Source organism: Chrysemys picta, chromosome 9 (assembly GCF_011386835.1).
Source record: "Chrysemys picta bellii isolate R12L10 chromosome 9, ASM1138683v2, whole genome shotgun sequence".
Classification (NCBI taxonomy): domain Eukaryota; kingdom Metazoa; phylum Chordata; order Testudines; family Emydidae; genus Chrysemys; species Chrysemys picta.
The window spans coordinates 35,663,431-35,807,609 of record NC_088799.1 but is presented as its reverse complement, the minus strand read 5'-3'; the positions used below and the strand labels follow the sequence as shown (position 1 = coordinate 35,807,609).

Below are 144,179 nucleotides of genomic sequence, written 5' to 3'. Positions count from 1 at the left end.
ATTAACAGAGCAAGTCTGAGCGGACCAGATCAATCAGCACTTTCAAGCTGATCCCTTATATGTCTCTGGACTCACTGGGCTGGATGAAGCAGCACTTTCAAGCTGTCACCCTTATGCGTCCCAGATTCAGCACGTCCCTATCTCCACTCTCACATCACAATTGTACTGGCAGTAAGCTACTTGATGAGCAAACCCCACAGTATTTTGGGCACTGCAGGGATCTTTAGCTTAGGTAAAAGAAGCATTCCTGTAGAGTAAATGGGGGAATCTAAAAACACAAAAGAGTAAAGTTCAGCAAGAGAGAGAGAAGCAACCAGCCTAACCATACAAGTTATTTATTGAATAATAGTGATCACTACACAAGGAAGGCTAAACCAACATAACATACATTATTAAAGGTTAATACCTAAGGTAGAAAGGAAAACAGAGAGAGAGAGAAAGAAGGGATCTCACCGCTCCCTGAAGCTTTAACTGGTTGGGGTTCCCGGGTGATGGTGGTAGCTCAGGGTCCTGAGGACAGGAGACAGGCAGAGTCCCCAGCATGATCAGTTAGGAGATGGAGTCCCAGTGGAACTGATTCAGAGCTTGGGTCTATGCATCAGAACACTGACTGGAGGGTGAGGGGATTTTTGTAGAGAAATTACGATGGTTCAAGGGAGAACACTAGATTTGTTTATGGGTAAATGGATGACTCAAGAGTTTTCTTTAAGCTAGACTATAGGAGCTGATCACTCTTGGCTATGGGTGGTGTTTTCTTCCAGGGAGCTCACAATGCAACTAGGCTGCTTCAGTATTTTGGATATCAATCAAGGATTCATTACTAGAATTGGTCTGATAACTGCTGAGCTGGGTGTGGGCAGGCGTACATTCATTAACATCTGGAGCAGAGATTCCCATGATGCAGTGCTTCCCTGCTTTTTCTGGTCCCAGAGTTCAGTGCAGTTCTCTGTTCTCCATTCTGTATGCAAATTGAGATGTCTCCCTGTCCCATCTTTCATGCAGATGAGGCTAGAGGAGTTGTCTCTTTTCTTCATTCTGTATACTAATGGAGATGTCTTAATCTTAGTTTAGAAGATAAAATAAAAAAAGAACAAGTTAAAAATCACTTAGAAAAATTAGATGCCTGCAAGTCACCAGGGCCTGATGAAATGCATCCTAGCATACTCAAGGAGCTAATACAGGAGGTATCTGAGCCTCTAGATATTATCTTTGGAAAATCATGGGAGACCGGAGAGATTCCAGAAGACTGGATACGGTCTCACATTATATTCTTATCAATAAACTAGGCAAATACAATTTAGATGGGGCTACTATAAGGTGGGTGCATAACTGGCTGGATAACCGTATTCAGAGAGTAGTTATTAATGGTTCCCAATCCTGCTGGAAAGGTATAACAAAGGTATTCAAGAATAAATGGACCAGGCACACAGCTTAATCCACCTGCTTTCCTTCTACTCTGACTTCCCTCCCTTCCCCTCTGCCCTTTCACTCTCCTTCTGTCTTTCATCCTCACTCTCTTTTCTCACTGCTCTTCTTCTTTTTCTCTCCTACATTCCCATCTCTCATCCTATTCCTCCAACCCCACATGTAGCCTGATTCAGCAGAGTACTTAAGTATGTCATATCAAGCATGCCAGTAGTGCCAATGACTTCCTTAGGACTATTACCATGTTTAATATGCTGAAGTGGGATTTTGCCCCACAGCCTCTCCCTCTTATTTCCCATTCAAATTCTATGGGTTTGATTCTGCTTGGACTTTCCACAAGCATAAGTCAGAAGTAGCTTCACTAAAGTCAATGAGATGATAGCGGTGTAAAACTGATGTAAGTGACAGCAGACTCGTAACTTTAACTGTAAAACTGATTTATTTTCACTGGCATGTGTAACTATATTATATTACTGTTTTTGAAAGACATAGGGTGAAATTCCACTCTAATTTGCACCCATAAAGTATTATAGGGTTGTAAGGATGTAGCTTAAGGCAAAATATGGTATGAAAGAATAAGATTTATCAAGTATGTTTAACATAGTCATCCTATCTTAATTTTTTAGAAATGGGTTCTGCTATTTTTGAGGTTCTAATAGTTTTTCTTCCCTAAAAAGAGATTTTCTAGGCCAAATTTTCATTGCAGTAGTGAACAACAGTAGCAGTTGTGAAACATGTACATAACTCCTCCAGTTGATGACCATTTGTCCACATAAAAACTGAAAGTGTCAGGAATTAACAGAAAACAATTTTTGTGTGATGAGACTTAGAATATCGGGGGGGGGGGTGTTCCTGGTAACTACTTCATAGGAGCCATGAGCTCTTCCATTAAACCAGATATCAAAGGTCTGAAATTCCACAATGACTTTTGATGTCAAAACAAGTTCAGTAGTTAAAGTTGAAGACTTGTCACATGATGAGTTTATGCCAATTAGAAGGCATAAAAAGAAAACACACACATACAGTTGCATGTTCATTGTTAAAAACAAAAACAACTCCACAACTGAATAGCCCTTCTTCTGGATGTATTGCTTACTTTATGAAAAAATGGAGACTGAGAATAGCTCCAGTTCTCAAGTTAAACTGCTTGGGGGTGGGGGAACTTAATAAATGTCAGTGGTCCCTTTGCTTGCATGTACAATTTTTTTATCTTTCATTTTCAACTAAGAAGCACTAGGGCATTCTTTAGTTTAACTTCACTCACCCTTTCCATCTTTCTGTAATGGACACTTCTTCCACTTCAAATACGAGAGCCCTGTTTTTCTACTTTTTCTACCACTGTCACATGGAGAGGTTGTCTTGCCCTAACTTACAGCGGCACAGAACGAGTTTCCCTACTGTTTAAAAACATAACAAAATAATGTCAGAAAGATTAAAAAGATTTGTCCTAAAGTTAAAATTGTCCAGGCATCTTTTATCTTCACCTTGATGTTAACACTTGCCACTCTTGCATTTATCCACTAACAAATGAAAGGCCAGATTCTCAGCAAGTGCAATTTGGTGTAACGCCACTGAAGTCATTTGCTAAATGTTAAGCATGTACATTTATGCGTACCAGGCTGGGGTGGGGTGAGGGTGGTAAGCACACAAGTAAGTTTTAAATACTAATGGTTACTCTATTTGGGGGAGATTTTCAAAAGCACAAAGGGGACTTAGGCATCCAAATCTCACTAACAATGTCAATGCGCTTTTGAAAATCTCCCCCCTAACTGTCAGTGGTTGAATAGTATAAGAAAGTGCTCACAGCATTTGTTCAAATCCCAAACTCCTGTTCAAGTCAACTTTGTAGTGCCCCCCATCATAATCAATATCCACCAACATCTATTAGAATATGTTTTTGTCCACAAAGTTTAGAGAACAGCTGCTTTTCATTTCAATAAGAATGCTGAAAAGAGAATTCACGAATGAACAAGAGTGTTTTATTGTTTATTCATTAGTTGCTATTTAGTCTTCGTTACTCTCCTGTTAAAAAAATTTCAGTCATCAAATCAAGGAGCTTAAATAATACCATGGGACTAAGATGACCTGTCATATACCACAGATAGAGAACAAAGTGCACAATTTGTGAGTAACCAAAAGCTTGAACCTTATTCACCCAAGGTAAGACATTTGCAGAAACAGGATCAACCCACAAAACAGGGGGAGGAGGAGGCTAAAAGTTGCTAATAACTTAGTCATTGTTAATCATTTGTCCAGCTTTGGCAAGGGGTGAGCAATGGCCAGAGAACTGAAAAGGATTCTAATTTATGAAAACTCCAATTGGTTCAATCAAACCTTGAGAAACAGAATCTATAACAGCTCTGGGTACAGTTGTGCCTAGACAACAAAGCAAAACTATTTGTGCAATGTTAATCAAAACACACAATAATTCACCTGGAGTTTGCTAGAGAGTGATGAACAAGGCTCAAAAAATGTAATTTTATATTTTTGCAAGCATTTGAACTGGCTGGATTTGGTTGAGACCAGAGGTGCCAAAAAGGAGTAGGCTAACTGGTGTGCAGTCTTCCTCATTCTGAGATGAGTTTAAATGACACAGTCAAACTCCTAGACAGTTGCTCTCTTTTTAGTGTCTGTTAGTTCAAAATGCGTTAATTCATTTGTTTTCCAGTAGAGAACTGTGAATTCTTGGCCTCATTTTCAGAGGTACTCAGCACCTTCAGATCCCATTGACTTCAATGGAGGTTTGGGGGTACTCAGCAATTCACATGATCAGGCCCTAGCAATGCAAAAGTCCAACCATATTGTGGGTACTGTGTATCCATTAAATATCTAACATTTCAGTTGGCTACAAGATTCCTGTCTTGTCTGAGAACTGAGATCTACTACTTGGTAGGCATTACAAGAAGGCAATAATCAATAACTTGTTTAAGTCTTGTCTCAAATAACATCTGAAAAGTCTTCAGGAAGAAGAAAAATTTTAAAAATAGCATTTTTCTGCTGCTCTTTGGAAACCCTCCGCCCTAGGCTTTTCCATTGATTCAGACGTATGACAGAGTATTAGTTATGGGGTTTAGCTGGAATGTGCCAGGCTGCAGATAGAAGCAGCAGCAAGCTGTGAGGCAGTTAGGCCCACACTGCTCACCTACCATACACAAGAAAAAACAAAGAGCGGCAGCTGCTTTGATGAATCAGGGTGGGCTCATTTAGTGAGGACTAAAGGTGATCCAGTGAACTCATACACTAGCTTGTCATCTACGGAGGCTTAGGTTCAAATCATGCCTTAGATGATATCTAAACTCTAGTGCGCATTTGCTGTTTTCCTGGTCAAAAGTTAGGCACATATTTGAAGTGACGAAATTAACAAGTACACTCTGTGGAATTGCAGACTCAGGTGATAATTAGGGCCAGTGGAAAAGCACAAAAAGACATTTGCCAAATATATAATGGAGCAAATTTAATCATTATAATAATTTCACTGGAACAAAATTTCACTAATTATCTGACCAGCAGAAAAACATATGTCAAAAATATTCAATTGATACTCTTGAAATTAATTGAATAATAATATATTAAAGTCCAAAACTATTATGATAAATATAACTGTTTTAAGAACTGGTATATTACAGGTCATTAAGCCTATTTGTCACCTAACAGTCTCTGATATTTATCCATCTAGTTCTTTACAACAGCTAACTTGCAAAAGGCTATTGGAAATATTTTCCTCTTTAAAAATGCCTTGTTATGACATACAAAGTGTGTTGTAATGTAGCTAAGAATAACTTCCCAAAGAACAGCAATGTACTCTCATTGTGAAATACCATAAATGATGTTCTTAAAAGACTGTATGCTATTTCGCGTTCATTTAAATAGCAATTCTATCCATTTTGTGGTATTCTACTGCTTGCATCCATGGTGCTTTTAAGAGCAGAGAAGCTTCTTGTGGACATGAAGCATTTTTGTTATTTCCTCAGAAAGCCACTAAATTGGAGCACTTAATGTAGAAAATTAGATCCTATTCCCTATTTAATACATATATCTGTTCCAACAGAAGATATGCTAGCAATAGTGATAGTCTTTTCATTAGCTAATATTTATTGTTAGACTGCAGCTGTAGCCTTTGGGCTAGCTGAAATACTTTTAAGTATTTTTAAATAAATATATGAAACAACAAGAGTTAACAGCATAAAGCAAAATTCTAAGGCAGTCACATCAAACTTTGCTCTTACTTACTCAGTTGACTACAGCAGAGTTGAACTGACTTTACACTGGTGTAAATGAAAGCAAAATTTGGACCTTAGACTTAGACTCTAAGCTCTCTGAGGCAAAGAATGCCTCTTTGGTCTGTGTAACTGAAATCAAAATCTGGCCCTTAATCTATATTATGACATATGTAATGTATAGTATTTTCATGTAGAAGATATAACATTAGGAAATTTATCAATTTATTATTGATACAGCTAAGGATGCTAGAATGAGATACATCTATGGTAATGAGGATGCATAGATGAAAAGACGAAAAGAACTGAAAGAAGAATTCCAGTGCCAAACATTCAAGCTCTGTGTCATACAACAAATGAGACAGTCTTTTGAATTACCCAGAGTAGTGCTCATTAATGTACAGACAAAAACATGTGACAGGACTGCTTTTGTCATGGAATTCCTCCCATCAATCCCAAGCAATTTCACTCTCCTACCAAAAACTATTGAAAAGAGCTATTTTCTAATAGCCAGTTCAGAACAATTATATAGACTACATAAGTATGTGAAAGTATTTCCTAGTGTACAAATATAATATTTATCATTCAACAAGAACTAACATCTACTGTATAGTTACAAATCTCTATCTACTAGGCCATAGCTTGATCCCACCGAAGTCAATGAAAAAATTCCTATTGACTTCAATGGAACCAACATTTGTCTCATATTTTTTCTGGTTAAGAAATGTGTGTTACACATGAATACTGTATCTGTGAATATTAACTGCTATAAGAAAATGTTTAAATCTACATTTTATTGCACTCAAAAAAACTACATTAAAATAATATCAGTTCTTCCCCATCTCACAACTCCCAGTCTATTCCCCCGACAGGCTCTCTGTCCCAGTCTACTTCCTCCAATGCGACCCCAAACCCAGGCCAGCTCTTGTCATGCTTCCTCCTCCACATTGCTGGGAAGCCAAAAAGAGAAGCACTAAGAGTCCAGGAGAGAGTCTCCCTGCTTTCACTACTGGCATAGCAGCCCACAGCAACCACAAGTTGCAGTTGGAGGGAAAATCTCCTAGACTGGAGCATGCCCAGCACAGAAAGAATCTTTGGATAATTTAGCAGCCAAACACTAACAAATTTCTACTGAGCAAATTTGAACTGAGGCTGATAACTTGGCCAAATTTGTGTGATATTTCACAGGAACAGCAAAAGGCATGTCCCCGACAGCAGGATAACCCTCCTGCCAAATTTCAAGTCCCTGTTCCAAAGCATAGAGGTGCTAGATCTTCCCAATGAAGGAGCTGAAAGACATTTTTGATGTGAACAAAACAACATATTTTCCCCCAGTCTTGTTCTTGGAAATGGCTGAAGCACTTTAGCTGAAACTTTTCAAAAAAAATTCAGCCTGAGGAAGAAACCCAGCATGAAATTTTCAGTCCAAATGGTTGAAGTTATAAGCAACTTAAAACAGGGTCTTCTAATGGAAAGTATTGGATGGCCTTAACCACAGGCAGCGTGACCAGCCCTATAAGCACAAGAGATCCCACCATCATCCTAAAGAAAAAAACAACTACGAAAGGGAAAAAAGACTAGGCAGAATCAGCAATAATTTCTGAATAAGCCACCAGTCTAAGCCTCCTATCAGACAGCTACACTACAAATGTGACTGTGGTCTAGCAAGACAAAAGTTATTTTGATTAAAAAGTATAAAGACCTGGACATAAATAGTAAATGGAAACCCTTTAGACACCTCACCTCAAAACAATACCTCTCGACGAATTAAACACACAGGGCAATAGGACAGAACAGCTCATTGATTTTAAAGGATAATCTGAAAAAGACATTTTAAAAAGGGCTTGTGCCCTTTTATACTTCTCTGCGGCATAATAAAAAGGCCTGAGAATTTCTTTGTCTGCTTGAAAATCAAGCCTTGCCAGCCCACCCTGGAAGGCTCTGATGTCTAAAGAAGTAGTAGAATAGTGACATCACCGGAGCCAAGAAAGTGAAAGTTGAGAGGAGAATGGATTTGCTTTTGTTAATAGACATATAATTTCAAATGATTAATTAACATTTCAGATAAAGGAAGTCTTTGTTAAAGATTCAACATCCTGCCATTTCAGTTAAGGTGTAAAAAATCACAAATAAATGTGCTGTGAGACCTCCAACTGGTTTCCCGCATAAATAGCAAAAAGCAGACTTTGCATTCCTCATGTTCCTGAGGGAATATATTTAAGGAACAGATGTCGTTCACCACTTCCAGCTAGGGAAACCCAAGTGCCCAGCAGAAAAATTCATGCTAGATTCTATGGGATGGATTTTCTCCCTAACTGGGAAAGTGCTTTACCAGATTTAACTGAAATGTACTATATACATGCATCTGGTGGTGTTATCTTTTTAATTGCACTTTAAAATTATCTTCCAACCAGTTAGGAGATTCTTTGGTTGGTTGGTTTTAATGAACCAATTCATGCTTCTGTATTTGAAATGTTCAGCCAATGTAGTGCAATGATTAACTTAACATCTACTGTGGCTTTATAATAAAATTTCATTTCATTTGGATAATATAATCTGTTGGTTGGGATGTCTTCAGAAAGTCAATTTGATTTTTTAAAATGTCTCATTTTCTTTAAGTTTTATTGCACATGCAGAAATAGAAACCTTGTTTTGGCTGAACTGATCATGGTCAAATGCAAGAATATGCATAAGCATGACATTGACAAAGTTTACTGTTACCTCACTGCAGTTTACCTGTATTTTGAGCTATACTCTGATAGGTCCATGTGCTGGTGTACTTGGGAGGAAGAGCACAAAAGGAGCCCCTAACACTTAAACTTGTGTAGCTAAATAATTATAGCCCCTGTACTCAGGAGACCTCCCTCTTGAGTGTTGCTGGGGGAACATGGTGCTCCCCCTCCACTGCAGCCCCTGAAGTAGGCCAAACACACCTATGTGTGCAGTTCATGTGGACCAGGCCCCTCCAGGACATCTGCCCCTGTAAGTTACACAATCTGGCCCGCAGCCTCTGGCCTCCCCAGTATATCCTCTGCCTGTCTTGCTTCAACTGTGAGTTCTTTGGTTAACAGACCGTCCATATTATTTGTTGTATAGCACTGAGCACACTGTCTATTCCATTCTCTGACACTGCTCCCATCTATAAGAGCACTTGTGGGTGCAGTATAAAACAAGTTGGCCAGCACTTAAGAAAGTATATATATGCATGCATATATTTAATATATATAATTGTGCTGACATAGCATAAAACTAATGTGACTGTAAATAACTTATTGTGAACTTATTGTCAACTTTCAGTTATCTATGTGCATGTTTTTATATAGCTATATACATCCTTTTAAGAACCTAGATCTATCATGAAAGGGATGTTGCCGTGTGCCTGATAAGGAGGCCTCTCATTCATACAGAGCAGGAACTTTTTGACCTTCCTCATTTTCAGACACTACAAAAATTTCACCACTATCTAACACTATCTCCTCGCTCCTACTACCGCCATCTGGAGTCTTTACTTCCTTTTATGTTGTTCCTAAAAATACCAGATATTCTCTGGAGTATCAATTTATTCTTTTCAGAAAAAAATATCCACTTGCTTCCACTGGAGAAATCTGACACAAACCTGGCAGATGCATTCTGAGAAGAGTCCTTGCAGCCATCAAATGAGGTGATTGCTCCCAAACCCATCACTTCCCATTTCTTTTCACATAGTCATGATTTCTTTGACCTTGCAGTCTATCTGCTCCTCCAAGGTTTTAAAGATTAACAACAGCACACCAGTTAAAACATCCCCAGGTTAAAGGATACAGCATTCTCTGCCCCTCTCTTTTCCAGTTTCCTCTTCTATCTTTCTTTTTATTTTCCTAAACTCCAATTTCCATTGGCTTCCTGGCAGCCAGCCTCCTAACAACATACTATTAGCACTTCTCTATTATAATCCCCTCTTTAGCTGCCTAACCCAACATTAGTATTAGCATCAGAGTTATCGTGTTATCATGTAACATAGCTGCATGAAAAATTATAACAGTTGTGCAGCAGTTACAGTGTAATTACTTAGTGCCACTCAGTGTGTAGTGCTGCAGTAATAGGTTTTGTAACCAATTAAATTTCTGAATTCTGCTCACACAAGACGCCTCTGAAACAATGTCAGTATTGATGTTTCTTGATGCTTTCTGCAACTGATTTGCACCAGTGATGTATAAGGAGTCAAAACACTAGGCCTGTCTATTTCTACAGTTTTAGACAGCAGAAAGAGCATACTACATTTTCGCTATTAGTTTTTACCTTTGCCAAATTGCAGCACATATGGCCAAAAAACAGATTATTTACACCTCTGTGAAAATTCCTCTGTTAGATTAGCATGTTTGCATTCTCCAGTCAGATTTTTCATCCTTATGAATGGGGAAAACAGACAGAATTTTGCTATCCATATGAAAACAATAGTAATCCATGGAAGTCTTTGCTAACAGACTGCTGAAAACAAGTTATTTTGTATGAATGTAAACGGCAACCAAATGATAAACAGCCAAGCCTTCAAATCCTTACTCCAGGGGTCGGCAATGTTTGGCACGCGGCTCGCCAGGGTAAGCACCCTGGCAGGCCGGGCCAGTTTATTTACCTGCTGACATGGCAGGTTCAGCCAATCGCAGCGTCCACTGGACACGGTTCGCCGTCCCGGGCCAATGGGGGCGTCGAGAAGCGGCACGGGCGAGGGATGTGCTGGCTGCGGCTTCCCACCACCCCCTTTGGCCCAGGACGGCGAACCGGGGCGAGTGGGGGCCGCGATCGGCTGAACCTGCCACGTCAGCAGGTAAATAAACTGGCCCGACCCGCCAGGGTGCTTACCCTGGCGAGCTGCATGCCAAACATTGCCAACCCCTGCCTTACTCATTTGATTTGTTCCTTGAACTTCTGTAGCACAACTCGTCAGAATAAATGTTTGCAGGCAGAGCCGGCTCCAGGCACCAGCTTAACAAGCAGGTGCTTGGGGCGGCCAAGGGAGAGGGGCGGCAGCTGCGGCAATTCGGGGGCGGCAGGTCCCTCACTCCCCCGATCGCGGCTTTTTTTTTTTCTTTTTTTTTGCGCTTGTGGCGGCAGAAATGCTGGAGCCAGCCCTGTTTGCAGGACTGGTTTATAGAATTGCAGCAAAATAGGCTACTTTCTATTTAGCAGCCCTTTATTTCTCTAGAAAAATCGCACCTTCATCAATAATGAGATACAGAAAACTTATCCATAATGGCTGACAGAGATAACTTATGTCCACAAAGATTTCTCTAGATTTTAGTACACTTTTATTTAATAGCTTTCTTCATGACATCTTACATTTTCCAATTATACATTTAATAATAAATATTATGTATAAGGCAAACCACAATGTGTCATGTACTGCAGGATGTTAATAAAAAGGTATCATGCATTCAACTGGATAAGAAATTATCATCTGTTGCATTGGTTAATATTAACCTCTTTTATTCACTAGCAAAGTTCTGTCATCAGATCAGTTTTGTTACATAAAACAGCCGTAAAGCACACCCTGTAATCAAGAAATCTTGAAAAATTACCATGCTGATAAAACTTCCACTTGAAAGAAGCACAAAACAGTTGGGTCTTTCGAAAGGCAAAAAATTCATTCTTGTGAATTTTAAACTGGGGTGAGGAACTGGGGTGTGAATTTGTATTTTGTCATTTATTTTTCTGGAAAAGCTAGACTAAGCTGAAACATCTAGAGAATATTAGAATAATGTTTGTTCTTTATAAGGGAGATGAATGTCCACCTAGTATTATTATTGAGGTTCACAGCATGGGAGTCTTTCTGAGTCATCGGCTGTTCCCAGATTCTTAGGTAGCATCGGTAGTCCAGAGTGGGTTTTTTTCCATCCATGCCTGGCTAGACATTTGTGCTTTCCTTTAAGATACAGACTTTGCCTTCTAAAATCATTGTAATGCATACCACAAAAAGTACTTGGAGACTTAAGCTACCAGAGTGAGTAAGTAATGTTTTTCTTGTATCAAGTTTATTATACCTGTTCTTAGACTGTATTGGCTACCCATGTGTTTCCAGGTTTAGTTCAAGATGATGATTTTGGTCTATAAAACCAATGGTCACCATTAAAAATTCATTATTTATCCATAATTGCCACATCACAGAATACAAGACACTGCTGTTATTTCTATTTTAAGAATAAGGGCAAAGTGGAATATTTCAGATGCTATCATGTTAACTGCTGACTTTTTAATGGCAACTACCAGAAAGCTTTACAAAACATGATAACCATCACATGTCTATGATAACTAACCTTATACTTGTGTTCTATAGTCCAAGTCTAATAAAGGACAAGCTTTCAACTTTCAGTTCCAGATTTTCCCTACCTTCTCACACTTTCTTACTATTTTCCAGATGTTGCATTTCGGAAAAAGGGAGGAAGTAAAAAACAAGGAAGGGGGGGAAACACTAAAATCCAAAAAGTGAAAATCAAAAACAAATTTTAAAGTTTCTAAAAAACAAAATGAAACAATCTTTAAGTCAAAATAAAACAAAATAGGAAAAAGTTGTTTGAAATTTCCTAAATCAAATCAAAACTTTTCATTAGAATTGCAATTTACCTGTGAAAAAATGTTGGTTTCAATTAAATTTAATTTTTGGATTGGAAAAATACTCTATGCCAGTGGTTCCCAAACTTGTTCCACCGCTTGTGCAGGGAAAGCCCCTGGCGGGCCGGGCTGGTTTGTTTACCTGCCGTGTCCGCAGGTTCGGCCAATCGTGGCTCCCAGTGGCCATGGTTCACTGCTCCAGGCCAATGGGAGCTGCTGGAAGCGGCGGCCAGTATGTCCCTCAGCCTGCGCTGCTTCCAGCAGCTCCCATTGGCCTGGAGCAGTGAACCATGGCCAGTGGGAACCGCGATTGGCCGAACCTGCGGACACGGCAGGTAAACAAACCGGCCCGGCCCGCCAGGGGCTTTCCCTGCACAAGCGGCGGAACAAGTTTGGGAACCACTGCTCTATGCAAAAAAAAACCAAACCTGACCAATTCTATTTGTCACCCTCAGTATTACCTTATTTCGTAAGGAGAACCCGTGATTTCAATGGGACTACTCATGTGTAAGGTATTACACAATGTGAGTAAGAGTGGCGAATCAGCCATAAGACATTAATATAAGAGAAAAAATCTTTTCTTGCTTCAGACTGTACAGCCAGTATCTAAAGGGTATCAGGAAGGAAACAGAAAATTTGCTTCTTCCTCCCCAAGACCTTGAGTAACAATGCACAAATGAGAATTATGAGTGCATTATGAGAAGTGTTCATCTTTCCATGAACGGTCAGTTACTGTTCATTGTAGAAGGCTGCACACAGGACTAGACAGACCCATAGTTTGCTGTAGTAGAGCAACTCTTTTGTTAAAAAAAGTTTTCATTTAGCTGCCCAAGTATAATAAGAGGTTACAATGCATGAACTATATGCACGCCGTCTAAAATACAGAAACTACTACCGGTTAGCAGAGAACTAAAAAGATGATAAATTAGAAAACTGAGTGAAGCTTTATATCAAGATGACTTAAGAAGGATTAGGTTCAATCTTTGGGTTAACTGAATAAAATAGATTCCCTGTAAATGAACAAAGAATTAACTTAGTCAGCAAGCTAGTTTGAGCAGTAAATCTCAACCTGTATGCGTTCAGCTACATCATTGCTCCGGACAGTGCCTCCCTTTCCCCATAGTCAGCTCTTGGATAAGTGCTGAGTCAGTTCTGGGGCGCTAAGTGTATCACTTTGGTTGACAGAGCAATCTCTCTCTCTCTCATGTAAACTCATATGTTCATTCCCTGTCCAATTGTTAGTCCATTTGTCCCTCTGATCCCTATTGAGTTTCTTGCCAAAGAGGTATGGTCCCTATGTATCTAACTCACTTAAGAGAGGTCTCCGTTGTATAAATTATGTATACAGCAGTGCAGCGCAGAGCAGCACCCTATCAGGTTGAGACTCAGGAAGGGTTGTGTCTCCTTGTGTCCTCCAGTGTGCAAAGCGAATAAACAATCCTACATCAATGTAGCCTGCTCCCCTCTCTGAGACCAGTCAGCTCTGCTAGTCAAAGTGTAGGAGAAGGGCATCCATAACCCCAGCTCCCCTCCACTCCTCCCTGTCTCCTTTGGGGACTAGGAGGAAGCAGAGCAATCCCTTTGTTTGGAGCTAAGAAAGGCTCCTTGTGCAGCTTCTCTGTTCTAATGCACCCACTCAAGTGACAATAGTACTCTAGCCCATTGAGGTGTGTTTCCACATAGGCCAGTTCTTGTTAACATTGTTGCTGGGGTGTTAGTCTCAGCCAGTCCATCCTTAATAATTTGGCTGGATAGAGTGGATCTTTTTGATGGGAGGCACCCTCTTGGATAGGGTTACCATATTTCCACAAGCAAAAAAGAGGACACGGGGGGGGGAGAGAGGAGCCCTGCTCTAGCCCCACCCCCGCCCTGCCCCCATCCACTCCCTCCCACTTCCCACCCCCTGACTGCCCCCCTCAGAACCCCCAACCCCCCCACTCCTTGTTCCCTGACTGCCCCCTCCTGGGACCCCCACCACTAACTGCACCCTAGGACCCCACCCCCTATCTAAGCCGCCCTGCTTCTTGTCCCCTGACTGCCCCCTCCTGAGAACCCCCCACCCTAACTGCCCCCCCTAGGATCCTACCTGTCCCGTGACTGCCCGACCCTTATCTACACCCCCACCCCATATTCACACCCCTCCCCCAGACAGATCCCCGGGACTTCCATGCCCTATCCAACTGCTCCTCGCCCCTGACAGGACCCCCAGAACTCCCGACCCATCCAACCCCCTCTGCTCCCTGCCTGCCTCGACCCCTCTCCACACCCCTGTCCCCCTGACAGCCCCCCCAGAACTCCTGACCTGTCTAATCCCCCCGCTCCCTGTCCCTGACTGTCCCAACCCCTCTCCACACCCCTGCCCGCCTGGCAACCCCCCTCCGAACTCCCGACCCATCCAACCCCCCCTCCCTGTCCCCTGACCAGGGCCGGCTTTAAAGAGCCCAGGATTCAGCCTGCGCTCCGACCGGGGTTGCGGGGCTTAGGGCTGGGCCGGAGGTGCTCGGCCAGGGCTGGGCCAGCGAGCTCGGCCGGAACCGGGCTGCTGCCCTAGGGCCCAAGCCGGAGCTGCTGGGACCGGAGGTGCTCAGCCGCCGCCGCTCGGCCGGAACCGGGGCTGCCGCCCTGGGGCCCGAGCCGGGCCGGAGCTGCTGGGTCCGGGGGTGCTCGGCCGGCGCCGCTCGGCCAGGGCCGGGCTGGCGTGCTCAGCCGGAACCGGGGCCGGTGCCCTGGGGCCCGAGCCAAGCCAGGCAGGAGCCACTGGGGCCAGGGCCGGAGCCACTGGGGCTGCCGGGCGCCGCTCGGCCCGGGCCGGAGGGAGCCGCTCAGCCAGGGCCGCGCCTCCCCAGAGCTCTCCTCCTCACGTTCCCCCCGCCCCAGCCCCAGCTTACCTCCCACCTGCCCCTGCTTTTTTTCAGACTTTCCGCGAAAATCTGATTCGCGGGAAGCAGGGGAGGGGGAGGAGCAGGTGGGCGGAGCGTTCAGTGGAGGGGAGGAGGGGGAAGACAGCTGCGGGGCCAAACGGCGTGGTAAGACTGCAGGGGCTGCAGGGGATGGGGGAGCCGAGAAGGGGCTTTGGCTGCCAAGCAGCGCTTGGCCGCTGCTTTTCTGTCCATAAATAGCCGACCGGGGGGAAATCCTGGACATTTTTAGATTTTTAAAAATCCCCCCCGGATGGCTATTTATAGACCGAAAAGCCGGACATGTCCGGGGCAATCCGGACATATGGTAGCCCTACCCTTGGATGTACAGTCAACCTGACAGGGCCAAGCTCCTTAGTTATTGTACTGCTACTGTCACTGACCTATCACATGCTCAGGTTCTGCTTAGCTTCTACTAGTCCCTAATGCTCGGCAGGGCTGGCTCCAGGCACCAGCTTCTCAAGCAGGTGCTTGGGGCGGCCGCTCCGGAGAGGGGCGGCACCTCCAGGTATTCGGCGGCAATTCAGCGGACGGTCCCTCACTCCGCCTGGGAGTGAAGGACCTCCCGCCGAATTGCTGCCACAGATCACGATCACGATCGTGGCTTTTTTTTGTTTTTTTGTTTTGTTTTGGCTGCTTGGGGCAGCCAAAACCCTGGAGCCAGCCCTGATGCTCGGTTGCTTAACCAAACCTTGTTCTATTCCATCCTTCAGGGTTCTGCTATTACTCCCTTCTCCAATCCCAAAGTGATCTTCTTTCTTCAAGGGGAATATTAAATCCTATCTGCTCTATTCCTCTGAAGGTCTGACTCATCCCAACTGCACTACCAGGTATTATTATGCTCAAACTGCCTACTAAACTCATTCTTAATGGCTATCTTAGCAAGGAAATTTTCTTCTGTTCAGAGGCTCTTTGGTGTCTTACTAGTTAATTCCTCCAGGACTGTTTCATGCCAAATATTTCACAATACTTTGTAGTAATAATGGGGGAAATACTGGTAGCAAAAATATTGCTAATTATATGGTATTTTAGAATCATATGATAAAAATGTTACTCATTATATTAATTTATTACAGGCATTTCTAGTCCCTGTAATATCTGAGCACATCACAAACACCAATGAATTATGCTCACAAGAGCCCTGGCATAACGTGTACCTGTGGATACACAGAAGTACCATTTTTCAGATGAAGAGATCAAGGCACAGAGAAATGAAGTTGTTGGGATTCCCTCCAATATAGCAATGTCGAGATCTCATACGACATAAATTTTCTTAAAATATTTAACATTTGGATCCAACTGGGTAATACTAGGCCCAATGCTGACAGGTGGTGAGCACCTGAGCTCTCGTTGGGTCTAGCTTTCCATTGCCCTGAACCCACAGGAAGGTTAGAGACCAGGAGCTGTAGTCATTTGTTCCTATTTAAAATATATATAAAATGTTACCAAATCAGCATATCCCCCTTCCACATATTGCACTGCTGTAAATGACCACACAAGGTGACAGGCAATGGAGAATGAGGCCCATAGACTTCTATGGGCACTCGGAACTTCTGAGAATTAGGCCCATAATGAGCATTTCTTGTCATTGCAGGGTCAGTGGTATTTTTGTGTTGCAGGTGCAGATTGTTTTGTGATTAATTTTCTATCTTTCAATGCAGTTTTTGTGAAATGTTTGTCACATTTACAACACAAAACCAAGAAAAAGCAGTTCTCTCTGTCATGCTGACGTGTTTGACCAGAAGCTCCCCAGAGATTTTTGTTATAGCTCATTTATAATATAATTCAGCTGGAGCAGACTAAGTAATGCTGTGGTACAGTGTAAATGCCTTTGCTAATATTTCTGCCCATGGGGGTTATGTTCTAGTTTTATATCAAAATGGTTTATCTGAAATTATACACATTTCAGAGGACAATCAGAAATATTCTCTTAGTGTAGGAGTGAGCCTGGACAAAGAACTTCCAACTATTAGAATACATGGTTTCCTACTCTTCCCTGCTTTCTTTTATAGTCACTCCTGTAGTGCTATGCAAACGATTTACTACAGTGCACATTTAAGAGTTCTGTTGATTTTGATTTTTATACTTTGCTATTTAGGGTCAAATGTATTAAAATACAATGAATCTAGCTCCTGAAATATGGTTTGCTCTTTTATTATCATCACCATGCATTATGAATTACACAGATACATTGAGACTGGATGTCCTTCTAAAAGATGTGTTCTAGTTCACCCAGAAGTTATGAACTTGATGCCGGAATCACTTGGTAAAATTCCTTGGCCTGTGTTATACAGGTGCTCAGATTAGATTATCATAATGGTAGTGTCTGGCCTTTAAAAAAAATTAAAATCAATAGATAGACAGAACCACCAGTCAGTCAAATAGATAAATCCAAAGGATAAAAACACAATCAGCCAATGCCTCAGATGGTGTAGATTTGTGTGTCTAAAAAATATTTACATCACGTGAAGATCCAGTCTGTGTTTTGGGCTTCACCTCCTTCAGGTATTATAATGTCATGATCCGATTTCCCAAAATGGGTGTTGTGATTTCCAAAGACAAGCTTTTGAACAAAATCCTGCTCTGATTTGCCAACTTTACAATACTGGGTGGTGGGGTGAGTGGACCTGTAGCAAATTGAGTGATGCAGTCAAGGAACACCTGAGGGAAATAGACTTACTTAGTGCCACCCTCCACTGCTACTACTGACTGCAGCATGCTTACAGGAAGGCTAGAGACCAGGAGCTAGTTCATGCCTCAAATGAGATTGATTGCCACTCTTGAGGCAATGGTGAGGTTACAGGCATATTAGCTGGACTCTTCTTTTAGAGGTCACGGTATTAGGGGTATATCCTGCCCCACACCCACATGGATGTGCGGAGCATGGAAGGAGAAGCTCCCTGCTCCCACTTCTACCAGCTTTATCTCATACAACACAGGATAGGCCTCTGCCCTTTTTGTGGTCAGCAACTCTAGATCACAGTGCCCACATCTAAGGAAAGGAGGAAGAAAGTGTTCAGCTTACTTAGCACTGACTAAATATAAAAAAAATAAAGGTGCGACTCATCAAAGCCTTCTGTAGCAAGTGCCATCACCCCGGCAGCAGGATTCAAACTCCATGCCGAGCCAATTCTTGGCCTCTGACACAATGGCCAAAAAAGGTACCAGCTGTGATTGTGCTGGTTTCTGTGACGTCGATACCTGTCGCCCAGTAGCTGGACTTTACCCACCTTAAGTTCACATGCAGTAGAGCCATCTAAGGGTTGTGATTCTGTAACGATTTGTGGGCACTACTGACCTGAACCTAATCTGAAGCAATAGCCTAGATGTGAAAAGCTCTGTGTTCCATTATCAATTTCCTGAGTCATCAGATCTCCAAAAAACCTAGTTTGCAACAATAAGTGCTCTCTTATTAATACATTGTGTAGAGTTAACTGTGGTTCACAGAATATATATTTGGGGCAAATCTGCTGAGCCACTCTGTATAGTCAGTGTATAGCATAATTTTATCTATGAAGGATGATGGGCTGTTAGGTGGTGACCAAGTCACAGTGTGCAACTGTACTGTTTTTCTCATCCTTTGAGAATCCTTTGCAGTAAGAACCCAAGCTGATTGCTTTTTAATCATCTAATTCACCTTTGTCTTCTATTTCCCTTTTAACACATCTCCACTTTCTTTTTCCTAGCTCTTACCAGATCACATCCAATCTCCTCTCTTCCTCATCTATAGGGCCCTACATGCTCTTGTTCCCACCTGTATCTTCGCTCTTATTTCCCCTATGCTCTACCCCAGTGTCTCTCTTTACTCCTTTTGGATTTGTGAGTGTTCTCCTGCTGCCTCAGTCAGGCATCTTGTCCTCCTGCAGCCTCATTCTCCACCTTGAAATCCCTGCTTGTAACCACAACCTCTCCACATGATCCCTCCTGACTCCTTCTCCTCAGACATAGTCCCCACAACCTCCTTCTTTTGAACTGGTAGCCTGTGTCTTTTCTTGCATTTGTCTTATTTAGACTAAGCTCTTCAGGGCAGATGATGTGTCTTATCTATGTTTAGGTGTGAATTGATGATGCTATGTGAATGATTTATATAGTAATAAAATCATAACTGAAGGTTGGGCTAGGTCAGTGCTCTTTGGATAACAACAGGCAACTTACAGTTAATGTATTTGTTTAGACTGCTTTAAAATGAACGTATCTATATTGTAAGTTAAGGTAAATAGATACAAGCATTATAAAACAAAGGAGACCAATGGCAAAAAGTAGATCTGCCCCTCAGTTAATTTTGTTGATCCAGTGAGATCATTAATACCCCAAACTGGACTATTAATACACTCTCCAAGACCTTCGTCCCCTCCCCACTCCTTCCTCAAAAGCCTGAGAAAACATGTGGGCCTTCCAACATGCCCTGGAGGTCAATAGATGTGGGCTATATGGAACCACTAGGGGAGCAAATTCCACCTTAAGCTTTCTGTTTGATTTTCCCCCAATGCTCTCCCTCTGCCCCCTCGGGATCCAGCTTGGGGAGGATGAAGTTATCAAGTCTTAGTATAAAAATAACTGAGCATTAGAACAAATCCCTGTAGCAGATGTGAGATGCTGGTAAAGCAACTTCAGGGATCAGGAAGCATACTGAGAGTGGGGAAAATATTTTTCATACCTGGAATGGTTCTGACTGATACTGGCCTATATTGTTGGCAGGAGCTAGCTTTTTCCTCCAGCAGCTGCAACATTTCTCTTCATCATTCCCTTCCTTTTCCCTGCAGGTGGCTTGGGGTCAACCAGCTAGGAGCAGAAGTATAAGTGCTGAGACGCCATGCCTCTCATGGTAGATATTTTGCAGGAACAACCTAAGTGGAAGCAGGAAGTTATTGGGAATTGTGCCATTGACTTCAGTGAGAGTGAGTTCAGGCCATAGTTGGGCAAAACTCCCACTTGTCTTCAATGGGAGTTTTGCTCAGTTAAGGACTGTATGTTTATTAAGGCCAAATTTCAAACGGGCTTCCTAAATTGCATCCATTAAATTTGCATGACAGCATGTTGTATTTGCATGTACAAGAGGTACTCAAGCATGCATATCAGGCAATTGTATGTTCAAATGGGGACTCATAAAAATAGTGTGACTATGAGCTGTGACCCATTTGTCTGGAGAGACACAGAACCCACCCATGATATTATCTGAAAAACAAATGCACAAATCTATACTATAAAGCCTTTTCACAACCAGCTCTCTACACCACATCCAAACAGCTTTTTTAATTCAACTCTCCACAAAATCTCTGATATAAAAATGAAATAAAATAAATCAACATATTTGTAATTTATATTCTTTATTTTGTAACCATAATTGAATTATACACAACAAGATGACCTAGGTTAGATTCGAACTCACCATCTTTAGCATCCAAAGCTAGAAAAACCTGTGGTACTGAAACACGTAACTGCCGGAGACCTGCCATCTTTGCCATTCTAAGCCAGGAGCACAGCAAAGTTGCATCCAGCATGCACATGTTGTAGGACATTGCGAGTTAGATATTGGCCCCAGCTACAAACTAAACCCAGATTTCAGCACCCACCCATCCACCCCGTGTTTTGTGGCATTAAAAACTGGGGTTTGGGCTTGGGTGATTATACAAATAGGAGTCAGCTGCAATATATGGAATCCAGATCAGGTTCCGTCACCCAGATACCCAAGTATGGGGTGTTCAGATCTGGGTCCACCTCTGATATGAAGTTTTTTTGAATTCCTGTAAGCCTTGTTTCATCCTTTTCTCACTCCCATTTCGGTTTTTCCCTACTGTCTTCCCTCTCCCTCCGGTTTCCTCCATTACTTGCTTCCCCCTCTCTCCCAACCACCAACTAAATTGATCAGAAGGGTGGGTTGTTGTTTTTTTAAAATGAGTTAACTAATGTGACGCTCAAACCAAACCCTCACATTCAAACTCCCCTTTGCCTGTCCTTTCCATACACAGATGCAAACTTCATGCCAAATCCAGTTCAAAACTTTGCAACTGGCCCTTTTATGACTTTATAATGGACTATGCCAAAACCCCAGATCTAGACACACCACAAACTGTAGGGAAGTCTAAATGCTATTCTAAATGTTTGGTGTCTCAGGCCAATCATTAAAATAAAGCTAACAATGCAATACAAATGGGATGTTTGAAATTGCATTCTGTGTATCTAAATCTAGTTAACATTTCCTCTACTTCACGAACCTCTCAGAATCAAAGTGTTCCTTTAGATCCCTGAACACTCCAGCTTTTCCTTTGGATTTCCTAGTTCAGTACAAATGAATCTTATCCCACACATCAAAAGGAATAAAAAAAAAAAGGAAACATACCAAGTTAAGCTTTCATAGTATCTCATTTGTGTCTTGTTGCATTTCAGAATTCATTACTACATCTTCAAACCACAAGAGAATAATGCCTCTTATCATGAAATAGAACAATTCTCTTGAAGCATTCACGCTCAGTTTTTAGCTTTCAAGATACCACACTTCAAATCTTAGTTTGAATGTTGGTTTTAAGGGTGCTAACTTTCTTACAGACAGTGAGATCAGGGAGAGCCTTCAGTCCGAATGACATAGGAGAGAAGACGTAGCTACAGGTTATGTGCTACCAAGTGTCCTGTAAGGCCTACTCTCATACAACAGGCCTGAGAAAACACATTCCATGCTTGAAGGTTCCTGCAAGCTGGGAGAAAGGAAAGGAAACAGGGAGAGCTCAGTTTCAGCAACTGGGGAAAAATAAACACTAGCCAGTAAATGAGAGACCCAGTTCAGCTGGGGATGATAGGCCACCAACTGCAAGTGCAGCTAAAGCACAGGAAACCTAGCCCTTTGCTAACAAGAGAGTTATACTTGGCTTTTTATCCCATGGCAACGGTGCTGTTAAAGGAAATGACTTCTCCCCACTGTAGAGCTTCTATCAGTGAAAGGGGGAGAGAAGATGCTGTTGCCAGGGAAACTGGGGGAAGAGAGAGGAGGTATTTGCATGATGAGTAAGGATGGGGAAGGAAGAGTTGCTGCCTGGAGAATGGGGAGGGTAAGAAAGAGATGATCCTGCTGATGGGGGTCTCAGAGGGAATGCTCTCATCTGGGAGCTCTTGAGGAAAGGAGGGAAGATGTCTCCACACTACTCTTGTGACAGCACCTCCTCTCCCTGCCCCTCACCGAAGCAGCAGTCATGCCTCCATACACACCCATCTTCACCTAATCCAAAGCTGCTGGTAAACAATGGGAGTTCCTGTCCCTTCCATTCTGCTAATGCCAGTGGGGTAGACAGGAAGTAGCTGGTCTCCAATACTACAAGCACCAGGTTCTACAAATCCCACCCTCTTCCCAGCAGAAGAAGTGTTGATCTACACATTCACTGTTCTTGTTGGCAAGGCCAGGAGGCTTCCTCCCATCCACCTTTCAGCCAAACTAGCTCATAGGCAAAAAGGCCACCTTTTAGGGCCTCCCAGTTGCTGAGACTGGGCTCCTGGACATGAGAACTGTCAGACTGTCACTAGTTGCAGCTGATTCTTCTCCCCATTGCTGCTGAAACTGCACTGGCTGCTTTGCTATGTCTCTCAACTCTGGATCTCCATACCTGGTTTTGCTGAACTCTTGAGGAAGATAGGTGTGGAGGGACTGACTGGCTTCCTGCATGGGGGCTGAGACATTGTCAGCAACAATCCCTTTAATGTAGCTGTTGTTCTCCTCCAGGGCCCTGTGTCATCTCTAGGCCCCTCCCAATCCCTGAACTCATTTAGGGAGTTACATTTCAGCCTGAGCATGGCTTTTATCTGCCAAATATAGCTGGCTTGAGGGATGAGGAGACATGGGGGAAGCACAGATCGGGGAATAACTCTTTCTAAGTTAGCAAAGGGTAAGAGAGGTAGGAACAACTGTTTAAAGTGACTATTCACTGAGCAAACTGCTACTCATCAGGTGTAAGGATGGCAGAATGTGACTGAGTAAGAAGCCCAGGATTTGGCCCACGGTGATGGCCTTAAAAAACTAACCTCACTATATCTACAGGAGATGTCTTGTCATCCATGTATTTTCCTGCTGGTTTGTATTTTAGATTTTTGTTCCCTTGGCTCTGGTATTTCCGATTGTACCCACTGCATAACGTTCTTAGTGGTATCCTGCCTCCCACATTATTTCCCTTGGAACACAAATATGCAAACAACTGAAGAATTCCAAGAACTGCTAATGGCCTCTTTCAGTTCTGCAAAAGTCAGAAAGACTATCAGTTGGCATTTTTTATTATTCCCATTTCAAGGAACAGCTTCTTTTTCCCCTTCACTGGCAGCCTGACAAAAAAACCAAAGCAGCTAGTTAACACAGAACTGTCAATAATCCATAAAAAGTTGGCCTGATAAAGTAATCAGAAAGGGATATAATTTAATCAGGTCCTAGGAACAGTGAGAAATAATTGAGATTACTAATCAGGTAAATGCAGAGGGAATATCTCAGGAATAATTTATGTTGAATTGATGGAACACTGCATCAGACCTATCATCGAGGGCAGGAATTTTTCATGCAGGCATTCCTCATTATGACTGCTAATCTCTGTGTCATGTTCAATGTGCAAATTAGATGAGAATCTGCTTTAAATGCCACAATTTTGTGTCAGTAAGCTCCTGATGCTGGCTGGGTTCTCTGGAGAGCACTATTTTCACTAATGCTTTGATGGGGGAGGAAAAACATATTGGCACAGTGGATCAAACACAGGGTTCACTGCAAATTGACCCGAGATCTTCCAAATACGTATAGGTTTCAGAGTAGCAGCCGTGTTAGTCTGTATCCGCAAAAATAACAGGAGTACTTGTGGCACCTTAGAGACTAACAAATTTATTAGAGCATAAGCTTTCGTGGACTACAGCCCACTTCTTCGGATGCATATAGAGTGGAATAAATATTGAGGAGATATATATATACACATACAGAGAGCATAAACAGGTGGGAGTTGTCTTACCAACTCTGAGAGGCCAATTAAGAATTTTTTCTCTTAATTGGCCTCTCAGAGTTGGTAAGTCAACTCCCACCTGTTTATGCTCTCTGTATGTGTGTATATATATCTCCTCAATATTTATTCCACTCTATATGCATCCGAAGAAGTGGGCTGTAGTCCACGAAAGCTTATGCTCTAATAAATTTGTTAGTCTCTAAGGTGCCACAAGTACTCCTGTTCTTTTTGCAAATACGTATAGTTGTCGGGCATATGTGGTGTGTGTAAATTATGCTAGATCAGGAAAATAGCCTGCTAGGATTTCCAGCACCTGCATCTTTCAATGAAAACCTTATACAACTTTCAAATTCAAAGGCACATCACTAGTATGTGCTTGGTGACACTTGCTGTGAAACTGTGGTTTCATATAGTACACTAGAAACTCCTGCTACCATAGGCATCAAAGAGTTAGAAGGCTTCACTGATATTATTTCTCAGATGTCCAAGGTTGACATCCTGGCCTCATTGAAGTTAATGGGAGTTTTTACACAGACTTCAATAGGGCCAGGATTTCATCCAAATACTTATCTATAGTTTATCCAAATCTTTTGACATCTTCCACCATCTTTTTCCTTCCCACCTCTCAAAGCAGCTAAATCCTTTCCCTTTCCCTAGCCTTAATTTTGTTCCTATCTATCTGTCCGTCCTTCCAACAACAATTCCTAAAATAGACCTGCTTCTTTTCTTGGCTCTGACATTGACTCTCTGTCACCAAAGACAAGTCAATTCACTTCCTTGTGCTTCAGTTTCATCATCTGCTAAACGTAGGGCACTATTTGCCCACCATTTTAAAATGTGGCACCCTTGCATCAAAAATGCTCACATCCCATAAAATCCCCTGTTTCTGGCTTCCAAAAGCCCTGCAGTATCTTTGTTGATCTCCTGCCAAGCCCTTCACAGGTTCTCAGCAAATCTGTTAGTCTCTGATGGGGCCAGCTGCTGTCTTCAAACCTCACTACTCTGAGCTTCTTTGGATTAGAAACACACCTGAATGTATTATGTACTTCTGCTCTCAGAGATCATCAGGTTGGAAGAGAACACTCAGCCGACCATAGAGGAAATTTGACCTGGTGAGCCCAGAAATAGGATTTATGTGATATAGCAATAGGTTAGACAGGCTGGCAGTCAGGAAGGAGGAGGTTTCCATCCCAACCTTAGTGAAGGTTCAGGTTTGGCAATGTGTCTACAGAGGTTTTAATTTTTTCCAGTTTTTCCAACCCTACTGAAAAGTCATATAATTTCAGAAGCTGAGAAGGAGTTAGGCTACGACCAACTTTTTGAAATGTTCAGGGGCTTTCTACATGTGGGTTCTGCTGCACTTTTTGGTGTGGATTGTGATTTTAGAAGTCACAAGTTCCTACAGAGAGAGACAGAGAAAAAGAAAGAGGTCAAAATAATATAAATAAATGTAGGTACACTCGTATCTCTTGGCAGGATTTATGCATGGTTAGGCATAGAGTACCTCTTTTTTCTTCTAGAAACTATTAATGCAACTTCAGGACTGGGAATGTTATGAAACTGTTTCTATGAAGTCAAAAGAAAAAACAATTCACACTAAGCATCAAATTGATTTTTATTTTCCCTCTAAGCCCTGGCAAATGAATAGACATGACTAGCAATTGCAGGCAAACAAACCAAAAAAAGCTACCTTAAAAACAAAAATGAACACCTGGTATTTAGCCACCAGTAATGTATTAATGTGTCCCAGTCTAATGACATGATCCTGAACAATTGGAGTCAATGAGAATTGCAGGTTCTTAGCACCTTTCAAGATCAGGCTTTAATTAAGGTAATCTTTCTTGTAAGCTGGCTAAACACGATTCAAATATCATAAAAAAAATAATACAACTGCACTCTCTTCATTGTCACCTATTCCTGGGGTGGAGTGATCCCCTCCTGGAAGACAGCCTAAACAACCCTGCGTTGCTTTATTTTTGTTGTTGGGAGAGCATATTAAAAATAAAAGAGACTGTCAACATAATGGCTCAAGCAGAAGGAATGTGTGGAGTGGATGTGGCAGTCCTTAGAGGAATATGAAAATGTTTGCTGAGAGGAATGGTGTTTGGGTTTCTTGTTTAATGGCTGGGGCTGGGCGTATGGCATGTGATAGCGAGGGTGCTACGGTAATTGCTTGCTATTGTTGAATAGCAGAGTAATTATCCTAGCAAACTCCTGCCTAACTTGTCAGCACATAAATTGAAGCTGCCTACAGGCAGTACCTTCCTTTAGACAAACTGTTCCAAGTTGTTTTGGTTTTTTTTAAAAAATGAAGCACACAGATTAGCCATACTGCCTAACAACACAATTCTGTTTCATATGATTCCATTCTCTTATCCCCTCCCTCCTTCTATCTCTCCACAAACACACAATACAGATGTCCCCTAATGCAGCGGTTTTCAATCTTTTTTCATTTGCAGACCCCTTTGGAAATCTATTATCTGTATATATAGTTGAATTCTGTTCAGTGAGTTTTTAGATTGTCTTTCGTGTACCCCTTACACAGGTTGAGAACCACGTACGCAATGAAGGAAAAGAATTACAGTGTGGGAATCTTGGTGAAGAATGCTTGGCATGGAGAAACTATATTCTGAAACCTTTCCACTAAATGAATATTATGAAATGTATTAGGAAATTAAGTGTCAGAATGCATTTGCATTTGCTAAATAATTCTAAACAAAACATTTTGTCACTAGTGATCCAACCTATGTTATTAACGACACTGTCAGTCACAGTGTATAAATTTAGTGCATGGCGGGATAAACATCAATACTTGCTTAGTATCAAAGCTCTTGGCATCACTGTGTAAATATAGCTTGTAGGTGATATGATGTCATTTGTGCTAAATACCAACTGAACTCCAAACCTCCTCTTCAGTTGATTGAACAACCCTTCAACATATCATGGGGAACCAAAGGACACAGGCATGCTCAGTCAACTCACAAGCTTTTACTAACATGACCTCCCCTTCAATACATATTAGTTCCACCTCGATAGCTTTTGTCTTATGGGACAAATGGAGGAGGGAAGGGGGGTGAGGGAAAATGCCTGTATCTTTACTGCTGTCAAATTGATACCATGAGGGTCAATGAATATCAATTTTTTCCACTGAAGAAGTCTCTATAAGAGAATTTTACCTCAGCACAGGAATCCACATCCCCCTGGAGATTATTTCTGCAGCCATAATACATTTTAATATTAACTGCTCTACCCAGGATTTCACTAGAAACAAATGATTCTCTTTTTCCTATGTATGCAATGTAGCTGTAGCCATGTCGGCATTCAGAGCATTTCTTTTTGTTTATGATCTACTCATAAATAAAAAGGCCCAAATAATATCTCCAAGACAAAACAAAGCTCCAGCACCCACTTAAGAGAGGAAGGTAATATCCAGTGTTATGTATTCAGTGGAGTTCATAGAGCATACATTTTTTAAGAACGTCACAATGAATGAACTAAAGGAACACGGTTAAACACGATTGAGAATTAATGGTTTAAAAACTTATTTTCGGACCATGGAGAATGTTCAACAATTAGCTGTCAAAATAAGAGTCTGATATCAACAACCAGCCCATTGAATAACAGAACTAGCGAACACATTCAGGCTCCAATCCTGCAAATATTTATACAGTGCTTAGCATCATGTTTATCAGCATTTCCATTGACATTTCATTTAGTATTAATTCAAGATAAACAGCACTGCAAAAGCACCTTCTACACTGTAGGCTGGAATGAGAGAGGGGAACAGAGAGAGTTAACATACATGATTGTCCCATACACCTAGACAGCTTGGCAGCTCCCAATTACAGATCGAACCTCCTTCAACCTAGGTTGTGCATCAGGTTAACCATCCCTCAATACAGTTGCTTCATAAGCGTCAAGTTTACCTAGCCATCTAGGGGTATCCTGCTTCTTACGGCCTCATTTACTGGCCTGTTTTGCTGAATCGGGTCCCAGATGAACTAATATATTCATGTTTCAGAGTAGCAGCCGTGTTAGTCTGTATCCGCAAAAAGAAGAACAGGAGTACTTGTGGCACCTTAGAGACTAACAAATTTATTAGAGCATAAGCTTTCGTGGACTACAGCCCACTTCTTCGGATGCATCCGAAGAAGTGGGCTGTAGTCCACGAAAGCTTATGCTCTAATAAATTTGTTAGTCTCTAAGGTGCCACAAGTACTCCTGTTCTTCTTTTTGCTAATATATTCATGCTCAGTCCTCCAGTAAACCCAAATTTGTTCCTGTGCTAAGATCTAATCAGAATGAAGAAAGGGACACAGCTCAAGTTTCAGATCAATTATTCCAAAGATTTTAAGTATATTAGGAGGACATCAGTCTCCCTAATCTGAGTCACCCTGCTGGGCAAAAGAAATTGTTCAAAAAAGTCATCCTTCCCTTCATTCACAATGTACTACAAAGTAATCTACCATAGTTAGTTCAGAAAACCTCAAACCTATAACTAGCTATGAAATGTGTTGATAAAACAATATTTTACATTTGAACTTAGACCATTTTTAGGCTTTAAAGTGCATTTTGCAGTTACTCTGAGACACCCATTTTTTAATTTTTAATGACTGTGTGTTGATAATAAAGGAATCGATGTATATATTACCTACTAGGTCAAACACAATGAAATTACAAAAATGCTTACAAGATATGAAGGAAAATTCCTGACTCAGTGAGAATCAAAGTAGGGAAGATTATACACTAAATAGTGCTGATCGGGAATATTTCAATTAGTTTTCATTCAGTAATTCTGATTTCATTGAAACTGAAATTTTTTAAATTGTCAAAATGCCCCCTTTCAAAATTTTCCATTTGGGGGGGGTTGAAACAATTTTCTGCTTAGAAATTTAAGTTAATTTATAGATTTTTAAAAACATGTATATCAAAACAAATTGTTTTGATTGACCCAAACAAAAGAAAATTCAGTTTTACGGTTCACAAAAATTTGAAATTTTGACTTTTTGTCCCAATTCTGGAAATTTTTTCAAAAGATCTGCCCCTCTTCAAAACTGTTTTTTGCCTAACTGTAAGACTAAAAAAAAAACAGTTCTCTCTCATTGACAACATTAACTTATTCAAGTATTTGTTAGGTTTTTCTTATTATTGCAATATAACAGGCCATCATTTGCTTTGATGCACACTTGGCACCCAATCTTTATATTTTCAATTTAATGCATTTTTTATACTTTTTAGGTTTTATAGGTTCTGTCAATTTACTCAATAAAGCTGTAAACATCCATAAATCTTTCACAGTTATGAAGATCTTTATATTGCTCTACCATTGCTCCAAAATTAAGGGACTGATCATTAGCTGACTTCAATTACACTAAACGAGGTTCTTTCCTTTAATTACTGAGTTGTTCATCTTTGCGCACACTTTTGAATACGCATGTGGCCAGCAAATTTTTGCAAGTTCTTCTGTTCTATTTTAAAAGGACAGATTTATATCTAGATAGATAGATAGATAGATTAGATAGAGAGATAGATCTCCAGTGAATATTAAAAATCTTTTAAATAGTGATGAGTGAACAGGTTCAGGGAAAACTCAAACCAAATTGAAAATCGTGTGTGTGTGTGTGTGTGTGTGTGTGTGTGTGTGTGGTTTACTCTTTTTCCATTTTTTCCCAGTTCTGTTTACTTCCTAGCTGGGATCAAAACATCAAAATTCTATGTGTAAAGAGTTTTGAACCCAACCAAACCAGAAGGTACAAGAAACCACACACGAAAGCCTGTTTGTTCCTTTAATGTTTCCATCCTGATTTCTAGGTAAAATGTTTTAGATAAGTTAAGAGGAATTTTGGATAGATAATTCCCTAAATCAAAGAATAATAGAAATGTAGGGCTGGAAGGGACTTCCAGAGATCATGTAGCCCATCTGCCTGCGCTGAAGCAGGACCAGGTATACTTAGACTATATCTGACAGGTCTTTGTCCAACCTGTTCTTAAAAATCCCCAATGATGAGTATTTCACAATCTCACTTGGTAACCTGTTTCATTGCTTAGGTATCCTTTTAGTTAGAAAGTTTTTCCTAATATCTAACCTAAATCTCCTTTGCTGCAGATTAAGCCAATAACTTCTTGTCCTACCTTCAGTGCACATGGGGAATAATTGATCACAATCCTCTTTATAATAGCCCTTGAAGACTGTTATCAGATCCCCCCTCACTCTTCTTTTCTCAAGATTAAACATGCCCAGATTTTTTTTAGGCTTTCCTAAACATTTTATCATTTCTTTTTGCTCTCCTCTGGGTGCTCCAATTTATCCTTATCTTTCTTAAAGTGTGGTGCCCAAAACTGGACACAATACACCACTGAGGCCTCACCAGTGCAGAGTAGACTGGAACAATTATATGTCTTACATGCAACACATCTGTTAATACACCCCAGAATGATAGTTGCCTTTTTTGCAACTGCATCACATTGTTGACTCATATTCAATTTGTGATCCACTATAACCTCCAGACCCTTGTCATCAGTACTACTGCCTAGTCATTTATTTCCCACTTTGTATTTGAGCATTTGCTTTTTCCTTCGTAAGTGCAGTACTTTGCACTTGACTTATTGAATTTCATGTTGTTGATTTCAGACCAATTTTCCAAGTTATCAAGTTTGTTTTGACTTCTAATCCTGTCCAACAAAAGTGCCTGCAACCCTTCCCAGCTGGAAATTTTATAAACATACTCTCCACTCTGTTATCCATGTCATTTAATGAAAATGTTGAATACTACTGGACTCAGAATAGTCCCCTGTAGGAGCTACTAGATACATCCTCCCAATTTGACAGTAATGTTGAAGTGTTTATCCAAACCAATCAGAGCATTTTTAAATAGAATTAAATTACAGTGCACTCTGCTTAAGTGCATATCATTTAACTATTTAAACCTGCTTATGCACCTAAGAATCCAACAATTTTATTTCCTTTGGATCACTGGTGTTTCTATTCTGGTTAATTGCGTATTGATTAATGGCATAATTCATCTATTTGCAAAGTAAACAGATTTCCAAATACTGCTTTTTTAAAGTGTAAACTCTCTGGATAAGTGAAAGGGCAGACTGTTCATGCTATGGTGCCCATTCTCTTACTTTCTTTTAAAAAAACCCCAGCTGTTAGTACAGTAGATACAGTGAAATCTAGGCTGTGCAATCACTGGGGCTTATGAAAAATGTGGTTGTAACAGTACCAGGTGTAATTAGTAGTGGAGGTTAATAAAGGACAATCCTATGTCTGTGGCTTGATACAGTGTTTAGGTTTTGTCTGTTTGTTTGTTATTAGAAAATGTTGTCAGAGTGTTGTCAGAGTAATTCTGGGGCAAAACTGTGACCAGCCTATGCACAGATGCACTGAAGAAGATGGGAGGGATCACATACTTTCACCCCAGGCACGACGGTAGTCCATGAACTACACTGAGCTCAGATCAGGGCTTCTGGTTTAGATCCACACTAGAGGTCTGATCCTTCATTCCAGTTCCACCCAGAACTCCCATCAATTTCCTAGAATGGGGCACAGGCTAACTCCTCAAGCATAGTCAGTTATCAGTCCTGTTCTTAAGCAGCTGTTTATCTAACAATGACATTTACCTCTGCACACTAACACCTAAGCACCATTTAAGTTCCACTTCAACCCACTGGCACTTTGGAGCATAGACCTTGTTCTGAGATTCTGCACAGGGGACAAGTTCACCCTAAGCTGAGTTTCAATGTATGATAATTCACATCACTGCAAACCATTTAACAGGACCACCCAGAGGATTCAGGGGGCCTGGGGCAAAGCAATTTCAGGGGCCCCTTCCATAAAAAAAAGTTGCAACACTATAGAATACTATATTCTCATAGGGGCAAATTGCCCCACTTGTACCCCACCCCAGGCAGCCCTGCCATTTAATAACACATCTTGTATTCTTATACCCCCCCCCCCCTTTTGTTTTATTATATCAAAATGTCCCACATAATCCTCTATGATCATTCTAGCTCTGGAATTGTGTATATTTAATTAAATATTAAAAACCACAACATCAGCAGATCTCTGAGTTTTGAGTATTGAGTCAAATCTTTCCTTCCAATTGTTTCCTTATTGCAACTTGAATGCCTGTGAGGGTTTTTGTCAAAGTGTGTCAGTGGCAAAATCAGGGCACTAGCTTGTTAAATAAACAAACAGCCCCTAAGCCATTCAAAAAAAATTGAGATTTCTCATTTTTTCATCCTTTGTGTGTTAAGGTTTATTTAGTTTTTGAATCCCTGAAGGTAAATGTACAATGTGTGAGGCAGAAGCCAGTAAGATGAACATTTTTAACCATATTGTTTACTAGGAAGGAAAATGGCTTTTAAAACAGATCAAGATGTTGCACTTCATTAAACATCATTAACCTTTTTTCATCTAGTAAACTTTCCCCTTTATTTAATTTTTCAGTTTTATTCATTCAAATCTGTACCTAAAAGCTACACTTAACTTACATTTAAAGATGGTATCAACAGACCTATGACTTTTAACTCCAAAATTGCAACAGTAACATTAAAATAGAAAGTTATTTTTCCTTTCAAAGACCTTCCTCCTTGTCCATTAAAATATGGCTGTGGAATAAAACAATCTATGCTATCTATTCAAATGCTGCAATTGTGTAAGAGTATATGAATACTTAACACAGGAAATTAATTCCCCTTTGCTAAAACACTTGTAATCCCAAATGATAAAGGCTTTGTTATTTAATCATCCATACCTAGGCACTCACAAACAATACTATACATACAACTGACATTCATTTTCAATTTTAAAAGGATAGCTTTGCAAATGGTTTGCAAGGAACCTGAAACCATGTAAAACTGGCTTGGTCTCAGGTTCTGCTACAAACTTGGAACTCAGGTTCACTGAAAGGTTAGCTGAGGTTCATAAAGTTTAAAAACAAGCCTGGACCCATTTTCAAGCCAACTTTAGCTTCACATTGACATTAGAAATGGGTCTGATCTTTCCTGAAGCTCCCATAAGAGAGATAAGGGCCAAATGCAAAGACTGGATTTGGTTGTGGATCTTAACTTCACCCAGTTCAGAGGTGTTCAAATCATGGATGTTCACTCTGATTGCACTCCAAATCAAACCATATTTGGCATGATACACATAGACACTGAAATACATAGGACACTTTAAATGGTTGGTAAATGAGTTTTGATTTGAATTTTGGGATCAGATCCTCAACTCAAAGTAAATCTCAGGGTCTTATTACCCTGCTGCCATAGCATATCAGAAACTGTCAATGATTTTAATGGAAGTTACTTTTTTACACAGGCACGTGAGCATGCACGCACGTATACACACACACATACACACAATAGGAAACAAGAGAAACCCATGTGCAGGAAAACCAAAGACAATGTTTGTATTATACCCTGAAAAATGAAATGGTGAAGCAGGTCCTTGTGCTGTTCTTGGGTTTAAAGGTAAAATGCTTTTATGGGGACAATATAAAGGGCTTAGAGAAACACGTGGTTCTATGGGCAAGAAAATAAAGTTCCTGCCTAAGATTTTGTTAGGGTTTTGTTTGTTTGTTTGTTTAAGAGAGGAGTACTGAACCTTTCCCAAAAGGCTCCCAAATCTCTGTTGTGGTCAGCGATGAACAATACACGTAGACTAGCTTTAGACTCCATTATTCTTATAAAAAGGCAGCAGGAAACCTAGTGGAAGGAAATCTCTGTGATTTGTTACTGCCTAGTGGGAATATAATATGGGCTCCTTGGAATGCTATAATCCAATTTAATTTCCCTGTCAAAGAGCCTGATGGATTGGTCTATACAGTTTTTAAATGGAAGATAAAACTCTTCACTACTTACGGCAGAGAGCACTTTACCTTTCAATCACTAGCCAGGGGCTCAGCCTCCACCTGCTTAGATGGACTCCACTAATTTAGTTCTCTTTCACCTCTAGCTCTGTTGAACAGGCTGACTAAACTAAGTAAACTTCATTAGTTTGAGTGAAAATTAAAGCAGCCCCCTGGGTGAGTGAAAGTCACTTTTGCTCATGGTGGAGATGTCAACAGCAGCCTATACTGACTTTGCTGAGTGATCCCTTAATCTTAAACCACAACACTATTGGGATCTAGCTGTAGTCCTGTAGTACCAGCAATGGGATGCGTTGCCATGCAGAGGACCCTTAAATTTGATCCATGAATGTGTGGCCTGGTAGGGAATGGAAGTGCTTCGCATGAAATCTGCTAGAGCAGCAGTTCTCAAATTGTGGGTCAGGACCCCAAAGTGGGTCATGATCCCATTTTAATGGGGTCACCAGGGCTGGCTTAGATTTGCTGGGGCCCTGGGCTGAAGCCCGAGCCTCTGCGCCCAGGGCCAAAGCTGAAGCCCAAGGGCTACAGCCCTGGGTGGCAGGGCTCAGGTTACAGGCCCCCGACTGGGCCTGAAGCCCTTGGGCTTCGGCTTTGGCCCCCCTTGCCCAGGGAGGTAGGGCTCAGGCTTAGGCCCTCTTGCCTGAGGCTGCGGGACTTGGGAGGGCTCAGGCTTTGGTCCCCCATCCTGGTTTACCCCACCCTTTCCCTTCTTTCACTAGCTCCAATAAATACAGCATAATTTCTCCCTTGTGTTAAGAATGTAAGAACCATTTAAGATGAACTGTAGGAAACTGTTTAACTTGCAATTGAACCCCCATCTGAGAGAAGTTTGATGCTGCCTTCTACTTTAGCTCTTCTATTCTTATGTTTTTCCTTTGTCCCTTTGCAACCTTTACATATCCATGAAGGTACTATACTGGGTGTGGCATGGGTAACATTGACTGAATGTCTCCCTAGAACCATTCCAGAAAGTGCCTCTGACTGTGACATCACAGCCTAGTTCTTTAGCACACACAGGGTTAGGCAGATATTATGAGTAACTGCTGTTAACAGAAGGAAATTTAATTCTGGGCCATATGGAGGTGTTTTTTATATTTTCTCTCTCTTTCATGCCTGTATACAATATACATATTCTTCTCTCACTTATACCAGTCAAAAACTGAGTAACTTTATTAAGTCAATAAGGTTAATTCAGAATCAGACTTGATAACTACACAAAGGAAATGAATATAGATTGTGTTCCATTTTTAATGGTATTATCTTGGTGACACATACAAGTAAAATGGGACAAATCTAACTAAAAGTATAACTCCATCAAACAGTGTGTTTTCACCAAAACATTTCAGGTATAAAGAATAGGTCTGGCTTACTGCTACCTTCCAGCTACTGAAACCTATATTAGTAAGAATGACCATTATTCTTTGAAAATTCTATTTTCAGTATCCCAAAGCTACATGTTGACCAGCTGGCTTTATCCATCCTTAGATTTATTAGAACATTATCCTCCCAAATGGCTTTGAAAGATAATTCCCAGTAACTACAAGAGAGTGGTTGAGAGAAGAGCCACTCAGCTGTTGCCTGCAAGGCTGGTAAGCTTAGACAGCAAGAAACAGTCCAAAAACAGTACGCCTTTAATGGTAGAAGAGCCATAGGGAGGAAACACCTCCTGAACAAACAGATCATGAGATCTGATATTCCACACAAAAAACAAGATATCACTCAGCTTCATCAGGAACCAGTAGACTTTATAAAAATATGCTAAAGAGAGGCACAATAAATGAATGTGAAGTTCTCTGTCATGGTCATGACAATGTCTTTTTTACGAAACGAGAGGGGAAAAATCCACCTGACCATTCAGATCATCTCTAAAAATTGTCAAAATCAAGGTGAAAAAGGGTAACCTATTGGAGTGTAATTATCAACACTCTTCTACAAACTTCCCAAGGGACTGGCATTTCTATCTATTATGACATGGCTCCTCAGGTCCCTAGCAAATGAAGAATAGGCCATTTGTTGATTATGTAAATGTTTAATCTCAGATACGGTTGCATTCCAATGAGGGATTAAGAGATTCCTGTGTATGAGAAACTTTAGGGTAAATAGTATTATATTAAACTATCACTGTACTTGCTGTCTTAAGGTAGAAATATTTAATACTATATCTCATAGTGAAAATTTGAAATTTACAGAGAAAGAAGAGAACCTTGTAAATGATTATTTAAAGTCTGCAGATATGACCCAATTTAGGAACCAAATCACTGACTCAATTTTTTCCCTGATTAGAAGGGAAATTGAGGGGGGGAATGCAGTGTCACCCATGCAATGGACCTTTACATCATAGATGAATTAAGTGTAAAAGCTATCTATTTTCTTTTACCCAGAGAGCGATGGAAATGGCAATAAAAAGTAGTCAGTGGGAAAGAGTCATGGAAGCCACTGAACCTGATTCTGATCCACAACTCCAATGAGATATGTTAGGTTTACATTAGTGTGAGATCAGAAACAGCATTTTTCTCCTTACAAAAGAAACTATATGAATGCCTGTATGGCTTCTACACACACAGGTGCAAAAACAATGGATTGTGTGGGTGCAAATTCTAATATACTCTCAAGCACAGATGTTAGAAGCTTTTTAAGTTGTGTGCATTTGCTTGTTCTTGCCAAGAGAAGACACATTTGTGTGTGTATCTGAACAGGAGATCTGCCTTTGCAAATGTAGGCCTATATATCAATAGCAATAGGTTTAAGAGTTATATTATTTTGTCTTTCCAGTCTGTTACAATAGCCATTCTTTTTAAAATTGGGTTTAGGCAGCAAAATATACTTATGTATGTGTTATCATTTAAATTTGTTTATTATTTCCAGTTTCCAGCATGTATGATTGAACCTTCTTAAAATATCTTTAAAATTAAAAAGTTAAGAACCAAATATTATGAGGAACTGACTGAATAAGTTTAAATGCTGTGCGCTGTCAGGGCTGCTTAAGAGAAACACTGCTAAAGCTAACTGCATCTAACCAAGAGCTGGGAGACAAAAAATAATTGTGCGTGTAGATTTCATATTAAAAGTCTCATCAAATGTTGAATATTACTTACCATTGTAATTCCTAAAGTAGACAGACCAACCTCTAGTTATGAGCACAGATGATGACCCCAGAATCTCAATACAAGGCAAGAAAGTGTGTAACTATTAGTACAATTGATAAAGTCCAGGGATTGTTTTGGGGTAGTTTGGCTCAGGCCCAAAAGAGAGCAACTCCATTTGTTAGGGAGGAGAATGGACATTCAGGGACTGCTAAGTAAAGAAGCAATTTTCTCATCAATACATTGATTAACAAGAAGATTCTGAAGCAATTGCAATCTGCCCTAATATGTTGAGACAATGGAGTATGAATAGCAGCAGCATCCTGGCAGCACGGTTTGTACCATCTGCACATGCTATAAAAGCTTGTCTAGGGGGCAAGCAAGCAAAGTTGTAGTAACCAATTCTAAAAGTCATAAACCCACTATCCCCATATTAAATTGTTCCCATTGCAACAATATTTTTAAGATGGTAAAAAGAAGGGAGGTATTAACATAAACCTTAAATGAACAAGCATGATCATCCCTCCTAGTCCTGGGAGGGACAATGTCTTTGTTATCAAATACCACTTTAAAGTAAATTGACAGGCTTGAATTCATATACAAGGAATGGAATTTAGAAATTTAATTTCAACAACAATTGATTTTTCAGGAAATTCTATTCTATTCTTTATAGTTTCTTGTACCACCCTCATCACCACAGTTTCCGAGAGCCTTCCAGTACTGCATTAACTGATGTGACTAACATCTGTTGCATGCAGTTTACTCTCTCTCATCATCTCCCACAGAGGAAATAGTGCCTGCAGTATAGTTCTCTAATAGAATACCAAATATGCCAGACATGGGTGAATGTCAGCCCAGGATGGGGGTTATGTTTGGATGAGTATCCACCACTTCCTGATGAAGAGCCACTTCAGGACTCCCCCATCCTCTTACATTTGCTAACATGCACATGTGTCAGCAGGTTAGGCATTGCTAATGGGCAGGCTGGTGTGTTCCAATCTTACAAGCCTCCAGAGCTTTGCTCAGTCAGAGACACGTAACTTGTTCTGACACTTTAAATGCAGGTGATCTCAGTGAGTGAAATCAAAAATTAGCAGCTGGCCAAGCAGAACTTGTTAGAACTGCTGAACTCCCATGAGGGACATATGGGAAATAATTAAAGATAAGGTGCCCTGCTGCAGGGAGAGGGGAAAAGAAAGAAGGAGAAGCATGGTCTGAGAACAGAAGTCATGGAGTCACATTACCTTTAAATAGCTCCATGGAGGCAAAACAGTATAAATATCTATGTACTAGACTAGAGAGCATACCAGCACCATAGAGGCAAATCAATGGATGTCTCTAATCCTATTTTGGTACTTTGACCAGACTAACACAATACTGAAATTTGTGAAATACATGGGGCCAAATTGTGTGTTTCTGTTATACTAGAGTAGAGTAACTCTGGTTCTAGAGTAGAGTACCTCTGGATCTACCCTGATATAGCCAACAGCAGAATTTAACCCACAGATTGTTTTTGTTGTTGTTTTGTATTTTTTACAAAATTAAGGCTTGACCCAACTCCTAATTAAGTCAACGAAAAGATTCCAGTTGGGTTCATTAGGAGCTAGACCAGACCCTGCTATTCCAGTGTATTGGATCAGCTCCTCCAACATGACTCTTCCTGGTATCTTAATGAAAAAGAGAAAGCCAATAAATAAAATTTCCCTCACTGAGAGAACATTTCTTCAACAAAAGAGTAATTATTGCTCTCTGGAGTGGATTGGGAACTTCTTCAGAAGCTTGTGTCATATATGTAAAACAGAGATCCTGTATATGGACTACATGGCTAACCTAAGGAAAATTTCTTTATGGTATGTATGTATCTATACATCTATATATTCAGATTAGAACTCAAACTAACAAACAGAGTTTCTTGAAATCAAGATTTACTCAGACTATATACACTGAAAATGTCCTGCAAATACACTGTTTTTCATAGAAAGACAAAGGCCAAGTACCTGGTGTTAAGAGCAAATAGAACCCTGTCATTAACATGGCATTTCAGTAGTTCCAACATAATATATGAATGCATACAAGGAAGCCCTCTAACTCCCATAAGATAGTCCCCCTCAATAAACCTTTTGAGATCACAGATTTGTTTCTTCATAAAAGAAATTGCCAAAATAGCTGATGGCATAACTAGCAGCCTGATCGTCATCAAATCCTCTGCTCTTAAAGCCTATAAGGAAATACCATTGAAGAGACTTGTAGATAATGTTTTATTCACTTTATTAAAGATAATCCTGGAGAATTGGGGGGAAGGGGAACTTAATCAGTTAGATTTTAAGAAGTGGCTCAATAAAGTTGGTCTAGTGATCAAATTTGAAAAGGCTGCAGATGATGAAAACAAAGTTGCATTCATCAGTGTGTTAAAAAGCAGATACTTAGATCACCTAATGCCAAAATGTATTTAAAATTTAAGCTAAAAGATCATGCAAAACAGAATTTCTTTATAGTTATAACAAGATAAAACAACTTAACACTTCCTATCTCAATTCCTAGTTTCCTACTTTACCACTGGGCTATGTTCATCTAACTGTATTTCCCCCTAGTTCCCTACTCCCTTCCCCTCTCTCTTCTCCCCACTTTTGCCCCCCACCCCCAGCCTTCTGCCTTACATCTCCCTTTGCTTTGGTCTGGTCATTTTTAACACTCTATCAAGCTATCCTCAAGCCCAGTAGAGTTACCCAGTTCTGATGCACCACTCCCCTCTCTCTCCTCTTTCAAATCCTTCCCTAAAATCTACTTCTTCAAAGAAAACTTCCTTCTTTGCTCTCACCAATAATCTCTCCTCGCTGATTACTCATTGACTTGTGGTTGTGTCTAGATTTTGCATTTGGTGGTGGTGGTGGTTGTTGGTTTGGGCATTTTTGTTTTATTGTTTGTTTTTTGTCAAGTCCAGATAGATGAAAAGCACTCAGGGTAGGGGATGTGTCTTACTCTAAGGGCTTGTATACCCACAAATTGGAAACAACATAACTACGTTGCTTTTAATTCACACCTTTAGTTATTTCAGTGCCAAAAAACTTGCATGTTATTTCTGATTCATAGTGTCCTATTTTGATATATCTTAAATTGTAAAGAAACAATGTTGTAACAAAATAGGACACAATGAATCAGAAATAAGATGAGCCGCACACAGATTTGAACCAAAGTAACTAAAAGGGGTGAATTAAAGCTGATTTTGTTATTTCGGGCCCAGTTGGCATATAGACAAGCCCTCAGGTTACAAAATATTGGGTACCTTTACAATGCTATAAAAACCAGTCTTATTACTAAAAAATAATATATACAATTTACAGTTGTCTCACAATTTGATTAAATGATGTTATCAATTTTGCATTAATATATGTAAATTCATTCACAATATAATAGATAAGCTTTTAAAAATACAATTTTCTATACTTTATTTAAGAAACCTAGATGGTAATAGGGCTAGAAATAAAGTTGTGAGAGTCTGTAAACAATTACCATATTGTACTTTCAGTTGGAAAAAGCAAATACAAATTTGTGAATAAAATAGTGTCATGAATCTGAGGTGCCTACAGAAGCAAACATCTGGTAAAATAAATAAACAGAATAAAATAAATAAACAAATGAATAAAGAGGAGGAATGGATTAATTGATCTGAGAAAGTTCTGTGTGCAAAAAGAATTAAACATCTTTCTTATCTCTTCAGATCCTGGGTCCAATTTGAAACAGAGTAGCTGTTCCATAGCCATTCCATAGCTAAAAGTGAATTACATCCTCCTTTGCTGTATATCAATAGTTATCATATGAGAAAACTCTGTTGAAGCTTGCTGTATCTGGCAGAACGGCCTTACAATATATGAACACAGTAGACTTCCATAATACAGCAAACAAACATTTAAAGCCTGTGGTAGTTACCTTTACCACTGTATGTGCAGTAATTCTTATGCTTAAATAGAAGAAATGTTGCAAATACTGTAGTGAGGCACACATTTATCTGGGTCAAGAAATATCCTATCATTATCAGAATTAATTACAGTGAAGAATAAGGAGGAGCATGGGCATCTCTAGGAAAAGAAACGGAGTGGCTAATCAGCTAAGAAACTGTGAAACATATATAATAAAAAAAATTCTGACCTGGGGCCAGATTCTGCAGTCCTTACTCAGTCCAAAGTCTCATTGACATAAATGGAAGTTTGGCCTGCAGGATTTGTCACTAAGATCACCAAGCTTAACTTATAGGAATTTACACTTTGTCTCAATATGCATGTCACTGCCTTTGTTATTCTTATCTTGTCCTCCACCATGAAGGAGAACTGGCTATAGATCATGCTCTGACCATTCCAATATCACCCCACATCAGCATGGCTGGAGTCATAAGAGAGGCAGTTGAATCCAAAAGTACAGTAAAAATCCAATTAAGCTTTTCACCAGCATAAAAAATAGGCCCAGTGTTGGTCATATTGAAGTCAATAGTAATTTCAGGATCAGGTTTTGAGAGGGGTGAAAAATGTTGATTGAGCAGAACTTCTGAACTATTGGCTCCATTGGAAAGGGCTCTTTATTTCCTCAGCAGACAGGAGGTTCACAGACGTCTGGACTATGCTCCTGTGTTAGACTTTGCTGTATGAAATGCATAAACCTGCTTAAACCTTATTCTTTAAATTCTTCCAGTCCTGATGAACTCTGGTAAGATATAGGCCCAGATTCTCCACTGCACTAGGTCAGATTTATATATCCTTCATCCCTCAGCTGCATCAAAAAGGCCTTGGCATGTCAGGGGACCGTGACATTTATGCTGAAACCTTTTATCTAAGACATCGTATAATTCAGTCTCTCAGATATTTGTTTATAAAAGAAAAATTTACCATAACAATTTTCTGTGTATTGCACACCCTTGGGTGGTTATTAAGATCTATAGCTGCACAAATAATATTTTAGAAAGTGTAAGTAGTTCATCAAGTATCCCTACACTATGAGAAATCCTCAAATCTGTCTGAAGAGTTTATTTAATAAGAAAAACCACAGTTTAGCACAGAGCCATGAACTGTCTTGACTGGCAAACCCATCTGGCAGGAACATAAAGCTCAGATCTCTACAACATAGCTTTTTTACTATTCATTTTTAGTTTTGTGACTTTAAAGACCCATCATAAACCTCCTCTGCAGACATGCACATTTCTGCTGGGTGACCACATTAAATGAAATCACAGTGCAGCCCAACACAAACATCACACTTTATCACATCTTGAGAACATGATCTCACCAAAACCCAGACAAAATAATCTAAAAAAATCACACTAATTTAAATTTAATCATTTCTCCCTTCTAAACCCCCTTTTAAAAATATCTATTTCTACTGTTCCATTAAAAAAATTCCATTAGTGCCATCCATGAATATCTCATACCTTTCCCCTCATAACTTAGGGAAAGGATATATCCTTATACTAGTTGGCCCTGACATTGGAAATACCTCAGCATGGGTGCAGAGGTCTGGCTATGAAGAGCTCATTGCAGGTTCAGGAGTTTATATTCAATCCTTTGCCTATTATCTCCCCCTCTGTTTAGTACTTCAGAGGAAAGGGATGTTGTACTATATTTTTTTCAATTGAAGTTTAATTAATTAAAGGTGACATTCAGCCCTGTGGAGAAGGTTGGCACACTGCAATGCACCACGTTTTGCCAGCCTAGGTGGAGTATAGGCCTTGTGCTGGCCCTGTGCACATGGATAAAATCCATCCTGAATGAGCCAAACCAAACCAGCTATATTCTGGTGGTTGTAATTTTCAGAACTGTTTCTGCATTCACATTGCATAAGTCCCTGTAATTGTGCACTAAGATGACCAAGTTGCTTTTAACTCAGCAAATACACAGCAGTTACAATAACATGCACTATTGAATTGACTTCACATGCAAATGTGTGCATTTTTGTACATTTACCCATAATGGACTTCAGGAAATTTTGCCCTATATGTCTAGCTATCTTCCTGTCGTAACTCAATTACAGTATATATTGGGGAGAGCAGAAGCCTATTCAAAGTCCATAAAAATATTTTTAGATAACAATGATGGCATTACAGGAAGGCAAAATTGAAATGAAGAAAGATATTCTAGTCCTGTTTCTCACCTCATAATGGTTTTACCCCAGTGGAATTCCATTAACTTCAACTGAGTTACCTCTGATTTGAATTGGTGTTAGTGAAATCAGAATCAGGCCCATTGTTCATAAGATGGAAATATTGCATTCAGTTATTGAAACCTTACGGGATATATTTTATCATACTGTCTATAAGGTTTGCATTTTATGTTTGAGTTGCAACCTTCATCAATACAAATGTAGGCCCCAACTTTCTACACAGGAGCTGACCAGCCCTTTAACTTTAATTGACAATCAGGAGGCAGAAGGGTTGCAGTGCAAGCAAGAGAGATGTTCTAGATGCCGAGGCAAGTCAACTGGAACATCCTGTTCCTTCCTACATAATCAATGTAAATCTATGCATTAGTTATGAGGTGATTTAATTCCAATAATAAACATTCTGTGATTGATGAATTTTTCACAGATGTTGTCTATATAGCTGTTTAATTAGAGCATGCTTGCAGAGGCTGTTAATTCTTCATCAAGTTGCCAACTCCCATGCATTCAGCTCTCTGCCAGGGAGGGTGACAGTTGGTGAAGTGACTTGGGCTGCTGGTCAGGGGACCTGACATTTGGCATAGAGTCAGCCATTAGGTGACAAGCCAAATTCCATCAGCTTCCTAAAAATACCAGCAGACTGACAAACAGAAAGCTGTCTAATTGCTGATGCTACTGTCTTTGCTTTTTCACTATTGACGGAGCTGAATCTAAGTGGATAGGAATGTCTATATCATGATATTGTTGTTCGGAGAGAGGGGGCGAGCCAACCAACCATGATCTGGAAGAGAAAAAAAAATCAGTAGTCTTTTGTCAACAGCATTGTAATTTGCTTTAACTATTCAGCCTCCTGGATTCTTGTAACTGAAATATTCCCACATAAGAGAGGAGTTTCTACTTAAAGTGAATTTAATCCTCGTGATAACAGTTTGATTGAAAGCCTTGGAAACAGAAATTCACAGAACAGGTACAGCGTGGGCAGTTGGCAAGAGGAGCTCCACACCACTGCCTCACCAAGGTCAGACCGCTGACCCAGAAGGACCACCTCTAGAAGAGAGCAGGTGATTCATTCTCCCATCCATTCATCCTTTTCCTCTGACAAAAGTGCCAGCAAGGTGCCAATTGTGAATGTAGTTTCTATGATGTGGACAAATAAGTCGGTGGTCTCAGTCTTATTCTTGTCCAATAAGAACAAGACTGAGACCACCGACTTATTTCACATATGCCACCAAAAAGCCTTCAGCTAGTACACTATTAAGCTGGGCTGAATTCAAACTGGTGACCCTCAGATGGATGATAGCCTATTAACAATTCCCTGAGCCAATCAGTTCCCCTGGCATGTTTTAGTAAGAGAGAAAAGATAGCTCTGTTTTATTCATGGGATACATAAGTTTAAAAATATTCTTGTTTTAGTTGGTTTGCTTTGGGTGAACTGCTAGTGATTCCAAACAATTCTTAACAGTCAAAGAACTGAGTATTTAAGAACAGCCACATTATTGTGACATTAAGGATGTAGGTGCAATCTGTGACTTTATTGTAAATACAGGAAAATTACCTCTTCATGGAAATATGGCATGATCTTTGACACCTAAATATTGAGAGGGATTTCAAGTCTGACTGTTCATTCATTCATACATATATAATCCAGAATCTGCAGGCTATAATGGGCCAGATCTTCAGCTGGAAATGTTTCTGATTGAAACAAAATAAAGCTTTCTTGTTTTGTAGAGATTTAGAAACTGGAACAAAAAGCTCAGTTTGAAACAAAATGATGTTTTTCATTTCAATCCAAGATTTCCTGCAGAAGAATTTTTAAAATTCATCATAAAAGTTTTCCCCATGAAAAATTTCATTTTTGACAAAACCCAATTTTCAGCAGGAAAATTCTTTGGTTGAAAAATTTTAACCACCTCTAGTGACCACTGAATCGTTCCTGAATAAATGTACCTAGATAGAGGACTATGTTTCTCATCATTAGGTGATTTTGACATAAATCTTTGTATACTTTATTTAAAATGTACTCTAAAACTCCAAAACTTTGGGAAAAATCATATAATAAGTAATTGGATTTAGAAAACAAAAAACAAACAGTAAATTTTGCTGACCTGGTAATACATTCTTTGTAGTAGGAATCATGTCTCTCGCTCTTGCAGAGACCCACATGCAAAAATCAAGCCTTCCTCTCTCACCTTTTCCATTCTAAAAATTTACACAGAGCATGTGATGGGGACAGAGAGATGCTGAATATTAATTTGTATTCAAGGTTGCCTCTAGGCATGTGTCAACTGTGTGGCTGTTCAGTACTCTGATCTTTAGGGTGACTGTATTGATCGCACCCCTTTCTAAGATGGATCCCCTGTCTACCCAATAGCTCACCAAGACCACCACTTCAATTTGGAAAAAAAAAAGTTGTAAAGGTCCAAGCACTTCTCAGTCACAAACACCTCCCTGCCCTAATTCTACCTGATCAAACTCCTTTCCCCAACAACAATAAATAGTTTTAGCAATTGGGACAGGGACTGTTACATGTGGTCCTAAGAGAAAGCATCCCTGTTCTATTCAATTGCAAAAGCCTCCTATTCTCAGATGGAATTCTTATGGAAGTCTCCTTAGATCCTGTGTACCTTACCTGACACAAGGCCCTGCAAAACTTTTCCCAGTCGGGCTCATGATGTCAGCATAGTCCTGTAGAAAGCTTAGTTGTTTCAACAACTTAGTTGTTACCATGACAGGGTGCTGTTAGCAGCTATAAATTGAGCCTTTTGGAAGCCAGCAGCCTAGTCACTTAGAACACCCAGGGCATTGGGTACAGTTAGAGAATGAGGGACTTAGGTAGTTTGGATTTGGAAGGGTAGAAGGGATCATTTGCACCTTTATGGAGCTTGATGAGCTACTGAGGTAATTAGCTTGCCAGCTGGACTGCTCTGGGAAGAAAGCAAGCAGTATAAAAGGTTGACCCAGGGAACAGGAAGGGGGCTGTACATAACCACTGCTCTGCTGTCATGTACCTGGAGCATAAACAATAATAAAGACACTTGGTGGAGGTACCCTGGTGGACTGTGAGTGCTGATCAGTTCACAAAGAGGGCCTTCCAGCCAGGGTTTCCAGAAGCTAAAGGGGGAGCCCATTCTCCAGCACTAAATTTGATGCTCAATCCTACTAATGACACTGCAGAAGGTTCAGCCACATATTTTCAGATCCAAATGTGTTTCATTGATCCACAAAAGAAATTTTTTTCTGCACCAAAACAAAGGACCTTTTGAGTTTCCTAGCCCAGTTTGGTCTTTGTGATGATTTTGTTTTGTTTTTTGACATCCAGTCACACTGAAATTTTGGCTTTTTGGTTGTATCGGAGCTCTCGAACCCAAGGGCAATGACAGAGCTGAAACAAATTTGACACTTGCCTTTTAAGTTTTGTCTTTGACATTAACCGAGCTAGTGGAAGAGACAAAAAACTCATGTGGTATGAACAAAAACCACCGAAGAGACTCTGATTAAACCAACAGGAACTGAACTTGCCAAGTCTTACGCCACTCTACTCAGCAGCTCTGCTGGATGCCTCGCTTACAGCCCTTTGAAATTTTCAGTCCGTGGCATGGCGTTTCACTGGCCATTTATCATAATCCATTCCTGAAAGGCAAATGATGAGTTCACAAGGTTAAGAGGAGGATGGTTTTCCACAGTTGAAATCTCTGGTAAACACTTCACTGTATTTCTTACTGGAAAGCTGAAGAGAGATGAATGCTTGAGAGAAATATAATTTATGGTCCTGATCCTGTTACCGTGGTAGACATGGCAAAACTGCCACTTACTTCAATAGGAAAAGAATTTGGGCCTGTTTTTGTAATGCCTCTTTTATACAAAGCTACACAAAGTTTCACATCCAATTGTATCCTGCACAAGAACAGAGCCTGATCTTGCAAAAACGTGGTACAGAGTGTTGTGTCTGCTCTTGTGAATAGTCCCGTTGTGTTCAATAGTTTGTGAGCAATCCATTGGTTGAAATTTGTTTGCAAAAAACATTTTTTAATTAAAAAAATTGTAAAATATGAAGTCTTTTTGTGACTACAGCAAGGATAAAAAATGGGAGTGCTAAATTATTGGAATAAATTATTTGATAGCAACACCTCACCAAGCTCTAGTGGAAACAACCACCTCTTAAGCAATCAGGGATTTGTTACAATATAAAACACAACAAAGGAACACTGTGAGTAAGGTTTCAGTTGTAGCCGTGTTAGTCTGTATCAGCAAAAACAATGAGGAGTACTTGCGGCACCTTAGAGACTAACAAATTTATCTGGGCATAAGCTTTCGTGGGCTAAAACCCACTTCATCAGCTGCATAGAGTGGAAAATACAGTAGGAAGATATATATACACATAGTACATGAAAAGATGGGAGTTGCCATACAATTCTAAAGAGACAATTCAATTAAAGTGGGTTATTATCAACAGGAGGAAAAATCACATTTGTAGTGGTAATCAGGGTGGCCCATTTCAAACAGTTGACAAGAAGGTGTGACACACAGGAACAAATCAACATATCCTTAGAGCCCCGACTGGGGTTATTCTATCTACTACCTAAGATCCACAAACCTGGAAATCCTGGATGCCCCATCATCTCGGGCATTGGCACTCTCACTGAAGGACTGTCTGGATATGTGGACTCCCTACTCAGACCCTACGCCACCAGCACTCCCAGCTATCTCCGTGACACCACAGATTTCCTGAGAAAACTACAATGCATTGGTGACCTCCCAGAAAACACCATCCTAGCCACCATGGATGTAGAGGCTCTCTACACAAACATCCCACACACAGATGGAATACAAGCTGTCAGGAACAGTATCCCTGATGATGACACAGCACAACTTATTGCTGAGCTCTGTGACTTTATCCTCATGCACAATTATTTCAAATTTGGTGATAATATATACCTCCAGACCAGTGGCACCGCTATGGGCACCCGCATGGCCCCACAATATGCCAACATTTTTATGGCTGACCTGGAACAACGCTTCCTCAGCTCTCGTCCACTCATGCCCCTTCTCTACCTACGCTACATTGATGACATCTTCATCATCTGGACCCATGGGAAGGAGACCCTGGAAGAATTCCACCATGATTTCAACAGCTTCCACCCCACCATCAACTTCAGCCTGGACCAATCTACACGGGAGGTCCACTTCCTAGACACCACCGTACAAATAAGTGATGGCCACATTAACACCACCCTATACCGAAAACCCACCGACCGCTACGCCTACCTTCATGCCTCCAGCTTCCACCCTGGTCACACCACACGATCCATCGTCTACAGCCGAGCTCTGAGGTACAATCGCATCTGCTCCAACTCCTCAGACAGAGACCAATACCTACAAGATCTTCACCAAGCATTCTCAAAACTACGATACCCACACAAGGAAATAAAGAAACAAATCAATAGAGCCAGACGTGTACCCAGAAGCCTCCTGCTACAAGACAGGCCCAAAAAAGAAACCAACAGAACTCCACTGGCCATCACCTACAGTCCTCAGCTTAAACCTCTCCAACGCATCATCAGTGATTTACAACCCATCTTGGACAATGATCCCTCACTTTCACAGACCTTGGGAGGCAGGCCAGTCCTCGCCCACAGACAACCCGCCAACCTTAAGCATATTCTCACCAGCAACCACGCACCACACCATAACAACTCTAACTCAGGAACCAACCCATGCAACAAACCTCGATGCCAACTCTGCCCACATATCTACAGCAGCAACACCATCACAGGACCTAACCAGATCAGCTACAACATCACCGGCTCATTCACCTGCACGTCCACCAATGTTATATATGCCATCAATGCCCCTCTGCTATGTACATTGGCCAAACTGGACAGTCACTACGCAAGAGAATAAATGGACACAAGTCAGATTTCAGGAATGGCAATATACAAAAACCTGTAGGAGAACACTTCAACCTCCCTGGCCACACAATAGCAGATGTAAAGGTAGCCATCTTGCAGCAAAAAAACTTCAGGACCAGACTCCAAAGAGAAACTGCTGAGCTCCAGTTCATTTGCAAATTTGACACCATCAGATCAGGATTAAACAAAGACTGAATGGCTTTCCAACTACAGAAGCAGTTTCTCCTCCCTTGGTGTTCACACCTCAACTACTAGCAGAGCACCTCACCCTCCCTGATTGAACTAACCTCGTTATCTCCATACTGATTTATACCTGCCTCTGGAGATTTCCATTACTTGCATCTGAAGAAGTGAGGTTCTTATCCACGAAAGCTTATGCTCCCAATACTTCTGTTAGTCTTAAAGGTGCCACAGGACCCTCTGTTGCTTTTTACAGATTCAGACTAACATGGCTACCACTCTGATACAAGAAGGTGTGAGTAACAGTAGGGGGGGAAATTAGCATGGAGAATTTAGTTTTTAGTTCTTGTAGTGACCTATCCACCCCCAGTCTTTATTCAGGCCTAATTTGATGGTTTCCAGTTTGCAAATTACAGTAACTCCTCACTTAACGTTGTAGTTATGTTCCTGAAAAATGTGACTTTAAGCAAAACGATATTAAGCGAATCCAATTTCCCCATAAGAATTAATGTAAATGAGGGGTTTAGGTTCCAGGGAAATGTTTTTCACCAGACAAAAGACTATATATACACACACACACACACACACACACACACACACACTATAAGTTTTAAACAAACAATTTAATACTGGTACACAGTGATGATGATTGTGAAGCTTGGTTGAGGTGGAGGAGTCAGAGGGTGGGATATTTCCCTTACTGCTAAATGATGAACTAGCAATTGGCTGAGCCCTCAAGGGTTAACTCTCTCACTCCACAAGGAAGCAGGAATGGAGGGAGATATGCGCATTTTCCCTTTACGTACACTGCCTTGTTAATTAGATCAGCTTGCTGAGACCGCAGCTGCTGCAAGCTCCCTCAATCCTGAGCCCTGGTGTGTGTCCCCTGCTCTATGGAAGATGAGGTAAGTGGGGAGCAGGGGGGAGAGGGATATGTGACGGGTTGGATCACAGAAACCCCCTTGGGAGCTGCCACCCAATGTGCAAAGACTACCCCTGCTTCTGTTTTCCCTGCCAGCTCAGGACTCCAGCACCCTGTCTTGCTGAGCCAGACACTCCTGTTTGGCTCCAGACACAGATCCAGGGTCTGAATCACTTGTCCCAAAGCTGCAAGTTTACCTGAAAACAGCTCACAGTAGAGTGCTTGTCTTTAGCACTCAGATGCCCAACTCCCAGTGGGGTCTAAACCCAGATAAATCCGTTTTACCCTGCATAAAGCTTATGCAGGGCAAACTCATAAATTGTTCACCCTCTATAACACTGATAGAGAGATATGCACAGTTGTTTGCTCCCTCGGGTATTAATACATACTCCGAATAAATTACTAAATAAAAAGTGGTTTTATTAAATACAGACAGTAAGATTTAAGTGGTTCAAAGTAGTAACAGACAGAACAAAGTAAGTCACCAAGCAAAATAAAATAAAATGCGCAGATCTATGCCTAATCAAACTGAATACAGATAATTTCCTCACCAGTTCCAGAGTGCTCCCTTTTACAGGCTAAGCTCCTTTTAGCCTGGGTCCAGCAATCACTCACACCCCCTGTAGTTACTGTCCTTTGTTTCAGTCTCCTTCAAATATCCTGGGGGGGGGTGGAGAGGCTCCTTCTTTAGCCAGCTGAAGACAAAATGGAGGGGTCTCCCTCAGGTTTAAATAGACTCTCTCTTGTGGGTGGAGACCCCCCTCCTCCCTCCTATGCAAAGTCCAGCTCCAGGATGGAGTTTTGGAGTCACCTGGGCAAGTCACATGCCCCTGCATGACTCAGTCTTTGCAGGCCGATGCCATTGTCCACATGGCATCTTGCATGTCTCCAGGAAGACTTCTCATGTGGATTGGAGCATTCCAAGATGCATTGTTCCCTAAGTGTCTCCTGATCAGGTACTTAACCTGGCGAATTCCTTCCTAAAGAAGCTGACCAAATGCCTCACAAAGCTTACTTAGAAATCAAGCAAGCATACAGCCCATATTCTTAACCTCGAGTAGAAAATGATATATATGTACAAATTGGATGAATAGATATAGTAGACCAGAACCTTTACGGAGATATGTTACATGGCACAGGCAGCACAAAACATATTCCAGCTATGTCATCCATACATTTATAAGCACCCCCTCCCCATAAAGCCTTATAGGGTACACTGTCACAGGATACCCTGACATTAGTCCCCCTCATTCCTTCCCTCCCCCCCGCACAGCAAGCAGGAGTCCCGGTGAGCAGCTCCAAGGCAGAGGGCAGGAGCAGCCCATGGCAGTGGGGGGAGGGACAGCTGCAATTGATAGCCTGCTGGGCAGCTGCTGCACAGGGAAGTTAGGGGAGCGGGGAGCTGATATGGGGGCTGCTGGTCCATTCTGGTTCCAAGCCCCTCCAGCTAGCTGCAACGAGCTGCTCTTCCTGCAAGCAATAGACAAAGCAGGCGGCTACCAAATGATGTTAGAAGGGATCATTACACAACTTTAAACGAGCATGTTCCCTAATTGATCAGCAATGTAAAAACGAAACAACGTTAACCGGGACGACTTTAAGTGAGGAGTTACTGTAATTCCAGTTCTGCAATTTCTCATTGGAGTCTGTTTTTGAAGTTTTTTTGTTGAAGAATTGCCACTTTTAAGTCTGTTATTGAGTGTCCAGGGAGGTTGAAGTGTTCCCCAACTGGTTTTTGAATGTTATAATTCTTAACGTCTGATTTGTGTCCATTTATTCTTTTGCGTAGAGACTGTCCGATTTGGCCAATGTACATGGCAGAGGGGCATTGCTGGCACATGATGGCATATATTGCATTGGTAGATGTGCAGGTGAACGAGCCCCTGATGATGTGGCTAGGTCCTATGATGGTGTCCCTTGAATAGATATGTGGACAGAATTGGCAACTGGGTTTGTTACAGGGATTGGTTCCTTGGTTAGTGTTTCTGTGGTGTGGTGTGTAGTTGCTGGTGAGTATTTGCTTCAGGTTGGGAAGCAGGCCCCACTCAGTCCTACTTCTTGGTCAGCCAATCACTCAGGGTTGGTTACAATTTGCAGGAAATAATGCCTCCTGCTTCTTGTTTACAATGTCACCTGAAAGTGAGAGCAGGTGTTCACATGGCACTGTTGTTGCAAGATATTTACGTGCCAGATGCACTAAAGATTCACATGTCCCTTCATGCTTCAACCACCATTCCAGAAGACATGCGTCCATGCTGATGATGGGTTCTGCTTGATAACAATCCAAAGCAGTGTGGACTGATGCATGGGTTCATTTTCATCATCTGAGTCAGATGCCACCAGCAGAGAGTTAATTTTCCTTTTTGGTGGTTCGGGTTCTGTAGCTTCCGCATCAGAGTGCTGCTCTTTTAAAAGACTTCTAAAAGCATGCTCCACACCCCGTCCCTCTCAGATTTTGGATGGCACTTCAGATTCTTAAACCTTAGGTCAAGTGCTGTAGCTATTTTTAGAAATCTCACATCGGTACCCTCTTTGCATTTTGTCAAATCTGCTGTAAAAGTGTTCTTAAAACAAACGTGCTGGGTCATCATCCAAGACTGCTATAACATGAAATATATGGCACAATGCGGGTAAAACAGAGCAGGAGACATACAATTCTCCCTCCAAGGAGTACAGTCACAAATTTAATTGATGCATTTTTTTTTAAATGAGCATCATCAGCAAAGAAGCATGTCCTCTGGAATGGTGGCCAAAGCATGGAAGGGGCACACGAATGTTTAGCATATCTGACATGTAAATACCTTGCAACACCGGCTACAAAAGTGCCATGCCAACCCCTGTTCTCACTTTCAGGTGACATTGTAAATAAGAAGCAGGCAGCAGTATCTCCCGTCAATGTAAACAAATGTGTTTGTCTGAGCGATTGGCTGAACGAGAAGTAGGGCTAAGTGGACTTAGAGGATCTAAAGCTTTACATTGTTTTGTTTTGAATCAAATTTGTAAGTTGAACTTTCACAATAAAGAGATTGCACTACAGTACTTGTATGAGGTGAATTGAAAAATACTATTTCTTTGGTTTATTATTTTTACAGTGCATATATTTGTAATCAAAAATAATATAAAGTGAGCACTGAGCACTTTGTATTCTGTGTTGTAATTGAAATCAATATTGAAAATGTAGAAAAACATCCAAAAATATTTAATAAATTTCAATTGTTATAAGTGTGATTAATCGTGATTAATTTGTTTGTGTTAATCGCGTGAGTTAACTGCAATTAATTGACAGCCCTAGTTTATATCCTTATAGTGCAATTACCTGTGTAGTGTTGTGTCTCTCTCTTCCACTTACTCTCTCTCTCTCTCCTCTGTAACCTAGTTTAATGCACCATTGTTTTTTCAAATAAGGTAGTATTATTTAAATGAACTGTATTTCAAAGGCAAATCAAGGATCACCACTGTAAGAAAAAAAACAATACCATTTACATTTTATTCCAGGATATTTAGTTTATAAAGTACCCAAAATTTCAGCCTCACATGATCTCCATCACCCCATTCCTAACAATTTTTACTAAAACTTCCAGAATAAATTGTAAATTGTGCTGTCTGCAGCAGTGATCCTTGAATGGCTTTTGAACAAAGAATCCATTATGTGCCCAGAGCTGCTTTTTTAATCTGATTATCAATTACCTCCCTGGAAACAAGCAGCTTTGCTGGAGAGCCAATAGTGCATAATTTTGAAAACAGGAGAAAAAAGACCAGCTTTTATGGCAATCATTGCTACGCAAGGCGTTTTCACATATTTCATTTTTCCTGAACTAAAAAACATGAAAAGGAATGTTCTCTATAGGGCTTGATACTGAGCTGGGTCAGAGCTCTCCTTAGTACAGCTGTATGCAACCATTGCATTTCACCAATCCACAGGGCTGCCCTAGAGTCACTCTAGTCACACTGCTGCCAGAACCCCTACACTAGGTGAAGCTGGAAGGGAGCAGCTATATTAGCTCTACCCCAGGAAGGGAATCCCCATGCCATTTAGGGCAGTTTTATCGCTCTGCTACATCGCATGGTCCCAAATCAGGTCCAATATTACCTGGCTGATATTATTCACTTTGGTGTACACTGGTACTCAGTGCTTAAGGTGCTGCTCTGAGCTCTGCTTTATTCAGTGTTTGGTTCCAACTGACTGTGCATAAGAACAAGAGCTTCACAGCACCCTGCCCAGACTCTTTGTCTGGGAAGCTCAACCCTTAAATACACAGTCCCCAATACCACATTCACAAGTATTAAACACCTTATGTTCTCACATATTCTGAGTACTTTTAATGACACACAGTCACCTAAGGCCTTGTTAACTCTGAAGAATACAGAGAGAAAAAATCAACCCTGAATCTACTGCAGGTCCTACACAATGGCTGATCTGTTGACGTTCATCTTCACTTTTGAAGAGAGAAGGAATAATGTATAGCTAGGCCACTCGTATTACCTTCATAAGTACGAAGAGGAAGAGTAACTAATGTCATAATGTAAATGAGTCACCATGTTTTCTCTACAGCAGCAGGGATCTTCAGATACCTGTTAGCTCCCTGCTTAACAGACCCAGCCACTAAAATATGAGCTCTCTCTTCACCAAAGCCCGAGACTCAGCATTGGTTCAAAGTTTGCAGAGAACCTCAGCAAAAGAGAGCTCGAGCACATTTTCCCTGGTTCAGGTTCAGCACCAGAATCTGAGGTAAAATAGATGGTGTTTTTATTGTTTCCATTGGTGAGCTCTGTTCTGCAGTGTTGACTGTTCTGCTTAACTAACCTGACTTGTTCTGCAGAATTGCCAGAGTCAGCTCTTAGACTGCTTCAAATGACATCAAATTTTACTGGGTTGCCATGTTCTCAAGGAAAATCCCAAGCATCTTTCAATGTAACTGTGCTCTCAGGAAATACCTCTCAATTCTAGATTTCCTTCAAGCCTTCACAGCCTCAGGGAGAAAAGATCAAAAAAATCATTCCCAGATCTTAGCTTCCCACATGAAGATACAAAGTACCCTGAGCTAAGATTGTCAAGTGTTTGAATTGGATAAAACCAGTGTTACCCAAAACATTCTAGTAAAATGAGTGGAGAAGAGAGAACAGATAATGTAAGGATGGACTGCTACACTGGCATAAACTTGAAAAAACAAAGAATATTTACAATTGTTTGTGGGGAGAGGCCAAATAAAGCTCAAATCAAAATGTTATGCAGGTGAGCTACTGACATTAGTATTCAAAATCGCAGATTATTATTCAAAAATCACAACTCATAGTCTTAATGTATTGGCACTTAAACCTTGAGAATGCATGCTGGATAGAGGTAAGGAGAGTTGAATTATGCTCTGGATTTTACCCTTGTGTAAATCCAATGACTTCAGATGAGTTACATTTGTGTAGTGCAGAGCAGAATTTGGTCCAGAGTGGGAATAGCTGAGGGCCAAAATCGGACTCCAATTGAGATATATATTACGCACGCATGTGCACGCGCACACACACACACATACACACACAGAGTACCCTGTAATATGACTCTGAACAGATGCATATAGGGACTACAGTACCATAATAAACAATGTTTAAAAACAAACGTAATCAGATCAACTTGGCTACTCTCCCTTTTGGAGAGAAGTACCTCACATGGGAGTAGACCCTGTTGTTGACAGGTCCATGAACAAATTATTTATTTTGATGGGAGTTAAGGGCACTAAGCACGCTGTGGGATCATGCCCTAAATTAGGATATTGGAAAAATTAAACAGACAAAGCTCAATGAGCAAAAATAAAGTTTGAGAGAGAGTCCAAAGAAAAGAAAGAAAAATTATAAAGAGTTTAAATAACCTGACTTATGAGGAAAGGTTAAAAAAAGTAGCCATGTTGAGTCCTAAGAAAAGAAGACTGAGGCCTGGTCTACACTACGACTTTAATTCGGATTTATCAGCTTTAATTCGAATTTACCCTGCAACCGTCCACACAACGACGCTATTTATTTCGATATAAAGGGCCCTTTAAATCGATTTCTGTACTCCACCCCGACGAGCGGAGTAGCGCCAAAATCGATTTTAACATTTCGAATTAGGGATAGTGTGGCCGCAATTCGACAGTATTGGCCTCCGGGAGCTATCCCACAGTGCACCATTGTGACCGCTCTGGACAGCAATCTAAACTCGGATGCAGTGGCCAGGTAAACAGGAAAAGCCCCGCGAACATTTGAATTTCATTTCCTGTTTGCCCAGCGTGGAGAGCTCAGGTGAACACAGATAGCTCATCAGCACAGGTAACCATGCAGGCCGATAATCGAAAAAGAGCACCAGCATGGACCGTACGGGAGGTACTGGATCTGATCGCTATATGGGGAGAGGATTCAGTGCTTGCAGAACTTCGTTCTAAAAGACGAAATGCCAAAACTTTTGAAAAAATCTCCAAGGGCATAGAATCATAGAATATCAGAGTTGGAAGGGACCTCAAGAGGTCATCTAGTCCAACCCCCTGCTCAAAGCAGGACCAATTCCCAGCTAAATCATCCCAGCCAGGGCTTTGTCAAGCCGGGCCTTAAAAACCTCCAAGGAAGGAGACTCCACCACCTCCCTAGGTAACGCATTCCAGTGTTTCACCACCCTCCTAGTGAAATAGTTTTTCCTGATATCCAACCTGGACCTCCCCCACCGCAACTTGAGACCATTGCTCCTTGTTCTGTCATCTGCCACCACTGAGAACAGCCGAGCTCCATCCTCTTTGGAACCGCCCTTCAGGTAGTTGAAGGCTGCTATCAAATCCCCCCTCATTCTTCTCTTCTGGAGACTAAACAATCCCAGTTCTCTCAGCCTCTCCTCATAAGTCATGTGCTCCAGACCCCTAATCATTTTTGTTGCCCTCCGCTGGACTCTTTCCAATTTTTCCACATCCTTCTTGTAGTGTGGGGCCCAAAACTGGACACAGTATTCCAGATGAGGCCTCACCAATGTCGAATAAAGGGGAACGATCACGTTCCTCGATCTGCTGGCAATGCCCCTACTTATACAGCCCAAAATGCCGTTAGCCTTCTTGGCAACAAGAGCACACTGTTGACTCATATCCAGCTTCTCGTCCACTGTGACCCCTAGGTCCTTTTCAGCAGAACTGCTACCTAGCCATTCGGTCCCTAGTCTGTAGCAGTGCATGGGATTCTTCCGTCCTAAGTGCAGGACTCTGCACTTGTCCTTGTTGAACCTCATCAGGTTTTTTTCTGCCCAATCCTCTAATTTGTCTAGGTCCCTCTGTATCCGATCCCTACCCTCTAGTGTATCTACCACGCCTCCTAGTTTAGTGTCATCTGCAAACTTGCTGAGAGTGCAGTCCACACCATCCTCCAGATCATTAATAAAGATATTAAACAAAACTGGCCCCAGGACCGACCCTTGGGGCACTCCACTTGAAACCGGCTGCCAACTAGACATGGAGCCATTGATCACTACCCGTTGAGCCCGACGATCTAGCCAGCTTTCTATCCACCTTACAGTCCATTCATCCAGCCCATACTTCTTTAACTTGGTGGCAAGAATACTGTGGGAGACAGTATCAAAAGCTTTGCTAAAGTCAAGAAATAACACATCCACTGCTTTCCCCTCATCCACAGAGCCAGTTATCTCATCATAGAAGGCAATTAGGTTAGTCAGGCACGACTTCCCCTTCGTGAATCCATGCTGACTGTTCCTGATCACTTTCCTTTCCTCTAAATGTTTCATAATTGATTCCTTGAGGACCTGCTCCACAATTTTTCCAGGGACTGAGGTGAGGCTGACTGGCCTGTAGTTCCCCGGATCCTCCTTCTTCCCTTTTTTAAAGATGGGCACTACATTAGCCTTTTTCCAGTCATCTGGGACCTCCCCCGATCGCCATGAGTTTTCAAAAATAATGGCTAATGGCTCTGCAATCTCACCCGCCAACTCCTTTAGCACCCTCGGATGCAGCGCATCCAGCCCCATGGACTTGTGCACGTCCAGTTTTTCTAAATAGTCCCGAACCACTTCTTTCTCCACAGAGGGTTGGTCACCTTCTCCCCATGCTGTACTGCCCAGTGCAGCAATCTGGGAGCTGACCTTGTGCGTGAAGACAGAGGCAAAAAAATCATTGAGTACATTAGCTTTTTCCACATCCTCGGTCACTAGGTTGCCTCCCTCATTCAGTAAGGGGCCCACACTTTCCTTGATTTTCTTCTTGTTGCTAACATACCTGAAGAAACCCTTCTTGTTACTCTTAACATCTCTTGCTAACTGCAACTCCAAGTGTGATTTGGCCTTCCTGATTTCACTCCTGCACGCCTGAGCAATATTTTTATACTCCTCCCTGGTCATTTGTCCAATCTTCCACTTCTTATAAGCCTCTTTTTTGCATTTAAGATCAGCAAGGATTTCACTGTTTAGCCAAGCTAGTCGCCTGCCATATTTACTATTCTTTCTACACATCGGGATGGTTTGTTCCTGCAACCTCAATAAGGATTCTTTAAAATACAGCCAGCTCTCCTGGACCCCTTTGCCCTTCATGTTATTCTCCCAGGGGATCCTGCCCATCTGTTCCCTGAGGGAGTCAAAGTCTGCTTTTCTGAAGTCCAGGGTCCATATTCTGCTGCTCTCCTTTCTTCCTTGTGTCAGGATCCTGAACTCGACCATCTCATGGTCACTGCCTCCCAGGTTCCCATCCACTTTTGCTTCCCCTACTAGTTCTTCCCTGTTTGTGAGCAGCAGGTCAAGAAAAGCTTTGCCCCTAGTTGGTTCCTCCAGCACTTGCACCAGGAAATTGTCCCCTACGCTTTCCAAAAATTTCCTGGATTGCCTGTGCACCGCTGTATTGCTCTCCCAGCAGATATCAGGGTGATTAAAGTCTCCCATGAGAACCAGGGCCTGCGATCTAGCAACTTCTGCTAGTTGCCAGAAGAAAGCCTCATCCACCTCATCCCCCTGGTCTGGTGGTCTATAGCAGACTCCAACCACGACATCACCCTTGTTGCTCCCACTTCTCAACTTTATCCAGAGACTCTCAGGTTTTTCTGCAGTATCATACCGGAGCTCTGAGCAGTCATACTCCTCTCTTACATACAACGCAACTCCCCCACCTTTTCTGCCCTGCCTGTCCTTCCTGAACAGTTTATATCCATCCATGACAGTACTCCAGTCATGTGAGTTATCCCACCAAGTCTCTGTTATTCCAATCACATCATAGTTCCCTGACTGTGCCAGGACTTCCAGTTCTCCCTGCTTGTTTCCCAGGCTTCTTGCATTTGTGTATAGGCACTTAAGATAACTCAATGATCGTCCCTCTTTCTCAGCATGAGACAGGAGTCCTCCCCTCTTGCGCTCTCCTGCTTGTGCTTCCTCCTGGTATCCCATTTCCCCACTTACCTCAGGGCTTTGGTCTCCTTCCCCCGGTGAACCTAGTTTAAAGCCCTCCTCACTAGGTTAGCCAGCCTGCTGGCGAAGATGCTCTTCCCTCTCTTCGTTAGGTGGAGCCCGTCTCTGCCTAGCACTCCTTCTTGGAACACCATCCCATGGTCGAAGAATCCAAAGCCTTCTCTCCGACACCACCTGCGTAGCCATTCGTTGACTTCCACGATTCGACGGTCTCTATCCCGGCCTTTTCCTTGCACAGGGAGGATGGACGAGAACACCACTTGCGCCTCAAACTCCTTTATCCTTCTTCCCAGAGCCACGTAGTCTGCAGTGATCCGCTCAAGGTCATTCTTAGCAGTATCATTGGTGCCCACGTGGAGAAGCAGGAAGGGGTAGCGATCCGAGGGCTTGATGAGTCTCAGCAGTCTCTCCGTCACATCGTGTATCCTAGCTCCTGGCAAGCAGCAGACCTCTCGGTTTTCCCGGTCAGGGCGGCAGATAGATGACTCAGTCCCCCTGAGGAGGGAGTCCCCGACCACCACCACCCTCCTCCTCCTCTTGGGAGTGGTGGTCGTGGAACCCCCATCCCTAGGACAGTGCATCTTTTGCCTTCCAATCGGTGGAGTCTCCTTCTGCTCCCTTCCCTCAGATGGGCCATCTAGTCCACTCTCCACATTAGCACCTGTAGAGAGAACATGGAAACGATTGCTCACCTGTATCTCCATTGCTGGTGCATGGACGCTCCTCTTTCTTCTTCTGGAGGTCACATGCTGCCAAACCTCCTCACAATCCTTCTGTCCCTGCTGCGCCTGCTCTGAAACTTCAGAACATTGTGGCCGTAGAAGCATCTCCTGACGTCTGTCCAGGAAATCTTCATTTTCCCTTATGCAACGCAGAATCGATACTTGTTTCTCCAGCCCTCGAACCTTCTCCTCCAATATGGAGACCAGCTTGCACTTTGTACAGACAAAGTCACTTCTGTCCTGCGGAAGAAAGGCAAACATGGCACAACCTGTGCAGGTTACAACAGCTGATCGCTCACCTTCCATATCACCGTCCTCTTAGGAGCTTCCTCAACTGTTGCAGGAACTACTCGGAGAAACCTGCAGATGAAAGCCTCAGTGCGCTCTCCCCACGCGAACTCCCAGGCAAACTCCTGCTGTCAGCCTCTGCTGTTCGCCGCTCAGCTGGTTCGCTGCTGACTTCCCTTATATACCAGTCAGGCCCACTCAAGGCCCACCTGGAACAAAGCACTCCCAATTCACACTTTTCAAACAAACAAGCAAGCAATCAAGCACACGGTCAAACTGACCAACTGTCCCAGCAGCAGGCACTCAGATACTCACCAACACAGCCCCCCTAATGCAGCACTTAGCGTACCTCCTCTTGGACAGCTCCCAGGCAAACTCCTGCTGTCAGCCTCTGCTGTTCGCCGCTCAGCTGGTTCACTGCTGACTGCCCTTATATACCAGTCAGGCCCATTCAAGGCCCACCTGGAACAAAGCACTCCCAATTCACACTTTTCAAACAAACAAGCAAGCAATCAAGCACACGGTCAAACTGACCAACTGTCCCAGCAGCAGGCACTCAGATACTCACCAACACAGCCCCCCTAATGCAGCACTTAGCGTACCTCCTCTTGGACAGCTCCCAGGCAAACTCCTGCTGTCAGCCTCTGCTGTTCGCCGCTCAGCTGGTTCGCTGCTGACTGCCCTTATATACCAGTCAGGCCCACTCAAGGCCCACCTGGAACAAAGCACTCCCAATTCACACTTTTCAAACAAACAAGCAAGCAATCAAGCACACGGTCAAACTGACCAACTGTCCCAGCAGCAGGCACTCAGATACTCACCAACACAGCCCCCCTAATGCAGCACTTAGCGTACCTCCTCTTGGACAGCTCCCAGGCAAACTCCTGCTGTCAGCCTCTGCTGTTCGCCGCTCAGCTGGTTCGCTGCTGACTGCCCTTATATACCAGTCAGGCCCACTCAAGGCCCACCTGGAACAAAGCACTCCCAATTCACACTTTTCAAACAAACAAGCAAGCAATCAAGCACACGGTCAAACTGACCAACTGTCCCAGCAGCAGGCACTCAGATACTCACCAACACAGCCCCCCTAATGCAGCACTTAGCGTACCTCCTCTTGGACAGCTCCCAGGCAAACTCCTGCTGTCAGCCTCTGCTGTTCGCCGCTCAGCTGGTTCGCTGCTGACTGCCCTTATATACCAGTCAGGCCCACTCAAGGCCCACCTGGAACAAAGCACTCCCAATTCACACTTTTCAAACAAACAAGCAAGCAATCAAGCACACGGTCAAACTGACCAACTGTCCCAGCAGCAGGCACTCAGATACTCACCAACACAGCCCCCCTAATGCAGCACTTAGCGTACCTCCTCTTGGACAGCTCCCAGGCAAACTCCTGCTGTCAGCCTCTGCTGTTCGCCGCTCAGCTGGTTCGCTGCTGACTGCCCTTATATACCAGTCAGGCCCACTCAAGGCCCACCTGGAACAAAGCACTCCCAATTCACACTTTTCAAACAAACAAGCAAGCAATCAAGCACACGGTCAAACTGACCAACTGTCCCAGCAGCAGGCACTCAGATACTCACCAACACAGCCCCCCTAATGCAGCACTTAGCGTACCTCCTCTTGGACAGCTCCCAGGCAAACTCCTGCTGTCAGCCTCTGCTGTTCGCCGCTCAGCTGGTTCGCTGCTGACTGCCCTTATATACCAGTCAGGCCCACTCAAGGCCCACCTGGAACAAAGCACTCCCAATTCACACTTTTCAAACAAACAAGCAAGCAATCAAGCACACGGTCAAACTGACCAACTGTCCCAGCAGCAGGCACTCAGATACTCACCAACACAGCCCCCCTAATGCAGCACTTAGCGTACCTCCTCTTGGACAGCTCCCAGGCAAACTCCTGCTGTCAGCCTCTGCTGTTCGCCGCTCAGCTGGTTCGCTGCTGACTGCCCTTATATACCAGTCAGGCCCACTCAAGGCCCACCTGGAACAAAGCACTCCCAATTCACACTTTTCAAACAAACAAGCAAGCAATCAAGCACACGGTCAAACTGACCAACTGTCCCAGCAGCAGGCACTCAGATACTCACCAACACAGCCCCCCTAATGCAGCACTTAGCGTACCTCCTCTTGGACAGCTCCCAGGCAAACTCCTGCTGTCAGCCTCTGCTGTTCGCCGCATGATGGAGAGAGGCCACAATAGGGACTCAGATCAGTGCCGCGTGAAAGTCAAGGAGCTCAGACAAGCTCAGACAAGCCTATCAAAAAACAAAGGAGGCAAACGGTCGCTCTGGGTCAGAGCCGCGGACATGCCGCTTCTACGCCGAGCTGCATGCAATTCTAGGGGGGGCCGCCACCACTACCCCACCTGTGATCGTGGATTCCGGGTCGGGGATAGTCTCATCAGCTACACCTGAGGATTCTGCCGATGGGGGAGAGGAGGAGGAGGAGGAGGAGGAGGATGAGCTTGCAGAGAGCACACAGCACTCCGTTCTCCCCAACAGCCAGGATCTTTTTCTCAGCCTGACTGAAATACCCTCCCAACCCTCCCAAGCCAGTATCCAAGACCCTGACCCCATGGAAGGGACCTCAGGTGAGTTTACCTTTTAAAATATAAAACTTGTTTTAAAAGCAAACGGTTTTTAATGATTACTTTGCCCTGAGGACTTGGGATGCATTCGCGGTCAGTTCAGCTACTGGAAAAGTCTGTTAACGTGTCTGGGGATGGAGCGGAAATCCTCCAGGGACATCTCCATGAAGCTCTCCTGGAGGTACTCCAAAAGCCTTGCCACAAGGTTTCTGGGCAGTGCATCCTTATTCCGTCCTCCATGGTAGGACACTTGACCACGCCATGCTTGCAGCAAGTAATCTGGTATCATTGCCTGACAAAGCCTGGCAGCGCATGGTCCCGGTGTTTGCTGGCATTCAAGCAACATCCGTTCTTTATCTTGTTGTGTAATCCTCAGGAGAGTGATATCACTCATGGTAACCTGGTTGAAATACGGGAACTTAATTAAGGGGACAGAGGTGGCCGTTCCTACTGGGCTGTTTGCCTGTTGCGGAAAATAAATCCTTCCCTGCAGTTAGCCAAGCGCAGATGGGAAATTGGCCCTGAGCTTTTCGCGTTTGTCTAGCAGGGATCTTCCCTGTTACCAGCCACGCGGTGGGGGGAGGGGTACCGTGATCATCCCAGAGAATTTATGGCGGGAGGGGGGCGGCGGCGGGGGGGGGGGGTTAGTTTGGTTCCTGCAGGGATCTTCCCTGATACCAGCCACGCGGTGGGGGGAGGGGTACAGCGATCATCCCAGAGAATTCATGGCGGGAGGGGAGGGGGGTGCTTAGTTTGTTTTCTGCTGCTGCTGAATGTTAACAGAAAAACTGCAACACTCTACAGGCTATGCTTGGTATGTGGGAAAGGAGGGCGCAGAAGCTGTAAGACAATGGCTTACCATGGCCGCATGCAAGCAGAATTCTGTTGCCCGGACCTGTGATCTCTAGCAGCAAAGACACAGGCACTCAGCATTAAGAGGCAAAATGCGACCTTGCACAGAAATCACATGTGCTATGTAATGTGAATAGTGTTGGTCACCGTGAAAGAGTATAAGCATTGTTCTGCAAAATGTATCTTTTTAAACAATTCTCTCTTTTTTCCCCTCCCTACAGCAGCTGCAAATTCCTCAAGCCTCCCTCCTCCATCCCGAAGGCTATCACAGATAAGGCGTCGTAAAAAGAAGACGCGAGACGAGATGTTTTCAGAAATTATGGAATCCAGCCGCAGTGACAGAGCTCATCTGAATGAGTGGAAGGAAACGGTTGCAAAGTATAGGAAAGAAGCCAGTGAACGTGAGGACAGGAGGGACCAACGTGAGGACATGAGGGACCAACGTGAGGAGAGGAGAGACGCTCGAGATGAGAGGTGGCGGCAGGAAGATCAGAGGAGGCAGGATGCAACGCTGGGGCTGCTGCGTGAGCAAACAGACATGCTTCGGCGTCTGGTGGAGCTTCAGGAATGGCTGCAAGAAAACAGACTGCCGCTACAGCCCCTGTACCCCCCTCCCACCTCCCCATGTTCCGTATCCTCCTCACCCAGACGTGTAAGAACGCGGGGGGGGGGGAGGCACCGTACACCTTCCCATTCCACCCCAGTAGACAGCCCAAGCAAAAGGCTGTCATTTTTTTAACCTTTTTTTAGTGGCCTTTTCCTTCCCACCGATCCTCCTCCCAAATCCCACCCGGGTTCCCTCCCTCTTTTTCTAATCTATTAATAAAGAATAAATGATTTTTAAATGATAGTGACTTTATTTGGTTAGAAAGAAATGGGGGAAGGGGGAGGGTGGGTTCCTTACAGAAAATGAGTCAATAAAGGGGGCGGGTTTTCATGAAGGAGAAACAAACAGATATTTCACACTGTAGCCTGGCCAGCCAGGTTTTCAAAGCTTCTCTGATGCACAGCGCTTCCTGGTGTGCTCTTCTAATCGCCCTGGTGTCTGGCTGCGCGTAATCAGCAGCCAGGCGATTTGCCTCAGCCTCCCACCCCGCCATAAAGGTCTCCCCCTTACTTTCACAGAGATTGTGGAGCACGCAGCAAGCAGAAATAACAATGGGGAGATTTCTTTGGCTGAGGTCAGAGCGAGTCAATAATGAACGCCAGCGACCTTTTAAACAGCCAAATGCACATTCTACCACCATTCTGCACTTGCTTAGCCTGTAGTTAAACAGCTCCTGACTCCTGTCCAGGCTGCCTGTGTATGGCTTCATGAGCCATGGCATTAAGGGGTAGGCTGGGTCCCCAAGAATAACTATTGGCATTTCAACATCCCCAACGGTTATTTTCTGGTCCGGAAAGTAAGTCCCTTGCTGCAGCCCTTTAAACAGAGTAGTGTTCCTGAAGACGCGAGCGTCATGAACCCTTCCCGCCCAGCCCGCGTTGATGTTGGTGAAACGTCCCTTGTGATCCACAAGTGCTTGCAGCACCATTGAAAAGTACCCCTTGCGGTTTATGTACTCGGTGGCTTGGTGCTCCGGTGCCAAGATAGGGATATGGGTTCCATCTATCGCCCCACCACAGTTAGGGAATCCCATTGCAGCAAAACCATCCACTATGGCCTGCACATTTCCCAGAGTTACTAACTTTCGTAGCAGCACCTGAGTGATTGCTTTGGCTACTTGCATCACAGCAGCCCCCACAGTAGATTTGCCCACTCCAAATTGATTCCCGACTGACCGGTAGCTGTCTGGCATTGCAAGCTTCCACAGGGCTATCGCCACGCGCTTCTCAACTGTGAGGGCTGCTCTCATCTTGGTATTCTGGCATTTCAGGGCAGGGGACAGCAAGTCACAAAGTTCCATGAAAGTGCCATTACGCATGCGAAAGTTCCGCAGCCACTGGGAATCATCCCACACCTGCAACACTATGCGGTCCCACCAGTCTGTGCTTGTTTCCCTTGCCCAGAATCGGCGTTCCATGGATAGAATCTGCCCCATTAACAACATGATCTCCAAAGCACCGGGGCCCGTGGTTTCACAGAATTCTGTATCCGTGTCCATGTCCATGTCCTCATCATGCTTGTCGCTGCGCTGCCACCGCCGCTGCCTCCTCGCCTCGTTTTTCTGGTCCTGGCTCAGCATAAACTCCACGAGAACGCGCGAGGTGTTTACAATGTTCATGACTGCTGTTTTGAGCTGAGCGGGCTCCATGCTTGCCATGGTATGGAGTCTGCAGTGTTCACCCACCCAGGAAAAAAGGCGCGAAATGGTTGTCTGCCGTCCGTTGCTTTCATGCAGGGAGGGAGTGAGGGAGGAGGTGAGGCTGTACCCAGAACCACCTGTGACGATGTTTTTTGTCCCATCAGGCACTGGGATCTCAACCCAGAATTCCAATGGGTGCGGGAGACTGCGGGAACTATGGGATAGCTATGGGATAGCTACCCACAGTGCAACGCTGCAGAAATCGACGCTAGCCCCGGTACTTGGACGCACACCGCCGAATTAATGTGCTTAGTGTGGCCACATACATTTCGACTTTATACAACCTGTTTTCCAAATTCGAATTATATAAATTCGGATTAATCCCATAGTGTAGACATACCCTGAGGGGAGACCAGATAAGTCTTCAACTATGTTAAGGGCTGTTTTAAAGATAGCGGTCATCGATTGTTCTCCACGTCCACCCAAGGTAGGACAAGAAGTAATGGGATTAATCTGCAGCAAGCAAAACTTAGGTTATATATTTGGAAAAACTATCTAACATTAAAGGGCAGATAAGCACTGAAATAGGCTTCCAAGGGAGGTTGTGGGATCCCCATAATTGGAGGTTTTTAAAAAGAGGTTGGTCAAAACAGGGATAGTCTAGGTTTACTTAGCCCAGGTCTACACTAGCGAAGGGGGGGGGGTTGACCTAAGATACACAACTTCAGCTACACAAATAGCGTAGCTGAAGTCGGCGTATCTTAGGTCGATTTACCTGGCCACGAGGACGGCGGCGAGTCGACCGCTGCTGCTCCCCCGTCGACTCCGCTTCCGCCTCCTGCGAGCTGGAGTTCTGGAGTTGACGGGGAGCGCGATCGGGGATCGCAATTTTATCGCATCTACACTAGACGCGATAAATCGATCCTCAATAGATCGATCACTACCAGCCCATCTGGCGGGTAGTGAAGACCTGCCCTCAGTTGTGCCTCAGCACAGGGGGCTCGACTTAATGACTTCTTGAGGTCCCTTTCAGTCTTGCATTTCCATGATTTTATATGTGGAATTTAGAAGCTTTCAATGAATAGCCAAGTGTTCACAAAGATTGCAGTGATCATAAGATCTAAAGTTATCATATTAAAATAGAAACTGAGACAGGACCTATGCATAACAATTGGATATAGGCCATGGAAGAAATCAAGACTAACTGAAATATTTCTCACTGTCCATCATTATAATGGAGCTTCAGTTTAAACTGTTACTCCATGGATATTACATGCAGCACAGATTGGTAAAGATGACACCAAAACATTGAAACCAATGCTAGAGAAAATATTAACAGACTGGCATCTCTTGCACATATATTTTGGGAATTAAAAAAAAAATACTTCCCCTCTGGAATGAAGTGTAGAGTCAAAATACTTTTATATTTGTAGGCTTTATTTGGTTAATATATAGAGGAGAAATAAGCAACAGGATTTTAGAAAGAAGAGCTCTCTCTTTTACTGCTTAACTTTTCTTCTATCTATTCTGCACCCAGTCAGAGTTTTGCCTGATGACTACAGGAGTTGGTCCATAGCATGTAAATTACAAAGGCTGTGAGCCAAATTCTGCTCTCAATTACATAGGTGTCACCCCTTTGATATCAGAGGTTTTGCACAGAGACTGCTCAGAGCACAAGAAACACTCTTAATTTATAGCACTGCAGCTGGGGACGCTGCTTTATTCAACTAGGTACAGAGTGGAAGAAAATACACATTAACACAACAGGAAATAAGGAAGGGATGGAGTACAGCTCCAACCCATAATACCCTGAATAACCCCAGTAACCCCTTGATGACCACTTTACTGCAAGAAATGTTGCATCAACATAAATGAGAATAGAATTTGGCCTGCGTCCTAATGGACCTGATTTTGGCAGCCAAATGGAGAAAGTGCAGAAGTTGAGTTACATCTCAGAAAACTAGAATTTATACCTGGCTCCGGTCAGATATGAGTTTGACATTCTAAAAAATTAATCTCTAATGGAATTTCTCTCTGTCATAAAACCACCACAACACACAGTGTTTGGCAGAGTTCATTCTTGTGTGCCAGGTCTTGGCTTAGATGTCCACAATTAGAATAGCAAGGGTGTCCAATGCTAGAGCTGTGGTGTTTTGGCAAAGGCAGGGGAGTGGAACCTCAAACTGTTGCTCCTTGCACTTCTGGCTAGGGCTGCCATTCCCTCACTACTTTTAATAGCACTAAATTGCAGACACACGCAAAAAGATAAAAGACAGGGAAAAAATTAAAAAGAAAATACATTTTAAGGATTGCTCATATATTTTGCAAAGAAATCACTGCAACTTTGGAAGCTGTAAATCATCTCCCAGCTGAAAGTCCTGATATTTATATAATACATGCATCTATTTTAAAAATGCTGTGGCAGTCATTAGGAATACGATTTTTAATCCTGTAACCAATATCATATATATATCTAATTGGACTGAAAACGTGATTTCAATGCCAACAATGTCATTAAATAGCAAGTAGCATCCAAGCTGCTATATCATCATCATAACCTACCATCTGAGGGTGGGTTGCTTCTTCAAATTAGTGCCCTTGGGAAAGGTGTGTGTATATATAAAGAAAAATGAGGCTGCTAGCCATTGTGCCCTGTGGTGTATTAATATTCACCATTGTAGCATCTCTGCTGTGAGATAACATTGCATTACCAACAGAAATTTAACACCTGATTGTCAGGGCATCCACTGAAAAGGGATAAGAGTAAAGGCGGAATAGGTAATAAATATTTTTAGGATATCAGTAGCAGAGAAAAGAAAGTTATTTGAGGGTAGTGAGATATAAAAGATAGTTAAGAGGCACATCTAGAATTAACAAGAGCCCACTACAGTTTTCCTTCATGTTGAAATTGGCAAGCATGCCCCACTTATAAAAGTTTAGTGCCTGTTCTCATTTAAATAAAAAGCTAATTAGAAGTACTTAGATGGCAATGGTCACTCTCTAAGCAGCCATGTATTGAGATTCAGTGTTTAAATCAAGAAATTCGTGTGGATTATGTAGACTCAATCCTATTGAGAGGGATGGTGTGAAGCTGTTTAAGTGAGTTTCTGTGAGACACCTCCTTCACATTGTGGATAAGATCTCAAAGTAGTCTGCTTAGCAGAGTTTTGCACCAAGTGAAAGCTGTTTAGCTTGTCAGCATCAGGAGACTTAAGTGTGATAAATAAGAACCACTTCCAAAACCATCACCATAAATATTACATATCACTATTAGAATGTATTTGCACATAGTAAGCAAATTCTAGTAAATTTAAACCCACAGAACAACTAGACCAGGGCAAACCAGAACAGCAGAGCCAGGTCAAAGGGTTTAGGTTGGATCAACGGGCCATTGGCGCTGACTGTACACATTTGAAATAAAAATGACAAAGTGAGATATCTAAGGTCACTGTGACCACCAGGAAGTAATGCCAAAAATATTCTCACAGGCTTTACTCTTCTGCAGCTCATCCTCTTTCACAGATTGAGAGCCAGCAAGGCAGAGCCAAGACTCTGCAAGCTTTCATTGGCTTACCCACCTCTTACTGCTGACGGGTCATGTTGCAGATTCACTTATATTTAGAAGAACAGGTGTGTGGCACAGTTCCAAATTAAATCAACTTTACGCTTCTTCACAGCTTTCATATTTCTAAACTAATTTAGCATTGCAGACTATGGGTGGGTTCTTTACCCTTAGTCTCTTAAACGTTGACAACTATTTTTGTCTCTATACAGGCTCACAAAACATGATTTTACTTCTCTTTATGTAAAGTTATTATTATATTACATCATTTTTCTTTGTCTTTGTCCTAGTAGAGACTGCCCTGGATCCTTTTTGCTGCTTTGGAGGATTGCTTCGGGGGGAGGTAAGGGGGGAATCTTATATGCACAGCTGTGTCCAAACCCGAGCTCTGAACACCCAGAAATTTGGGGGATCCCTGGTATGTTTCCACTGGGGGAGGTGCTTTACCACCCCATGAAATAAGCAAGAGGTTCAGTCCCTAGAACCTAGAGATATTAGGCCATCCAGGTGGAGGCCCTGTGCCTCTGCGCTGGCTCACTGATCCCTCTCACCCTTCCCAGCTCTGGAGCATCTACACTGGAGTCATGCTGCTGGGAACTCCCCAGCCTACTGCTGCCAGTAGATTCTCCCTTTATGGGGTGGCAGGCCGCAATCAAAAAGTTAATACCCTGGGACTATATCAGCATTCCTGAGTAATACCCATGAAGCTGATGGGGGGGAAGTGATGCCTATCCCCACTCCTTCAGCCCTGCCACCTCTGCATGCATGGATCTCTAGACCTATAGAGTTCCCTCCATGGGGTCCAGTGCCAGGAAGACAGCGCCTCAGAGGGAGCAAACACACTCACTTCCTCACACACAAGGGCCAGGTCAGACTTGATGGGGCCTTTCTGCGTGTGGACACAATCCAGGCTATGGTTCTCAGTAGTGGACAAGCTCAGAGCTTCAGATAAATGTGCAATGAATGGATGTTTATCCAAAACATTACTTACTAATTAGTACTCTATATTATTACCCTAACATCTTAGGACTGAAGAACTGGGCCAGAAGTCTCATAACATGACATCTCCCAGCTAGAAGTATGACAAGAATAGTCTCCTTCCTGGTATGTCAGCATTTACAATATCACTATAGAAAACACAACTAGTAGTTCAAGGTGGGACTAGCATTCTAGATTCACAGGTTCTATCCATGACTGTCTCTGATTCACCATGACACCATGGGCAAGTCACGTGGGCCAAAACTTTCACATTTCAGCATCTCTGAAGATCAAGACACTTATTTAGGTGCCTAAATATTAATTAAGAGTAGGATTTTCAAAAGTGCCAAAATGGTGCATAAATTTATGGTGCATAAATCCCATTGAGAATCAATGGCTGTGCCTGACTTTAGACACCCATGTTTTGTCTCTACCTCTCTGTACCTGAGTTCCTCCATCTGTAAAATGGGGCTAACACTCTAACTTCTTCACTTTGAGAGCCTCAAAAGAAGGGTGTTAAAGTAGTATCATCATCATCACAAAACTGTCATAAAAATGCAGATACCAAACTAATATGAGGGATAGGATTTTAATATTTTTAAAAATAACTCTTGGGTAATAAAGGTGTTGACAAAATTACCTATTTGGGGGGATAGAAATATTCCAGCTACCCCAATTATAAGTAAGGTTAACGTCAGCAACATAAAAGATAAGATTAACTATCTGTCACTGCAGCTGCTTCACATAATTTTGACCTAATAGTGAATATCATATATCTTTGCCAAGTTAATTTAAAGGAGTAGTACCACAATTCTGCATTTAGATGTAGCTAGTCAGTGAGCCTTTCTATCCTCATTGCAATGAATCCTCTTTCATCTCCACAGAAGTTTGATAAAATTCTTTGACTAGATCATCTTGAACAGGAGGGGGTTTGCATGGTCACTGTGTTAACAGAGCTGGCCTCTGGGACTCAGGACTGAAAATCCCAGCTTTCACTTAGGGCTAGTCTACACTACCCGCCCGGATCAGCGGGTAGAAATCGATCTCTTGGGGATCGATTTATCGCATCTCATCTAGACGGATAAATCGATCCCTGAATCAACGCGCTTACTCCCACCTCGTCAGTAGGAGTAAGCGCCGTTGATGGGGGAGCCGCAGCGGTCAATTTGCCGCTGTCCTCACAGCGGGGTAAGTCGAATAGGATACGCCGAATTCAGCTACACTATTTGCGTAGCTGAATTTGCGTATCTTAAAATCGACACCCCCCCTTAGTGTAGACTTAGCCTTAGAAGTCTTTGGGGAGAGTTTCAAAGACATAAATGGCAGCTAAGTGCCTCCCTTCTATTGACATTCAATAGGACTAAGAGTCATAAAGCCTTGGGAAATCTTCCACTCTAACATTATCCTTTCTAAAGAGAGCTTTGAAAATGTAAACTGCTGCAAACTAGTGCATTCTGGTGCAAACTGAGCACTGGGGTTTGAGGGAACAAGCAACGAGGACCGGGAGTGAGCCTGCAGCTCTGTTTCTCCTTCAACTGCCATCCCCCACCCCCCCCAAGCTAAGAGAGAGCTGCTCCTATACTAGTCCCTAGAGAAGGTGGGGTTTATAAAGATGGAACCCATGCAACTGCAGAGTTACATGTACTACAAAGGAGTGGAGGAAAGGGGCAGAAATAATTGTAAATGACCAAGGAGGAGAGCAGCATGGAAAGTTCTGAATCAAAAGTAAAACTGTTGGTCATGGTTGGCTTCTCGCCAGGTTTACAGAAAGCTGAAAATCAATTACTTGTTGACATTCCAAATGACTGTTATTTACCCAAATGGCAGTTTTCACCAATAAAACTGGTTTGCTGCACATGACAAGCTTGAGAAAATACTCTAAAAACGTACAAATACACAACTAATTTAGAAAGCCTTTTGGCAGAAGGTTGTTCCAAGCTACAACATTGGGCCTTGATCCTGCAGCAGGATCTCCTGATTCAGAAGCCAGGTGGAGTCAAATTGACTTTGATGAGGCACATTGGTTGGTGCTAACGGCTCCCATTGCAGGGTCCCCTAATGTGGGACTACTCACATGATTAAAGTTAAGCACTCCCAAAAAGTATGAGACTTTTACCAAATTATTCTGTTTGACTGCAAAGGGCTCACAGGAGAATGCCACAGCTCCTGTAGTAAAAAAAAGTGCAGTAAAAAAGACCTGGATGTTCATAAGAAATTTAACAAGTGAGAATTAAGTTTAACAAAGTAGATGCAGGTAGGGTGTACTGTTACTGATCATGAGCAATAATGAAAGCAGGAAGTTTGAACTGATGGAAAGAACTGCCAGATATACAAGAGAGACTAATTAAATGGTTGTAGAAACGCTACTGGGAAATGCCTAAACTCAGAAGAGGAAACTGAACAAATTGTTAAGGAAATACCTGGGCGTGTCATTTGGCACTTCAGAGGTTGACCATTACACTCAAATCCGTAGCATACATCCAAGCATGCGTTAAGAGAAAGGGAATAGAACTAGATAGGGAGACCTTTTCCCTTCCAATTCCAAAGAAAATAATGTACAACTACCAGTTTTAGAGTCACAAGCGTTTGTGACAGTTAACATTTCCATGAGTGTTTTCTAATTTAATCCAGATCCAAATGTTCCCTTTGCTGCCAATGAATACCACTTTTGCCATGGAAATCCATTCTCTTCCCAGCAAAAATTTTCATTAATTCTTTTCCTATGTGGAAGTCACCATTTCTCAAGTTCCTATAGGGTTTTTACAATGCAAAGATTTTTTGTGCAGCAAAATGACATTGTCCTGCTCATGGAGCATGCCATGCTTTTTCTTTTTTTTTAAATTGAGACTGGAGAGATAAAGTAAATTAGGTGTTCCTATTTACCCACTTCCATAACACAAGAACAAGAGGATGTTCACTTAAACTGAAATTTAAAACTGATAAAAGAAACTTTTTAAACACAATGTGTAACTAACCTGTGGAACTTTCTGTAGCAAATTATCCTTGAGGCCAAGAGCTTTTTAAGATTAGACATTTTAGATGGATAATGGGAACAGCCATGACTACTTTAGGTCAGTGGTCCCCAACCTTTTTGTGGCCAGTAGCACATTCATGTTTTCAGAAGAGTGTGGCGGGCGCCAACAATTTTTCGAGGCTTATTTTGTATTTGTACATTAAATAATACGAAAAACATCATATTTAATATTACATAATATATGAATCCAGAGAGAAGAGAGAAGCCGGAAAGAAGCCGCGAGGACAGAGAACACTGGCGCCTGCAACCCCGGAGTTCTCTGTCCCTGGCAGGCGCGGGGCCCCAGCTTCTCTCACCTGCTGGGCACTAGGTGGGCCCCGTGCCTGTCGGGGACAGAGAACACTGGTGCCCGCAGCTTACAGCCCCGGAGTTCTCTGTCCCTGGCAGGCGCGGGGCCCCGGCTTCTCTCCCCTGCTGGGCACTAGGTGGGTGCACATAAATGCCCCGGCAGGCGCCATGGCACCTGTGGGCACCATGTTGGGGACCACTGGTTTAGATAAAACAAAACATTTATTTTTAAACTTCAACCAACCATTAACTGAGGGGTTAGGAAGAAACTACCACTGCGGGCATGTTATTCCGCACTTGTCTATTATAATAAGGTTTCTTGCATAGTCCTCTGAAGCCTCTTGAATTGGTTAAAGACTGAGGCTAAAGAAGATACTGGACTAGATGGATGACTAGTCTGTCTATGGCTCCTGTCACCATAGGATGTGAGCATCTCACAGTCTAATGTATTTTCCTCACAACACCACTGTGAGGTAAGGTAGTGCTATTATCCCCATTCTACAGATGGAGAACTGAAATAGAGAGGCTAAGTGACTTGCCCAAAGTCATACAGGAAGGAGAACCCAGGCAAAGGTACTGGAACTAGGGCTTCTGGGGCAGCAGTACCTCCTGGCTTGAAGTAGTAATAACAACCAAATATATGGTTTCCGCTTTCAATGCCCCAACTATAAAAATTGTTCCAGCACCTCTGAACCCAGGTCTTCCAAGTCCTAGGGCAGTACTTTAACCACTGGCCCATGGCAATTCCTATGTTCCTAAGCATAAAGTTGAGTAGATTTTTTTGAAGCGGGGATTTAGGGTTTAAATGCATTCATGAAAACTGACTTCATCACTGATTTGACTGGAGGTGAGAACTTTTTTCTACACATTTCTTTTTGTAAACTGAATAATGTTCAATACCATAACCTACAGAAAACCCTCCTGACCAGCATTTAGCAGGACTAATGCAAATGGTAAGGTATCGTCCCTGACTTTCTACTGGTTGGAAGGGTACCTGGGTTTATATCCAAACATATGCCACTTAAATGAAAAAACAAACAAACAAACAAACAAAAAGCTTAACTTACCAGTGATTTCTAGAACTAGTCAAAAAAAATTTCAACACCATAATATTCTGTCAGAAAATGCAGTTGTCAAAACCAAAACATTTCACAAAAACCTGTGGATTTCAATTAAGTTTTTGATGGGGAAAAGTCAAAAATGATTCTTTTTGACAGCATCACAATACTTCATTTCAATATAGTTAGAGTGTTTTTTCAACTTTATCATTTAAATTTATTTCATTATGACATAAAATATTGATTTAAATATCATAGTTTATAACAATTTGACATTAGCAAAATGAAGCTATTCGATATTTCAAAAAAATAAGGATCTTTTTTAATTGGCTTTTCATTCTGATTTAGCATGAAAATCATTTTGAAATGTGAGATTTTCTGCAGAATGAAAATTCCACTTTCTGACCAGCTCTAGTGAGTATCTCTTTTCGGTCATCATTGCTGCCTAAGGAATTCATTGTGGAGACAGTCCAAAGCAGCGAAGACACCAAGGAATTCAGATGAAAAAAAAATAATGACGGGAACAACATCAAACACAAAGATTATTTTTTTTTTTAATATTGGAAGAGCCACAATATTCAAACCATCGTGTTTTGCAAGGCGTTATTTTGGTTTGGTTTTTTTTTAAAATGCCACACACAAATATTAGCAACTGTAGCCTCACAAATCATTTTAATTAATTTCTGTTAGGCTGACCCTGAAAGATATTGAGTACTTCTTGCATGATACAGAATGCCTGGTGCTGGCAATGGGAATGGAAGACCCTCAGCACATCACAGGGTTTGGCCCATGCAATTAGGATCAGTAAGAGGTAGCTGATGTTCAAAGCAATTGAGATTGTTAAGGCAATATAATTTAGTATGGCCCATGATGGGAAGCTATGAGGGTATATGGAAAACATCAGTGGTGTTTATTAATAGCTAGTGAGAAACTAGATACAATCCACAGAGTAGTTCAAAAAGCAGTAGATATAAATAAAGAAATAAAAGCAGTAGGAGTAAGCAAGCAGACAGTGTGGATAAAGTAGCAGGGGATTTCACAAAGGAAATATTCTTGGCCAGACTTGTCGGAATGTACACAGAATAAAATATTACTTGAAAACAGCATATAATCTACTGCCAGTATCACCTTATTTGTGAAATGGGAGCCACAAGAATATGAGAATTGAAGCCAAATCAGAGAGAGATCTACTACAAGCATCGTAGCAGAGCTGGAGGCAAATGTGACTGGAGATACAATGGGAAATCCAATAAGGTAAATGGTAAGGGCAAACTATACCAATATTTGTTAGGTTATTTATTTGTTAGAGATAATGATAAACTAAGTAGCACGAGTTAATGCTGCAAATCAGGAACTAAAAACTCCAAAAAGTCTTTCCACAGAATGGAAAGAAGGAAGCCACTGTAGTGAGTATTTGCTACTACTTCCATATGTAGGCAGCAGCAGAAGACAAGCTCATGCAAATGGACTCCCAGGACACTTGGAGGGTTCCTAAATTCTGTTCTGAGTTACATATCTGCAAATTACAGATAGGATTTAGATCCAGATACCTTTGAATTGTGAGGAAGATACAGTTCCAATCCAAATGGTGTCATGCTTCCAGAATGGAAAGGGGGAACCCAAGGTATTCTGAAGGCAGTATCATGATGGCTTCCAGGAAGGCAATCTTGGCTGATCCTCGAAGACTGTGGGGTTTGTGGGATTCTGGCTTGAAGGAATGGCACAGAAGAATCATACAGCAGTTTTCTGTTCCCTGCCAAGGTTTTACCTATGTCAAACCAACGCCATAATTTGTATCTTTCCTTTCCTTCTGAACTTCAATTCCCATCTATTTAATTTTTATAATGCCAGTTACAAAGAGTGTTCTTCAGTCTTTATTTAGATATTTAGTTATGAACAGAGTTTGCAGACAACTGAACCAAACAAACAAACAAAAACCCACAGTTGTTTCAAGTCAAGCCAAAACCAATTTTTATTTTTCAGCAAACTAAAAAAGTTAGAAAATATAGGTTTTAGTTGGATCAAAATGCTTCATATTGTTTTGGGAGCTTACCCTTGTTTATATATACATAACATTGCAGTAAAATTCAAAACAAAAAGATTGTTTGAATCAAATAAAACAATAAAAATAAAACATCTCTAACAAGCCAAAACGAAACATTTCTATTTTTTCCCCCCCCAAAAAAAAAAAAAAAAAAAAAATCTGGCAATTAAACTAATTGTTTGGTTGACCAGAATCTGCATTTTTCAGCAAAAGAGGTTTTGAATGAAAAACGTCACCCAGTCCTAGCCATAAATCCTGTTTGTTCAAGTTGAGTCTTCTATTTGTGGGTATTATGAACAAAACTGAGACCTACTTTCTTTACAGCCTGCATAGACTCTTGCCTCTGCTACGCAACAAGCTGACTCCTTTAAACCACTCCCAGGTCAGATGACTTACTCTCTAACCATCTTCTCAGTATGTAGCTCCTTGCGCATGCCAGCAATCATTTAAATATTTTTGAGATCTTGAGGGGAAAAAATCCCTATACAAATAATAAGTGCCTGCACACATGGACTAATACCTACATTTAACCTAATTCCATGTAGGTGTTAATCCGTGCCCATAATTTAAACAAGTCTTTATTTTGCACTCAAATGCATACCAGATGTAAAAGAAAAATCAGAACACTTATTCAGAATGCAAGTCTTGTAAAGCAGAATTTTAATGTGATGGACTACTTCAAAATTTGGCTTCTCATGGTACATAGCAAATGTTTAAATGTCCCAGTGAGAGACAACTGGATTGTTATTGTTGTCCCACCATATTATATGTGGGTTTTGTTGGCTAACATGAGAAAATTGTGCATGGATGTTGACAACTCAATGGGATTGCTATTATGACAGTCACCATCTTGGGTGACACACTGGGGACTGAGCCAGGGACCTCAAGACCTAAAAAGCATGCTACTGCTTGAGATAAAAAGCCAAGCTTCTGTAGCTATTAGCTATAACAACTCATATCCTCCGTGTATGGGCACACGGGGGACGTGTAACACACACTCACACATATTCATGGAAATTAAATCATCCCACTGCTGTGCAGCAGAATCATTTAAATTAGCACATCCAAGTGCAAACAAATATGCCGCTTAAGAGGCTACCATGGTTAAGAGAACCCCATAAGACTATATGGAGTTAGGAGGTAATCACCTTTTTCTTTGAGAAAATGTAGGGCTCATGAAAAGCACTGAACTCCTGAGACAGAAATTCTCTATTGACCATAGACTGGGTACTAACCAGCTGATAGTAGTGAAAGCTTCCTCACTTTGCCCTGGCAATATATCTCAAACATGCACCTCTAAGAGCAAGAGTTTAAATTTACTCCCTTGCATCCCTCTCTAGATATGTTGATATTGCTATCAGGGGATGGAGTGCAGCTGGAGTAAACATACCTTAACAAACTTTAATCTCACTAGCTCTGGTGCCAGTGCAATGAAGTTACAGTGGCGGGTGCTTCAGCCTGGATTGTCCAAGCCTGTCCAGAACCCTGGGTAGGTAGTCCCAGGACAGGCTTGTGCTGAAGTCTGCACTGCCACAGCTTCACTGCTCTGGTACCCAAGCTAGCAAGATTAAAGCTAGCTTGGATATGCCTACCTGAGCTGTAGTCACACTCTGTGATTGCAGGATAGACAGAGCACAAGCCCACTAAGAACTGGAGTGAGACCACTAACTTGTACCTACTACCAGCCACTGCCAGCTAACGGATTGCAATAGTTTTTAGTTACTATAGAAGGGGCTGCATTCAAATTGGTCCTTTCAAGGGTGTCTACACTGCAGTAGGAGACTTGTGGCACTGTTGCAGCTGGCCCGGGTCAGCTGACTTGGGCTCACATGGCTATAAAATTGCAGTACAGATATTTGTGTGTGGGCTGGAGCCCAGGCTCTGAGACTCCACAGCGTGGGAAGGTCTCGGAGCCCAGGCTCCAGTCCATGCCTTAATGTCTACACTGCAATTTTTAGCCCCACAGCCTGAGCCCTGGGAGCCCACATCAGCTGACCTGGGCTCTGACACTCAGTTCTCTCCTAGCAGTGACACTTTCAGCAAATGTTTGATGAACCTTCCCATTCTTTTTGTAATGTGATGGTGATGAATGGGTTATATTATTTCTTAGAATAAAGCATTAGAAAGTTGGGCTTTGAAGAAGAGTAACTAACAGTCTGGACCTTTTATAATTGTTAAAAAAAAAACTGGAAAAAAAAATTTGCTCCAAGTATTTTATTCCAAACAACAAAATCTAAAAAAACATCAGCCACACTTGCCCAAGTTCCCCACATAGCCACTGTATGTACTGCGGGACTTGAACTCCTGAGATTATAGAGTGCTGTGAATTTACCCCTCCAGAATGAAGAGTGGATGCCTTACAGAGTAAAGCCCATTAGAGTCATTACACTAGACACAGTGGGGCATGGAATAGGTCCCCTAATTGTTTGAAATATCTTTGCAGTTAAGTCTGGATTTTTTTTCCTACAGAGCTTGAAGCTGAATAGCCTCTGTCTCTCTCCTAATCAATTTGAGGGGGGCGGGGGGAGAATCATGTCCTCAGATTAGACTGATTTAGAGCAATCCATCCATCCTGCAATTCAATTTCAGTCCAAAGTTAACATTTCCTTTCATTTAAAATGAAAATATTTGAGTGTTTTGGACCAAATAAAGTGTGGGGCCTCCATGCTTACACAGGAGTACAATCCTCAGAACTGCACACACACACACAGCTTGGTACATAAACAGGTCTGATGAGTGTATGTCAAACCTCCCAATTCAGGCATGGTTCTGAAACTTGCCTGAGCATTTGTCTCAATGGACTTCCATGGCAGAACTCCCTTTGTCTTGCAGCGGTGAAGGGTTTGCACTTCCAGACATCAGAATTGCAGAAACTCTTACCCAGGTATTTCAGACTCTCTGACAATGATTGGTTTGAGCTGGGATCTAAAAACGGCAAAGATTCAGGGACAAGGGCAGACAACCCTCATTCAGTCTGATCCTTTCCTTGTGTGTGAGGTAAAATACCAGCATCAGTGTTTGAAATAAGCCAGAAAACACTCAAACTCAGTTGGTTGAATGTTTTTACATTCTCCAAAATGGGTGGGTATTAAATTGCCTCAGTCCTGTTCACTTGCCAAGCTCTAGAAAGTGTTACTTCCAAAAATGTAATCTCACTGCCAGCAAAGCATTTCTGGTGACGAAACTTTAACAAAGCAATTTAGATTGACAGTATGTTCACTTGGCAATAATTTGTATAAAATATACAAGCTTCCCCCACTTCCATCCCCAGATTTTTTTCCTCTTTAAAAATTAACAAGGATATCCTAAAATGTGGGGCATCTGGATCTGAGGTTTAGGTTAAGGCAAGTTTTTCTATTTCTGATGAACCTTCATTCTGTTTCTTAAGAGGAAATGTGGCAAACTCTTGTTTTCTTTAAAGGAAGGAGTGGATTCACGCCTTTGCATTTGTTGGCATTACCATCATCAGTCCTGCACAGTTAGCTCCACTTTAGTTGTGTCACAGAACTTTGAAAAAATATTTCAAATTCCATTTTATATTATATTTGAATGAACATCACAGGCGCCAACTTTCCAATATGCCAGGGGGTGCTTGACCCCCAGTTCTGCCCCACTTCTTCCAGCTCCTGTCCCACCTCTTCCGGCCACCTGCTCCACCCCCGCCCTGCCTCTTCCTGCCCTATTCCTCACTCTCCCCTCCCTCCACCAGTGCCTCCTGCATGCTACAAAGCGGCTGACCGCAGTGGGCAGGAGACATGGGGAAGGAGGGGGACTGCTGCTGATCAACAGGACCCACCAGCGGGTGGGAGGAGATGTGGGGGGGGGAGGAGAGGAGCTGATAGGGGGTTGGCAGTGGGTGCTCAGCACCCACCATTTTTTCCCTGTGGGTGCTCCGGGGCTGGAGCACCCAGAGAGTCAGCACCTATGATGAATATAGACCCATGTAAACTCCACATATTAACAGAGGGGTTATTTTAGTGATCAAAGGGATTCTTCTTCATTCCCCTTGTTACTTATATTTGCAGCAGGCTGATCACTAAGGTCCAGATGCTCAAAGGCATCTGCCATTGAATCAATAGGGGGCAGGGGGAGTTAAGCACCCAAATACCTTTGAGGATCTGAGCCTCAAGCCTTGATTCAAAGCCCACTGGTGTCAATGGGAGCCTCTCCATTTGCTTCAATGGGCTTTTGGATCAGGCCCTAGGATTTTGCTTGTGGCATATAGTCACAGCCTGGAGGCTGTGCAGAGAGGCATTAGGGGACAGATACATTCTGCCTATAAATGTGTAAACATGTTGCTGCTTTTTAGGGCCAAAATATGCCCTCAGCTGCACAAGCATGGCTCCCATTGAAGTCAGCAGGAGGGGCCCACATCTATTCAGAAATCTTGCCTTCAGTGTATAGGGCAACTTCCATTCAAAAGGAAAAAAATAATAGCATAAAACTTGTGCAATAAAAATCATCAATGTCACCAAAAATGAAGGTATCCTAATGTTGGAAGTGGAAGGTTATTTAATGGCTTATTTAAACTGTGAAAAAAAAAACCCTCCTAGTGTAAACCACAACCAGGTAATATGTTTTTAAATATCACGGGGTTTTTCTACACTAGATGATATGTGGTGTTTTACAATATGTTAATTAACACCACGTTTTTCTAATCTAGAATAGCCTCACAGCAGGGTATTGGTTATCTTTATTTTAAGAGGACTCTTCCTCTTTGAATCCGCATTTTAAATTTGTCTATTCACTGTGGGCTCTTACACATACTTGAGATTGTATTCACTGTGCCAGAATGAAACAAGTCTTTGGTAGCTTCTGCAATCTCCCTTGAACTAGCAAATGAGCGTGACTTCAAGTAAAGCACTACAAAGCACAAAGTCTAAGGTTTTGATGACTTCCTCAGGTCTACATGTTATATAGTCTTCCAGGGCTTTGGTCTGATTTTAATTTATGTGATTTTTCCAGTAATAATAATGCCCAAATAAGATATCCATTCAAAATCCATAATTTTAAATTAGATGTAAAAATTTGATAGGGGTCTATTGACATTCTCTATTAAATTATTGTAGCAGACTGCCAATGGAAGGCTTATATAGACAAAGTTATTACCAAGAATAATACACAAATTAAAATCAGTCTTAACATATTAGAGTGTACAATTCAGATCAGAAGTGAAGTGGCTGGTACTCTTTCATTACAACTTTATTAAAGAACACACAGCAGTGGAGATTATATTCCAAAAACAGGTTAAATAAAACCAAAATTACTTTCTGCGGTCATCTGAGTAATAAAACTGTTCAGGGAGCTCAGGAAATCCTTTAATCTCTTAGGTTCCAAATCCAAGTATGGATCTTAAAATTTAGGAGACACTAAATGAAAGATCCAGATCAGACAAATAAAGATACAATATCACCCCACTGACAGCACTTTGGAACATCTTCCACACTGCTATTATGAAATAACATTTCATTCTCATGTGCTATAGTTACACAAACTGATTGAAACTCCAACTGTTCCTTCCTTTGAGAAGTCCAGGAGTAGGTTGTTGTGTAGTGTGTAATCAGATACCAGAAATCAGAAGTATCCAGCTATTCAGAATAATTTTGCAAGGATTTATGCACTCACAGAAATCTGCCATTTCACTCTGTGTATTTGCACTCTACCACAATCTGCTTTGTGCAAAATATCAAGCAAATGGACTTTTTTACATTTTAAAAAAAGGATAGTTAAATGCCACTTCTTGTCTGTTTTTGATGCAAATCTACCTGTTTTTGCAGGCTAATTGCTCTGTTTTCACTCAAAATAAAAGAATTTTCTGTCCAATATGGGTCCATTTCCACAAAAGAGGCCATTTTGCTCTAAGTGCTTACATGAAAAAATCTGGCAAAGATATGCAAGTGGGGACTATTTTTGAGTTCATAATGAACTGTAATATCACAATGTATTCAAGTACTTTTATCTTTCGTTATCAATATTTTACGCACCTCTATTAAAAACAAACCTGCCAGTGCCCACTTCAGAAATAGTTTCAACTCCCGGAAACTTTGGGTTTGTTTGATACAACAAGTGCAATTAGTTACTTGAAACTTTGGAGAGGGTCTACTCACTCCACAAAGGAGATTGTTATATTTCACAGATATACTTTTGCAAGCATGATACTGTACTTCAGAGCAGTACAAAGGAAATATTATAGGGCTGATCGGCTCAGTTCTTTCCAGCGCTAATATCTGCAGCAGATGTTAGGTGAACCTTTCGTTCTTTTCTGTAATGTGATGTTGATGAATATGTTGTACTATTCCTTTAGAAAAATAGCCATTTGGGCTTTGAAAGAGATACATTTAATAGACTGCAAAGCTTTTACATTTGCTTGAAAAATAGGGTATTTCATCCTAAACAATAAAACCTAAGTTCAATAATATTTACATCTGTTTCATTAATTGTCCACCTTAAACATCTGTCTAGGTTGTTAGTGCTCAGAATTGATGGCTGTATGATCCGTTGGTATCAAGGAGTGGTTATCTGTTTAAGAAATACACATCCAGTGGAAATCCTCTATTGTTTTTCCTTGATGGTAGGTAGGTCCTGTTCAGAAGCAATAGCTGCTGTAACTGTTAGTGTACAATATGGTCTCTTCAGCAGAGACCTTAATTTTCCATTAAGGTAAGCACATGTTTAAGTTTCTATGGAAAATAATCCTCCCATGATTTCTGGTTCATTTGGAGGAAAGGAAAGTATATACTGGTTACCCCAAGTGATTTTGTCTATGAGTGAGGCTGTGTTACCAAAGGCTATCCTTATGGAAAACTCTCATACAAGTAAAGAAAGGAAATTGGGAGGGGGGGGGGGAAGGAAAATATATATTAAATTGATCTTCTTCCCTCACAATCAGGCAACCCTATTTGACATCTTATAGGGCTGACCAGATTCTTGTCTGTGTTACATGCAGAGGTGTTCACTATATTATATGCTTCCTCCTCATACGGGGAGCTCTCTTAGTGACTTTTGGCCCCTGTCCCTAAGTTCCCTCTCTGAACAGGAGCAAAGATGGTTGATCTGTATCATTCCGCTTGTTGGGGAGACCCATGCTGGACTGGCTGCTGCCTGCACCCTGGCACTGCCTGCAGAGTGCTTATGGGGTACTGCAGAGTGCCGACCCCCTCGCATCGGGGCTCTAGGACCTGTGGAATCCCAGACAAAGACATGCCCAGAGTTTGGAATTTCCTGTGCTGCCCCAGCTCTGTCATGATGGGGAGAACACAGCCTGCCCCCCCACCCCCACCCCCACCCCAAGAGGGGCCACACAACTCTGTGGCAAGACAAGCACAGCCAGCCATCCTGCCCTGGCATGCTTTGTACACGCTGCCACACTGGGCTGCCCCCCAGTCACTTATGAGAGCCCAGGCAGCCATCTGCCCCCAATAGGGCAGGGGGGCCTGGGTTCTCCTTCCTCCCATGTGCTAAGTACCCTAGCCCATCACCCTCTCCCATGTGCTTGGGGATTCCCACCTCCTGATAATTATGGTACCCTGAATGCTGGAAGTACGATTTCCCCTCCCCCTTATCACCATCTCACAATACAGCTGCAGTGAGCACCAGTGGGCATCTGCCGCCAGCCCAATGCAGGTGAAAGGTCTTCTCTACTCTAGGACTGCATGGGGTATAAGACACCCCCACCTTCTGGTCACTTGGAAGGGCAGTGCCACACACACACACACACACATACACACACAGTGGCACTGGAACAATTTGTACAGTGGGGGTGCTGAGAGCCATTGAACCAAACTGCAAACACTGTATCTGATGGAAACCCACTTCCAGCCAGGATGTGCTGTTGCACCTCCCCCACATCCCTAGTTACAGCACCCCTGGCCATCTCCTGTTCTTCCCCACTCCGTTGAGGTAAACGTTCCCCTTCGTCTCCTCTGCCTCCAGGTGCAGAGGGAGCCTTAAAGGGGCAACAACCCCTTTTCTTCCAGCCAGCCGGACAAGGACCCACTGTATAAAATTGCAGTGAACACATTTTATGCACACACTTGTAAAACAGTGAAAAGTCTGGAATGAGAAGATTATGTTAAGTGTATATCATGTATCAAAGTTAACACCATAAGCAAAAGATCATAATGCCAATGGAAAGCAATCCATGAAGTAGTTAATCAAAGATTTCTACAAGCCAGCTAATGGCCTAAATAAAACAGGGGTGGGGAACCTGTGGCCTGCTGCTTCATTTCATCCAGCCTGTGGGGGCCAGAAGCCCCAAGTCTCAGCGCCTTCTCCCACCCAGGGCTAGAGCCGCAAGTGCTGGCTCGCCCCGATGTGGAGGTAAACTGGGGTTGCCAGGCCGTTAAAAGTTCGGTCAACTCCATGCAGCTCCCGGAAGTGACTGGCATATCCCTGTGGCCCCTAGGCAGAGGGGCGATCAGGGAAGCTACGCACACTACCCCGCCCTGAGCTGCCTCTGCAGTTTCTGGTTGGCCAGGAACCACAGCCAATGGGAGCTGCAGGGGCGGTGCTGCTGGCACAGGCAGCACACACCGTGCAGAGCCCCCTGACTCCTCTGCCTAGGGGCCAGACATGGCGGCTGCTTCTGGGAGCAGCATAGAGCCAGGGCAGGCAGAGAGCCCGCCTTAGCCCAGCTGCGCCGCCAATCAGGAGCCACCTGAGGTAAATGCCGCCCAGCTGGAGCCCACACTCCGAACCCCCTGCCACAGGTCAGAACCCCCTCCTGCACCCAAACTCCCTCCCGGAGCCTGTACCCCAAACCTCCTCCTGCACCCCAATCGCCCTGCCCCAGCCCCAAGCCTGCTCCCGCACGCCAGACCCTTCAGCCCCAGCATGGAGCCCCCTACCACACCCCAACCCAGAGCCCCCTCCTGCACCCTGAACCCCTCATTTCTGGGCCCATCCCAGAGCCTGGGGAAGCCCCAAGCCTCCATATCCCTCCCTCTCTCCCACCCCCCGCAGGGCTGTGTGGCCCACGACTGATTTTTTTCCTGTGGGTCAGGGACCCCTGATAAATAAATAAAGAATCCCCATCCCTGGCCTAAAACATGTCTGGCCCATGATGGATTTAAATTCACTAACTTGATTATTCTACCCTGCTTTGGTGATTAAATATCATGGTGGTAAAAATAGAAACCAAAGTAAAATTTTCCATAACAGCTTGTTTTATTTAGCAACTTTTGATTTAAGAAATAACTCTGGTGGAAAGTAAAAAAAATGTTTATCTTTCAATACAAGATACAGATTAGGTGCTATGTAAATGTTTCTAAAAGTAACTCCTCTAAAGCCATAGCATTCATTTTTCTTCCCCTTTAGGGCCTAGATGCTGACAGATGGAATGACATGTTTTGGGTCAGGGGGCTTTTCCCAACCAAGTAGAACAAGTCAATCTACATTCTCATCAAGACCTAGTAGCTTGTGCTCGAGTTTAGTTTATTGTATTGGTAAGGATATAATTTTGAATAATCCAGACATAACCCTGTTAAAAGCAAATGCTCCAGATCTTTTGCATCATTCTTTAAAAGTCCTTGAGTCTCTACTGGTGTCCCTAGCCTCTGTTTGCCAGAAGCTGGGAATGGGCAACAGGGGATGGATCACTTGATTCCCTGCTCTGTTCATTCCCTCTGAGGTCCCTGGCATTGGACACTGTCAGAAGACAGGATACTGGGCTAGATGGACCTTTGATCGGACCCAGTATGGCCGTTCTTATGTACTGACCACAGAGAGCTCTTCAATTTGCTTCATCAGAGGCACATTTTGCCACCTGAATAAATTTAAATGTGTTCAGGCCCAATTCTTTCATAATTTGAGCCCAATTCAGCCCTCAGATATACCAGTGCCATCCCAGTCAATGGGACTACACAGATGTGAATGGGGACAGAATACAGCTCATTATTCTTAAAAACAGGTTTTAATTCATCTAGATAGCATTATGAAGGGTACATGGAGCTGTACAGGAGGTAAAATGTGCCAAAGAGCCTATAACAAGTCTATGCTCTAAACCGCTTAGAGTCCAGACTAACACAAGTGGGTACAATGTAGACCAAACAGCAGTGGTGCTGGAACAATTTTTATAGTGGGGGTGTTGAAGGCAGAAACCATGTATTTGTGTTATTACTAGTTCAAGCCAGGGATGCAGCAGCACCCCCAGCATCCTTAGTTCCAGCATCTATGCCAAATAGAGCAGGCCTGATTCTCCTCTTGATTACAGGGGTATAAATCAGGTGCAAATTCAATTAAGTCAGCAGAATTTGACTGATGTAAAGCCACTGAGAGGAGAATCAGGTGCAAAGTGGCATATGGTCATTATAGCAGGAATCCTTTGAGTAGCTGGTGGGATTTTAGAAATATTTTGCAAGAGGGAGCTGGTTGAATCAGTTAGAAGAGTCAAACATATGGGATGGAGTGAAAGAAAGTACATCAGGATGAGGTGAAGGAAGAAAAGGGAGTGGTCAGCAACAATTGTCATTCAAAGAATTACAAGAGTTAGAACTTCCCATTCTTAACTCCCTACCACAGGTTCTCTAATTAGTTAATTAACTAATTCTCTCCCTACTTCTCCTTTTTATTGTTTTTAAATAGGAGAGGGTATTTTCTGGGGACCAGAGAAAGTTTTGAAGCCAAGACTCCCAGCATATGGGCTTACGATAGAAAGTTCAATGGCTTTAAGATCCAGGGTTCTGAGTTGAACCCATTTCCCCATGCTTGTTTCAGCAGATGATTTTTTATGACTTGGGTCGTATTTTTTGGGCCCAAATTTTCATTAATGGCCTTTGATTTTGGGCACCTCTGTTTTTGATTAATCAACTTTAGACACCTATGCTAAATGCTAGATGCTCATGATTATAATTGTGGCTGAGTCAGGAGTGTGAAGAGGAGGGAGGTAGAAAGCCATGTGCCTTTTGTCTCTTGTGCATCCCTACAGCAGGGAGCCACAAAAGGGTGTTTGTTTTGCCAACACAGCTTGTCCACACTGACTTAGTGAGCAGTAAGCCAGGGTATCAACCTGCAGTGCACTTGGCCATTGAGGCCCTGCTACACTGCACTAGAAGTTCTATAGCATGCTTTAACATTCTGCTGTTAAAGCCTATTACAGAACCTTTAGTGTATAGCAGCAGGGTCCACATGGCCAGTTAGTGTGTGGCAGGTTACAGCGCTGTAGTTTTACACTTTGGCTTGTTGCACAGACTGACTGACCATGTAGACAAGCCCAAAGTTGAAAGTAGACAGGAAACTGCTGTCCGTTTATTCTCCTTCCTCAAACTGTTCTTCATGTCACTGTCATTTGGCAACACCCTCTGCTCACCTTGAGCCAGTGGATGAGCATGCTCCTAAAAGCGTGGCATGGAGCAGTCCATCTTATTTCACCCAGAACAACTTTTTTTTTTTTCTCTTACTTAATTGGCCTCTCAGAGTTGGTAAGACAACTCCCACCTGTTCATGCTCTCTGTAGGTGTGTATATATATCTCCTCAATATATGTTCCATTCTATATGCACCCGAAGAAGTGGGCTGTAGTCCACGAAAGCTTATGCTCTAATAAATTTGTTAGTCTCTAAGGTGCCACAAGTACTCCTGTTCTTTTTCCAGAACAACTGGTAAATCATATTAAAGATTATTGTATTCTGGAGGTGTACAGATACCTGAAAAGCTAACAGGATTTTAGCTTAGTTTATTCTGGGGGTTTTTTAAATCTACATCCATTGCATTTCTTAATTGTTATAAAAGGTTCTCTCTAGACACTTCAGTAGGAGGACACTGAATGTTTATGACTATACAAGATGAATCAGTATTTTAAAAACAGAAAAATAAAATAATGGAAATGACGTGTCACAAAAATTAAAGAATTGCTTAAAGCCAGCCACAGGAAGCTGTTTAGCTATTTGAATCCATGCTCAAACATCAGAGCAATGCAGGAAGGTATTTTGCATTCCACCTCTCAGTTCTCTGGGATATTGCCAGGAAGATTGTGCTAATACACATATCATAGCAATAGCTGTTGCTGTGTAACTGGCTACAGCTCAGATTAGACATGTCCCTGATAGACCTTAATTTACACATGTTTTTTCCCCTTAGATAAATCTTCCACTTGTAATATGGTTACATGCAGCTTCTTTTCTGGACAGGGCTTGCCTTGTTTTCTGACAGAGCAGGCTATGCACACTGGGGAACAGGCTGCACCATCTTGCACAGTCAGACTGTACACCTGGCACAGTCCCTCCCCAATGTCCATGCGAGATGAGCTAGCTCTGAGCCAGTCCCTCCTTACAGCAGTATCTAGACAGCCCTAAAGTCTCCACTGACTTGCTACAACCTCTCTCTTTGTTGCTCCCATAGCACTGGCTTCTTCCATGGCCATCCTTTCAATCTCACCACTGCCAGTGCAAGAGCTTTCTCCTCTGCAGCTCCTAAAATGGAGAACAACCTTTCCATAACCCTACACCTCCTCCACTGCCCCATTGCTCCTCCCACAGATTTTCTCTCTTCTCTGCTTATTGATTAGCTGTATTGTTTACCCCTCTAACATGATATGCAAGAGTTTTTACGGAAGATAGCATAAAAAAATAAAATTGTAGTGTTTCCCAATTTAAGATATGTTGATCCAGACTACCCTTTGTTGTTACCTGAAATGCATTGTTCTCCACCATATAGTAGTCTGCAGTCCATCACATGACTTAGGCCAAGTCTACACTAGAAAACTAAATCAATTTACTACATCATTCAGGGGTGTGAGAAATCCAAACCCTTGAGGAGCATAGTTATCTGACCTGACCCCCCAGAGTAGACCACACTAGGTCTTCCATCGACTACCTACCACTTCTCAGGGAGGTGGATTACCTAAACCAATAGGAGAAGCACTGAAGCACTGCAGCATTGCTGTTGTGCCGTAGACAAGTCTAGAACAAAATCCTGCAATAAAGGGTAGATTTGTTGTCAACAACAGAATTGCAGAATGGTGGAATACATGGTGCCTTTCATATAAAATTCTCATAACAGAAATTAATTTAGAAATATAGTTGAGTAAACAGTAGTTACTCTAAAAACAATATTGCACTTATTTTTGAAAATCAAGTGTTTAAAAGCCAGGAAATTCAGAATTAAGTTCTACAAACAATCCCAGATCTTATCATGCATCTCTCTGCTCCCTTTTACTTGAATCGTAAGAACTGAATAAATAAGATATTAGCTTTAAATGTTTTCACATCACACGCTACACAGACTATAAATGAAAAAGGTAACACTTTCTGTACACAAGAGTGTCAGTACATTTTTCAGCCAATTTGTTTTGCATGGATAGGATAAAGGTGCCTGTTTCTGAAGGATGAGATGCTGGAGCCAATATAGGGAAGATGAGGTAGGGATAGGTCCAAATCACATACCCTAAGCCCAAATAAAGGTTTAGATTGACAGCAGAGCTGGTTGGAAAACATTTTCCATTCTGTACAAAATGTTGAGATTTCAAGAGGGTGGGGGTGAGAGAAAGGGGAAGAAATTCTTCTAAATTGGGATAAAAGCCAGATTATCAAACTTTTACACAAAACAAAATTCTGAAAACTAAAATTTGTTTGGGGTCAATAGAAATGTTTTATTTCAAAAAATTGAAAATGTTTCATTTCTATTTCAATCCCTTTATTTTATTTTTCAGTATAGAGTTCATTTTGAAACAAAATTAACCCCCCCCCCACACACACACACACACACACACACACCTTTTCAGTCTGAAGATGTCTAAATGGGTCATTCACATTTTAAAAATTGGGGGGGGGACAAAAAAAAACCCACATTTCATCAAAATCTATACAATTTCACAAAACAGTAGGTTTTAATGAAGTGGCATTTTCTGGCAGAAAACTGTTTTGACATATTTTTGTGTCAGCCAGCTCTAATTTGGAGATGAACAAAAGAAAAAATGCAAACAACCCTAATATTGGAGAATTTCTAATTCACATCAAGGTTTCAAATTTACCAGCCTTCAAAAATGTCCAGATCTTGGGGTTTGGGTCCAGGCCCTTTTCTCAGAGATACCATGGGATTTAAGGTCCACATATGATGAAAAAGATTTGGTTTCTCGGGCTCATAGTGGAAGTAGAGGGGTTGGAATCCAAAGTTCACAAAACTCCTTCCTGATAATGCTAAAGAGAAAATAGTTGATAGTTGGAGGAAGCCCTACTCATTCAAATGTATACCACAAGGAGATCTTTAGAGAGATTACAGTCACTGAGGGTGAAATCTTGGCCCAGATGAAGTCAATAAAGCTCCAAGTGATTTCAATAGAGCTGCAATTTCACCTTAAATCAGTTCATAATATTTTGACAGCAAAGATTTAATTAAGCACCAGAGACCAATAAGATTTGTTTTTTCTTAGAACGATGTTCCCATGTAACGTGTGTGTGTGTGTGTGTGTGTATTATTCATTCATTTATTTTTACATGTGGTTTATCACCACCTGTCCTTTTTACTTAACCCATGGTTTAAGTGATAGATATTAGAATTAAATTTGTGCTAATTCTGCTAATTTCTAACTGTGTTTTGAGTTACAAATGGGAAGTGGACTGAGCCTGATTGCTTCTTTGAGCAACATGCTATTAAATCTAATATAGAGGACTTAGGAAGACACCACTTAGCTCTAAATAACTTATATAGACAAAACAGGCAGATGGCAACAACACCAACACATTGAATTTACTCTCAAGAGATAAGTTATCAACATACTTGCTACCATCATGTTTTTGCTAGAAGGAGACGGTTATGACCTACAAAGGCACCAGCACCAAAAACTCTTGCCATGTTATCTTTACCCAAAAGAAAATGCCAGCATCCTTCAACTGTTCACATATGCAGATAGCTGGCAAATAGTAATGTACTTCGCTTTAGTACCATGGATGGAAGTTAATAATCAGTCTTATAAAGTTTGTTTTGCCCTTTCCGGGGGAAAAAAAAAAAAAAACAAACCACACAGTTTTGTTTTTAAATAAACAGGTATTAAACTTCCTCCTGCAGCAGAACAGTTCACATTGTCCAGTGGGTAAAACAGAAGACGGAGTTAGGACTTCTAAGTTCTGCTCCCAGCTCTGCTACAGACTTGGGCAAGTCATTTAGGACTTGATCCTGCACCACTTACATCAATGGCAGCTTTGTCTTTTACATCAATGAGCATAAGATCAGTCCCCCAGCCTCAAACTGTCCATTCCCCACAAATAACCACCTGACGGGGGGTAATGAAGCCAGGAAATACAGAGGTGAATCTTGTACAGTGTCTTGAAAAGCTGCCTATAGGGAAATGGTTTGTTGGGCTTTAGGAGGAGGCTGCAGCCTAACAATCCCCATAGATCCAGGGTGGGGGAGTGGGGACAATCTGACTATCTACAGCACCTATCAAACTGATATCTAAGCACTGAGCCAAGGAGAAGAGACCCCTAGCTGGGCTCTCCATGCAGATCCCTTAGTAGCAGCAGTGCTGCTACTTTCTCCAGACTGCATGGCTCCTGCAGGAGCCACTGTGCCATAGAGGCATCACTCCACACTTGTGCAAAGCTTCCCTACGGGTTCTGAAAACCCAGCATAAAATAAAAATGGATAGAAATAATTTATAACTAGAGAAAGTAGAAAGCAACAGAGGGTCCTGTGGCACCTTTAAGACTAACAGAAGTATTGGGATCATAAGCTTTCGTGGGTAAGAACCTCACTTCTTCAGATGCAAGTAATTGAAATCTCCAGAGGCAGGTATAAATCAGTCTGGAGATAACGAGGTTAGTTCAATCAGGGAGGGTGAGGTGCTCTGCTAGCAGTTGAGGTGTGAACACCAAGGGAGGAGAAACTGCTTCTGTAGTTGGATAGCCATTCACAGTCTTTGTTTAATCCTGATCTGATGGTGTCAAATTTGCAAATAAACTGTAGCTCAGCAGTTTCTCTTTGGAGTCTGGTCCTGAAGTTTTTTTGCTGTAAGATGGCTACCTTTACATCTGCTATTGTGTGGCCAGGGAGGTTGAAGTGTTCTCCTACAGGTTTTTGTATATTGCCATTCCTGATATCTGACTTGTGTCCATTTATCCTCTTGCGTAGTGACTGTCCAGTTTGGCCAATGTACATAGCAGAGGGGCATTGCTGGCACATAATGGCATATATAACATTGGTGGACATGCAGGTGAATGAGCCGGTGATGTTGTAGCTGATCTGGTTAGGTCCTGTGATGGTGTTGCTGGTGTAGATATGTGGGCAGAGTTGGCATCGAGGTTTGTTGCATGGGTTGGTTCCTGAGTTAGAGTTGTTATGGTGCGGTGCGTGGTTGCTGGTGAGAATATGCTTAAGGTTGGCAGGTTGTCTGTGGGAGAGGACTGGCCTGCCTCCCAAGGTCTGTGAAAGTGAGGGATCATTGTCCAGGATGGGTTGTAGATCACTGATGATGCGTTGGAGAGGTTTAAACTGAGGACTGTAGGTGATGGCCAGTGGAGTTCTGTTGGTTTCTTTCTTGGGCCTGTCTTATAGCAGGAGGCTTCTGGGTACATGTTTGGCTCTGTTGATTTGTTTCTTTATTTCCTTGTGTGGATATCGTAGTTTTGATCGTCACCAAGCATTCTCAAAACTAGTCAGAGCTGCTCACTTAACTGTCAAAAAATGGAGAGACGGCCGATTCTCTCCTCACACCAACAAGATGGCCAGCTGGTCTAATGACAGAGTCTTTGGTGACTGTATAAAGGGCAGAGTGCATCACCACTTAGCTTCCAGTTGGTTTTGCAATGTGGGAAGGGCTATTGTTAGTTCAATGCAGATGTGGTGTATTCATCTGGTTTGTAGTCAATGTAGATCTCTGCAGCACTGCGCAGTCACTGTGGTCATCTATGGAGGGGTGGGATAGCTGCCAAGGGTACTACAGTCCTATCTAGTTTTCCTACCTGTATCATTGGATTTGCATGAAGTTAGGATATTTGAAAAGCAAAACTAAAATTAACACTTTTATACCAGACTATGGGTATGGCTACCCTACAACAAGTACTGCAGCTGTGCTGTGGTAGCACAGATGCTTACCACAGCAGTGGAAGGGGTTCCCCCACATCTGTTGTAAATTCACCTCTCCAAGAGATGGTAGTGAGACTGACAGAAGAATTCTTCCATCAACCTAGCTGCACCTACAGTGGGGGTTAGGTCAACCTAACTGTCACACAGGATGTGAAATTTTCCACAGCCCTGAGTGATGTAGCTAGGTTGACCTAGATTTTAGGTGTAGGCCCAGCCTACAAGAAGCCAGAAATGGGACCAATGGATGTACTCTTCACCGTAATTAATAGTAAGAGCCATCACAAAGAGGCAGTGCAATGATGAAGAAAATCTAACATGAAGGGGCAAAGGCACAAAGCTAATTTTGGACATTCCAGCTATCTTCACCTCAGCCACATGACCTCCCTATGCAAAACTCATCTTCTGTGGTTTGCAGAAGTTGTGAGTAAAAATAGGGGGTTGTGTGTGTCCATTTTCTATTTTCACTCACAACCCTAATCACAGGGAAAGCCAAATCTAACAGCAAGATGTACCCAAAGCGATTGAGTTTTCATGGTTTCAGAAGGAAGCCATGTGGCAATCAGCCAGTTTGCATTCCTGCCACCTGAAGTCACAAATCCAAAGCTCCCTACATCCAGTACAGATTCACTTGATAACTCAGCCTCAAGCTCATCCAAAGATTTGTGAACCTTGGCAAGCCTTGGAAACCTGGCTCACTTTTCAGGTCTGTAACAAAAGGCAATCCAGGCACATTTCACCTGGTTTCAGGGTTGATTATTTCATCACTGTGCACCACAAGGTCAGATGAGAAAGTTTGATTCTGAGGAAAGATTTGATGGTTCTGTGATTCAAGTATTTTTATTCTTAGACACACAGACCTATCATATTTTTAGATTGTGAGACTTTACAAGTTGCCTTAAGAGAGGTTTTCGGATGTGTGTATCTCTCTAGTAAAGAGACTGTGAAAGGGGAACTTATGTACATATGAGAAGATACAGAAACCAGGAATGTTAAATATGAGAGGATACAGAAACCATACTGTTCACAGGAACTGAATACAACTAGACTAAGAGCCTTTTTAAATATTAGCAAGGTGCTACACTGTGCTTCCATTTTTTGGAATGAATGCATTTATGAGGATAATTTCATAAGATAGTTCCAGCTCTCTGCTCCCTCACTGACAAGTAGCAAAAGATACCCATGATATCCACTGCTGTAGCTCATTCAGCTTCTCACTTCACTAAAGGAATCTTTCACAGCCAGGTTTTACTTCAGCACTGATGGGTTCCCATTCTAGATGCCTAAAATTACATCTAACCTGTAATTAAATGCAGAACTTCAGGGTTCAATTTCACTGCCAATTCTATGGTATTCATAGGTACAAAAAAAGTTAACTCTCCTTCATCATTCCCCTTCTAAAACTCGAGTGTACACCAGGCTGTCATGCAGACTGATCTCTCTGAGATCCACTGATATTTGGTCCATGTATCAAGTCCTTGGGATCCCCATGGGTCATCTTCCATCCATGCTCACTGAAAGAGCCATTCTACTGATATAAATCCAGTCACACCCATACCAATGTAGCCTAGCTTCCCTCAACTTATCTTCAATTGGAACAACCTGCATTAGGTCCCTTACAATCTCATTTCAGATCACGGAGCATCCAACCATTTGACAATCTCAACATCTTCATTTCCGTGATGGAGAGCATACTGATCTCCTTTCTTGTTGCTAGCCTCTGGTCTGTACATTACAATGGGTCGAATTACAGTTTTATACACCTCTATCTTTTAACTTCATCGGCATCTTTTTGTCACAAAGAACTGGGGTTAGGTCCCACCATTTGTGCCAGGCAGCTTTAGTACCATGCCAGGAATCACTCAGGAGGGTACCATCATGAACAATCATTGGTCCTTGGTAATTACATTTTTACTGTAAACTCTCAGAAATTAACAAAAAAAGCTAAATTTAAAATGTATAAAAATATTTTCACTGCGTCCAATCTTGAGGTTACTCAGAAAGTCAAGTTAAGGCCTAAAGCTGTGGAAATACTGTTTCTGCTATGAGGAGGACTAAAGAATCCACAACCGAGGGACTAAGACACATTCTCAGCACATTGCAGAACTTATTTCCATGGTGGATCGCAGCAGATATACTTGGAAGAAAGGACAGTGGATGTGATCCACTGACAAAAGGAACATGTGGTCAGTGGATCCACACTACTTACATCTATATAGTCAAAACCTCATGTGGGGGAGAGCAGTGAACCATGTGCCCCATAGCCAGCAGTAGTAACCATGGACCAGTTATACAAATGCTAAAGCTCGCAAAGGCTGAAGATTACTTTCCTCAGTTCCTGCTGTGAGCACAGCTCAACCCAGCTTGCTGACTGAGGATCAGGTCCTGTGTTTGATCATTGAGGGTGGGGAGGGGGGCAGGGGCTTGATAAGCAGTGTTAGTAGTTTGTCTTTACTGTACAGCAAATGCAAGTGTTTATTTCTTATGGGCAGCTCACATTCAAATAAATAAAATAATTCACATTAAGTATGGTATGTGTTCAGAAGGTAACATGGCTTTTAGCAATATTGGCTCTGTGTAAAAGAAACCCCAGGGAGCTCTTAGCAGATGCCTTGTTAGATTATTGAAAGGGAAATGGAAAAAAAAAAAGAAAAAGAAAAAAAAAAAAGTCTTCCCTCTGCTTTGAATCTATACCAAGTTCATCATCCAGGTTCTGCCATCACCATGACAGAGCAACAAAAATCTCTTGTAAATGGGAAAATCTCCCTGTGCTAACTCAGGGCCAGCCCTTGGAGCCCTAAGCCCCCAGCCTCTCCTGCACACACACCTGATTTGGAAGATCAATACAAAGACAAGCTAAGATTTCCTTTTTTAGGAACAAAGTCAGTTTCTGTCTCAAAGACAGGGTGGGTGAGGCAATTTTTTTTTACTGGACCAACTTCTGTTGGCAAGAGAGACAAGCTTTCATGCTTACACAGAGCCAGACCTGAAGCAGAGCTCTGTGTATGCCGGAAAGCTTGTCCCTCTCATCAACAGAAGTTGGTCCAATGAAAAATATTACCTCACCCACCTTGTCTCTACTGTCCTGGGACCAACATGGCTATAGCAACACTGCATAGCATTTCTGTCTGGGCATTTCTATTGCCCCATCTGCCTAGCATCTGGCAGCCTTTCTGCTGCAAAACGTGTATACTACTTCTGGTGCTGGAAGTTTGTCAGTGTAGTGATTTTTCCCTAAAGATAATGGATTATTTTTGCTGCTCCCTCTGGGATTTATGACACGCAAGACAACAGATCCATTCATTTGTGGGAAGGAAGTGCAGGGGGAAATTAATTGGTGTTTTAAGAGAAACTTCAAGACATTGGACTGAGCCTGCTTTTTCATTCTCAGTTCTCTCATTAACTCCCTCAATAACCAAGAACAAGAAGCTTCTTGGTCTTCATTTCTCTATCTGTAAAATGGGGATAAGAAGATTATGAAGTGCTTTGGGAGCTACACATGAGGAGTGCTATACGAGTGGCAAAATATTATAAATGCTTCTTACCTTGCTGTGAAGGAATATATCAAAATATTGTTCTGTTATGAAAAAAAGAATTGCTGTCCCGCATCAGATCAATGGTCCATCGAGTTTAGTCTCTGACTGCAGCCAGTATCAGGTGTTTAGGTACAAGGATTCTTGTAGGTTACTCCACAATTGCCTGCTACAAGTAGGGAAAATTCCTTCCTAAACTCCATCAATTATCCCCTGAAGCATGAGGATTTATATCCCTTTTATTTTTAATCCTACCTAATAGAATTCTTGATTTCCCCATTATCCTTATAAATATTTAACCCTTTTTTTTAATCCTGCTAAGCTCAATTTGCCATTTCTTCACAATGTTCATTACATAAATCTATGTAAATACGTTCCTAGAAACATAACAAAAACAAATATTAAATAATACCAAGGGGCCAGTTTTCAGTACCATGTGTGGCAAATTATTAATTGGAGCAACACTTAAAAATCCACTATGTGTTTCACGGAAAATGTAGAAAGTCTTGTCACTGATGTATTATCTAAGTTCCCTTTAAAAACCATGTGTTCCCTTAAACATCAGTGAGTTATACAGAGCCAGGATTCAGAATGTAGAAGCCATGCATCAAACTTTACAAAATTAATCTTGGATAGGTTTTGAACAAGTATAGTCTGGCTTCATGTCTGTGATTGTATCATCCAACTTCTCAGCACAGTTTCATAACCCTGTCAGGACACAGATGGAATTCTGTTCCCTGTCAGACCAGTAACTCAGCAATTTCATGGAGAGTAACATACGAGCCTGACATGGAATTCAGGGAGAGACCCAACATTCACATGGAAAGCAAAGAAAATGTCTTCTGCATCCCCTCTCAGTGGCCCCTTGACAGGAAGGCAATGCACAGCTGAAGTTTCCTGCTTGCCACCGTGCTGTTGGAAACAGCATAGAGGCCAGGAGACACAATATGAGAAGTTCAATAAGAAAGATTTGTTTGTCAAGGGTAAGCGCAGATCTGTCCCTCATTGTGACAATGAAAGGACATTGGTAATGTAAGGAGATTTAGCATGTCTATGTTTAGCATGTAACTAGCAAATGAAGCTGCTTGTACAGGGGGTTTAACACCCGACTTCAGCGGAGCTAATAGCTGGTTTTTCAGGTTGGGGGATGAATCGAAGAATCTGGAAAAAAAAAATCAGTTCCATTTTAATCAAAGTTTGGGGAGGATGGCTCAGTTTCCTGCCTAAAACAAACAAAAATCCCTGAAAAATAATCATTTGGGGTCAAACAAAAATATTTAATTTGAAATTTTTTCATGTTTTTCCATTATGTTTTGGGTGAGGAATTTTTGCCATTTGCTTTTAATTAGCTAAATTTCAAAACAAAAAAGCTGTTTAAAACAAAAGTCAAAATATTTTTATTTTTAAAAAGGTCAAAACAAAACAGTTTGTTTCAAAAATGGCCAAAATGAACTATTTTGATTGAACTTGTAGAAAAAAAAAATCATAATTTTGGTCCTTCCCCCCCACACCCGAAAAAAATGCATTTTCTGGCAGATTTATTTTTTCACACACACCCCCAAAAAAATTCACACAAACTTACAGCTGTGAAAAACCAGATTTTCCTCCAGGCATGAATATAATGAAGGAATCATACAATTACACAAACACAGATATATACTGATTAAAATAAAGTATCCATAGAAGATACAGCAGCTTTCCAAAGGGAAAATAAGGAGCTTTAGAGTTATACTGTCTCATTCTCAAGCCTTCATCTATAGTTTGTTGGGTGATGTAACAGGGTCAGCTGCCCCATTGCCAGGAGAGGCTCTGCAGCACCATGCCTCAGTTTCCCCTATTCAGGATTCTAAGTAAATTCCATCAGTCCAGAGTCTTAAGCACATTCCCCTTCTGGTACTAATTTGTAGAATTCAAAACAAACTCAGTCCTGGGGCTTCTCAAAGCCCTTTCTGGTTCTTCCCTGCTTTGACAAGCCACTACCAGCCATACGTGATGGGAGTCTTTTGGTCTCTAAAGCAACAGGCTCTTCTGCAGGCACCTCCTAACCCTCTGTAGTTTCACTCTGCCACAGCTTCCTCCACCTCCTGTTTCTCTCTGGCTCTTTATAGAGACCAGCTGCCCTCTCAGGTCCCACTGGGAGGCTGTTAATGAGGAACAGGTGGCCTGGCACAATTCCCTTTTAAAAGGCCTAGTCTATCCTTGTTGTCAGGACCATCAGAACTACAAGTAGGTGAAACAAGCTCAGGGGCCTAGGGAGTAGCAGGGTGCTTCAGGCCTTCTCCTCCTACTTTCAGTGGGGAAACTCTCTAGTGTACTCTTATTATGAGGGGAGGCCATTTAGCAGAGAACTTTTTCAAGTCAGTGGTATGCCGTTCACTGCCCTGCCCAGCAGCAGAGTGCACCAGAGAATCAAGTGACAAGAGTGATGTCACTACTTCACAAGCATCAGTCAACAGCTGAGTGACATCCCTGTGACAATACCTAACAACATTTAGAATAGCAGATCCAGGACACACTTGCTCTTTGACAGCCAAGCATCTTCAAACAAGGGAATATGGATTGAAGACACCCCTTTCCACAGAATAGGGCAGAAAGCATTCCCCTCAGTCTGTTCTAATTTATGCCAGGGACAGGTCAGACAGGCCCTCAGCCAAATCCACACAGTCAAAAAAAAAAAAAAGTGTCATAAAGCCTCCCGAAAGACACAGCACAGAGCTGAAGGCTACAATTTTGTAAAATTGTGATAGAGGAAGTATAAGAAAAGATATTGGAGAGAGAAATTAGAGAGCACCTGTTTATCAAACAGAGTGTGCCACACACTGTGGGCTAGATTTTCATGTGTTGTGTGGGTGGGAGGAGGATAAAGACACCTCCCTAGCACAACAAGGACCTCTCTGCATCTGTAGAATAGAGAGACTGTTCACTCCTCTTCCCTGGGGATCAAATTGCTGAAGGGAGGCTGAGAGGTCTAGAGTTGGCTAGAGCTGGTCAGGAGTTTTCCAATGAACCAGTTTTCATCAAAAAATATCAATTTGTCAAATATTGGATGTTTCTGTGAAATATCTATTTTGATGGATTTTCCCTGAAACACAGGCAGGTTTCCTGTCATCTCGTCTGGTGGGCTCTGAGGAGCCAAGCTTCTGGGGTCTATGGCTTCAATGCAGCCCCAACACACAAACTACTTCAGAGTCCAAGGCCCCAGGACTTCCAAACTCCCTGCCACAGAGTGACAGCCTCCCAGTCCTGCCTTTATCAGGGACTCAGTTAGAAAATTGGTAATTCTGACTTTTAATCAGCTCTGGGCATGGAACCATATCACCAACCCCAATGGAGCAGGGCCAGGCATTGGGGGAAGCAACCAGAATACTCATCCCGTATGCAAATAGAGTAGTCCCAGGAAAGATTACACCTGCCATTCCACAACACCCACATACAGGATAGTGGCACAAATGCCACAATCCAGCCCTGTCCTTGGATGACTGATAAGCGAGCATGAGGTTTTTTTGTTGTCTTTAAACTGAATATACTACTCAGGCTAGAAAACTGTTTATGTTCACCAGATTTAGGGTTTGGCATATGCTCTACTTAGTTAAATATCCTCTGCCAACTATAGAGAAATTAAAAAGAAGCCGGCTTCTGGCACTCCAGTACTTACATTCATTCTCTCTCTGAAGCAGTAAGAATATTATTTCAGAATGTCATTTTTGGCAAAGTTTCAAAGCTGATCAGTGCCAGGCTTTAAAGGAAAAAATAATCACATGTATAATTAAAATTCTCCCTTCCAAGCCTGGTGTAAGCTGTAGTATCAGGGATATTGTGTTGCTGGTATAGTCAGATTCCATTCCTACCAAACAAGTGGGCATTTGCAGGTAGGCATAGTGGTGCCTGTTTGACTAAAGGCAGAAGAAACCCAAAACTTCATTCCTTTCCCCAGATCTGTGATGATAAAAAATAAAACCAGACCTTTTAAAATGTTTGAAAAGATTCAGATAAGAGGCCTATTTGCCCACCCACCGACAAATCCCTCCATTTCAAACACCTGAAAATAATTTTCCCTTCTCTGCACTTGAATGTGACCATTCCTCATCCTCTCAATTCATTTCCCTAAATGACCAGCATATCCACAATGTGCCATCACACCCCACAGTTTACAGGACCCCACATACTCCATGAATCCCCCCCCCCCTGCATTTTTTTATCCCTGAAGGTCTTCATGTGGACTATGGTCCTGCAGCATGTCTGCTAGCACCCCAGACAAAAGTGCCATAGGGTGCTGAAACCGACTACTAGTGAGGACCTAGAAGACAAACTGCTGAATTTTAGGGTTGGAAGAGTCTGAGAGGAAGGGAAGGGGTGCAGTATAAGGGGAGAGGAGGGTCAGGAAGTCGGATAGGAAGATATGACACTACGGAGGGATCACAAAAAGGGAGCCAAGCCAAAGCCTATTAAGAGACCGAGAAATCTTGCAAGAGAGACGATGACTCAATTAAAGGGTTGACAAGAAGGGTGAGGGGCTGAAATATGATATCATTCCTGGAAGGGGCCTATTGATGACCAGGGAGTTGATAGATGAAACCTCAACACTTTGGATCAGATTTGGAGAAACATCCGAATCTGGGGGCGTATCCCAAGTGAATTAAGTCATTGAACTCATTGAAATTCATCTCTCACAGCAGGTCGTATTGGTGTGTGGATAACATTAGTGTTTTTCCTTCTGTGGTGCAGGCATTTTTTGTGTCATTCCTGTAAATAATCACTTCCAAAACTCAGTGCTTCCAGGAATTAACTTACAGAGCCAGAATTGCTGATTTGTTGACACCATACTCTTGTCCAGAAATACTTCCCTTTCCAGGAATAACAAATTTTAGTGGATGGACACTGCAGCTGCAGTATTCATCTCCAATACCTTTTCATCGGCATAAACTTCAGAGATTTTGGTTCACAGGGCTATGTATTCCAGAGTTACTTTCACACTTGCGCACTACTTGTAGTCTGTTAGGATTCAGACAGTCATTTACTGAACGTATTAAAATGACTATTGATTCATGTGTGCTTGGCGAGGCTTTGAGATAATATTAATAGCATGACATGCAGGGTATCTTAAAAGTTCTATCTTATTGCTCTCTGGGTTATTATAAAGAAAATTTTGATTTCATTGGCTTTTGATATGCAGACCACTTTTTATTTTTCTTCCATAAGTGTTTCAGTGCACCTAAAATTTTAATTACATTTCTTTGAAGGATTCTGCTAGTTAAGTTTTAATTGAATTTTCATAGAAGATTCCTTAATACACCTTTCAATTATACATGTAGCTTCTGTAGATTTTTTTCCCCAGTGTTCTTTGTTCATGTTTCTAATAGACTGCTAATTTCCCCAAAATATCTAAAATATGTGTTGTCTTGGTTTTGCTTTAATTGGGAAAATAGATTATCTAGCTTTAAATGCTCTTCGGTGGGCAATCAGCAAATAAAGGTGACATTTTTATTTGATTGATTCTAAATCATATTTGGGATAATTGTAAAAGATTAATATACCCCATCTAATAGTATCATTCCAAGTCACTATAAATTATCCTACCTTCAGGTCCCCAGCATCTTTGCTAAACTAAGTGGTAGGTGAAGAGATTCAACCTTAACAATAGAATATATTGCAGCAATTTAATCAAAAAGCCAACCGTCAACCATGGCTAATGTATGACTGGTTTTGAAGAGCAAATATTTTGCACTGATATTCCACAAGAAAAGGCCACAGAAATATAACAGGAGATAGATAGAAAGTCAGCATCAGGACGAACAAGGTAACACATCCTATTAGTGCTGGCACATTTTAGCAGCAAACAAGAGATATAAAAATGAAACATTATAGAAACTAATAGATTTCTATTCTGCTGAAGATGTGGCACTGCAAGCTGATGATTAATCTCAACTATGATAATAAGAAATTATTAAATATTTTGTCATTTTTATTATTTGTATTACAGTAGCACCTAGAGAGGCCCCAACTGATCAGGGCCCCACTGAGATAGTACAAATAAACACATAAGAAGAGAATCCCTCCCAAGAAATGCTTTTCTAGGGCCCTACCAAATTCACGGCCATGAAAAATGCATCATGGACCATGAAATCTGGTCTCCCTCCGTGAAATCTTGTCTTTTGTGTGCTTTTGCCCTATGCTATACAGATTTCATGGGGGGAGACCAGCATTTCTCAAATTGGGGGTTCGTGGCCTGACAGGGAGTTGCAGGGGGGTCACAAGGTTATTTTAGGGGGGTTGCAATATTACCATCCTTACTTCTGTACTGACTTAAGAGCTGGGAGGCCGAAGAATGGCAGCTGTTGGCCGAGCATCCAGATCTGCAGGCAGCACCCTGCCAGCAGCAACACAGAAGTAAGGGTGGCTAAACTACCATGCAACCTTACTTCTGCGCTGCTGCCTGCAGAGCTGGGCAGCCAGAGAATGACGGCTGCTGACTGAGGGCCCAGCTCTGCAGGCAGCAGCGCAGAAGTAAGGGTGGCAATACCATACCATACCTTCCTTACTTCTGTGCTGCTGCTGGCAGGGGCTCTGCCTTCAGAGCTGGGCTCCCAGCCAGCAGCCGCTGCTCTCCAGCTGCCCAGCTCTGAAGGCAGCACCGCCACCACAGCAGCACAGAAGTAAGAGTAGCAGTACTGCAACCATCCCCCACAATAACCTTGCGACCCCCCCACCACCACAACTCCTTTTTGGGTCAGGATCCCTATAATTACAACACTGAAATTTCAGATTTAAATAGATGAAATCTTGAAATTTATGATTTTTTAAATTATGATCGTGAAATTGACCAAAATGGACCGTGAATTTGGTAGGGCTTTACTTATGTCTAAACAGACAATGGGGAGGGGAAATAGAGGCAGAGAGTGAAGTGACTTGCCCACACAGATAAACAGCAGCATAAAGCTAGATAGAACAATAGAAGACCTAAGCTTTATCACCAGCTCTCTGAGTCCCAGTCTAGTGATCTATCCATTGTACCATGCTGCTTTTCTATAAACATAATGCCTGCACTTTCAAACTGTTGGAAAGGAACAGTAGAATCATTGGGTGTCATGTGAATTCAGCTACTTTTCTATAATTTATATGGGGACAGGCAATATGATTTGAATAAAATAAGAATTGAGCAGAAGAGTCAATATATTTTCCCCTCATTTATTTTTCAGTTTCAGCTTCCTGACTGGTCGAGGAGTTGCCAAAGTATCCGATCCCTCCCTCATTTCCAAGGCTGCACAGCTCTGATGGAACTCCCTCACTGGCCACTGCCTCAAATCTACTGTTCCTGGTGGATTTCAGAATGCAAGGCACCGAAGTTATTGCTGACCCAGTTCTCACTAGCATAGGTGGGGTCAGGGACTCCCTGCAGGTTTTAAGTGTGTGTGTGGCAGAGGGGAGGCAGAGCCTTCAAGAGAAATCTGCCTCCTCCTCACATTGGACCCCGGGCTCAGCAAAGACCCAAACAGAAGTTCCAAGGTCTTAATCTAGTGTAATAACGTGGGTTAAGGATTACACAAATAGGGTAACATTCACCTTTTCCCTGCAGCTTGGAACTGCCTCTGGAGAGTCTCTTAGTTCATCTCTCCCACTTTGAGACAACAATTGAAAAGGTTTCCTCTTCAGAAGTGTGTGCGTTAATTGTTCTTGGGCCATATGTCAGACATTTCATTTAATGATGCCAAAGAGCATGTCTCCACTGCAAAAAAAAAAAAAAAAAACCAGTCCCGCAGCAGCAAGTCTCAGATCCCAGGTCAACTGACTTGGGTGTGTGGGGCTCACTCTACAGGTCTGACAATAGCCGTGTCAACATTTGAGCTCAGGCTCTGAGACCTTCCCCCACAGCCAGGCTCTGAAACCCAGCATTAGGGGATGGTCTCAGAGCTTGGCTCCAGTCCGAGCCCAAACGTCTACAACTGCTATTTTCAGCCCTGTAGCCTGAGTTAGTTGACCCAGGCTCTGAGGCTTAATGACTCGGGTCTTTTTTTTGCAGCGTAGACATTTTGTATTGTCACCAAGCATTGGATTGTTTTTTATATTTTGTGCTTTCTAATATTTTAATTGTTATGCTGATTTTAACTATCAAAAAAGGAGTGAAGACTCAACATTATACAGCTCTTACACGGCTTGGCATGAATATATGTCTGAATAAAGTGTTTGTCCTTAATGGCCTGGAAATCTGAATAAAAATTGTACTGATTTTACCATTAACCAATAAAAAGTTTAAAATCACTTAAGAAATGAATACCAGCTTGTAGGTTGGATCCATTGCAAAAGTGACCCATCTAGCCCCCAGAGGGGGGGGGGGGAAACAAGTAACTATAGTACACTCTAATGGCCTAATTACTACATCATACATGGACTAACTTCAGACAAGGATTCCCGCTCATAGACACTACTGGGAAACAAAGGGGGATTACATAGAGAAGCAAGCAGTTTAAGAATTGGGGTGGGTGGCAGTCTAGAAAAAATGAAATGAGTCAGATCACACGGCCCTTCTGCCTGGTCTGGTGAGGATGAAGATCTGTTTACTACTGCAAAAGAATAATTAGATCCTTCCTATCAAAAGGATTAAAAAAAATGTTTCACCTCCCCTCAGAAAGAAGAACGGGAAAAAGAGAAAGGGAAAAAGGAATACTCCCCAAGCAGAGGAGAGGAGATGTAGCAGCCAACTATAAGACTACCACTTTAGTGCTGCAGCTGTTTATCTCTGTCAAATCAAAAAAGGCCAGCCAACAGAAAAGCAGGCTGAGAAAAGTTTCCTACACAGGAAAGAGTTAACAAGACCCATTCGGTCACCCAAAAGAAAGAGCTGCTCCTACATTTTATATGCCACTACTATGCCAAAAAGCCCTTATTGACAAGACACAAGGAAACAGACCAAGTCACCATAATTTTTCCCACTTTCAGATCCCTTTGCTATACTAAGTAGCAAGTAAAACAGATTCAGCAGTAAGAATTGAACACACTACAGTGATTTAATCAAAAAGTCAACAGTGAGCCATGCCCTCTTACTTTTAATTAGTGCTCCCTGAGAAATTCAGATGAGTTTGGAATGCATATCTCATTCTGCTCTTCCCACCTCATGAAAGGGTTTGACAGGATTAGGAGATAACATTGCTTAGCTGGCAGACGGGTTGGGCCTGCCTGATCTCAGTCACAAATAGTGTAAATCAGAAGTTACTCTTGAAATCAATGGAGTTATACCAGTGTAAAACTAGTGTAGTGACAGAGCAGGATCAGATCTGTCATTTTATTGAGGGTTACAGTTTTGCACAAACAAATATTGCTACAGATAAAGACAAGAAACAGACCATTTAGGTGAAGGAATTTTGCAAGGTTAGATTCACATCATCTTTCTTGCATAACATCAGCCTTGCTATTTCTCTCCAGCCACACCTTATTGACAAGGTGAGCAGAGGTATCTACCCAAACAGCCTTTGATCTTTATGGATTATTGTCTGAGTGAAATGCTAAATTTTCTCCATATCTTTGAACATGAGTAGGCACTCTTCTACGATTGGTTTATGATGTGTTGATTTACTTCAAAGGGCCTCCTTTACAGAAGATATTTAAATATCAGTGTCTTGATCAAGCAAGTCTACCAATTGCCTACACATTTGCTAATCTACTTGACATAGCATTACTCATCATCAGTTATGGTGAAACGCACACCCCATGTAGGAGGACAGCTCAAAGTCTATGTACCACTTGCGTTCATTCATACCCAGTTTAAGTGGGATCTACATAGAGTATATGCTGTGTGCTAGCCCTCTGCACAGAAGTGAGTTTCAGCCATAGTGAACTTATATACATGGTTATGAGATGTTATTGATTATTGAAGTGATATTGAAATATATCTGTGAGACTGTGAAGCTCCAACATCTTACAGTATGTGTTTTCCTCCCTAATGACTCTTCAGATTGAAACAAATACTTTTGCCAACTCTCATGATTTTGCACGTCTCACAGTAACTGGTGGTTTGTTTTTTGGTTGTTTTTTTGGGGGGGGGAGTTGTTATTTTTATAACCACAGCTGCTAGAGTTGTGCAACTGCATGAGACTCTTAACTGTGTTTTTTATTTTTAAGTAAGTATCTAGCCATCATGGCTCCAGAGAAACGTATGGAAACGTGACCCCCAGTGAAAGGCTCAGAAACAAGATAACAAAAAAAGCTCCAATTTTCTTTTAAAAATTTCATGATTTTTTAACATTTGGGGATGGCACTACTGAATACTGCAGTGGTGAGCACTATGAAAATGACTAAAAATAAATAAATTAGTTAATTAAAATACGTAGATGGCTTTTATCACACAAGCTTATATAGAGAATACAATAATTCAAATATGGTAACTTTACTGAAAAAGTGTGAGAGCCTATACCTTTACATTAGCAGGTCTAAATACATGTAAATCCATCTGCTTTAATAAGCCTGATTCTCCTCTCATTTATACTGATGTAATCAGGAGTAATTCAATGTTAGTCTTCCGATGGTGTAAATCAGTGTAGCTTCACTTGATTACAATAACCATTGGAAGTGTACTAGGCTGAAAATGCCTGTAAGACATAAGGAACTGGTTTGTACAGTGCATAGCACAATGGGGTCCTGATCTCAGTTGGGACCCATGGACACAATTGTAATACAAATAGTTAATAATAAAATAAAATAAAATAGGGTTAGTTCACACCTGCATTTTGGTGTTCTGTGGGGGCCAGAGCAGATGGATTGAGCAGCAGCAGAAAAAGCCACATTTCAGCACTGCAATATAGAGGAGTCATCATTTCTGCTGCTTCTCCACATGACTCTCTTGGGAGGATCTCATTCTGTGTAATTTGTAATTACAGGGACCTAATCAGTAAATTCCATGTTATAGTTCATGTTGTTATATTTCTGAGTTACTTTCAATCCTTGCCTCTAGTTATGGATCTTGCTGAATGTATGGGGAAATGAATGGAGAAATAAAGCTAAGAAGCCGCTTTAAACAGGGTAGGAGTATTTCCAAGTCAACACAGAGAAACAGTGGGACATAATACTATAAATGAAGGACAGATTTAGTCACCTACTACATCTGTAGCAACTGCTTTGGCACCATGTCATTGAGCCCAACAAAGATTTTATTTAACACTATTTGTATATACAACTTTTTTATTTTAATGACCTACATTTAAGCAGCTACTTACTATTTTACAGTGGCTTCATACGGGGGACGGGGGGAGGGAGAGGGGAGAGATTCAACTACAGAAACTCTATTTAAAAATCTTTGTTGGTCTTCTGTTTGCCAGTCTAGCAAAGCAGCCAATTTGGAAAAGCACCTTGTATGAAAACCACAGCAGTCCCTGGATGGTACAGCTATCTTCTATCATTTAACAAGGACTAAAATCCCCAACTGCAAAACCAGTCCATCTACATACCTGTTAGCACATACTCTGCACCCTGAGTAGTAGCCTTGTGCACCACATTTATTTATTGCAATTGGGAATGTAATTTCTTCCAATCCCTACAAAAAGGGGAAAGTAGAGAGACAATCACATTTTTTCCCTTTCAGAAAACTATTTTGCAAAGTACAAAAGCACCCATTGCCCACTGATCCATTATTTGTAGGAAGGGAAGACCATGAGGGGAAATATGAGGATTTGAAAGCGAACAGGAATAATTTTTGGAGGTATAATTAAATATTTATGTTAGCAATGTTCTGTTTGGTTATTAATTATCTGATTTCCAAGAAATATCAGAGGAGCATTTGGGACCAGATTTTCTAGAGTTCAGCATATTCACTGGGTCTTTTTTAGATCTGGCCATAAGCTTCAGAATGGAAGCTGCTAAGTACTTTTGAAAATCTGTCCCTTATATATCTGCATAAGAATGGGTATACTGGGTCAGACCAATGGTCCATCTAGCCCAATATCCTGTCTTCCAACAGTAGCCAGTGAGATGTTTCAGAGGGAATAAACAGAATAGGACAATTTATCAAGTGTTGGAGAAAAAGTGATCCATCCTCTGTCATCCAGTCCCAGCTTTTGGCAGTCAGAGGTTTAGGAACACCCAGAGCAAAAGGTTGCGTCCCTGACCATCTTGGCTAATAGCCATTGACAGACCATGAACTTATCTAATTCTTTTTTGAACCCAGTTATACTTTTGGCCTTCACAGTGTCCACTGGCAACATGTTCCACAGGTTGACTGTGCACTGTGTGAAGAAATACTTCCTTATGTTTGTTTTAAACCTGCTACCTATTAACTTCATTGGGTGACCCTGGTTCTTGTGTTATGTGAAGGGGAAAAATAAAGATTACACAGCACTCTTCTAAAAGTAGGGAGTTGTTCTAATGTCTACATCCAAAATTCTCATTCGTCTGACATTAAGCATAGTGTGCTGTGTGTCAGTTGTTTCCCTCCACCCCAAGAGGTTAAGGTGGCTAAATTTCAGTGGTGGTGAAATTTTCCACAGCCCAAGGCAAAGGAATAGGATTTCTCCTCTCTTCTCTCTCCCAGGGAGTTTCCAGGATTAGCCAAGTTTACCTGTCTGGGCATTGGCAAGTGAATATCCATACAAATGCATTGCATGGACACCACACAGAGAGACACATACACAGACAGACACACACACACACTTCATTTGGACTTTGTATACTAATCTTTGTGTGTAACCTTTCCATTCATATGTGATATAGAAGGAATGGAAGTTCTACAGCATTAAAAGGAGTGGCAACAAACAGCAGTCAAATCAAAACTCTAGGCACACCCTGATCACCACTGGTAATTTTAGAGCTAATTAGCATATGAAAATACTCAAAGGATAGCTTAGGTGGTGAAACAATCTCATTGGAATCTGATACTTCAGAGACTGAAGTGCTGATAGGAAACACTCCAGCAGAGAAAGGATTCAAATAGGTTCCAGAAATCTCTAGATGCTAATCACCTGTCAGTATACAGTACCATTGGACATTGACTTGTAGTGGTTATGTTCAGCCAACAAGGGTACTCTTGCTTCTATTCTTATTCACACATTCATTGCGGGCTGGAAACATTAGCTTAAAATCTAAAAGACAAGATTAATATCGGGATTGCCTCCTCTTCCTTCAAGTGATTTTGTATTGATGTAAATCTATTGACTGTGAGGGAATTCTGCCTGAATTACGCCAGGGTAAGTGAAAGTGGAATGCGGCTCTTTGAGGCCATTTTCACTGATATTATCGTCAACAAGCATTATAGAACACCTTACATAACATAAAACAGTAATAATAATTATTAATGGAGATATCCCATCTCCTAGAACTGAAAGGGACCTTCAAAGGTCATTGAGTCCAGCCCCCTGCCTTCACTAGTAGGACCAAATACTGATTTTGCCCCAGATCCCCCCTCAAGGATTGAACTCAACCCTGGGTTTAGCAGGCCAATGCTCAAACCACTGAGCTATCCCTCCCCCCAAAAGCCACACACAGATAGTTAGTCATCTTCAAAGGAGTTATCCTGGATTTACACCAACATAACTGAACAAAAGAAACTGGCCCATGAACATCTTGATCATGGGTGCTTTTGTAAAATCGTTCTGCAGCACAGGAAGCCATCTTCCTAACTGAATACTTGGATACTTTCCATATCTGCTACATGGAAATTTGAAAGAGCATATGCTTCAAAAATAGGGTGCAGGAAGACCAGTCAGAAATTGTCAGGGGCAAACACCAAGCTCAGAGTGCTGTATGTAACTTCAAGTTGGTTTGGGGGTTGCTAACCCAAACCTTCCTGCTTTTCATGCTTGTGATTACATTCTGTGTACAAAATGTCAGTGCATACATAGTCATGGTCCAGTAACACATGATATGAATCTTGATCTCACAACTGGCATGTCTAAATTGATTTATGAAAAAGAATAAGACCCTCTCTCACACTTTCTGAGGTAAAAAAAAAATTGGCTCAAGCTTGTTTGCAAATGTGTTTAGCCACTAGCTGCCCTTTCTCAGATTACACAATTCCAGATATTACAGCACAGAACATTAGTTACCCAATATTTTATTTTGCAACTGGCAAGTCTGGCATTTTTCATTCAGTTACTTAAAAAAATAATAAAAAAATTCTCTCCTAAATGGAACCTAAAGTGACTTTGGCCACTGCCAATCAAAAGAATAAATAATTCATAAATGGATTGTGTTGCTCTTGTTTTCCATTTAGTTACATTGCTTTTGAATACTGCTGCCTGCTAACAGAGTGCACATGAATAAGATCATAAAACTCCGTGTTCATTCCTGAGTGTATAAAATGTATTTGAATATAATAACTATAATCAATATGTGAATAAATCAATAGTTAGCATTCTAACAATGTAGGGTGTAATACTAGTCATGAACAGCCTTCTTATCTGGAGGAATTTGGACCTTTTTAAGGAAATGCTAGTCATGTGCTATCGCTCATGAGGTTTTGAAATGTCCCTGGCAGTCCAATGTGTGATGGCTTTTGTGAGTAGCACGTCCAGAAACGTGTTGATATAGTGACTTATTTTAACATGGTGGCTTTATTGTACATTGCTAAGTGTTCTGTGTCAAAATCAGGAATGAAGCATACTGCCAGTGACAAAAAAAAGAAAGATACCTCATACTTAGTTGCTGGTGATGGCAATTAAGTGTATATTTATTTCAATACAGCTATATAAATAAGTGGGCAGTTGAAAGTGTGGGCATCTGATACCATGCAAGTTAATTATCCTTGTTGGGTCACATAGACTGCATAAAATACAATATCTGATTGATTTCTTGGCTTTATTTTTGCCTGAACCATGTAATGGGACACAACTCTAGAAATACTGAGATTTTTAGCCCTGCAGTGCAAATGGATATATCACAGTCACCATTAAATCTCTAAAAACTGGTTCACTTGGATGATCTTATATTGGTGCAACTGGACTAGTTAAAATAATATAAGAGGTTTCACAATAATGTTTATGAGAACTACCATTATCATCACTTTGGAAGCCATTTCTACAGAGTGGTAGCATGGACTAGCTGGAAGCTGGAGCCTCCTGACTTCTAATGTGAACTTTGATGCAAACTGGCTGTGTGACCTTGGATAAGTCATATAAACCTCTGTCTCCCAAAGAGCTTCCTCCTCAGTGAAATGGGGGGTAATATTTAGAGCCAGTCAGAGTGTTTTCATGGGACCAATTTTCTGATGAAAAATGCCCTTTTTGCAAAACCAACATTTTCCACAGGAACTTGCACCAGGTCTCCCACATTCGGGGTGAGTGCTATAATGACCGGGTTAAAGGTTACAAGGAAGCTCCTTCTCTTTCTCCTCCCCCTTCCCAGACAGTTTGTGTATAGTTAGATAGCCTCTGAGCATTCCTACTGGCTTGGGCCCTGGATGTGACTTAGAGGAGAACCTAATCCTCCCCTGGTTTGTGGCTCACTAGCAGAAAGAGGCGTCTCCTGACAGCCTGGACTTTAGCACCTATCTCCATGAGAGGGGTGGGGCTTAGGACACACCCTTCAAGTTAGCGTCTCCTATTGGCTAGCATAGGCAGCTCTCTGCCTATCATGCTGGCTTTGTGGACCTTTTTCTAAGGCACCTATCTCACCCCATTCATTGTATAGGAGCCTCAGCTTCTAGGCTTTGTGGATCAGTGCTGTTCCAGTGATTTTCTAGGTGCCTAAAAGTTAGATGTTGCAAAGCTCAGCATCACAACACCTAAGGCCCCCCTGTGGATATGGGCCTAAATGCTTTTAGTTATTTGACAGCATTCTGTGTCTAACAGAATCTGGGAAGCATATTAGGCCATCGAGGCTCTGGCCCTTGGCGAAGTCTCCATGAGTCCAGGGTTCTAGTAATAAAGGAAGATTCTCTGCTCTGACAAGCACAGGAGGAAGGATGGAAATACCCTACAAACAAGGATCTTAATTCTTGGTCACAGAAAAAAACCAGCACTGTGAGTTCAATCCTTGAGAGAGCCATTGAGGGATCTGGGGCAAAAATTTGTCTGGGGATTGGTCCTGCTTTGAGCAGGGGGCTGGACTAGATGACCTCCTGAGGTCCCTTCCACCCCTGATGTTCTATGATTGAGAAAAAAAGATAGAGCAATTCCTAACTCAGCCCAATAGGAAGGTATAAGGCAATCCTTGTCCAGCTTTAAGTTCACTCCTCTGAGGGGTGAGATCATCTGCCTCACACACTTTTAGTGTGCTGGGCTCCACCTTTAGCATGCTAGGCATTACTCAGTGGTTGCTTTGGGGAGACCCATTCTGCATCATCTCTCTGCAATTAAGCTGCATGTTAGACTCACATCCCCCACTTGTCAGTGACAAACTACAGGATCTCCTTAGTCATTTGCTTGGGTAGGCCTAGATCCATAAAGGGACTTAAGTGTTGCAATGCTGAACATTGCAACACCTAACGCCTAGCCACCCACCAGAATCTGCAAACCCTGAGTTAGGCAGATAGGCTCCCTGGGCAATGCATTGGGCAAGATAGGTGCCTGAAAGTGGGATCCTCAAAAGCCAGCACACTAGATAGAGAGCCACCTAAGCTAGCCAACAGCAGATACTGAGGGAAGGGGTGTGTCCTAAGCCCTGCCCCTGTCAGGGAGTTAGGACCCAGATCTTCAAAAGTATTTAGGCTCCTAAATCTATTGTGATTTCAGTGGAAGTTAGAAACCTAAATATTTCTGAAGATCTGGACATAGGTGTCTTAGTCAGGGCTGGAGGAAGGCACCTATCTCTGCTTGGGACCCACAGCCAGGAACCATCTCCTGGAATCAATTGCCTGTAGGCACCTAAGCAGTTTCTTGCAAGAACGGCAGCAGCACGTGCCAAACTCCACACAAAATGGTGGCAGCAGCAAGAGGAGAAGGCCGCCATTATAACCTTTAGTCCACTGGTTAGGGCATCCTCTCTAGAAGTGGAAGATCCCACTTCACTTCCCCCCTCTCTGATAGAAGAAGAGATTTGAACAGAGGTTGTCGACCTCTTACGTGAGTACTCTAACCACTGAACCACAGAGTCGCTCAGTGTCTCCCTGGCCCAACGTATAGTTAATTATTTATACAAAGTGGAACAGCTGCAACAAGAAAGAATCACATTAGAATATCCAATAGCCCAGTCTTCACCTGGTTTGAGGATGCTGCTGGGGTTTAGGAGCGAGATAGGCATCTGGACACTGCCTAAGGCAGCAGTGCTTATTGCCACAATAGAAGCTTAGGCACCTTCTGCAGCACAAACATAAGTGGCTATAGGGTTATGCAGTAGCTGAGTTGAGGGGGAGATGGGGGGGATTCTGGATCACAGTAGCACCTAAATCCCTTTATGGATTTGGGCCTATATACTTGTCAGTCCAGTCTGAAGTTTCTCCTACAATCTTCAGGTTTCAGAGTAGCAGCCGTGTTAGTCTGTATCCGCAAAAAGAACAGGAGTACTTGTGGCACCTTAGAGACTAACAAATTTATTAGAGCATAAGCTTTCATGGACTACAGCCCACTTCTTCGGATGCATACCGAAGAAGTGGGCTGTAGTCCACGAAAGCTTATGCTCTAATAAATTTGTTAGTCTCTAAGGTGCCACAAGTACTCCTGTTCTTCGAAGAAGTGGGCTGTAGTCCACGAAAGCTTATGCTCTAATAAATTTGTTAGTCTCTAAGGTGCCACAAGTACTCCTGTTCTTCTTCCTACAATCTTGTTCCTTGAGGCCCTCAGCTCACAGCTATTTCCTCAGGCCTTCAGGGATTGCTCTACCTCCCTGCTGTTTTGCCTTCTCTCCATCCACAGCTCCCAGGCTGCCTCGCCTGCTACTCACATACCTGTTCCCAATCTCCCATACACTCCGGACATCACTTCTTGTTCATTATGGATTGCAGGAGCTCATCTAAATCCCTGCCCATTCACATCCCACTCCCTGACCACCTTAGAGGAGCAGCTCTTAATTAGGAGCCAACAGTCCCATGACATTAGTTTCTAGCTGAAAATCAAGCTATGGTGATCTTGTAATAATGATCACATATGGAGGAGCAATCACTGTAGCCAACTGTAGATTTAATTGCTCAAAATAATAAGGACCAATAATCTAAGGGTATGTCTACACTACGAGAGTAGTTCGATTTTACTTAAATCGAATTTTTGGAATCGATATTGCAAAGTCAAACGTGTGTGTCCACACTAAGGACAGTAATTCGACTTTGTGAGTCCACACTAACGGGGAAAGCGTCAACATTGGAAGCGGTGCACTGTGGGCAGCTATCCCGCAGTTCCCGCAGTCCCCGCTGCCCATTGGAATTCTGGGTCAAGCCGCCAATGCCTTCTGGGTAAAAAAATGTGTCGAGGGTGCTTTTGGGTAACTGTCGTCATCCGTCCATCACTCCCGCCCTCCCTCCCTGAAAGCGCCGGCGGGAAATCAGTTCGCGCACTTTTCTAGTCAGTGACAGCGCGGACGCCACAGCACTGCGAGCATAGAGCCCGCTGCGACCATCGCTGCAGTTGTGGCCGTTGTCAACGCCTCGCAGCTTATCATCCACCTTTCCCAGAGGCAGATGCAGATAAATCAGGCGAGGAGGCTATGGCACCGCGGTGAGGGCCTGAAGTCTGAGAGAAGCACAGACCTGTCAGAAAGCACGGGACGCAGCGCCGAGGACATCACAGTGGCAATGGGTCATGTGGATGTTGTGGAACGGCGATTCTGGGCCCGGGAAACAAGCACGGACTGGTGGGACCGCATAGTGCTGCAGGTCTGGGATGAATCCCAGTGGCTGCGAAACTTTCGCATGCGGAAGAGGACTTTCCTTGAACTTTGTGAGTTGCTGTCCCCTGCCCTGAAGCGCAATGACACCCGGATGCGAGCAGCCCTGACTGTCCAGAAGCGAGTGGCCATAGCCCTCTGGAAGCTTGCAATGCCAGACAGCTACCGGTCAGTCGCAAACCACTTTGGCGTGGGCAAATCTACCGTGGGGGTTGTTGTGATGCAAGTAGCCAAGGCAATCGTTGATGTACTACTGTCAAAGGTAGTGACCCTGGGAAACGTGGAGGTGATCATAGATGGCTTCGCAGCGATGGGATTCCCAAACTGCGGTGGGGCCATAGATGAAACTCACATCCCTATCCTGGGACCGGACCACCAGGCCAGCCAGTACATTAATCGAAAGGGCTACTTTTCCATGGTGCTGCAAGCACTGGTGGACCACAGGGGACGTTTTACCAACATCTACGTCGGATGGCCGGGCAAGGTTCATGACGCTCGTGTTTTCAGGAACTCTGGTCTGTTTAGACAGCTGCAGGAAAGTACTTACTTCCCGGACCACAAAATAACTGTTGGGGATGTGGAGATGCCTATAGTCATCCTCGGGGACCCAGCCTACCCGCTAATGCCCTGGCTCATGAAGCCCTATACTGGCGCCCTGGACACTGAAAAAGAACTCTTCAACTACCGGCTGAGCAAGTGCAGAATGGTGGTGGAGTGTGCTTTTGGCCGTCTCAAGGGGAGATGGAGAAGCTTACTGACTCGCTGTGATCTCAGCAAAACCAATATCCCCATTGTTATAGCAGCTTGCTGGGTGCTCCACAATCTCTGTGAGAGCAAGGGGGAGACCTTTATGGCGGGGTGGGAGGTTGAGGCAAATAGCCTGGCTTCTGATTACGCCCAGCCAGACAGCCGGGTGATTAGAAGAGCCCAGCGGGACGCGCTGTGCATCCGGGAGGCTTTGAAAGCTAGGTTCCTGACTGAGCAGGGTAACCTGTGACTTTTAAGTTTGTGTACAGAGAAGCTGAACCTGCCCCCGTTTCTTTACCCAGTTAATGTTGACTATCCTCTCCAGTTACATACCCCCTTCACCCCCTTCCAACACACGTTTAAAAATAAAATCACTTCTACTTTGTTAATGAACACCGTTTTCTTTATTACTGTTTTCGCGGGAATGTTTTAAACCTGGGACGCAGACTGTGGTGGGGAGCAGGTGTAGTGTAGTGATGCAAATGACGCTTCTAAACTCCAGGAATGACAGGCTCCGCAGTGGTGGACTGGTTGTTTCAACAGAGCCTGTCACCCCTCCTGATCGGGACTGTGTGTATGTGGGGGCTATGTCACTTTGTGGCAGGGGGAGGACGGTTACCGATCCCCTGCTGCGTGGCTCTGTGATCCAGGATAAGGACCGCTGCATAAGATCTGTAACTGCCCTCCCCCGCCACAAAGTCACAGAGCAACCCACCCCCAACCACAGAACATGAAAACCACCTCCCAGACTGACCAGGGTAACTAGTGACTGCACTGTGTATGTGCCCTGCTGCTGGACCTGCCCCCGCCTATGTACCCTGCTAAAGGTGACTGTCCTGTCCAATTACCAACCCCCTTCCCCTCCTTCAGACAGACTCTCCTCCAAAAGAACATGATGGAAACAGTAATTAACAGAAACGTATTTTTTATTAGCAACTACACATGAAACTGGGGGGTGAAACTTGGACGGGGGCTTGTGTGAGGCGGGAAGGAAAGGACTTGTCAAATTTTGGGGAATGAGAGCCTTCTACTACTAGAGCAGTCTGCAGGGGTGGAGTGAGAGTTTGCACGGACTCTGCCGCCCCTCCTTCTTTGGACTTTGGGTGAGGGGGGTATGGGACTTGGTGGCGGGGGAGAGCGGTTACAGATAGACTGCAGCGGGGCTCTGTCCTCCTGCCTCCGTTCCTGCAGAACATCCACAAGGCGCCGGAGCGTGTCCGTTTGCTCCCTCATTAGTCCAAGCAGCGTTTGAGTCGCCTGCTGGTCTTCCTGCCGCCACCTCTCCTCCCGTTCTATGTGTGATCGGTGCATTTGGGACAAGTTCTCCCTCCACTGGGTCTGCTGTGCTGCCTGGGCTCGGGAGCAGCCCATAAGTTCCGAGAACATGTCCTCCCGTGTCCTCTTCTTCCTACGCCTAATCTGCGCTAGCCTCTGGGAGTGTGATGCCAGGCTAGGTTGTGAGACAGTCGCAGCTGTGGCTGTGGGAATGGGAAAAAGGGAGTGAATTCCTCAGAAAGATAAATGTAGTTGTGAACAAAGAACATAGTCTTTCTCTGTGAACAAGACCATGCACAGCACCTATCACATGCGCACTCAGGACAAGGTCGAATTCTCGGCCTTCGCATTCAGTGCCTGGGGTCTTGCACTGCAGATCTGAGAAGCGGGGCAGGACACCGGAATTTGTGTAGCGGGCAGACATGGTAAGCCGTAGACTTGTGGCTGCTTAAAACTTTAATAGTAGCACTGGCCTCCTTTCACATTGAAAGCAATGCCAGTCCCTGCTGCCAGCAATCCGGCAAGCAGGAACTCTGCCCCTGTCCCACCCCCTCGCGGCTGTCCCAGGGAAAGATCCCTGTATGCTGCCCCTCTCCCGCCTCCACCGCGTGGCTGCAAACCGGCGGTTACAGTTCTGTAAAGGAATGGGCAAGCAGTCCCAATACTAACATTCCCCTACCTAATTCAAAGCAGGTCACCATGGGCGACATCACCCTGATGAGGATCTCAGACACTGATAAAGAAAGAATGCTTCGGGAAAGCCTGCAAAGACCAGGGCCGTATGCCGCCATGCTCTGCAGGGCAATGATCCCGGAGTACTTGATTGTCTCCTGGCGCGGAAACGTTTCATACCACGGAGGACCCAATAAGGCCGCTCTCCCCAGGAACCTAATGCAAAGGCTTTCCAATTATCTCCAGGAGAGCTTCCTCGAGATGTCCCAGGAGGATTTCTGCTCTATCCCCGGACATATAGACCGCATTTTACTCTAGCTGCACTGGCAGGGACTAAACAGTAGAGCGGCTTGGGCAGAACAATCATGCTAAACCGGACATTGTTAGATTTTTTTTCAATAGTTGCACTGCCCAGGACTGAAACGTTAAGCGCCTAGGGCAAACTAATCATGAGAAACCCATTGTTGTTATTCTTAATATTCCTGTTCTGTTAAAAATAATGTTTAGATGTTTAAAACACTTACTGGCTGATCCTTCCCCAGATTCTGTGTCCGGGTTAACGGCTGGGGACGGTTGGTAGGGGATCTCTGTAAGGGTGATGAAGAGATCCTGGCTGTCGGGGAAATCAGCGTTGTAAGCGCTGTCGACTGCCTCGTCCTCCTCATCTCCTTCCTCATCTTCCCCGTCCGCTAACATGTCCGAGGAACCGGCCGTGGACAATATCCCATCCTCAGAGTCCACGGTCACTGGTGGGGTAGTGGTGGCGGCCGCACCTAGGATGGAATGCAGTGCCTCGTAGAAACGGGATGTCTGGGGCTGGGATCCGGAGCGTCCGTTTGCCTCTTTGGTCTTCTGGTAGCCTTGTCTCAGCTCCTTGATTTTCACGCGGCACTGCGTTGCATCCCGGCTGTATCTTCTCTCTGCCATGGCTTTAGAGATCTTCTCGTAGATCTTTGCATTCCGTCTTTTGGAGCGCAGCTCGGAAAGCACGGCCTCATCGCCCCACACAGCGATCAGATCCAAGACTTCCCGATCAGTCCATGCTGGGGTCCTCTTTCTATTCTGAGATTGCACAGCCATCTCTGCTGGAGAGCTCTGCATCGTTGCCAGTGATGCTGAGCTCGTCACGATGTCCAAACAGGAAATGAGATTCAAACTGGCCAGACAGGAAAAGGAATTCAAATTTTCCCGGGGCTTTTCCTGTGTGGCTGGTCAGAGCATCCGAGCTCGGACTGCTGTCCAGAGCGTCAACAGAGTGGTGCACTGTGGGATAGCTCCCAGAGCTATTAGCGTCGATTTCCATCCACACCTAGCCTAATTCGACATGGCCATGTCGAATTTAGCGCTACTCCCCTCATTGGGGAGGAGTACAGAAGTCGAATTTAAGAGACCTCTATGTCGAACTAAATAGCTTCGTGGTGTGGACGGGTGCAGGGTTAATTCGATGTAACGGCGCTAACTTCGACATAAACGCCTAGTGTAGACCAGGCCTAAGAGTTTGGATGTGTTTAGTAGTAACTAGTTCCCTAGATTTTATGGGCCTTGAGCATTACATATTTTCATGCACACTGACTCCCTGATCTGTAAAAGTCTATTTATTCCCCAAAATGAGGTTGGCAATATTTAAATGTAATAGTTATCAGGGTGTTGGGTTTCTCTGCAAACATTAGGTTTCCTCCAAGAACTCTGCTTTCCTTCAGGTCTGGTACCCTGGACTGTTGCACTGTGCCGTTTATTATCAAAGCAACTAGTGAGCAAAAAGGCAGCAACAGATATCGGCTAAGGACAAAGCTATAGTCTTTGTAAGAATGTAAGAACAATGGCTTTGACTTAACCTGTCCAGTACTACAGTTTATTCATCCTGATCCTCTTAAATTAATGGGAGTTTTGCCAATGGAAGGAGGATTGAACCTGTAGGTTCCAATCCAAGACTCACTGAGTAAACCTCAATGACTAACTTCATTGACTAACAATTAGGCACTATATTTGTATAACCTTTCGTGAAACTCTCCACTTGAACTAGGTACATTAATTGCTCCAATGATTGATGCTAGAATCACATCAGTAATTGCTCTTTCATTATAAGATGATAATTATTACAAGGCCATCATATCTTGGCTTAGCTGTATAGAAACTGTACTAGTTTCAGATTCAGAAGGCAACATTTTCTAAAACAGCCTCTATTTTTGCACCAGCAATTTTGCATCTGAAATCATTTCTGCTGGCAGTTAATGGCAGACTCAAATGGCAGCATTTAGAAAGACATCTAACTACATGATTGCACCTGGAAATGAAGCAGAAAGATATTTAAATACTATGATCTGTGTCCAATTAATTGCACCTCAGTGGACAGTGGGCACAAAAATAAGAGGCTGCAACAAAGCCTCCAAAAATGTGACCTAAAGAATCTTTCAAAGTTTTCTAAAATTCATCACCACTAGTTCTCAACAGAGGATTTCCTGCTAGATTTGGAAGTCACCTAAGTGGGCTGTAGTCCACGAAAGCTTATGCTCTAATAAATTTGTTAGTCTCTAAGGTGCCACAAGTACTCCTGTTCTTCTTTTTACCTAAACTCAAGCATATATTGGGTTAAGGCTCAGCGCTCCTCTAAATTTAATCAGATCAGTCAAGTGTTGCATGCTCACTGCTTCACTTCTGACGTCAAATACTGATCTCTGCCCCTCCAGTTTTCTCAAGCTCTCTGAAGAAAGCATTTTTTTCTGTTATGCCTATGGCTAGAAGACAAATTTACCTTGGAAACCAATGGGTCATCGTTTCCTACAGAGTAATTTAGCCCCTCCTAGTATTTCTGTACCTTAAATCAATTAGGAAATTATGTCTGTTGAGAGACCTGAGCAGCCACGGTTTCAGCAGAAAACTGGACTATTATTCAGATTTGAAAATGGTTCTTATGCAAGTCTGAGGGTTGTTGTTGGGGGGAGGGAATTGTTTATTTGTTTGGGTTTTTGCAGGTGTGCAATTAATGGTAACGGCCACAGATTCCACTCAGTGTTTTGATTTTCTTGTTGGGCTAAATCATTAGTACATTACACAACCTGGCCTCTTTTTCAGAGAGATGACAGCATTGCATGAACAGTATAATGTTTATCATGTCATTATTCTTCATGAAAGCACACAACTGCATAAAAGGCTTTTTCATCCTTAGAAGGATTCAAGTGTAAATGTTGTTTTAAAAGGAAGCAGCTAGAGTGATTGTAGTTCTCAGAGATTAAAGATTAGCAGATCTAGAGAGTGAAGCAATCAAAAGCAGAATTTTTTTTTTTTTTTTGGTAGGGGGAGCAGATTTGCTGCTTGCTCTTTGTTGTACAGAAGGTGTTTTTACATATAGCTACAATTCCAGATCAGAAACAAAATTGTAACTGCTATATTATAAAGCAGCCCAAGTGTTCCAATAAATAAGGAATGAAAATAAATGGCTTAATGTAACATTACAAAACAACATTGCAGGACAAGATTAATCAAAACCTACCCTTGCTTTCTGCTTTTACAAGTAAGACAGCTTTGGTGGACAAGCTAACTCCCACTCTTCCTTCTCCCTCCGTTCACAGCCCTGCCTCATTACTATAATCCTTCAGAGAGAATTGCACCCATAATGTTGGAGAGCATGTCAAAATTTGAATATACTTTTAATAACTAAAGGAATCTCTAAATACAGATTGTGTTAAGGCCAATAACCATCTTTGGATGAAAGTGATAGAAATTTACCACAAAATTTCACTCAGAAATGTTCACTTTTGTAATATGTTGGGCAATTTTGCACCCCTGAATTTTTGCATTTCTATTAAATGTTAGGGCAGTGATGTTTTGTTATCTATCAAATTATGTGAAAATTCAAAATAATTTTTGAGCAGAAGTACAGATGGATATAACAATAGGGTTACCATACGTCCGGATTTTCCCGGACATGTCCGGCTTTTGGGGGCTCAAATCCCCGTCCGGGGGGAAATCCCCAAAAGCCGGGCATGTCCGGGAAAATCGGGAGGCTCGGCCGGGGCCTCTTTGTCCGGGGCCGGGGGCATGGTGCAGGGGGCCGGGCTGGGCGCGGGGCCGGGAGCCGGGGGGCGCGGTGCCGGTCCGGGCCCGCGGAGCCGGGTCGGGGAGCCGGGGGGTGCGCCGGGGTCGGGGAGCCGGGGAGTGCGCCGGGGTCGGGGAGCCGGGGGGTGCGCCGGGGTCGGGGAGCCGGGGGGTGCGCCGGGGTCGGGGAGCCGGGCTGGGAGCCGGGGTCGGGGAGCTGGGGCCGGGAGCCGGGGAGTGCGCCGGGGTCGGGGAGCCGGGCTGGGAGCCGGGGTCGGGGAGCCGGGGAGTGCGCCGGGGTCGGGGAGCCGGGGGGTGCGCCGGGGTCGGGGAGCCGGGGCGTGCGCCGGGGTCGGGGAGCTGGGCTGGGAGCCGGGGTCGGGGAGCCGGGGGGTGCGCCGGGGTCGGGGAGCCGGGGAGTGCGCCGGGGTCCGGGAGCCGGGCTGGGAGCCGGGGTCGGGGAGCCGGGGGGTGCGCCGGGGTCGGGGAGCCGGGCTGGGAGCCGGGGTCGGGGAGCCGGGGGGTGTGCCGGGGTCGGGGAGCCGGGGTCGGGGAGCCGGGCTGGGAGCCGGGGTCGGGGAGCCGGGGAGTGCGCCGGGGTCCGGGAGCCGGGTTCGGGGAGCCGGGGGGTGCGCCGGGGTCGGGGAGCCGGGGTCGGGGAGCCGGGCTGGGAGCCGGGGAGTGCGCCGGGGTCCGGGAGCCGGGGTCGGGGAGCCGGGGGGTGCGCCGGGCCGGGAGCCGGGGTCGGGGAGCCGGGGGGTGCGCCGGGCCCGCGGGGCTGGGAGCCGGGGGGTGGTCGGTCGGGGCCGGCACCCCAGGGCCCGAGCCGACCCAGGCTGGAGCCGTGGGGGGACCAGCCTGGGCCGCGCCTCCTCCCCCCCCCCCTTACCTGCTTCAGGCTTCCCGCGAATTAAATGTTCGCGGGAAGCAGGGGAGGGGGCGGAGACTTTGGGAGGGGGCGGAGTTGGGGCGGGGGGGCGTGGGCGGGGCTGGGGGCGGGGCCGGCCCCCCGGGGAGTGTCCTCCATTTGGAGGCACAAAATATGGTAACCCTATATAACAACCACCCTATGAGGAAAGTGGATAGAAGTGATAGAAAAGGGAAGAAAAATGTATTATGCTTTTGCTGCTGCCCTCCTTTCCCTACTTCAAGTTTCCTCCCTCATAGAGGACCCCTGGGGTGCTCACACACACACATTCAGTGCTCCAACCATTGACCCACATTGTTTTATCTACAGCTCCACTCATCAATATCAACAAGTGATAACAGCAATAAACTGTGCTGGCTTCAAATTAACAGGAAGAACATAGGTTGTGTAGGATGGAATTTAGGCCAGGCAGGCAGGGAATGGAGATCAGGCATCACTCAACAGCAGCAACAGCAAACATAAAAAGAACAGGTAGAATTGAGATAAGAAAATACAGGCCCAGAAAACACACACAAAAATCACAGAAAACAGCATTTTCCCCAGCAGACTGTCTTGCCTGTCCTACACCAGGCTTCCACAGTGCACCCAAAGCAATAATGTCTTTCACACAGTGGGGGAACAGTGAAGCTTCTGGGTTATGCAGGAACTTGTATGAGATCTCTATGATGGGAAGAATTGTCCTATTTGGGGTTTATCTAATATGTATGATCCAGATTCTAACTCCCTTACTGAACCCGAATAGCACTTCACTCTGCAAGTATTCCCTTTGACTTCAACCGGGCCACTCAATGAGCAAGGAAGGCACTATTCAACTTGAGTAAGAATGTCAGAACCTGGCCCTACGTGACAAATATTTACATTCAAAGAAAGGCATGTCTCAGGAAGTTCCTCACAGTCCCCAAGCAGGATGGAAAGTTTTGCCTAATAAACAGGTGACTTTATTTTGTGCAGAAGTGTTGAAACCTCCTTCGCTAGTGGTGTAGTTTTTCCATAAACATAAAACAGATATGGCAACGTATCCTTTATATTGAGCAAACACAAAACAAGTTACTGTACATCACAGCGGATAAGGAAGCTAAAGATCAAAGGGTAAATACCATTTCCTACAACCTGTTTTTCCTGGATAAACCTTATGCAACTGTTCAGTTGCTCAACAACACCAAAGAAAGGTTACAAGAGGATGGGAATGGAGCATGCTTAGGATTCTGGAGATAAATATACAAAAGAAATACCGAAAAAATAATCATGCTTAACTGGTAACTATGGCAGGTTCTTTTCTCTTTTGTTCTTTGTTTTTTCGGGGAGGGGATGTTTGGGGGGGAACTATAATATACTATTTTCCACTTCTAATTGTTTTGAGCTGAAACTAAACTGCCAGATTGAAGAAGAATACCTGAGAAGACTGGATACAGATATGGACCCAAATTTTGCATCTTATGCCTATCTCCATTTGAAAGGCTAATATTAAACCTGTGACTCTCTAGTTGCATATGGATTTAAAGTTTACTTCATAGCATGCAGTTCTCTTCAAGTCTGAGAAACATCTGGGACATCCTGATGGTGATGTTCTGGGAGGAAAACAGCAGCAGATGCATGCATACACAGAAATACAGACACATGTACATACACACAAAGACAGGTGTCACTTTTCGAGAGCTAGTGGAAGATTTCAAAGGCCAAATCTCCAAGTAAAATGGTAACACCCTTTGGGGTTATCCTGTAACCCTTGGCTGTATTGATAATTGTTTTCTTTCACACACACACACACACACACACACACACACACACACACACACACACACACACACACCTCTTCAATAACAGACTGGCTCTTAAAAGTAGAGTGTCCATTTTCCAGGAATATCTTAATGGAAATTAAGGGACATGAGGATTATGGTTCTACTGAAAATACTTTGAAAAAGTGTAAGAGAACTCACCACAAGCCCTCCCCACCAGTATACTGATCCTCCTAGAAGCACCACTACCTAAACAACGGCCCTTACAAAAAAAATACTTCTCTATTTCAAAGAGAAAAGCAGTGGCAGATGTGCTGCAATTTTGGAAGGGGTAAACACCACTACAAAGGCAGGAGCAGGGTGAAGACCAAATGATAGTATGACAGTCTTGGCTAGGCCAGAATGATTTAACTGGGACCAGGACACAGGTCATGCCCTATCTCAAAGACTGTGCACGTTAACAGTCCTGGTGGAAGAGCTCTCTGGTTTCAGCTAATTAGTGAATATTACATAAAGGATTGCATGGGGAAGGTGCATCCGGAGCAGTGTTTCTCCTGCGGGCTAATCAGCATGTAGGGGGGTGGCTCTGCCTCTTCCTCTTTCCCACCCCTTTCCAGGTGATATGGTCTGCAGAGGGGTCTGAGCACTCCTAGCTTACAGGTCATACTATTGTTATTGTCCTTTTCACAGGCCAGGCAAGCGTGGGGTATAAGTAATTGTGGCCCCTCACCAGATCTCCCATGAGCCATGCACAATCTGGTATGAAAGGAAGAAGCCAAGTTAAGCCAGAGTCTTTTTTTCCTAGGAGGGAGGGACTGAATCTCTCTCTCAACCCCTAGGTGGAGGAAGCCATGAGCTATTGAGCTCTGAAGCCTAGAGTCAGCAAGGGTGACTCTTAGTTCTACATGGGGCAAAACTAAAACAGGGGCCGGCGCTGTACCTACACTGGTCACTATTCAGAAGTCCCATATATTCCACATGGTGGTATCAGAGACAGACACTCTTCTGAGTATAGGGCAATATGACTGAGTATAGAGCAAGTATTCCTGTGTGATAGCAGCGGGAATGGAGACTAGTGTACCTGACCCTAGGAATAGAGGTTCCTCTATTTTCATCTCAAAGCATATGGCTGAGGTTTCTTCACCTCTTGTTCTGAAAGCCGAGGGCTGGTTTGTTTAACATTCCCCTGACAACCAGGGTCTATATGGAGTGCTCCCCGGAAGCAACAAACAGTCTTGCTTATTCATGTGCTATAAAGACGTACTTCTTCAGTTATGTTCCCAGAGTGAGAAACCCTGTAAACTGGGACAATCCACAAAGGTTTAGCCTTTGTTGGAGGAGCTTGAACCATAAAGACTCATTTTCATTGGCCCTTCGCCTTGTGTGGCATCCAAATATTTGGAGGCTACAGTCAGCCAGCCTAGAAGCCACCAATAAGCCCTAGCAGGAAGCAAATGCAGCTGGAAAGAAAGCTACAGTACTGTACCTCTCATTTTCCTCTTCCCTCTGACCAGAGCCAACACCAGAAAGAACAGCTAATCCTCTTCATTTCTAATATTCACCTTCCAACATTTTATAAGTTGAAAAGTCATTTCATTTTCCTACATACAGCATAAACAATGCACTTCACACAGCTGTGTTTCAAGAAGCACAAAAATCAGCCACTCTGATCAATCACATTGGTAACATCCGCATGGATGGACCATCTGTATGATTATCAGTGTTTGTGACACTAATGTCTTGTAAGGCTTGCTCATACATACTCTCCTATGTAATAAATACTAACATCTAGTTTGCCTCCAAGCCAGGTGATGTAACTTACACTCCAAAAAGCTCTTTGCCCTTTGGAAAGCATGCCCTTTTTTCCCCTATTCAGGAGGAAGAGTAACTGAATTTCTAACTGGTGATTAGATTTCCCACTATGCTATCAAAATGGAAACAATTCCCTTCAGTTCAGTTTAAACTCTAGAGCTTTAAGTACATATATGTAATCATTCTGAAATTTCTATTTTCTCTTTATTTCAGTTTGTTATATATTGTCTTACAAAATGCAGAGGCAAAGGACTGATTTTTTTATAAATATTATATATAAAAAGTACAAATTGACAATGAAATTCAGATAGAAGTGAGGGAATTTAATCTGAACTCACTCTGAATTTTAAATTGAAATTTCATCACATGAAGGCAAGTAAGTGAGAAATGTCACAAGTACTATCAATTTTGCCACAGACATTTCTATAAATGAATCTGATGTTTTTACATGATTTTATTTTAGTATCTTGTCTACAGATGAACAGTTTAATTCCAGCAAAGCACTTAAGCACATTTCTAATTCTAAGCATGTGAGTAGTGCCACTGAAACAAAAGTTAAGTATTTTGCTGAATCAAGGTTCAAAGCCTTCCTGAATACGATTATTCTTGACTCCTAACCAGACATTTTTTTACACAAATTGGTGGCAAAATTTATAGTATTTGTATGTGTGTCATTTCTCAAAAAATGCCCTAATTTCAATGTAAAATTCCATTAATTTTATTAGTTTGCCTTCGTCTGATGAAATTTTATTTTAAATTTATAGTGAGTTTACCCACTTTTGTCCAAGTTTCATTGTTAAATGTGTGGCTTTTTTTACAAAGGCTGTTCAAATTGTATTAAAATGTGGAAAACTTTTATACCAGCCAATATCTAAAGGTAAATAATTTCCTATCATTGTTTGTAGCAAGCACTTCAAATATGCAGTAATGTTGATTCTTATTGGCTTAGTTATTTCATTTATGGAGAAAGTATATAGAAAAACTCACATTGCTGTAGGCAGTGTAGTTGTAGCTATGTTGGTCCCAGGATATTAGAGAGAGAAGGAGAGTGGGGTAATATCTTTTATTGAACCAACTTCTGTTGGTGAGACACAAGCTTTCAAGCCACAGAGACCAGAAGAAGAGCTTTGTGTGGCTTGAAAGCTTGTCTTTCTCACCAATAGATGTTGGTCCAATAAAAGATATTACCTTGCCCACCTTGTCTTTACAGAAAAAAATCACTTCATTTACCAATCTTTTGGTGAGATTTTAATAACTGACCTTAACAGCAATTCAGGATAGAAACAAAATATTATTTAACAAGGTTTTATATCACAACATAAAGAGTGACTGGTAGCTAAGTGTTGATTCAGACATATTTCTGTCAGGATCACTTCCCTGCCAAAGTATACCTCCTATAACCATACAGAAATTTTATTTTTAATAAATAACCACAAAATGGTTGCATAAACAGAGTAAACTGTGGGGAACTGTAGTTTATAATGAATATCTGTTGTAGCAACAGTAACAAATACCTTGCACAGACTGACTGCAAGTCAATGGTATGCCACCATCACTAGCTTATTGGTTGGTGGCAAACCGAATGATGTTGGAACACATCAGTGGTTTCCCTTAGTGAGAAATCTACATCCTAGCTACATCAGCTTTTACACTCTTGAAGGATTCTTCGTGTCTGTACTTTCCAGACTTCTGGCTTTGGAAATCTTACAGGTTTCAAAGGGAATAGTCAAGGTCTCTACTCACTGACCCAGAAAGTCACTGTGGAAAGTTTGTTCACTGTACCCTGCCCAAAACATAAACACACAGAACACACTTCTAGGGAGGCAGTGTGGTCAAGAGTTTGAAACAGGGGATGGGAGTCAAATCAGCCAGACTCCTAGTGAGACATTGGGCATGTCTATTGACCGCTCTGTACATCTCTCTTTTTCCCCATCTGCAAAATGGACATCATAATTCCTACCAACTGGGGTTGGGGGGGTCTGGTGAAGTGTAACGGATTAACTGTCTCAAGCATGTCGGGATCCTCGTGGGAACAACATTACCCTGTATATGTGAGAAGAATTAACCTATATACCATAATTACTAATATTATTGCTGTAACAAGTGGGAAATGTACTTTGCAAAAAAAAAAAAGGGGTGAGAGAGAAACATTGATGTAGGCTGATCTGCCAGACTGAGCTGTGTTCAGTATAGAGGGTCTGAGCCTGCATCACTGAAGCCATTGGGTGTTTTACAATTAACTTCAATGGGAACAGGATCAGACCCACTGTAAGAAGAGGCCTGGTCCTGCATAGTCCTCAGCACTAGTTGTGATGCTAAACTTCCTCAGCTGCCATTGAACTCAGCGGAAGTCAAGGGCTCTCAGTACCTTGTAGGATCCAGCCCTACTAGTTTTACTCAAAAGCTTACTTTGGGGTTGCCCATTTTAGTCTTTACAGTGGTGGCCATTCATGCAATTTTCTTCATGTAAATCAACTGATCAATTCAAAAAGCTACCTTGTAATTTTCTTGTTGCAAAATCAGTTTTATTTTTATGCTTTCCTCGACCACATGTATGTTTAGGTAAACTCTGAATTTCTACCTCTGCAAACACCAGAGGCATTTACACTCTTAAGTACAGACACATTTACAGTTCCAATTTCTCCAAGCTGTCATTCATCTCAGATTGATCATTTGCTGCACAGTGAAGGGGAAAAAATAGGAAAAACTTCCATGCACTCTTGCTTTTCTTTTTGGAGGGGAGAAAGATAAGCCTATCTCGGGAAAAACAAACCCTTTTATTAAGTGAGGACTGATCAAATAGTATTTGGAATTCAAACACGCTAATACTGATGTGGGAAATAATTAAGGATGGCACAAAAACACTAAAATGTTTTTTTAAAAACTTAAAACAACTTTCTAAACAGTGGGCATCCTTCGTGTAACTCAGTTGATTTCGGTGGACTTACATCATGGGTGGATTTAACCTATTGACCCTAAAAATACCTCATATCTAGTTTGGCTTTATTTATTAAAATTGCAAAGCCTTCCCTTGACATCTCAAAATTGTACTTGTATTTCTTCCTCGCAATCACAAATGTATTTTTTTTTTCAGACCTAGCTTCCATCAATGTTTTGTCATTTATAGAACCTTAGTGTTACTATGTGATAAGTTTCGGTCTACCCTGATTCAGTAGTGCAAGATTAAGTGTGCCATTTCTTTCACTGCTGTACTGTGATCCAGACATTTGCTGTAACTAGCCTTCCATGATGACAGGATTCCTTCCACCTTTGCTGCTACTAATTTAACTAAATGACCAAGGACCACCTTCAGTTACCTTTACTCACAGTGAATAGCATCTTATTCTGAGAGTAGTCCAAATGACTAACTTCATGCAGAGCAAAAGTTATTGAATTAGCAGAGACACATCCAATAGATTCTAAAAACACAAACAGCCACCATTACTGCTGTGGTGAAAAAAATGTTTGGTATTCAGACATTTACGTATATTTACCGTTTATTCTAACTAAAAATAATAATAATTTAATGAAAGTTGTATCCCAAACAAACCAAGGAACTATAGAACATGTTTTGATAGATCCAACTATTAGTTATGATGTGGCCATTTGTAACATAAGCATCATCTAATCCCAAAACTTCACCTTTAAACTGAGTTGACAGGTCTTTCCATCTGTGGTAAGAACTCCATCTGCATAATAGCTTACCCCTTCACCTGCATTATGCAGAAACTGCCAAGATGCACTACATTTAGTTGAAGTTTTGTTAAATGAAGTAATGTCCACTTGGGACTTAACAGAAAGCATTACACTTCTTTTACATAGGACCATATATTTGATACATGGCCTAATTAGTTATAAACTAGGGCTATATAAACAAGCAGAGCAGCCATATATAACTGCAATTCCAAATCCCATATAATCAAAAGAACTTCTCATTCATTCCTCCTACTTTTCTGGGTCATGACTGGAAGTATATTGGCTCTTAAAGATGCTAAATAAATCCAATAAAGGTCTCAAGAACTGCTGCAATGTCACAGCGTAACAGCCAGCTCACAATCATGATACGACATAGCAGCAGTTCTTGAGGCCTTTACTGGGTTTATTTAGCATCTTTAAGAGCCAATATGCTTGAGAAGCAGATGTAATCCAAATGTAGCTATATAATGCCCAGGGAGTTCATTCCAGTCATGATCCAACTCGCTAAAGGGTGTTATTTAAATAGCTCAGAAGTTGAATACGGACAGTGGTCTTCTTCAGAGATCATCAGTGAAGCTGCCCATGCCATTCTAGGCAGTGTTGCAGTTACTGTTGACTGCAAGGGACCCACTAGTTCATTCTCTGCAGGCAGAGTTATGAACAGAAATGCATGTGTACCCTGTCACACATGAAGTGTGCATAGATTATTCAGTTAAAAGCCTGCAGAATTAAGATTTTCTCCTCCAGAATTTTCTTCGCTACCTTATTTATTTTGCAGACCTTTCCCTGCTATTGTCTTGTAAGAATGGCGAAATGAAGACAATATGGGATACATAGCCTATCATTTCACACATACAATTTGCTACTACATTTTTTAACCTGAAAAATTAATTATGGGTGCACAGCAGACTACCGACACCACTAAACACCTGATTTGTGCCTGCAATCAGTTAGGTAGAGGCTCAAGTACTCAGATTTCTACCCACAATTCTATTACAGATGCAACAGGTTCAGGCACAGTATCTCTGTACTACTTCCAGGAGCCTCCTTAGAGACAGGTCCCACAACATGGAGAGGGCTCATTTCAAAGACTAAAACAGCCCCAGGCTGTACTTCTGAGCAGTTTAGCTATGGTGTGGGAGGTGGGGATCAGAGGCGCCAACTCTGTGGGTGCTTCAGGGGGAAAAAATAGTGGATGCTCAGCACCCACCAGCATCCCCACCGATCAGCTTCTCCCCCACTCCCCCAGTGCCTCCTGCCCACCAGTGATCAGCTGTTCAGCAGTGTGCAGAAGGTGTTGGGGGGAGGGGAGGAGTGGGGGCGGGGCAGAGCAGGGGCAGGAAGAGGCAGGGTGGAGGTGGGGGGTTGCGGGAAGGAATGGAGTGGGGGTGGGGCCTGGGGCAGAGCAGCAGTCAAGCACCCTCTGGAAAATCACAAAGTCAGCGCCTGTGGTGGGGATTATGTGCACTCCAGCCCAGCCTGGTCCTTGGTCTACTCCTTTCCCATGTGCAGTATCTGGAAACCATGTAGAGCCCATGATGGAGTCCTAGGAGAGGGGATGAAAGAAATAATGCTGGGGAAATAGCAGACCTTCCCTGCCACATGAGACATCACATGGGATGCCCACACATTAGGGATCCTTTTCCCATTTTCAGCCTCAATCAGTCCATACATGAACACTATATAAATACAACCCAGCAATACTATTAAGTACTGTGAATATTAGGGTGTAAATAGTATGGGCCTGTGTGTTTGCATGTAACTTTTCACTAGCACATACTGATCAAATACCCCACCTAACACACTCCCTACAACAGTGTAGGGAGGCTATGAGGAGCAGAGGTAGAGCCATCCTTATACCGGCGGAGGAGTCTCCAGCACCTGATTTTGAAATAAGTGTGCTAAGGTCCCCAGTCGAAATATAACAGTGTGAAGGACAGCCAGTCTAATTTAAACGCAGTTAGGTCAAAGATAAATTGCCAATCACCAGTTCCCAGACACAAGATTTAACTTTCAGAAACACAATAGGATTAGCAGGCAGCAACGCCTTTTGCATGCAGAACCATGTCCTTTACGCACAGTCCAGAGCAGCAGGAGTCTGCCTGCTTATAAAAACACTTTGAAAATTGCAGGTGCCAATTTGAGACCATTTTTGCAGTTAGAAGTGCCACAGTCCTTCACTGTACCAAGATGGATATTTGACGATTACAGCCCAGAGCTGAGTTAAGCAGGGACTTGTGTTTGCCCTATCCCTAAACTTCTGTGCATAGAGGCATTTAGCAAATCTGTCAGTGTTTTATTACATAAGTAACAAACTCATGGGAAAACTTTCATATGCTCCGACTCTTATCCATCACATATTCTATACAGTATACCCTTTGGGTGAAATTTAGGTATAAGGCCAGCACAGAGTTCATGCACTAAGAAGTCCCTCATAAGTCCTCAAAATATGGGTTAAAGAGTACTTAAATGGTGCATATGCTTTGTGCTGGCCCTCTGCACAGGGGTAGATTTCACTCTTTCAAAAGTGTGATTTAATATTTAGAATAAAGTACTAAGGGAGCCACAACACAGAAGCAGTGTTCCTGGCTCTTCCACTAACTCCCTAAGTAACTTTGGACAACTCTCTTAACATTTAAAACCTCTTTAACATTAAACCAGCTTTAAAATACTTACCTGCCACACAAGATCTCAGGAAGCCTAATTATTATTGTTAAGAAAGTGCTGTGAGGTCTTTGAATGAAAAAGTGCTATACAAATGCAAAATAGTATTACTTTAAAACTTACAAACTGGCTAACTTATCCTCTGAATGGACTTCAGAACAGAGGTAGCTCTTACAAATGGCAGTGACATTATAAAAGTCCTTATGAAATACAGAAGCAGATTCACGTGGTCTTTTGATAACTGTTTTTCAGTCCTTTTCATCATCATTTTGTAAGCTGTTTTAATTAAAACAAGGATATCAGAGTCTACAAATGTACAAGTATCAGACAGAGAAAAATGGAAATGGTAGAATACATCTGAGTTACTTTAAGGTGATTTCATATGAAAATAGACAAAAAACAATAATTCATACTGTACTGTTTAAAAAAAGACACAAAAAGTTTATCATAGGTTACTTATTGGCCTACTTGGCTGACATTTCAAAGTCCAATATGTCTACATCTAAGCCTGAAACTTGGCAGACAAAACAAGTTTCTTTTTCTTGGTAGTAAAGTATCTGATTTTTTTCTGCATGTTCAAACAATCAGGATTAAAGTTCATTTATATAGCTTGCATTGCTGTTTAGATGTTAAGTGATTTGACAAGGTAATTAAGAGACTGAATATTTGTTCTAAATTTAAAATACACTCTAAAGCAGGTGCGAAATTTAAAACACAATGAACATTCTCCTCACAAGAAAAGTTAACCTGATGCTCACCAAGCCAAATAAACTGGCAAATGTCAGACTTTACGTGCATCTGTCTTAGAATTCAGGGGTTAAATCCTGGCCCCACTGAAGTAAACACCAAAGCTTCCATTGACTTCAATTGAACCAGGATTTCACCCCAGGACACTGGCATTTGTGATTACCAAGTCTCACAACAATTTCCCCCTATTTTTAAACTTTTTTCCTCTCCTGTAATGGGCATCTGGTGCCACAGACACAAATCCAATTGGGTTTGGAGCTGTGACTGATTTCACATATGCTGTATATGTTTGGCAACAGACACATTGATTTGACACCATACATCCAGTCAGTCATATGAATTAAGCATCCCTATCTAGTATACCCCACTGCTGATGGACAGTTGTTGCCAACAGTAAACTCTCTCTGTCTTTGAAACGATTCAACAACGGGGTTACAACAATTTCCTACGGAGATTATTCTACATTCCAATCAACCTTAGTGTTAGGAAATGTTTCCTGATATTCAGCCTGGTGACGGGTTGGATCACAGAAACCCCCTTGGGAGCTGCCGCCTGATGTGCAAAGACTACCTCTGCTCCTGTTTTCCCTGCCAGCTCAGGACTCCAGCACCCTGTCTTGCTGAGCCAGACTCTCCTGTTTGCGCCAACACGGACCCAGGGTCTGAATCACTTGCCCCAAAGCTGCAAGTTTACCTGAAAACAGCTCACAGAAGTGTGCTTGTCTTTAGCCATCAGATGCCCAACTCCCAATGGGGTCTAAACCCAGATAAATCCGTTTTACCCTGCATAAAGCTTATGCAGGGCAAACTCATAAATTGTTCACCCTCTATAACACTGATAGAGAGATATGCACAGTTGTTTGCTCCCCCAGGTATTAATACATACTCTGAGTAAATTATTAAATAAAAAGTGATTTTATTATATACAGACAGTAGGATTTAAGTGGTTCCAAGTAGTAACAGACAGAACAAAGTAAGTCACTGTGACAATGCGGTTCTGGCGGAACCCAACTGAGAGCGCCAACTCAGAACAAATTGCTAAAACAGGGTAGTTACAGCCCAAGGCTGGGGTTTTTCCACCTCTAAGGCAAACCAAACCAGCCAGTCTAGGAGGACTTCAGTCTCACCCCACTGGCTAACCGCAAGTCTCACAAGCAATCTCCTTAGACACTCCAGTTTCCCAGTATCACCACCAGGGCCACACGTTATGGGGACAAATGGTTATGAAAACCAATACCCCAGTAAAAGAAAAAGGTTCTCCTGATCCCAAAGGACCAAGCCCCAGACCCAGGTCAATATACAAATCAGATCTTACCCACAAATCACGCTGTTGCCAATCCTTCAGAATCTAAAATCTAAAGGTTTATTCATAAAAGGAAAAAGATAGAGATGAGAGTTAGAATTGGTTAAATGGAATCAATTACATACAGTAATGGCAAAGTTCTTGGTTCAGGCTTGCAGCAGCGATGGAATAAACTGCAGGTTCAAATCAAGTCTCTGGAATACATCCCCCGCTGGGATGGGTCCTCAGTCCTTTGTTCAAAGCTTCAGCTTGTAGCAAAGTTCCTCCAGAGGTATGAAGCAGGATTGAAGACAAGATGGAGATGAGGCATCAGCCTTATATAGTCTTTTCCAGGTGTAAGAACACCTCTTTGTTCTTACTGTGGAAAATTACAGCAAAATGGAGTCTGGAGTCACACGGGCCAGTCCCTGCATACTTTACTGAGTTACAAGGCGTATCTGCCTTCTCTCAATGGGTCCATTGTATAGCTGATGGTCCTTAATGGGCCATCAAGCAGGCTAGGCAGAGCTAATCTCAGCTTGTCTGGGATGTCACCCAGAAGCATAGCATAAGTTTGCCATACAGACAGTATAGAGCCAATATTCATAACTTCAACTACAAAACTGATACACACATATAGACCACATAATCATAACCAGTAAACCATAACCTTGTCCTAGACACCCCATTTGACCCCCTTTATACAAGATTTGGGTGCCACTACAGGACATTGGTTGCAACAATGATCTATACGGTCCCAGTTTATGTCAATAACGTCACAGTCACCAAGTAAAATAAAATGAAATGCGCAAATCTATGTCTAATCAAACTAAATACAGATAAGTTCCTCACCAGTTCCAGAATGCTCCCTTTTACAGGCTAATCTCCTTTTAGCCTGGGTCCAGCAATCACTCACAACCCCTGTAGTTACTGTCCTTTGTTCCAGTTTCCTTCAAGTATCCTGGGGGGGTGGAGAGGCTCCTTCTTTAGCCAGCTGAAGACCAAATGGAGGGGTCTCCCATGGGTTTAAATAGACTCTCTCTCGTGGGTGGAGACCCCCTTCCTTCCTCCTATGCAAAGTCCAGCTCCAAGATGGAGTTCTGGAGTCACCTGGGCGAGTCACATGTCCCTGCATGACTCAGTCTTTACAGGCCGAAGCCATTGTCCACATGGTATCTTGCATGTCTCCAGGAAGACTTCTTATGTGGATTGGAGCATTCCAAGATGCATTGTTCTCCAAGTGTTTCCTGATCAGGTACTTAACCTCGTGAATTCCTTCCTAAAGAAGCGGACCAAATGCCTCCCAAAGCTTACTTAGAAACCAAGCAAGCATACAGCCCATATTCTTAACCTCAAGTAGAAAATGATATATATGTACAAATAGGATGAATAGATATAGTAGACCATAACCTTTATGGAGATATATTACATGGCACAGGCAGCACAAAACATATTCCAGTTATGTCATACATACATTTATAAGCAACACCTCCCCATAAAGCCTTATGGGGTACAGTGTCACACAGCCTAAATCTACTTTTGCTCAATTTCATCCCTTTGCTGCTAGTAATATGTCCTTTAGTCAACATAAGAAATTCCTTTCCCTCCTCACGGTCCCTTGGGAACCTTTAAGTATTGTAGACAATTCATATATCCCCTTTAGTCATTGTTTCCTAGTTCAGATTTTTCTTTTGGAAAGTAAAATTGGAAGGGACCAGGAGACAGTTCTTTTACTACCAAGCACTCCTGTAAATGGGACTCTGGAAAAAGAAGAGTTCTTCATTTAAGTATTTTAATGTGCAGATAAAACACTTTGGATTTAGAAGCTCTCTATCTGGAATTCGCTCTAAAAATGGAGTTAAAATCATAGCAGTCTGTGTAAAGCTTGGAGTTCACTAGGAAGAAAACATTTTCTAATTATTAAAGCACAAGAACTGGACTGTTTGAATCTATTCCTGGCTGTCACTGGATTGCTGTGTGATCTGTGCCTCAGTTTTCCATTTACCTGCAATTTGGCTTCTCTAAAGATTCCTTCTTGAGGATCTCATGTTTCTACCATGTGCCTGGCAGAAACTCCTGTAGCTCTCAAGGGGGGAGATTAATGCCTTTGAAAATCTCCCCCAAAAGAATTTGGCCCTTTGAGACATCATCACATCTGCCTTATGCACAGACCTGATACCAAACTAACTAAATATTCCTCTGCTTCTCTGATGAGCAAAAAGGAAACTGTTACCTCTGCGGTAAGAAAAAAATTGTGACAAATGTAGGATAGGCTGACCAGGAAGTAAGTCATTCCCCGTTCTCAGAGGAAGGTGGACAAGTGAGTAGGAATCCAGTTAAATGCTACAGTGGGCTATTTCCTCAACCCCCACTTAGCGTCTATATGCTGGTACTCTTGTGTAGGCTGTGTCTGGAGTGGAAAGGTATGACTAGCATGCACTGCACTCCAGCCATCTCAGCTGCAGCCCAATGACACCACACTCTGCATATATGGTGTCAGAAGAGGGCGGAGGAAGGAATGAGACTCACCATCCAGAACATGCTCACACGCACAGAGCGATTCCAGCTGATAATTCCCAGTCCACTCACTAAACCCCAATGTCCCAGACCCCATGCACCCTTACCAGTGCACAGCAGCCCACACAGCTCACTCTCCAGTACCCACAGGAGCATGTCTGCTCAAAGCCCCACCCCACACACCGCCGTCAGCACCTAAAACCAGCTGCAATTTCTTGTCATGCCACCAAAGGCCACAATTTTTTGTGGCTACAAAGCATTGTGGGATTTTGATAGGTCATAGCAAGAAATCCCAGCTGGATATTGAAGTTGAGGTGGGAACAATGGATGAGAACCAGACTAACTCTCCAAAAGTTCATAGGGAGCCCTCTTAACTTCCTAATTAATAGGGTTTTAGGGCTAGATTGTGACTGGCTTTTATGCAAAAGATTGAGAGGAAGTACAGACATACAAGGATCTTCCATTCCCTTCCTCCACTTTCCCTTTGGCCCCTGTTCCAGGCCAGCCACAACTGCTGCCCCTCCTAGCATGCTCTGCAGTGCTAACCAACAAACAGGCCTACCCCATCTCCTACATTAGCCAGACTTCATGTTGCAGTGTGCCTACCAGCCCTGCACTCCGTGAAGTTCCCAGGAGTAATGTGCTAGGTAGATCAGCTCTTACAAGCGCCCCATCTCTCTAGTTAAAAGTGTTTCTGACATTTCTTTTTCTCTGTGTGTGTTATTTGATAAGTTGACATGATAATGGACATTGTAATAAGCTTCATTACATATAAATTTTTGTGATAACTGAAAAAATGAAAAAATTACTAGGGAAGGTGGGAGAATTCAGGCATTCAAAGCTTGATTTTTTGATGTTTGGCTGTTTCTTGTCTACTGTAGTCAAATGTAACAAGTGAATGTGTGATTTATATTACAGATGATTACATTGACTACAGTAGCTGTGCTATGGGAACTGGCTGCCCACTGGGAAGCTACAAAGCTACCTTCATTCTCAGCTCTTACCCACATAGATGACATTTAAAAAAAAACTGTTGTATAACAGCAAAAACCCACTGTCAAGATATCAACATGGTAGAGCCAAACCTTACAAACTAAGGCCATTGACTTCAAAGAAACTGATCACATGCTTAAAGTTAAACATATTCAGAAGTGTTTGCAGGATGCAAGCCTCTGCACTTTGTCCCTTATAAAATTCCTGTTTATCCTTAGTTTAAAAAAATCTCTACTGAGGAGTAACAAGAATTTGATAAGGGACAATAAACCGCATATAGAGAGAGAAAGCACACACATACGTAGAGAGAGTCGATAGTCCCATACATCAGAATGTATTTTACTTTTATTATTTATTATTTGTATTGTGGTGGCATCTGGTCATGCACCAGGACCCTATAGTGCTAGGCACTATATAAACAGAAAAAAAGAGGGACCCTGCCCCAAAGCGCTGACAATCTACGTAAAAGACAAGAGACAGATGGTGGATATAGACAGACTGATGGGGGAGCATATAGACACAGTGAGACAACAATAGTCACCATGACAGGCTGTGGTCACCTAGCCATTGTTCAGTTTTTTGTGGTCACAACAAAGTAGAGTTTTAAGAAAGGATCATGGGAGAAAGCTAGGGTTGCCAACTCTCTAATGGCACAAAATCAAACACTCTTACCCCCTTCCCTGTCCCGCCCCTTCCCCAAAGCCCCGCCCCTGCTCACTCCATCCCCCCTCCCTCCGTCACTCACTCTCCCCTACCCTTACTCACTTTCACCAAGTTCAGGCAGGGGCGTGAGCCCTCCGGCTGGGGGCGTGGCCTCTGGGGTGGGGCCGGGGATGAGGTTTGGGTTGCAAGAGAGAGGGCTCCAGGCTGAGGCAGCAGGTTGGGCTGTGGCAGGGCCGGCTCCAGGCACCAGCTTCTCAAGCAGGTGCTTGGGGCGGCCGCTCCGGAGAGGGGCGGCACGTCCAGGTATTCGGCGGCAATTTGGCGGATGGTCCCTCACTCCGCCTGGGAGTGAAGGACCTCCCGCCAAATTGCCGCTGCAAATCGCGATCGCGGCTTTTTTGTTTGGTTGGTTGGTTGGTTTTTTTTGTTTGTTTTGGCTGCTTAGGGCGGCCAAAACCATGGAGCCGGCCCTGGGCTGTGGGGGGTATGGGCTCTGGAATGGGGGGTGCGGGCTCCAGGTAGAGCCAGAAATGAGGGGTTCAGGGTGTGGGAGAGGGCTCTGGGGTTTTGGGTGCAGGGGGTGGCGGGCAAGGACTCTGGATGGGAATGCAGGCTCTGGGGTGGGGCCAGGAATGAGGGGTTTTGGGTGCAAGGTCCCGGCAGTGCTTAGCACGGCTCCCACGAAGTGGCCGCCAGGTCCCTGCAGGCTCTAGGCACAGGATGGCTCTGCGCCTATGACCATGACATCCACTGGGCACAAATATAGCCACTGGATACCTCTTAAAAATTATTTGAAGTCTTAATGAAAAAAGATCTGAGCTCTTTACTTTTCATTATTGTTCACTTGTGTCATGTAAACTCTGTGACTTCCTATGTGAGGTCTATAATGACAGCTCTAGTTATGATGGAGCATTTAAATATTCTAATAGCATACTGACAAAGGCCAATTTGCTTTGGTCGTATTAGTTATTAAAGATATCTAATGCTCATTCCTGGCTGTTATAAAAGATAATTAGGTGCTTCATTGAAACCATTTTCAGTATCTAGGCTCTGCTCTCCATTTCATCCACTTCATTAAAATCATTTAGCGTTAAAACAGCTAACCACAAATGGCAAAAAGCATTTATATCATTATTAATTATTATGAACTATTAGTTAAGCACTTCACCATGTTACTGGTGCCACCCTTGCCCCAAGAAGCCTACTGCACAATTTAAATAAAATTTAATGAATACTAGTCTATTAAGCTATTAAACGGGGTTCTTTTTATTCTTTCTATGGGATTTGATATTTCTTTTAGTGGATTAAAGCCAATGTCATGTGAGTTCTCTGAACACAGTCTAACCTTCAAAAACAGAGCTCTGAATCTTTCCCCAAGCTCTTCCACCTTCCTCCTTTCTCAGTGACTGACAATAACACCATCAACCTCCCTGTCACTCAACTTATAAATGGGGCATCACCTTCAACTTGGCTTTCTCTTTAGATCTCCACGTCTAGGCCATATCTAAATCTTGCTGCTTCTGCCTGCATAATATCTGTTAGATCCAGCCTTTCCACACCATCCACACAGCTAAATCTCTTTATCTAGGCCCTCATAAGCTCACATTTTGATTACTGCAACATTATCATCTTCTCTGGCCTTGATAAATACAGTCTTGCTTCTTTTCTATCCAGAGACAACAGACAGATGGAGGAGCACCATGTGCTCAAAATGCTGCTGCAAAGATCAGTTAGCTGATCGCCTATGTGTCTTTACCTGTCATGCCCCTCTTTGTATCTCTCCACTGGCTCCCCCTTTTCCATTGGCTCAAACACAAACTGCTTGTCTTCAATTTCAAGGCCCTTCATGGCCTATCATCTCTTCTCTCTCTCACTGTTGAAATGTCAGTTACCACCTCCCATTGGCCAGGCCGGCCTCCATTTCCACTTCTTAAATTTTCAAACAGTCTTTCTCTAGGGTTGCCAGGCATCCAGTTTGTGACCCGAACACCCAGTTGAAAAGGGACCTTGGCGGCTTTCATCGGCACTGCTGACCAAGCCATTAAAAGTCCAGCTGGCAGCGCAGTGTGGGGGGCAGGGCTAAGGCAGGCTCCCTGCCTGCCCTGGATCTGCGTGGCTCCCGGAAACAGCCTCCATGTCCTTGTGGCCCCTAGGGCCATGGGCAGTTATGGACGCTCTGCGTGCTGCCCCCGTCTCTAATGCCGTCTCTGCAGCTCCCCATTGGCGGGGAACCATGACCAATGGGAGCTGTGCGGGTGGCGCCTGTGGGCTGGAGCACCCACAGGGAAAAAAATAGCAGCTCCCCTTATCCCCCAGTGCCTCCCATGCACTGGCAGGCCCCAGGGATCAGCGCCTTCCCCTCCCTCCCGCCTTCCGCAATCAGCTATTTCACAGCGCACAGGAGGTTCTGAGGGCAAGGGGTAGGAGCAAGGACATGGTGCACTAGGGGGAGGGAGCGGAACTGGGCGGGAAGAGGCTGGGCATGGCTGGGGCCTTGGGGGAAGGGGTGGAGTGGGAGGGAGCCTGCGGAAGAACCAGGGGTCGAGCACCCTCTGACATTTTGGAAAGTCGGCGCCTGTGCTCATGGTGCCGCCCACAGCAGCACTCACTGTGGCAGCTATGCCCCAGGGAGAGACTATGATGCAGAACCAGCCAGGAAGCATTGCTGATAGGGGAGAATGGGGCTGAGAGGGATCCCCAATGACAATTCCCATGAGACAGCAGTGCCACGATGCAGAGATTAATGTTAAATCTGACTTGAAGTTAAATGTTTCGTTTAAATTTTCCTGACAGAAAATTCTACCAAAAATATCAATATTTTCCCACAGAAAATGTCAATTTCAATAAAGCCTTATTTCCAATGGGAAATACCTCTGGGAACTGCTTGAGGTAAGTGCCACCCAAAACATGCCCCCCTGAACTCCTCCCATGCCCCAACCCCCTGCTCCAGCCCTGATCCCCCTCCCACCCTCCGAACCCCTCAGGCCCAGCCCGGAGCACCCTCCTGTACCCCAAACCTCTCATCTCCAGCCCCGCCCCCACCCCAGAGCCCATACCACCAGCCAGAGCCCTTAACCCCTCACACACCCCAATCCCCAGTTTCGTGAGCATTCATGGCCCACCATTCAATTTCCATACCCAGATGTGGCTCTCGGGCCAAAAGGGTTGCCCACCCCTGGTCTAGAGTGACTAGATTTCCAGCAATTGGATACTTAAAGTCAGCTACCCACTTGCTGGCTTCAGTATGGGGATCCAGGCCCACCCATTCCCTCTGTGCCCAGTCAGAGACTCTGTATGAAGTGGTTGGCACCAATCTCTCCCAACCACTTACTATTTTCTTGGCCTGCTTCCCACCATGCCTCTCTTGCAGGCTGTTCCTCACCCATCACCTTCTTCCTGGAGAACTTCTCACCAGTCTACTGCTGAAGGGTCCTACTCTCAGTGGCTTCTCAGCCTCTCTAGCAGCCATTCTACTTGTCCACTCTACTTTCCACAGCTTTTGTGAGGCCACCAGTCTGCCTCAGCTGAGCAAGCAGTCAGTTTCCCCATTAATCCTTTAGCATCTGAGACAGCATGAGGTATATACACCCCATGACAGCCTCATATCACTAAATAGGGGATCCTCCACCCACATAAGGAATGGCATTGCTGGTTCAGAAAAATACCCCATCCAGTTTTCCTCAGCTAGAGGAAAGGTTGCTGTGACACTCGACCTTCAAAATATGGAGAGAGTTAAAGTGGAGAGATCCTCAGGGAAGGAATCCCGAGCAGGGGGGAGAGAAAGAAATGCAAGCTCTTGTTTGTGTCTAGAATGTGCAGTCATACATATATCCTTATCGTCTGAGAACATGGGTACAGACAGCAGT

The 144,179-nt window shown here is 42.8% G+C and overlaps 1 protein-coding gene and 1 long non-coding RNA gene across 2 annotated transcripts; one reads left to right on the top strand and one right to left on the bottom strand.

Annotated features, from left to right (window-relative positions):
• Nucleotides 1–76,227: 76,227 nt before the first annotated feature.
• Nucleotides 76,228–106,084, top strand: LOC112059214 (uncharacterized). The gene is made up of 2 exons (XR_002888465.3): nucleotides 76,228–76,480; nucleotides 105,012–106,084. It is a non-coding gene; the product is annotated as an uncharacterized LOC112059214 (long non-coding RNA).
• A 12,082-nt stretch (nucleotides 106,085–118,166) lies between these two features.
• LOC135973575 (uncharacterized) lies at nucleotides 118,167–120,228 on the bottom strand. Its single transcript, XM_065557424.1, has 2 exons — nucleotides 119,766–120,228; nucleotides 118,167–118,772 (listed from the first exon to the last, which is right to left on the bottom strand). Exons 1-2 carry the CDS (start codon nucleotides 120,166–120,168, stop codon nucleotides 118,297–118,299), a joined length of 879 nt encoding a protein of 292 aa, XP_065413496.1. The 5' UTR covers nucleotides 120,169–120,228; the 3' UTR covers nucleotides 118,167–118,296.
• Between the last annotated feature and the right edge of the window lie 23,951 nt (nucleotides 120,229–144,179).

Bases quoted from the DNA above. Each gene is read 5' to 3' on its own strand.
- LOC135973575 (XM_065557424.1), bottom strand. From the start codon at position 120,168: ATGGCAGAGAGAAGATACAGCCGGGATGCAACGCAGTGCCGCGTGAAA. The intron at 118,773-119,765 runs GTAAGTGTTTTA...CCATTCCCACAG, and splicing joins ATCTGGGGAAGGATCAGCCA to CCACAGCTGCGACTGTCTCA.